Source organism: Aegilops tauschii, chromosome 5 (genome assembly GCF_002575655.3).
Source record: "Aegilops tauschii subsp. strangulata cultivar AL8/78 chromosome 5, Aet v6.0, whole genome shotgun sequence".
In the NCBI taxonomy this organism is placed as follows: domain Eukaryota; kingdom Viridiplantae; phylum Streptophyta; class Magnoliopsida; order Poales; family Poaceae; genus Aegilops; species Aegilops tauschii.
The window spans coordinates 362638318-362782496 of NC_053039.3; positions in this window are offsets into that span (position 1 = coordinate 362638318).

The window sequence follows — 144179 nt, forward strand, 5'->3', positions numbered from 1 at the left end:
TTCTTATTTGTTTGTGTAGGTGCGTGGGACTCGAGCGTAGTCTCCTACTGGATTGATACCTTGGTTCTCAAAAACTAAGGGAAATACTTACGCTACTTTACTGCATCACCCTTTCCTCCTCAAGGGAAAACCAACGCAGTGCTCAAGAGGTAGCAGAGGACTAGTTGAACAGTAGCCGGTGGAGGGCTGGATGAACAGTAGCCCGTGGAGGGGTGGTTGAACAGGACCCCGTGGAGAGGGCTGGTTGAACAGTAGCCGGTGGAGGAGCACGCGGTGGAGGTTGGATGAATAGGAGCCCGTGGATGAACAGTCGTAGGTGGAGGCTGGAGGAGGTCGACAGTGGATGAACAGGAGACCGTGGAGGCAGTCGACGGTGGATGAACAGTAGCCTGTGGAGGCAGTCGACGATGGAGATGAACAGTATCCCGTGGAGTCCCATTTTGCGGTACGCCACACCCCTCCCGATGAACAGGACCCCCGTTTCGACTGTAGCGCTCCAACACAAGTCCGTTTCCTCCGTTTTGCGGTATGGCACACCCCTCCCGATCAATAGGACCCCGTTTCGACCGTAGGAGGTCCGTTTCCTCTGTTTTGCGGTACGCCAGACCCCTCCTGATGAACAGGATCCTGTTTCGACCATAGCCGGTCGAACACATGGACGTTTCCTCCGTTCTGCGATATGCCAGACCTCGTTTCCATCGCCTGTTCCATCCAAGCCGGTTGGCTCCCGATGAACACGACGTATTCTGACCCAGTCGGTTGCCTCCCGATGAACATGACGCTGTTTCTCCGTTCCGACCCAGCCGGTTCACTGCCCGATGAATAGGACGCTGTTGCTGCCGTCCGTTCCCTCTCCATGTACACAAGCCTTGGCCGTCCGTATATATATATATATGCGCGAGTAGGCGTTCGAGACCCCGCCCGTATGTACGTACGTGGCCGTATTTATTTTCTTGCAACCTGGCCGCTGTACGTACGTGTACATGCTACGTGCGCGCCTCCACTACGAGACGTGTGTGGCTCTACTACGGCACATGCCCTTCCTTACACGGCCACGGTTCATCGCTGCAGCCTGCAGACAGACCGATCGTATGTACGTACACGTTCGCGACCAGAATGACAACGCTACGTACCCTTCGACCAGGTGGGTCCCGACTGTCAGGCACTTCCTTGCGTGCGAAGATGTAGCTGGTGGGTCCCAGCAGTCAGGGGGCGAATCATTTTTTTTGCCCATAATATGGACGCACTTCATTGCGTGCGAAGATGTAGCTGGTGGGTCCCAGCAGTCAGGGGGAGAAAACATTATTTTTCAGGGTAAAAAGGATGCAGGTGCATGCATGCGTCCATGGGCGTGGTGCGTCCCCACTGTCAGCCTCTCACGTACATTCATCTTCCGATGACTCTCGATTGTTGACCACGTTAACCACACCGTGCCGAGCGCACCAAGGCCGGTGGACGACGGCGAGGCCCCAGACTGGAACGACCCGGAGATGGGGAAGACGCGGCAGTGGAGTCGCAGATGGAGAGGAGTGGAAAACTTGACTAGTTCGGGTGCGCGGCAGCACTGCCGCCCACGGGAGACAGGAGCAAGAACAGAGGTTGAAAAAGGAGCATGGCTTTTGGATTAACATCCAACGGTCCAGCTGCTAGAATCATTTGTTGATTAAGTTGACAAAGCCCTGCGTACACGTCTGCTTAGTAGGCCCACAAGTTAGCCACCAAATCTGCGGGGTCCCAGCTGTCATCGGGAGGAATGGTTTTCTTCGCATAACAAGGAGGCACTTCCTTCCGTGCGAAGATACAGCCGATGGGTCCCAACTGTCAGGGGAGGAAACAACTTAATAAGGAGGAACTTTCCTTGCATGCGACCATGGACCTTCTGGGTCCCAGCCGTCAGGCTCTCCAAGTACAGTCCTCTTCCGATGACTCTCGTTTGTTGACCATGCCGCGCCGAGCGCAGCGAGGTGATGGACGACGGCGAGGCCCCAGACTGGAACGACCAGGAGATGGGGAAGACGCGGCAGTGGAGTCGCAGACGGAGAGGAGTGGAAACTTGACTGGTTTGGGTGCAGGGTGGGCCTACACTCGGCAGAGAATAACAAGAGGTGTGGAGTGGAGGGATGGCCTGGCCGTCGGCGGGGTAGCGTTTCGCTGAGGTGCGCAAAACAACGCCGCTGGACGCCGGAGGCTGGAGGGGCGGTCCCGGCAGCGCTGGGGGAAGAAGACGAGAGATTGAAGAAGAATGCCGGCCGTTGGATGTAAATCCAACGCCTTGTCATGCTTCGACCTACTGGCCCACATGTCAGCCAGTCCATTTGTTTTTTAGTCCATTTGGTGGGCTGGGTGAAACAATGATGTAGCATCTATGCAGCCCGTTTATATATATGGTAGAATTTAAAGCCCAGTAAAATCTTTGCAAGCTTATGTACGCAATCACTAGGAGTTAACTTGCCAATTTATATATAAACAATTATTATTATTATTTTGTAAGAACTTTCAACTTACGAAATAAAATAATGATGAGTTAATAGGACGTGGGGTATTATTATTTTTTATGCTAGACGTGGGACAGTTGATTTGGTTCTAGGGAAAAGTACTGGGAGAAAACTCAGTTTACATCGAAAAAGAAAGTGGGAAAAAATTCAGATATAGGATTAATGAAAACGAAAAATAAAGCAAGTGGGAAGGTCTATAAAATGGTTGGACGAATGACAGGTTTGACGGAACCTTATGTTGTTTCTATTATATATATATATATAATAAAATAAGATATAAATATAGGTTCAGTTTTGCATTCTTATAGAAAACATAGGTTCAGTTTTGCATTCTTATAGAAAAATAGAACTGAGCTGTGCGTCGTCTTGAAAAAACAAACATAACTTGGGCTGCTGATGTTATAGACAAGCTAGGTTGGGAGGCCCAGAGGCCGCTTGAAACCTGCTGGATCCAAAAAATGTTGATACATGTCGTGGGCTGCCCATGTTAAACAACAAAACCTAGGCCATGGACCTGGTGGGCCCGGGACTGTCAGCCTCTCGACGAACAGTTGTCTCCTGATTCCTCTTGTTTTGCTAACCATGTTGGGAATGACAGACGGCGGTGCCGCGGCGAGAGCACCAAGGCGGAGGACGACGTCGAGTCCTCGGACCGAATGAACCGGAGCGGGGGAAGACGTAGGCGGACGGGAGTACGAGGGTTGACTTGTTCGGGTGCAGGGTGGGCCGGTGGAGCTGCCGCCGCCGGACAATGTGTGGGAGTAGAGGGATGGCCTGCCCAACGCCATAGGCTATGATGGCCAGGCCCTGTATAGGAAGAGGATGAAAATTGAACAAAATAAAGAAATACAAATGGATAGGTGGTTGGTCCCATATGTCTGTGTACGGGACCTGCTGAGTCCACCTGAGAAGGGGAATATGTTGGGAGGAAGGAGATTCAAAGCACGACAACCGAGTGAACTAGTTTTTTTAAACGGACAAGTGAACTTGTTACATACATAAGCAAATAACCACTAAAAAAACAGGTTAATGCGTTCTTAAAAGAAATATTTTCGGACAAAACAGTTACGACACATAGGCTAATGCATGAAACACTCAGACGATAAAGGTGCTTATAAACAGATAAAGTACAACATCTAGACCTTCCTGGCACGCTTGATCATGACGCTGCGGCTGTCCGTGTACTCGTCGGTTACGGGAATAGACACGCCCTCATGTCCAAGATCCGCCTGTACATGTCGTAGCATGCGTATGCGTCCTTGGCCGCATAGGTTATGTAGGCTAGATTCAGAGGTACCTCCCACGTGTTCAGGTCCTTGGTATCGTTGTCTTCTTTCATGTTGGCGTATCAGGTGTCGATGATGGTCTCGGCGTGGTCAACCACGGAGTCCTTCTCCTGCCCATTGCCGATGATCTTGTATTGCTTCTGGATGTCGACAAGCATGTTGCACCAGATGGCCGAATCGTCGCGTTCTTCCTTCTCTCCACCGTAGCGAAGGTGCAGTCGGCGCTGCCGATGAAACGTGAATGCTCTAGAACCTCTGATGGCCCTACAGCAGTGGAAGACGAGAACCTCATCCCGCACACATACCTGGGCGACGGCGATCTGCTGGTCCCTGTCAGGAGACAAATGGATGGGCACAAGGTCTAGTCCTGCGACCTTGTGCTTACTCGTCCTGTAGGTACTGCTTGAACTCGGCGAGGCAGAGCTTCACCGAGTCCGGATCATTGGTGTACATCACATTCAACTTGGTGCAGCCATAGGAATGAACGGCGAACTCAAAGGGGAACTCCTTGCTGAAGTCCATATCCAGCAGGCTCACCCCTCGGATCGCCATTGGAGTCTCTTCAAGTGAACGAGTGGGTAGGCGGCGGCAGCAGTTCGTTTTTCAGCTCTTGGGGAACTGGATTCAATAGTAAACTGAGTGTGTACAGGCGACAACAGTTACTACCCATCCCTCGCATGCTACACGCCCGGTAGAAGATGCACCCTCGACGCATTCAAATGCCTCCATTAAGAAACCTACTCCGGCCACACATTGGTTCACGAGCGGGTCTGTATTGGTACTGTAATAACAAGAGTTATTAGTGGTCACTTTACTTAAATTTAATTAGCTTTAATAGAAATTTATACTTAAAACAAGCAATGCATTGGCTCGTTCTATCAGTGCCACATGATCAACATGCACAACAATTAGAATTATTATTCTCAGGGCGCACACGATCAGCACATTTGTCGCACTTTCACACAGATAATACTACCAAGTTTGAACTGTTTGTTATGGTTGTTGTCCTCTGCATCATCATGCCATGTTTCCCAGCTTGCAAGTTTCAGAACCAACAAATAAGATTCAAATAATAAGTACAAAAAAGATGCCTACACATCATTGATTCCCAGCTTGCAAGATTCATAACCAACAAATAAGATTCAAATAATAAGTACAACAAATATGCCTACACATCTCATTAATTCCCAACTTGCAAGATTCAGAACCAACCCATTAGAGCCTTTTGATAAAGTGAATATCGGATAAATCCATCTTGGCTAGCCGTGTCATACAACCGAAGAACTTGGCGAATGCTCTTGACCGTCACAACATCTGTAGTTGAGTATTACTCACTACTGCAGGATGCTGCTAACGCGATACTATGATCGGAGACCCTTTCATGAAACCGTGTGCGATGCATTAATCACAAACAGGGATGTAAAAACCCCGTCAAAAAAGGTGCAAAATGTTTGCGATGGAGGACGCATCAAACACGGTTCAGATTTTAGTTGCGTGTGTGATGTAGGGCACACAGTTAACCCGTTCGCACTGTTTGCGATGAGGAAGAACAACAGAAACGGGCAGCCATATCAATATGTGTGCGATATACGGCATACAGTTCGCTCCGATAAACCGTTTGCTATTAGGGAGTGCAACATAAACGTTTAGCCAGATCAAGGTGTGTGTGATATAGGGCATACAGTTCACTCAGACGAACTGTTTTTGATTAGCGAACGCAACAGAAATGGTTCAACTTAACAAGATGTGTGTGATACGTGGCAAACAGCCGACTCGGATGAACTGTTTGCGATGAGAATTTACAACACAGACGATTAATACAGTTAGTTTGTGTGCGATTCTGTGTTTACAAAAAACTTTAAAAAATGCAAACTAGTTGCTTGCTGTTGGTAGGAGTATCGCACACGATGCGTCTGTGAGTACTCGTGTGCGATAATTAGTAAGTTACACATGCATTTCCTTATGTTAACACTTGTGTGATAAATAACACGTGGCACCGGATACGGTATTCGTGTTGTGTGTGTGCTCCACTTAGTCTTCCCGCACTCCACATGGGTGAATTGTAAAATCAACGCCTATTCCCTCACCGGTTTCCGCCACCAGGTAACGGCTTGCTGCATATAACCCAGGCGGCAACGCACCGCCGCGACACTCTGCAAAGATCTAGTCCTCACCCATCTAGAATTAGTTATTCCAAGCATGCTAGGCAATGACCAAAGCTTCGACGTCGACGCCTACCTACGTTATATCTTCGGCGAGGAGAACGAGCCGGAGTAGGTCGGGGAGCAAGAGCTTCATCGGCCGGTGCATGCACCATGGCCCATCGGCAGTGATATCGGCGTCATAGTCCTCGGGAGCACAATCGACATATTGCAGAGGAGGTGTGATGAGCAGTTTGCCATCCACCGTGCAAAAGATCCAGAGCTGCTCGGCGGCATGATCGACGACCCACCCGAAGAACCGCCGTCACCAGTGCTCATCGAGAGCCTGATGCCCCGCAAGGAATGGGCAGAGGACCTCTGTGATTCAGTCAAGACAAAGGCAGCCTGCGGCTTCATCATTGCCCGCGGCGGCCGTGTCAACCTTGATCCCGATGATGTGGTGGCCAGGCTCGAGCGCATCCTTGGCGGAGTTACGTGCCCGACGAAGTAGAACATTGCCAACGTGATATCTTGAGGATGCAGGCGATCGACGGAGTTTGCTACCAGGCCAAAGACATGGAAATGGAGCGGTTCCGCAGAGTTGTCATGCGCGCGATTGCACGCTGTCAACCTCTTCTGGAAGAGGCCCAGCAGCCCCAAGAGCCTCCCAGCGCCAGCAGCTCTGTAGGCGGAGGTGGGTCGGGACACTCGGAGTGAACGGCCGCAAGGGTGCTATGCTGATCATGGAGTCCGAGAAGACCATCGTCGGAAGGCCGCCAGCTCAGCCTTTTAGCTTATATTTTATTATAATTGAGTGCATATGTAGGTCGTGAGTGTTCTGGGCCTTGCCGCATTTGGCATTTTAAATTATCTAGAATATGTAAGACAATTATTAAGAATTATTAACCGTTGCCATTGTAAGTTTGCCTCAACGGGGAGCAGAGCGCGCGCAGGGACGCTAGAGCGGAGCGCGCCGCGGCCGCCTCAACGGCGAGCAACCACGTGGTCAACCCTCTGCCATCAATAAATTTTGACCTTGTTTCTCGTCACATTATTGATTACAACGCAATACGTAATTGCAAATCTGTTCACACCTATCAAACTAATATGTGATCACACTTAGCACCAGGCTATAAAAACTACCCACTCGAAAATTAACCAAGCAGCAAAGACCAAGGCTGCGGAAGCACTAGAGAGGTCCCGCCGCGAAGTCGCAGCCGCAATTGAGATGTCCCGGCGCGCCGCGGAGCCCTTGAACGAGCTCTCAAAGGCACGCGAGGGCTCTCACAAGCGCATTTGCGGCGTCGGCCATCGCGATGAGCCGGCGTTCCTGAAGTCCTTCGCCGGCGTCGACGACATTCTCGCTGGCGTCACTACGCAGCAGGAGCTGGTTGACGGCTTGATGAAGCTGCTCAAGATCAGCGATGCCTCGGTTGACAAGGCGACCGGCCTCGTCGAGCAACTCATGGATGACAATGCGAAGCTTCTCAAGTTGGTCGCCGAGAAGGAGGAGGAGGCCGCCGGCTAGAAGATGTTGCATGAGAAGAGCAGAGCCTCGGAGATGATGCTGAAAGCGGTCGTCGAGGAACTGATGGGTGGCTTGAGGAAGCTCCGGATCGGGCACGAGCAGGAGGTGGAGGAATCCGTGGCTGCTTTCAAGCGAAGTCGTGAGGAATTGAAGAAGGAGCTGGAGGATTTCGCCGCCGGATGATCCATCGACAAGTAGAGACAGTAGCGACCCAGATCGTTGTCCGCAATTTCCTTCTTCTCTTGCCCCCATGTCTTCCGGGCTTTGCCGCATGTGGCATTTTAAATTATTCGGAATATTTAAGACAATTATTATATGCGCCATTGTAAATTTGTCGTCGTATTATCTGTTGCCATTTTATTTGTGGTCGTATTATCCCTTGCCCTATGTGGCAATTTAAATTAGGGCGGAATACGAGTTGAAAACATGAACAAAGCAAATGCTGCCATGGGATCACAAGCAAACACCCTCCGTCCAGGTGCTTTAATTAACCCATTAATGGAGAAGGTGTGAGCGAGGCTGGCGGCGGCTGGTGCATGGAGGTCAAAGAGCTCGCTTCCCGGTGAGCATGGGCGGCCTTGCTGCTCGCACGTGTCCCATTGAGCCTGCAAGGTGGACAGGATGCACGTGTCCCATCGAGCCTATGCGGCGGACTGCTCGCACGCATCCCGTCGAACCTGCAGGGCGGACTTCTCACGCTCGTCCCGTCTAATCAAACAGCTGCACACACGCCATCGAGTATGGTTAAATTTCGACACGGTAAATATAATACAACCGTTTGCGATATTAACGTGTTTGCTTTTTGTTTCAAAAAGGAACTCGTTGGCTACTAATGTGTGCGCCTCTTCTCAAACTGGACGATTTTTTTACCATGGCATATATGTGATTGCGATGTCATGAAACCATGCCAAGTTTCATGTTTTTTGGGTGAATTTTTTATTTACTCGGATTTAAAAACTGAGATTCTCATTGTTTCAGGACGACGACAAGTTTGTAATTCATTCTCATTCCTTAAACGAGACCTAAACACGCACCCAATGACACATGTACGATTTCCCACCCATTTTGCTTCACTAGAGCATGTGGCTGTAGTTCAAATTTGAACTATGGACTACATTAAATGCATAGAAAACTTAGTAATTAGTAATATGTATACAATGGCCAATTGAACCCTGAACTGTTTCAAATTTCAGCCCGAATCTCCTGTTATTCTATGTTGCCTGTAGAAAACAAAGTTCAAGGCGAGAAGAGGCATCGATTATCGTTTCGCCCACAAGAGGGGCATGTTTCCCTACCGGAACCACGAGGGTTGCGACATGCTCCGGTTTGTAAAAGGCTTGTAATATAGCTTCGCCCAAATTGGACAATTATATATACCATGTAGTGAGACCATGCCAAGTTTGATGATTTCCTGGTGAGTTTTCGATTTACAGACATTTAAAAACTGAGATTGGCAATGTTTGTGGCCAGGCCAGGATGGCGAGACAGTTGAATTCGTTCCCATTCGTTCCATGGGAACTAAACATGCATCCCAAGGAAACATGTACGTTTTTTCTAGCCATTTTGGTTTACTGGAGCATGTATTTGTAGTTCAAATTTGAAGATGGACATTAAATGCCTAGAAAACTCAATTAATGAATAAAAAAGGTCAAACGAACCCTGAATAATTTTAAAGTTCAGCGCGAATCTCCAGTTGTTCCATGTCGCGTGTAGAAGAAAATACGAGGCTAGAAGAGGGAGTGATTATCGTTTGGCCCACAAGGGGACACGTTTCCCTATCGAAACCACGAGGGTTCTTGCGACAGGCTCCGATTTGTATGAGGTTTGTAATAAAGCTTGGCCCAAATTGACAATGTTTTTACCACGGCATATATGTGCCATGACGTGACACCATGACACCTTTGATGACTTTCTGGTGCATTTAGGACTTATGGGGACTTAAAAACCGGGTTTCGAAATGTTTGAGGACGAGCCAGGACACCGGTACGGTTGTAATTCGTTCCCATTCCTAGCATGAGACCTAACATGCACCCAAGGACACATGTATAATTTTTCTAGCCATTTTGGTGAACTGGAGCATGTATTTGTAGTTCAGATTTGAATTATGGACAATAAATGCCTAGGAAACTCAATTAGTGTATAAAAAGGCCAAACGAACTCTGAATAAGTTTAAATTTCAGCACGGATATCCTGTCGTTCCATGTTGCCCGTAGAAGAAAATACAAGGTGAAAAGAGGCAGTGATTACGTTTCGCCCACAAGGGGGACACGTTTCCCTATCAGAACCTTGAGGCTTCTTTGAGAGAAGTTCCGGTTTGTAACAGGCTTGTAATAAAACTTGCGCCACAACGGATGAAAAAAATTCCTCGACATATAAGTGCGATGTCGTGACACCATGGCAGGTTTCACGATTTTCAGCTTAGTTTTGTATTTACGGGGATTAAAAAACCGAGATTCTTCTCACGAAATGTTTTCAAATAACACACAGTTCACTCACGAAAGCCGATATTCAATGAAAACTTCATGGAAACCATATTTTAAAGTTTCATAAAAATCTGAAAAAAAAATTGGGATGTTAAGAAGGTGATTTTTTATTGCGACACAAAATTTCAAGTTGAAAAACATTACGAGATGTGAGCTATGAAAAAGGCAAATTCCGCCCTGAATAGTGACATTACTATTCGACACTATTCAACACTGATTTTGTCTTTTTCATAGCTCACATCTCTTAATGTGTTTCAACTTGAAATTTTGTGTGCCAATAAAACATTATCCTCTTAACATCCCACATTTTTTTGAAACTTCAAAACATCTTTTGCTCGTGGTTTCCACCTGTTTCCACCAAATGTTGGTTTCCGTATGATATCCCCCCCCCCCGCGTTGCGCGCGCGATTTGAGTCCTGCGTTCTGACTGGCCAGAACCCAAACCCCACGGATCGTACATGTGCACCGTTGGATGCTCCCAGATAGAACGGCAACCCTGAGCCCTTTCGACAGCACATGCAGTACATGGGTAAGCACTATGCGCATGCGTCGTGTAGCTCATGCTTCCTTCTCTACTAGGTTTTCATTCAAAACAGGCTACCGTTTCTCGCCACTCCTCTCATCGGTTTCCCGCCTCTTCTCCCAGATATGCATGATGGAGATGTTCGTTCAATAGTTCATCTCATCCAAAATCAATTAGTTTTATAAAAAACTATTTTAAGATTCATGGAATTGTGCATTGTAAAGGTAAAAACAAAAAGTGCCAATTCATTTAGAAAAAAAGGTTTGGGCAATTAAGATATGGAAGATTCTAGAGAACAAACGAGAAGTGCTTGTGTTTTGAGGTTTGTGCATTATGCTTAAGTGCAACCATGGAGTCTTCTAGATTGTACATGTGGCAGAATCTGGTGGAATGTAGATGATATCCAACGGCCAATAGTGCTCGGATTTGCCATCTCTACACCGTCGGATTGGCTTCATCCAACGAGCAACTTTCATAGTTATTCGCACACTATATAGGTGTATAGATGTATATATATATATATATATATATATATATAGATGTGTCCCATGCTAGACGAAATAAAGTTTGAGCGCATGCGTGGGACGACCCCCCCCCCCCCCCCGCGCTCCGCCTCGAAGTTGGGAAACTGACATCATAGATATTGAACCAGGCTTGGAGTCGGGTACGGTATTCAGTTTATAATGTACTTGGCATGGCCCATCGACGTTGTGCATTTGGGATTTAAACACATCATACACCCTTGTACCCATACATATTTTCGGGCCGCATGCAGTGTATATGGGGTCTTCTGATCGACCACATCTCCTTGTGCGGTTTTTTGTGATGACACAGATATCTGTGGGCTCCCCGAGTGTATATATATCATTTCTTTGACCGATAATGAGGGGTATGTGTTGGCCATGAATGGATTCCTCCTAGTTCTAGGGCCGGTCACCGTCAAATGTCGGTCAACCAAAGCTCGAGCTCATGCGTTGTCAGGATTCGCTCCCAGATGCTCGGATTGCTGGGTTCGACCTACATCAAACCCTACGTACGTATCTCGTCCTTAACTACCTTGCCTTCATGGTTGTTGTCTGTATCGAGAGGTAGGCACCACATCTAAATTGTACATTATTCTATATTGAAAACACACACCACCCCTTCCCAACATAAATCATTTTGGGCCGCATGCAAGAGGTGCTGGTTTTGTGGTCCCTCTCGTGCGATGTTTATGATGGTTCAATCTATTGGCCCAAGCGGTTTATCGACAACAACAACTGTCATTTGACCAAACAAAAGATTCATTGGTCCGTCTTATGGTAGGTCATGGCGACATGCATGTATGACCAAAGTATCGCTCATTACGTGCATCCGCCCCGCTGACACGAAAAGGGAGGTGGTGGGCCAAGCATCCTAACTAGGTATGACATTATGCCATTATATATATCCTAGCTAGGTGGTTGTTAGGGTGCTTTCGGGTTTGCGAGGCAGGTGCCACCAAAGTTATGTATTGTGTATTTAAAGTTTTAAACATCCCCAATATTCGTACATATATTTGGCCACTTCCAGGTGGTTCTTGACTTCTGGCCCCTCTCATCGATCTTCGATGACGCGCCCAACCATGGGCCCGCGGGGTCAAAGTTGTGCATTGGAATTTTGAACATCACATACCACCCTTTTCACTCATATATATTTGGGCCACATGCTGGTGTGGCTGTCTTTTGACCCTCCCTAACGTTATTTTTTGCTGCAAAGACTCTGATGACCCTCAACGGTCACAGGGTATAATATCTTAACTGTGTGCGATGTGAATCACCACGACCGCGCAAGCGTGAGAAAATTAAGGTGGTGGTACTGGCTCAACCGTGTGCGATGCAAGTGCGCTGAAATCACCATGACCGCGCAAGCGCCAGCAAAGGGTGGAGGTACTGGCTCAACCGTGTGCGATGCAAGTGCGCTGAAATCACCACGACCGCGCAAGCGCGAGCAAAGGGTGGAGGTACTGGCTTAACCGTGTGCGATGCAAGTGCGCTGTAAAACCACCACCTGTGGAAGCTAAAGGCGGGTAAGTTTATTTGTAAATTAGGACGAACTGTGTGGGATAGACCAGCTAGCTAGAAATAAAAAAACAAACTACCCGCCTTGAGCGTTGCAAAAATCGGCGGATCCGCGCCACTTTTCCTTATTATCATACACATATGTTGTTATTGGACTGTGCGTGATCTTGGGCACTTCCGCCCCGCATCAATTCCTTTACCCAAATTTTAGTAGCCGCCGTAGTTCAACCGTCGCCCACACTCCTCCAGCACGGACCTTATAGCGAAATTGCAGTTGCCGAGGCATTTGAACCGTCGCCCTCCCTCGTCCACCACCATCTCCACCCACCATTACTAAAGATTGCAGTAGCCGCGGCGTATCCTCAAACACCACCCACCCCCCTCCACAGTCCCCCACCCGCCCCCTCCCCCCCTTTGAACCCTAGCTCGCGGCCGCCGCCGGCGGCGCCGGCAACCCTGCCGGTCTGCCCGTTCCTCCTAGCTTAGATAATAAAGTTCAGGTTATCCAGCGATTCCCATACCGTCGCCCCACTCCCCTGAGTTTTTAGATGAGGCCTGCGGTGTCCCTCCCCGCCAGATGAACATCTCCTGCTCCAGAATGTCGCAGCCTAAGCTTGACCACGTATCCCGGGGAGCTCGACGACGTTTGACCAAGAAGAGGTTTATCATGGCCTCTCCTGCGGACGTCGGCGAGGTGGCCGCCGTTCGCCCCGACATGTCGATCCCGGAGCAACACGTCGCCGCGGAAGCTGGCGAAGACGTTGACTACGTTGCCATGCCGAAGGCTTCATGTCAGTGGGCTAGCGTATTACTGTATCTCGGGAAAGCTGGCTACGACATCAATTACGAACGACACCGACGGCTTCACGCGGGCCATGTCACAGGTCAAGTGGTCCATCCCCAACCCCTCTGGTTCAACCGCCGTCAATCTGTTCGACAGCCCTGCCGCTGATCTCCTCCGCCAAGCGGTCAAGGATTTGCGAGCTTTATACGCCATCGAGCCCATTTTGTCACTTCTGAAGGACACGTTCTACGGCGGCGGCTTGGGATCCTCAATTGCCAAGTCAGATCTCATCGACCACGACCACGACCACGAGGAGGGCACCCACGAAGGTTCTTCCAAGGTGAAACAACCCATTTGTGACATCAGAGAGCGCACCATGGGTCTGTTCTTGTAGCGACCAGACCTCAGACGGTCAAGTCTCTTTGCATCAGTGTTATCCATGGATCAGTAATGCTGACACGCACAGTACTCGAAGGATTTATAACAGAGTAGCAATCACACACTTATTACATCGAATGTCTCAAAAGAGAACTTAATACAATAAATATGGTTTAAGGCCATCTAAAAACGATAACAGCGGAAGACTTGGAAGATAAGCGAGTCCATCAACTCCAACGGCATCACTGAGTATAGAACCACGACCTAAGGCACCTTACTCGTCGTTTGAAAGTCTGCAACATGAAACGTTGCAGCCCGAAAACGGGTAAGCACATGGAATATGCTGGCAATGTAACACATAGAGAGTAATGAACAGAATAATGCTATACTACATGCATATTTGGCTGGTGGAAAGCTCTATGGTTACAGTTTTGCGAAAAGCCAATTTTTCCCTACTGCAAAGGAATAAATTTTATTTAACTATCATGGTGGTTGTTAAACATTGAGAATGGGTGACACCATCTCAATCCCAATTAAGTTTCAACATTAATCCCAACAAAATTATTAAAGTAACATGATGAGATTCACTTGATAATCCAAGTACTAGATACTCAAGTTGTCCATAACCAGGGACACGACTAACCATGACTAGTTTATACACTCTGCAGAGGTTTGCGCAATTTTCCCCACAAGACTCGATCTCCTCCGTTGGGATTCTCGCACTACATGATGTTTGAGAAACGGATGACCGAGACATAGTCTTTCAGAAGCGTTTGCACCTTACGATCGAGTAGACAGTACCACCTACAACCCCTACATCTGCTAGTCTACCACTGTAGGAGTTCACACAACTTAATCAACTATGCTAGAGCCCATAATAGCTTGTGGCTGCACACGGAAGTTTCTAGCATGAATAATCTCATGATCCCTTTGAGCCTGGGTGGCGGTCCATAAAAAAACAGGCAATCGCTGGAATACCCAAGTGCCTCAATCCACCCAAATGTGTGTTTAAGTAGCCACCTTAAATTGAACCATTAATTAACAATCTCACATCTGTCATGGATACACTCACCCAATCCACGTCTACTAGCATAGCATAGCAATATAAGCAAACGTAGAAGTAACTCCCAAGGGTTTGGTAATAAACAGGGCAATAGGTTCTACCTCATCAGCTACTTCCCAACCCACAATTTAATCAGATCCTAATCATGCAATTGTTTGAGGATTGATCTAATGCAATAAAACTGGGTGTGAAAAGAGGTATGATCAAAGTGTTACTTGCCTTGCTGATGATCCGTGAAACCTAGGGATTCGAAGTAGCAAGCGGCGCACTCCGGGTACTCTATCGCAACAAACAAGCATACAATAAGTACTCGTCTAATGCACAGGTAAAACTCAAAAAAGAGATCTAACCAGAAAGTTCAACTTAAGAACTCCGGTTTGCAAAAAGAATCAAATCAAACGAAGCAACGAAAGTCAAACGGCGAAAGAAACAAGCTTCGTTTACTAATCTGGACCTAAGTCAAATTTTACAGTAGCAAAAACTTGTTTGAGTTGGTTAAACAGAAAGAGGGGTTTGAGACGAAACTCTAGGTGCTTGAATCGCCTGATTCCGACAAACGAGCAAAAAGTTAAACCAAAACGAAAAACAGATCAGAAATCGCGATCAGAAATAATCGCGGAAAATCCGACAAAAAAGAAAAACTGACGAACAGTTTAACGAACGGACGTTCATTAACTGTAACTAAACGATGAACGCGTTTGTTAAATGAACGAACGAGCGAACACTCGCTAAATAAGAAAACCGAAAAAAACAAAACAAAACAGATCTAAAAAAACCTAGGGTTTTCTAAAAAAACGAATAAGTTCTCTTCAGAAAACCGGGCGGCGGGCGGCTACCTCGGCTCGGGGCTCCGGCGGCTCCGGCGGGGCGACGGGAGGCGGCGGGGCTGCGGGCGTCGGCGGCGGCGGCTTTCCTAGCGACGGCGGCGACCTTGGGCGGCGGGGCAGGTTCCGGCGGCGGGGCTGCGGGTTCGGTGGCGGGGTGAGGGGCGGCGGCGGCTATTTAAGGAGGGGGGGGGGCGGCGCGGCTTGGGGAAGGGGGCGCCTCGGGAGGCGTGCTCCTCCCGGACTCGGGCGGCGGCGGCGGTGGCGCGGGCGGGCTGGCCTGGTTCGGCTGGGCTTGGGCCCAGTCGGGCGCGCGGGAGTTAAAAAAAAATTCTGCCGAAACTGAGAAAAATTCTAGAAAATAAAATAAAATTCTAAAAATGGCAAAATAAAATTTTCACCGTCTAAATAAAATATTTAGAACAAGATGAACATTTTCTTGGCCCTAAAATGCAATTTTGAAAAACGTGCAATTTTCCTAAATTCAAACAAAATAGCAAAACTCCAAATAAAATAAGATTTGATTTTTTATTAAATCCTCAATATTTCTTATTTTTGGGAAAGCCATTTTATTCCCTCTCTCTTAATTTTATAAATGAAATAATTGAAGATAAAATAAATAAAATCAAATGATCCTATTTTCAAAATTTGAGAAAACCCAAATATGAAAATAACGAAATCCCCAACTCTCTCCGTGGGTCCTTGAGTTGCGTAGAATTTCTAGGATCAAACCAAAAATGCAATAAAATATGATATGCAATGATAATCTAATGTATAACATTCCAAATTGAAAATTTGGGATGTTACAAACCTACCCCCCTTAAGATGAATCTCGCCCTCGAGATTCGGGTTGGCTAGAAAATAGGTGAGGGTGGTCCTTCCGTAGATCTTCCTCTCTCTCCCAGGTGGCTTCATCCTCGGTATGGTGGCTCCACTGAACTTTGCAAAACTTGATAACCTTGCTGCAGGTGACTCGGCTGGCATACTCAAGAATCTTGACTGGTTTGTCCTCATAAGTCAGATCACTATCCAACTGAATCGCCTCCAGTGGCACTGTATCTCTCAGCGGTATATCAGCCATCTCCGCGTGGCACTTCTTCAACTGGGAAACGTGGAACACATCGTGAACTCCTGACAATCCTTCGGGTAATTCCAACTTGTAAGCAACTTCTCCCATACGCTCCAAAACTTTGTATGGTCCTACAAAACGTGGCGCTAACTTTCCCTTAACTCCAAAGCGCTGAACTCCCCGAAGTGGAGATACACGAAGATAAACTCTTTCTCCGATTTCGTAAACTGTCTCCTTACATTTTGAATCCGCATAGCTCTTCTGTCTGGATTGGGCTACCTTGAGCCTATCGCGAATCAAGTTCACCTTCTGTTCAGACTCCTTAATCAAATCTGGTCCAAACAACTGGCGGTCTCCAACTTCGTCCCATAACAATGGTGTTCTACACCTCCTTCCGTACAAAGCTTCGAAAGGGCCATCTTCAAACTGGATTGATAACTGTTGTTGTAAGAGAACTCTGCATATGGCAAGTTATCATCCCAACTAGATCCATAATCTAGCGCACAAGCTCTCAGCATGTCCCCCAGAATCTGATTGACTCTCTCGGTCTGTCCATTTGTCTGTGGATGAAAGGTTGTACTAAATTCTAGCCTGGTACCCAAAGTTTCATGTAACTGATGCCAGAACTTTGAGGTAAACTGGGTTCCTCTATCTGACAGAATGCTCCTCGGAACTCCATGCAGACATACGATTCTGGTCATGTATATCTTTGCCAACTTAGCACTGGTGTAGGTGGTCTTCACTGGGATGAAATGAGCTACCTTTGTCAAAGGATCGACTACAACCCATATTGAGTCATAGCCTGAACGAGTCCTGGGCAATCCCGTGATAAAATCCATGCCTAGTTTATCCCACTTCCATTCGGGTATCGGCAATGGCTGTAGCAATCCTGCTGGCTTCTGATGCTCTGCCTTCACTCTCTGACATACATCACAAACTGCTACATACTCCGCAATATCCTTCTTCATTCCGATCCACCAGAAAGTATCCTTCAAATCCAAATACATCTTGGTATTTCCTGGGTGAATGGAATACGGCGAGTCATGAGCCTCCTGCAGAATCAACTTCCTGATCTCCGGGTCATTAGGCACATAAACGCGGTCCTCAAACCATAAGGTATCGTGCTCGTACTCACGAAATCTCTTGGATTTTCCTTTGCTCATCCTTTCCTTTATTCCGGCAATCTCATTGTCTGTCTTCTGAGCTTCTCTGATCTTGTCCATAAGAGTAGACTGTATCTCCAATGCTGCAACATAGCCTCTCGGAACTATTTCCAAACATAGCTCGCGAAGATCCTCGGCTAATTCCTTCGGTAACTCTCCGGTCATGAGTGTGTTGACATGGCTCTTGTGGCTCAACGCATCTGCTACTACATTAGCCTTTCCGGGGTGATAATGCAATCTCATATCATAATCCTTTATGTGCTCCAACCATCTGCTTTGCCTGAGATTCAACTACTTCTGCGTGAAGATGTATTTCAAACTCTTGTGATCCGTGTACACCTCACAGTGGTTTCCGATGAGAAAATGTCTCCATGTCTTCAACGCATGTACTACGGCTGCTAACTCCAAAACATGCGTAGCGTAATTCATCTCATGGGGTTTAAGCTGTCGTGAAGCATATGAAACAACTCTTCCTTCCTGCATAAGCACTGCTCCAAGTCCTCGACGAGAAGCGTCGCAGTATACTTCATAATCCTTGCGCTGATCTGGCAGAATCAACACTGGTGATGTAACCAAATGTTTCTTCAACTCTTGGAAACTAGCTTCACATTCCTCAGTCCAGTTGAACTTGGTGTCCTTCTTCAACAGCTCCGTCATGGGCTTAGCAATCCTCGAGAAATTCTCAATGAATCTCCGGTAGTATCCTGCAAGTCCAAGAAAACTCCGGATCTCTCCAACTGATGTGGGTGATTCCCAATTTGTCACAGTGTCAACTTTGGTGGGGTCTACTGCTATTCCTTCTACGGATATAACATGTCCGAGGAATCCAACTTCCTTTAACCAAAACTCACATTTGATGAACTTGGCCTATAACTGATGTTCTCTGAGCTTCTCAAGTACCAAACGCAAATGTTCCTTATGCTTCTCTTCATTCTTGGAGTAGACCAAAATATCATCAATGAACACCACGACGAACTTATCCAAAAACTCCATAAACACCTTGTTCATCAGGTTCATGAAATAGGCAGGTGCGTTAGTCAGACCAAATGACATAACAGTATACTCGTATAGCCCATACCTAGTGGTAAAAGCCGTCTTAGGTATATCCTGCTCTCGAATCTTCAACTGATGGTATCTTGACCGCAGATCGATCTTGGAAAATACCTTAGCTCCTTGTAAGCGGTCAAACAAATCATTGATCATCGGCAGTGGGTACTTGTTTTTGATGGTCACTTCATTCAGTCCTCGATAATCAACAACCATCCTTAACGATCCATCCTTCTTCTCCAATAGAAGCACTGGCGATCCCCAAGGTGAAGAACTTGGGCGAATATAGCCTTTATCCAGCAACTCCTTAATCTGCTTCTTAATCTCCTCCAAATCCTTTGCGGGCATCCTGTACGGTCTCTTAGATATTGGCCCTGTGCCTGGCAACTCCTCTGTAAATACGTCAGGGAATTCCTTCACCACTGGTACTTCCTCCTGTACAACTCCTGATAAAGAATTCACCTGAGTCCTCTTCGGCACATGCCGGGACACATACTTGATCCTTCTTCCTTCTGGGGTGGTAAGCAAAATCGACTTACTAGCGCATTCAATGTTCCCTCCATACTTCGATAACCAATCCATGCCTAATATCACATCAAGTCCTTGCGATTCCAATACTATTAGGTCCGAGGGAAAACACGTAGTTACCAATCCTTAATGGTAACCGATCACACCATAGACTAGCCATATACTCTGCTCCTGGCGAGGTTACTAACATGGGTGACCTAAGGGCTTGGGTTGGAAATTTATACTTATCCACAAATCCCCTTGATATGTATGAATGCGATGCACCAGTATCAAAAAGAATGAGTGCAGTAAATGACTTAACCAAAAACTTACCTATTACTGCATCTGGCTGGGCTTCAACCTCCTCCACGCTAACGTGGTACACATGTCCTTTGTTGAAAGGGTTGGGCTTCTTCCCAGAGCTTCCATTGCCATTTCCATTCTTAGCTTCAGGACACTCATTAGCATAATGTCCAGACTTCTGGCACTTGTAGCAAGTGATTTGGCTCAGATCTCTCTTAGCTGGGGTCGATGGGTTGGTATGGTTCTGTCCGTTGCTTCCTCCATTCCCATTACCATTCTTGGGTCCACTATGGTTGTGCGAACCTCCTGCTCCATGGGTATGCTGAAAAGGTCCTCCCGAATTCGGGGTAAAACGTGGCTTCTGATGAGCTCCAGAATTGTACTTCCCTTGTCCATACTTCCTCTTGCGGCTTTCAATCTGCTGCTGCTTCCCTTCAATCATGAGAGCTCTATCTACCAACTCCTGGTAGTTGTTGAAGGTTGCTACCATCAACTGCATGCTCAGCTCATCATTCAGCCCTTCTAGAAACTTCTCCTGCTTGGCTGCATCTGTAGCAACGTCATCTGGGGCATAACGTGCTAACTTACTAAAGTCCTCCACATACTGGCCTACGGTGCGTCCTCCTTGGCGTAAGTTGCGAAACTCACGCTTGTTCATGGCCATAGCTCCTGCTGAAACATGGGCAGTACGGAAAGCTTGCTGAAACTGGTCCCATGTGACAGTGTCGATGGGGTGAGTGGCTGTGTAATTCTCTCACCATGATGTTGCGGGTCCATCAAGCTGATGTGCGGCAAAACGCACTCTCTCCGCATCTGTGCATCCTGCAGTGGTCAACACCCTTCCAACTTTGCGGAGCCAATCATCTGCAACAATCGGCTCGGTGCTACTGGAATACACCGGCGGATTTAGCCTCAAGAAACGGGTCAAATGATCAACAGGTGGTGGTGGTGATGGGTTGTTGTTGTTGTTGTTGTTGCCTTGGTTCTGTACTAGTGCTTGCATCAAGACATTCTGCTGCTGAATCAACTGAGTGATCTCCGGTGGGAAAACAAATCCGGTGTCACGTCTCGGAGGCATCTGATGGGTTTAGAAAAGATGAGAATTTAGAATAGAATGAGGTCTAGAGAGAAAACACTACCCATATGCACATGAGACAAACACAATCAATATCACTCAAATCAATTCAAACAAGGCATACAATCGATCTAACTATCGTCACAAAGTGCTCGGACTATACTATATACCTGGGGGAATACTACTAATGATTATGGTGGTCTACAAGAAATTTTGATCGGTCGAAGACTCCATGATATCTGCTCCAGCTTCATCAACAAAGTCATCTTCACTGGCGTCCGAGTCGGTGTCGTCGATGATGATGTAGTTATCCGGGAAAGCGCAATCATCGTCTTCTCCTCCTAGTGCTGGGTTTCCCATGAATACTCCGATCTTCTTTACCAGGTCGTCATTCTTCTCCAACAACGTGGCGATCTCCTCCTCATATCCATCGCACGTAGACTTGAGTTCTTCCTCCAACTCCGTGATCTTGGTCAATGCCTTCTTCAGATCTATCATGCCTGTGCACATTTGGTTCTCCTGGCGACGAATGTGTTGGTTTAACTCCTGGATGAAAGCTGCAATTGATCTATCCTTCTTGGTAATGATCATCTCCCATTGCTCATCTCGGCGCCCACAAATCTGGTAAATGGTATCCTTAAGCTCCTTGTGGTAAACTTCTCCAATGCGTCCCATGGTGATGTGGGCTGCCATGCTCTTTCCTAGACTCCAGGTTGGTGCATCAAAGGAAAACTCTATGGGCTCCTTCCTGGAACTTGAACTTGAATCATCCAACGCTCCTCTTCTGGTAGTGTGGCGTTGTAGGTTCCGGTGAAGCTTGGTATTTCGATGTTTAGGTATCTAGTGACTTCCTTCAAGTGGCGTCCAAAGGGTGTATCTTCATCTGGTTGCATGAACTTGTTCCTGGCATCCGCCATCCTAAAAGAGTGGAAAATGGAGAGGAGTCAGAAATGAGAAGAGAATAGTGATCTAGGGTTTAAGCTTAGTGGTCGTGTCCTACAGTCAGCGTGTGCTCTGATACCATCTTGTAGCGACCAGACCTCAGACGGTCAAGTCTCTGTGCATCAGTGTCATCCCTGGATCAGTAATGCTGACACGCACAGTACTCGAAGTATTTAAAACAGAGTGGCAATCACACACTTATTACATCGAATGTCTCAAAAGAGAACTTAATACAATAAATATGGCTTAAGGCCATCTAAAAACGATAACAGCGGAAGACTTGGAAGATAAGCGAGTCCATCAACTCCAACGGCATCACTGAGTATAGAACCACGACCTAAGGCACCTTACTCGTCGTCTGAAAAGTCTGCAACATGAAACGTTGCAGCCCGAAAACGGGTAAGCACATGGAATATGCTGGCAATGTAACACTTAGAGAGTAATGAACAGAATAATGCTATACTACATGCATATTTGGCTGGTGGAAAGCTCTATGGTTACAGTTTGGCGAAAAGCCAATTTTTCCCTACTGCAAAGGAATAAATTTTATTTAACTATCATGGTGGTTGTTAAACATTGAGAATGGGTGACACCATCTCAATCCCAATTAAGTTTCAACATTAATCCCAACAAAATTAATTAAAGTAACATGATGAGATTCACATGAAAATCCAAGTACTAGATACTCAAGTTGTCCATAACCGGGGACATGGCTAACCATGATAAGTTTATACACTCTGCAGAGGTTTGCGCAGTTTTCCCCACAAGACTCGGTCTCCTCCGTTGGGATTCTCGCACTACATGATGTTTGAGAAACGGATGACCGAGACATAGTCTTTCAGAAGCGTTTGCACCTTATGATCGGGTAGACAGTACCACCTACAACCCCTACACCTGCTAGTCTACCACTGTAAGAGTTCACACAACTTAATCAACTATGCTAGAGCCCATAATAGCTTGTGGCTGCACACGGAAGTTTCTAGCATGAATAATCTCATGATCCCTTTGAGCCTGGGTGGCAGTCCATAAAAAAACAGGCAATCGCTGGAATACCCAGGTGCCTCAATCCACCTAGATGTGTGTGTAAGTAGCCACCTTAAATTGAACCATTAATTAACAATCTCACATCTGTCATGGATACACTAACCCAATCCACATCTACTAGCATAGCATAGCAATATAAGCAAACGTAGAAGTAACTCCCAAGGGTTTGGTAATAAACAGGGGAATAGGTTCTACCTCATCAGCTACTTCCCAACCCACAATTTAATCAGATCCTAATCATGCAATTGTTTGAGGATTGATCTAATGCAATAAAACTGGGTGTGAAAAGAGGTATGATCAAAGTGTTACTTGCCTTGCTAATGATCCGTGAAACCTAGGGATTCGAAGTAGCAAGCGGCGCACTCCGGGTACTCTATCGCAACAAACAAGCATACAATAAGTACTCGCCTAATGCACAGGTAAAACTCAAATAAGAGATCTAACCAGAAATTTCAACTTAAGAACTCCGGTTTGCAAAAAGAATCAAATCAAACAAAGCAACGAAAGTCAAACGGCGAAAGGAACAAGCTTCGTTTACTAATCTGGACCTAAGTCAAATTTTACTGTAGCAAAAACTTGTTTGAGTTGGTTAAACAGAAAGAGGGTTTCGAGACGAAACTCTAGGCGCTTGAATCGCCTTATTCCGACAAACGAGCGAAAAGTTAAACCAAAACGAAAAACAGATCGGAAATCGCGATCAGAAATAATCGCGGAAAATCCGAGAAAAAGAAAAACTGACGAATAGTTTAACGAACGGACGTTCGTTAACTATAACTAAACGATGAACGCGTTCGTTAAACGAACGAACGAGCGAACACTCGCTAAATAAGAAAACCGAAAAAACAAAACAAAACCGATCTAAAAAAACCTAGGGTTTTCTAAAAAAAAACGAATCGGTTTTCTTTAGAAAAACGGGCGGCGGGCGGCTACCTCGGCTCGGGGCTCCGGCGAAGTCCGGCAGCTCCGGCGGGGCGACGGGAGGCGGCGTGGGGCGGCGGGGCTGCGGGCGTCGGCGGCGACCTTGGGCGGCGGGGCGGCTCCGGCGGCGGGGCTGCGGGTTCGGTGGCGGGGTGAGGGGCGGCGGCGGCTATTTAAGGAGGGGGGCGGCGCGGCTTGGGGAAGGGGGCGCCTCGGGAGGCGTGCTCTTCCCGGACTCGGGCGGCGGTGGCGCGGGCGGGCCGGCCTGGTTCGGCTGGGCTTCGGCCCAGTCGGGCGCGCGGGAGTTAAAAAAAACAATTCCGCCAAAACTGAGAAAAATTATAGAAAATAAAATAAATTCTAAAAATGCCAAAATAAAATTTTCACCATCTAAATAAAATATTTAGAACAAGATGAACATTTTCTTGGCCGTAAAATGCAATTTTGAAAAACGTGCAATTTTCCTAAATTCAAGTAAAAGAGCAAAACTCCAAATAAAATAAGATTTGATTTTTTTATTAAATCCTCAATATTTCTTATTTTTGGGAAAGTCATTTTATTCCCTCTCTCTTATTTTTATAAATGAAATAATTGAAGATAAAATAAATAAAATCAGATGATCCTATTTTCAAAATTTGAGAAAACCCAAATATGAAAATAACGAAATCCCCAACTCTCTCCGTGGGTCCTTGAGTTGCGTAGAATTTCGAGGATCAAACCAAAAATGCAATAAATTATGATATGCAATGATGATCTAATGTATAACATTCCAAATTGAAAATTTGGGATGTTACAGTGCTCTTCCAACTGGAAGGATCCCGTCCTTGAAATGTGAGGCAACATTCTATCAGCAAATCTTACCTTTTCTAGCTTGCCAACCCGTACCCTTTGTTGTAGTAGCATTTTCCATGCGGTGCTTTAACTGTGCCGTGTTTAATTATTTCAGTTATGCAAAAATGTATTGTTCAATAGGTCTATGTGATGTTTAAGTATGAATCGTCCACTTTAGTTTCACGAATGGCTATATTTGGTTGTTTATAGTGAGTAGATGCCTTGTTTATCTGTATTTGGTTGTTAGGTTGGTTGGAGTGAGCATTTTTTAGTTATCGAGCAGATGCCTTGTTTATCTGTATTTGGTTCTTAATTTGGTTGCAGTGAGTATTTGTCCAGTTATCAAGCTGGTGCCTTGTTTTTCTGTATTTGGTTGTTAGGTTGCTTTTTTTTAGCATTTGTCCAGTTATCAAGCAGATGCCTTGTTTATCTGTATTTGGTTGTTAGGTTGCTTATTTTTAGCATTTCTCCAGTTATCAAGCAGATGCCTTGTTTATCTTTATCTGCTAGTTAGGTTGGTTGCAGTGAGCATTTGTCCAGTTTTCAAGCATATGCCCTGTTTATCTGTATTTTCTTGTTAGGTTGGTTGAAGTGACACCCTGTCCAGTTTTCAATGGCTATATTTGGTTGTTATACTGGTCATTTATGCCTTGTTTATATCAGTCATTCACAATGTGTGGTTCATTATGTGCAAGTCCGAACTGTGCCGCTCGACTACATCAATGCCAGTTTGAACGGCTATATCTGGTTCTAGTTATTCCTGGTGTATTTAACACATGCGCTTTATTTCAGTTTTACACATTTATCCAGTGTGATGTTTAAGCATTACCTACGTTCTATTCATTTTCAACAATACCAGTTTGCATTGCAATATTTCATGGCTGTTCAGCCTACTGTCGGTAACATTGCCTTCCATTTTATATCTGCTTTAACAGCATGCTGAAACCAACACATTCAAGCTATCATTTGGAGATGATGTTGTTTACCTTTGCTATATTTGTTTGATGTTAAGATTGCTATACTTATCATGCCTTTCCACTACTTATGCAGGACAACAACGGGAGTGGCCACCATTTTCCGCCGAGGTTAGCTTCATCCCTCGGCTTGTACTCCCCCCGTCGTTCAATAATGTAGTGCATATAGATCCAGGCCTGGACACTAGTTAGCTTCTAATATTGACTTGTTGCTTGTAGGTACATATGCCCTTGGCAAGGATCCACACATCGACCCTTTTTGCTTATGGGGCAATGAGATATTGATGAACAAGCATCAAGTAAGGAAACTGATAAGGATTAGTAGCAAAAAGATACGAATGGTGGCAAGCAAATTATTTGTTTATGCTCTATCCAACACAAGAGTGAGCTGTAGGATGGTAACTACAAACTCTGCAGCCTTCTCTTTTTATTGCCCATAATGAGTTGTTAGAAAACAATGTCTGAATCTTTTTCGTTCCCAGTGGTTCCCGAAGCAGTTCACTCAAGATTACCTCGCAAAGTACATGATTGCTGGATACACAATGAAGGTTAAAGTATTTCATCTAGACTACAATGAGCATCAAGAAGTCCTAATGAAGATAGTGAAGGATGGACGGGCAGCCATCACAAGGGATTGGCCTAGAGTCATGCGCGCCTTACGCATGGAGGAGGGCACAATATGGGCATTCCGCTTCACCTTATCCAGCAACCAGAATGTCTTTCGCCTCTCTCTTTACAGTCTTTAGTACAACTGTGGTTCATCATTGTTTACTTGGTGCTTCTGTAGTTCTTCAGTATGTGTACCTGAGCATTGAATTATGGATTCGTGGTTGAACCTATATTTGTAATAAACATGGTTGGATATGAAATAAGTGATTGCCTACTTTAAAATTCAAAACATGTGACTTTTACATTAGGGATTAATTGGATTAATTATGGATTAATTAGGGATTACACTGCACATGGTTTGCGAAAGCGAAACGTCTGCGATATACGTGGAGATCAGAAATGTTTCTAGGATCCACTACGTGTGCGATCAATCTCCACTACACACACGACTTTCACTTGAAAATTGCTTGCGTTAGGCCACCTTGCACAAACGTTTATCACATAAAAAGTGTGTGTGATGGACAGCCTTTGCCACACAGTTTGTTCTACGCACAGTGTGTGATGCATTCAATAACGCAAACGATAAAATTATTAATATCGTGTGCAATGGCAACGATATCACAAACGATTTAACGGGAAAAATTGTGTGTGATGTACTTGTGAACGGAAATGTTTTCCTTGGAGCGACTGTGTGGGATGTACATACGAACGGAAACGTTTAGCGAGGACTGACTGTGTGGGATGTACTTGCGACCGGAAACAATTTCGCCGTATAATTGTATTTTTTTAGCTCTACTATACGTATTTCTGTATTTGAGTGCTCGCCGGTCGCACACGACCTCATTTTGCCGAACGTGTGTGCGAGGAGGACATATCCCTGACGGTTTCTGGGTCATGTGGGAAGGACCCCCCTATCGCCCACACTCACTTGGCGACGGTTCCAAATGTCGTCGCGGAAAGGGGTTAAAAACCGTTTGTTTAGGACCGACGCACACCAGTGACTGTTTGCACAACACAAATAAGAAGAGCCTGATTACTATAATTGTGGCACTCCTTGAACTCAACCTGCAGCTCCACTCGGATGAGGCCTGCCTGGACTTCCATTATTCAATTCATGCGCCTTTTTCTGCAGTTCACCTGAAATGAAGCAAAGATTGCATCATTCAGCTAGCAAGATGTACTTGCTCTCGTGAGCTGGCAGGTTCTTTAGTAGTTGCACTAAAATTGAGGAACATTAAGGTTGGCTGTCCTGCTCATGTAAGGTGCAACTATAATTTGCTTATCCTTTTGTGTAGTTCCACTAAAATAAAGTGCCATTGTGGTGACAGTGACGGCTCATCTTGCAAAGGCTAATAAAATGTTGCACGAGATTACCAGCAGAATTTGACGGAGATATTGGAAACTCCAATCAACATTTTGTGCAGTTCCACCAAAATTGAGAGATGTTGCCCACGTGACATTTTAGTTGAACTGCACAAGACACTCATTCCAAAAAAAGAGTGTTTTGTGCGGTTCACCAAAAGGTCACAATAGCAACAAGGTGAAATGGATATCCCCATCCGCACAAAAAGATAGAAAGTAAACAGTTGCTAGTCAATAAGAATATACGAAACATACACGAAATGAAAAGAAGCATCTTAATTATGTTCATGGCAATCACACAAGGACAGTAAAAATATTAAAACGTCAGCAATGCTTCATGTTACCGGAAGCATTACGATCAACAATGACATTCGTCAAATATGGGATTACTTTAATGGTGGCATTGCTTGTTTACTAGATACAGTAAATCAACAGCAGCTAAAGAGTTGGTTTAAGGGCATGGGACCATGGGGACACTAGGACACTCAACAGCGTAAAGGAGCAACTTATTTATCATACTGGGGAAAACAGCAGGAGTACCATTTGTAACACAGTTTAATTGCATCATATCACTGGAGGCATTAGATTAACAATAACACTGGTTAGACATGTCCCTAAGGTAACAGTGTGCTCGCTTCATTTTACATGCGCCCTTACATTAACAACAACAAAAGGTTGGTATAAGGACGTGCGACAGTGGATGCATCAGCACAATGTACCTACAAGGATGCATAAAGTGGTGATGCCGAGTTTGTTCATGCTCTGTGAGGGCAGCAAATCTAATCCTGGAGACCTTTTACTAAGTGAGGGCAGCAAATCTAATCCTGGAGACCTTTTACTATGTGAGGCTAGCAAATCTAATCCTGGAGACCTTTTACTATGTGAGGGCAGCAAATCTAATCATGGAGACCTTTTACTATGTGAGGGCAGCAAATCTAATCCTGGAGACCTTTTACTATGTGAGGGTAGCAATTCCAATCCTGGAGACGTTTTACTACAAATCTAATCCTGGACATACTCTTTTGACTTGTCCAGCAGCCGCCACTTTCTATCCTTTTTTCAAACAATAATAGATCTATTCCTTATCCAGTTTGTACTGCGTTTTCCCATTATTTCCCTTTTCAACCAAGAGACCAGTTGGGTATCCGGTCTCTACTACTTTCACCATATTATTTCCTCTTTGAATCAAGTCCTAGATTCATACTACAACTTTCCCCTCTTTCTTCTTTGTTTGAACCTAGTCCTAGATTCGAATGCATGAAGTAGCTTTACCTCTAATAATACTAAAAATTTAGGAGGCTTTGGAAGAGCTGCTGGGAGTAGAAAAAGATGCACATGCAGACATGTGGGGAGCTGGGTCAGTAGAGCAAGGCCGCTTTCGAAGAACTTATACCCGAGGGTCGTCGGGATGTCGGCGGCGGCAGGTCGGATCTGCACACAATACGACATGGAGGAAGAAGGGTCGGAGGACCTCCCGAGCCGGCGCTGTGTTGGAGAGAATGGCACGAGCAGAGGATCGGGCCCCTCCGGCAGCTGTGGGTTTCCTCCCTCGCCGACGATGACCGCGTGAACGATGCACCTAGTCCTCTACACACACCAGCCGAAGGGATCCGGCTGGATCTGTGACCATCGGTGAGTAGAGAGTAAATCTCGCTACCGCTGTCCTTTTTAGATCTGGAGAGGATGAGAGAATGAAGAGAGCAACCCTAGTAAAGCAAGCGCTTAGGCCCTGCGTACGTATATAGTGGAGTGATTATCTTTTTCTCTCCACAACAAGCGTTTCAATTTGTGTACGTGGCATTAAAGAAAAGAAACTCTCTATTTAAGGTGAGTAACTGTACGACTCCTACTTACTACTACTAGTAGTAGTAGTATTGTTCACTTGTGCTCCCCGTCCCTCCATTCATTGAACAACCCCACGGGTGAATAAACATACAGTACTAGTATTTATATAGAACGAACAAGCTCAGACTATTTTCGCGTAGTTAAAAGTTGAGGGCGGGGCTTTTCCCGGGCAGTACGCGCGGCAGTTTTCGCGTAGGCGGTTTGACAGAGAGGCGAGGAGGGTGAGGGAGTAGTGGATTCAACTTACTTACTGCTAGAAAGGTCGGGTTGTGTGATTTGACGGCGCGTTACTGCTGGAAAGACTTGTGATATGACTACTCACTATAGTCATGAATTACTGGCGGTACGACCGGGGTGATGCCCCCCTTCCGTTCCGCACTCTAATCTGGTGCATGACACGTCGACCCGGATGCTGGCTCTCCCACATGTCGGCGAAGTACGTAGGAGGAGTGCGAACCACGGCAGCCCAGTGAATCATCAGTAGAAAACAATGTGCTGATATGGCCATAAAAACAATGTGCTGATATGGCCATAAAAAACAATGTGCTGATATGGCCATAAAAAACAATGTGCTACGGTCCAGACTGTAGCATGTACAGTACTACTCCTCTTGTTTGGATCCCTGAGTTAGATCTAGTTTGGGTTAAATAGCCTCAAATTATCCAAACAGGAGGGGTTAGTTTGAGCTAGTTTGCTCTAACCCAGCTAAAAAAACAAGCCCGGTGGAGAGGTTCTAATTGGGTTAGTTCTCCTCGGGCCCACTAAAAGAGAACTAAAAAAATCTCCCATGCCCGCACCAGATCGCTCCCTCCGCCCCCCTCGCACGACTCCTCTCTGTTCCCCATCGGGCCGCCCGCCCAAGCGCCGTTCCACCGCTCGCCCTCTCTCTCCTCAGGCCGCCCACTCCCTCCGGCCTCCGTCGCCCTCCTCCGGCCGCCCTCTCCCTCCGGCCTTCGAAGCTCGCCCCGCTCCCCTTCACCGGTCGTTCTCCTTCATCTGTCGTGCGCGGCAGCGGCGCATCTACTAGGGAGGTCGCGAGAGGGGTGAGTTTGTTCGTTCCTTCTCCGTCTCACAACCATATCATTGATCTTGCTCGCTCTAGCGCTAATTCTGATTTGGAAAAGTAGATCCTGATTAAACTTGGTATAGATTTGTGGTGCACGCATGGAATTGTTTGATGCTGCTTGAGGAGGTAATAAATCTTTGATTCAGTTCACCTTTCTAGGTATTTCAGTTTCAGGCTTGCATTATTTCTAGAGGCCCAAAGAATCAGTTCACCTTTCTAGGTATTTCGGTTCCAGGCTTGCATTATTTCTAGAGGCCCAAAGATTCAGTTCGCCTTTCTAGGTATTTCAGTTTAACGCTTGCATTATTTCTAGAGTCCCAAAGATTTAGTTCACCTTTCTAGGTATTTCAGTTTCAGGCTTGCATTATTTCTAGAGGCCCAAAGATTTGGTTCGTAGTCGTCGGCAAGTGGCCCTGCTACCCATGCTGGTGTCGACCTCAACTCGCAAGCGCCAGCATCGGAGGGGTTCCCGGGGCTTGGGCTCTACAGAGCCTTCCTCTAGAGCGACGATGACGAGCTCCTCCCTGGGTGCGTGAGGGGCTCCGGGCTCCCTCCCTATCGTGAATGACTTCTGTGATGAGTTAGCTCATGCTTTTTTTCATGGAGTGTATTTTTTGTGAAGCTTGATTGAGGAATTGTATGTTTAAGTGGGATATTTCAATTGTATGGAGAAAGTAAAATTTATCATGTTTTGCATGCTTGATTTGTAAAGATGGTTCGTTTATGTCAATTGTGAGCGGGAGGAGGCCACACAAGAGCCGGCCACACCAAATCCGGCAGGAAATAGGGTCGAAAGTTGTCAAATGATTGAGAAAGAACATTTATTGTCAATCTAACCCTGCCATCCATACACCTCTTTGGTTTAGATTTAGTTAAGGGTTAGATTCTAACTCTAACCTCTAACTGAGTTAGAGTTCTCCTCGTCTCGGTTCATCGCCATCATACTTTCCCCATTTCTGTGTTTTCAGTCTCCTGCGAATCAGAGAGGCCCTTAGACTGGTTTAGGTATGGTAGTTTTTTATAAACGTGTTATGTCCAAAATTTAATGAACGTGCTCCAGTTTCAACGAAAATAATCCAGTTTCATGTAGTAATTCATTTATTTATTTATTCTTCTGCGGGGGGTTTGCATGTAATTCGTGAAGTCTGAAATGTAAAGTACCCCGGCATATGCTCCGAGTCGTGCATGCACTACAACCCAGATGCTCTATGTCCCACATGTCGGCGAAAGGGAGCACGTAGAAATAGCCTAGGAGTACATATAGGAGGATAAATGCATGAAAAAATATGTACGGTGAAGCGTAGCTGCGGTTCGAAAAGGAGACCTAAAGTGATGACAAGTATAGGTCGCACGCACCCAACTAGTGGTAGTACTAGACATACGACTAATTTTTCCCTAAAAAAAGAGGTACGAGTGCTCAGTACTCCTATTCTATCAACGCGAGTCCCATCTGACAAGAGCGTCCGTGCTACAGCTAGCTCTTCTCCCTCGTTTCTCTCTTCTAATTCTAAACTCAGCCGATGCCTGGTGGGCGGGGTGGGGATTTGCTGTTGGTCGGTTTGCTCAACTGTGGCCCCACCTCACAGTGAAAATGTTACGACTAGAATAAAAATGCCATATACTCCTATACTAATAAAAGATTAAGGCCACGAGGCGAAGCAGTGCTGGTTACAGGAGGCAAGAAGAAGAGATGCATCCATCGACAATGTCCACCTCCTCAACTCAGTGCACCGGCCCACCGAACGGCGACTAAGTAGCAGCGGCTTTCGTGGCCAAGTCGACGTGCTTCTGAACAATGGCGTCCAAAGATTCCAGCCGCTGGAAGAAGGCCAACGTCTTTCTGTCCTCGCTGGCCTTCTAGTGGCCTATGTAGACGATTTCCTCATAGACGTGGATGTGCAGGTCGACGGTTTCTTGCATGGCGAGGCGCTGTGCGGCGAGCGCGGCCTCGAGGTGCACATTCTTTGTCGCGACCTCCGGCACCTACACGGCCACCAGGGTTTGAAAGAGTTCGTCACCATGGAGGCCGATGAGGGTGGCACTCAAAGAGGAGCCTGGGCGCGCGGGCTGGAGCAGTACAGCAAGGTCGTCCGCACGCTTCTTGACGGTGGTGAACTTGCGGATGGAGTTGATCATCATGTCGTCCATGTGAGAGGCGAAGCCGGCGTCGGCGAGGGCTACGACGCCGGCGGTCGCCGGCACCATCTGGAAACGCTGCGCGGTACGGGGCCGCAGGCCGGCGCCTTGGATGATTTGGCACCGCCGACTGCCGCTCGCGTCGATCGCCTCCATAGGTGCTTCTGGCTTCTGGTCACTTGGTCTTGGATTGGAGTGAGCAGTGTTGCGCAGAGACAAGGAGTAGATGGATTGGAGTGGTGGGGCGCCTTTATATGAGAATCCAAACTCTATTGCATTCACATCGTGCTAGCTCTATTCTGCTTCTCCAATTAATTCCCTCTGCATGTAACTGAGGATGCATCATTGACCGTTCAACGTCTCGGGAAGCGCTACCCTCCTATGGAGGCGACTGCCGCTCGCGTCTATCGCGTGTCAGGAGACGTTCCCGTCGACGATGAGGTGCCTATGGTGCCTATTGTGCACCGCGACCAAGGCGGAGAGGAAAACGAGAGAACTACGTATTTATTTATGGTGTAGATTCACTCATTTTGCTCCATATGTACTCCGTCTCGGTGTAGTCTACTCACTTGTTGAAATCTCTAGAAAGGCAAATACTCCTTTCTGGTTTACAGGGCTATACTAGCAAGTAATAGTGGGCTCACATAGCAATTTTGTCTCATGCAAGAGCCTGGTGATACGTCTCCAATGTATCTATAATTTTTGATTGTTCCATGCTATTATATTATCCATCTAGGATGTTTTAAATGCATTTATATGCTATTTTACATGATTTTTGGGACTAACCTATTAACCTAGAGCCCAGTGCCAGTTTCTGTTTTTTTCTGGATTTTGAGTATCGCAGAAAAGGAAAACCAAACGGAGTCCAATTGACCTGAAATTTTACGGAGATTATTTTTGGACCAGAAGAAGCCCACGGAGTATCGGAGATGGGCCAGAAGAGTCCCGAGGCACCCACGAGGGTGGGGGGCGCGCCCTACCCCCCTAGGCACGCCCCCTACCTCGTGGCCGCCTCAGAGACCCCCCTTACTTGTTCCCGACGCCAAAACCTCTTATATATACCCAAACATCCAGAACATAACCTAGATCCGGAGTTCCGCCGCCGCAATCCTCTGTAGCCACCAAAAACCAATCAGGACCCTGTTCTGGCACCCTGCCGGAGGGGGGATCCCTCACTGGTGGCCGTCTTCATCATCCGGCGCTCTCCATGACGAGTAGGGAGTAGTTCACCCTCGGGGCTGAGGGTATGTACTAGTAGCTATGTGTTTGATCTCTCTCTCGTGTTCTTGATTCGGCATGATCTTGATGTATCGCGAGCTTTGCTATTATAGTTGGATCTTATGATGTTTCTCCCCCTCTACTCTCTTGTAATGGATTGAGTTTTCCCTTTGAAGTTATCTTATCGGATTGAATTTTTAAGGATTTGAGAACACTTGATGTATGTCTTGCATGTGCTTATCCGTGCTGACAATGGGATATTCACGTGATCTACTTGATGTATGTTTTGGTGATCAACTTGCGGGTTCAGTGACCTTGTGAACTTATGCATAGGGGTTGGCACACGTTTTCGTCTTGACTCTCCGGTAGAAACTTTGGGGCACTCTTTGAAGTTCTTTGTGTTGGTTGAATAGATGAATATGAGATTGTGTGATGCATATCGTATAATCATACCCACGAATACTTGAGGTGACATTGGAGTATCTAGGTGACATTAGGGTTTTGGTTGATTTGCGTCTTAAGGTGTTATTCTAGTACGAACTCTAGGATAGATCATACGGAAAGAATAGCTTCGTGTTATTTTAATATGGACTCTTGAATAGATCGATCAGAAAGGATAACTTTGAGGTGGTTTCGTACCCTACAATAATCTCTTCTTTTGTTCTCCGCTATTAGTGACTTTGGAGTGACTCTTTGTTGCCTGTTGAGAGATAGTTATATGATCCAATTATGTTATTATTGTTGAGAGAACTTGCACTAGTGAAAGTATGAACCCTAGGCCTTGTTTCCTAGCATTGCAATACGGTTTACGCTCATTTTTATCGCTTGCTACCTTGCTGTTTTTATATTTTCATATTACAAAAACCTATACCTACCATCCATATTGCACTTGTATCACCATCTCTTCGCCGAACTAGTGCACCTATACAGTTTACCATTGTATTGGGTGTGTTAGGCACTCATGAGACTCTTTGTTATTTGGTTGCAGGTTTGCTTGAGAGAGACCATCTTCATCCTACGCCTCCCACAGATTGATAAACCTTAGGTCATCCACTTGAGGGAAATCTGCTACTGTCCTACAAACCTCTGCACGTGGAGGCCCAACAACGTCTACAAGAAGAAGGTTGCGTAGTAGACATCAAGCTCTTTTCTGGCGCCGTTGACGGGGAGGTGAGTGCTTGAAGGTATATCTTTAGATCTTGCAATCAAATCTTTCAGTTTCTTGTTTTATCACTAGTTTAGTTTATAAAAGAAAACTACAAAAAATGGAATTGAGGGTGCCTCATATGCTTCATCTTTTTAATGTCTTTCATGAAAATGATGGGAAGGAAAATTGTGCTCAAGTACTAGAAGAAGAATTACATAGAATGCTTGGCATAAAATATGTGAATGATCAGCATGATTTTAATGTTGTTAGTATGAATTCTTTGAATACCCATGATGCTAATGATATGCAAAGCCACAAGCTTGGGGATGCTATGTTTGATGAAGATGATATGTTTAGTCCCCCAAGTTTTGATGAGCAAATTTATTATGATGAAAGCATGCCTCCTATTTATGATGATTATTGTGATGACACGTATTCTATAAATAATAAAGATAACCATGAAACTTGTCATCATGATTTTAATTTTCAATTGGATTATGCTTCACATGATAGTTATTTTGTTGAGTTTGCTCCCACTACTATTGATGAGAATAAATTTCCTTATGTGGAGAGTAGTAAAATTTCTATGCAAGTAGATCCTGAAAAGAATGCTTTATGTGATGGTTATATTGTTGAATTCATTCATGATGCTACTGAAAATTATTATGAGGGAGGAACATATGCTTGTAGGAATTGCAATAATAACAAGTTTCCTCTCTATGTGCTTAAAATCTTGAAGTTATGCTTGTTTTGCTTTCCTATGCTAGTTGATTCCTGTTCTCATAAATTGTTTGCTCACAAAATCCCTATGCATAGGAAGTGGGTTAGACTGAAATGTGCTAGTCATACGCTTCATGATGCTCCCGTTATGTTTCAATTCTTCTCTTTTATGTGAGCATCATTGTCATCATCATGCCTAGCTAGAAAGGCATTAAAGAAAAGCGCTTCTTGGGAGGCATCCCAATTTTACTTTTCTCCTTTGATTTTGCTACTTTTTAGTAATAAATAATTCATCTAGCCTATTTTTATATGTGGTTTTATGTTTTAATTAGTGTTTGTGCCAAGTAGAACCTTTGGAAAGACTTGGGTGCAGTCTTTGCGATCTTGCTGTAAAAAACAGAAACTTTTGCGCTCACGAGATTAGCTGCCATTTTTTACTGGAGAGTGATTTTAGGTTGATTCTTTTTTCAGATGATTAATAGACAAATTACTCACGTCCACCAATTTATTTCAGAATTTTTGGAGTTCCATAAGTATTTGTTTAAGTCATATTACTACAGACTGTTCTGTTTTTGACAGATTCTGTTTTCTATGTGTTGTTTGCTTATTTTGATGAATCTATGAGTAGTATCAGAGGGTATGAACCATAGAGAAGTTGGAATACAGTATTTATTACAAAATATGAATTTATAATGAGTTCACAACAGTACCTAAGTGGTGATTTATTTTCTTATACTAACGGAGCTTACGAGTTTTCTGTTAAGTTTTGTGTTGTGAAGTTTTCAAGTTTTGGGTAAAGATTCGATGGACTATGGAATAAGGAGTGGCAAGAGCCTAAACTTGGGGATGCCCAAGGCACCCCAAGGTAATATTCAAGGACAACCAAGAGCCTAAGCTTGGGGATGCCCCAGAAGGCATCCCCTCTTTCGTCTTTGTTCATCGGTAACTTTACTTGGAGCTATATTTTTATTCACCACATGATATGTGTTTTGCTTGGAGCGTCATTTTCTTTTGTTGGGATTTGCTTCCTGTTACTTAAAATAATGTTTTTCATCTTTATTTTCAATAAAAATGTCAAGGATAGCCTTTACCATGCTTATTTTGCAAGTATACATGTTGCTGTTTCAAAACAAAAAGTTTATCGCTGTTGCAAAAATTCTCTAGAAAATCCAGAATATGATAAAATATTGAAACTTTTTGGATAATAAGCTTTGATAAATTTTCTACAGTGTGGAAGAATTCAATAATGTTTGGAGTTATGGAAGTATGATGAATCTTGCATTCTTTACAGACTATACTGTTTTGGTAGATTGCTGTTATGTTTGCATTGTTTGCATATGTTTGCTTGTTTAATGATTCTATTTGAGGATAGGAGTATTAAATATGCATAGGCATTTAGTATGCAATGTTGAATAATAATTTTAGTGATTTGTTACAGTATAAAATGATAAGGTTTTTGCATTAGTTTATACTAACTTATCTCATGAGTTCTTGTTGAGTTTGGTGTGGATGAAGCTTTCGAGATTTAGGAAACCGTGATATGAGAGGAATTAATGAGACACAAAAGCTCAAGCTTGGGGATGCCCAAGGCACCCAAGATAATGTTTCAAGAAGTCTCAATCATCTAAGCTTGGGGATGCCCCGGTAGGCATCCCACCTTTCTTCTTCAACAATTATCGGTTAGTATCGGTTGAGCCTAAGTTTTTGCTTCTTCACATGATGAGTGCTATCCTTGAAATGTACTTTTATTTTGTTTTGCTTGTTGTTTGAATAATATCCCAAGATCTAAAATTCTTAAATGTTACAGAGTCTTCACATAGTTACATAATTATTCGACTACTCATTGATCTTCACTTATATCTTTTGTAGTAGTTTGTCATTTGCTCTAGTGCTTCACTTATATCTTCCTAGAGCATGGCGGTAGTTTTATTTTGTAGAAATTATTGATCTCTCATGCTCCACTTATATTATTTTGAGAGTCCTAAACAGCATGGTAATTTTCTTTAGTTATGAAACTAGTCCTAATATGATAGACATCCAAGATGGTTATAATAAAAACTTTCATATAGAGTGCATTAAATACTATGATAAATTTGATACTTGACAATGGTTTTGAGTTATAAAGGTGGTAATGTTAGAGTCATGCTAGTTGGGTAATTGTGAAATTGATAAATACTTGTGTTAAGGTTGGCAAGTCCCGTAGCATGCACGTATGGTAAACGTTGTGTGACAAATTTGAAGCATGGGGTGTTCTTTGATTGCTTTCCTTATGAGTGGTGGTCGGGGACGAGCGATGGTCTTTTCCTACCAATCTATCCCCCTAGGGGCATGCGTAGTAGTACTTTGCTTCGAGGGCTAATAAACTTTTGCAATAAGTATATGAGTTCTTTATGACTAATGTGAGTCCATGGATTATGCGCACTCTTATGTTTTCGCAATTTGCTAGCCTCTACGGTACCGTGCATTGCCCTTTATCACCTTGAGAGTTCGTGCAAACTTCGCCGGTGCATCCAAACCCCGTGATATGATACGCTCTATCACACATAAGCCTCCTTATATCTTCCTCAAAACAGCCACCATACCTACCTATTATGGCATTTCCATAGCCATTCCAAGATATATTGCCATGCAACTTTCCACCGTTCCGTTTATTATGACACGCTCCATCATTGTCGTATTGCTTTGCATGATCATGTAGTTGACATCGTATTTGTGTCAAAGCCACCTTCATAATTCTTTCATACATGTCGCTCTTGATTCATTGCGTATCCCGGTACACCGTCGGAGGCATTCACATAGAGTCATATTTTGTTCTAAGTATCGAGTTGTAATTCTTGAGTTGTAAGTAAATAGAAGTGTGATGATTTTCATTATTAGAGCATTGTCCCATGTGAGGAAAGGATGATGGAGAGTATGATTCCCCCACAAGTCGGGATGAGACTCCGGACGAAAAATTAAAAAAAAAGAGGCCAAAGAAGCGCAAATAAAAAAAGAGGCTAAAGAAGCCCAAACAAAAAAAAGAAAAAAAATGAGAGAAAAAGGGAGAAGGGACAATGTTACTATCCTTTTTCCACACTTGTGCTTCAAAATAGCACCATGATCTTCATGATAAAGAGTTTCTTATTTTGTCACTTTCATTTACTAGTGGGAATTTTTCATTATAGAACTTGGCTTGTATATTCCAATGATGGGCTTCCTCAAAATGCCCTAGGTGTTCGTGAGCAAGCAAGTTGGATGCACACCCACTTAGTTTCTTTTGATGAGCTTTCATATATTTATAGCTCTAGTGCATCCGTTTCATGGCAATCCCTACTCCTCGGATTAACATCAATTGATGGGCATCTCCATAGCCCGTTGATTAGCCGCGTCAATGTGAGACTTTCTCCTTTTTGTCTCCTCACATAACCCCCATCATCATATGCTATTCCGCCTATAGTGCTATATCCACGGCTTGCGCTCATGTATTGCATAAGGGTTGAAAAGGCTGAAGCGCGTTAAAAAGTATGAACCAATTGCTCGGCTTGTCATCGGGGTTGTGCATGATGGGAGCATTTTGTGTGACGAAGATGAACCATGGCCAAACTATATGATTTTGTAGGGATAAGCTTTCTTTGGCTATGTTATTTTGATAAGACATAATTGCTTGGTTAGCATGCTTGAAGTATTACTATTTTTATGTCAATATTAAAACTTTGTCTAGAATCATTTGGATCTGAACATTCTTGCCACAATAAAGAAGATTACATTGATAAATACGTTAGGTAGCATTCCACATCAAAAATTCTATTTTTATCATTTACCTACTCGAGGACGAGCAGGAATTAAGCTTGGGGATGTTGATACGTCTCCAACGTATCTATAATTTTTGATTGTTCCATGCTATTATATTATCCATCTAGGATGTTTTATATGCATTTATATGCTATTTTATATGATTTTTGGGACTAAACTATTAACCTAGAGCCCAGTGCCAGTTTTTGATTTTTTCCTTGTTTTTGAGTATCGCAGAAAAGGAAAACCAAACGGAGTCCAATTGACCTGAAATTTCACGGAGATTATTTTTGGACCAGAAGAAGCCCACGGAGTATCGGAGATGGGCCAGAAGAGTCCCAAGGATCCCACGAGGGTGGGGGCGCGCCCTACCCCCCTGGGCACACCCCCTACCTCGTGGCCGCCTCGGAGACCCCCATAACTTGTTCCCGACGCCAACACCTCTTATATATACCCAAACTTCCAGAACATAACCTAGATCTGGAGTTTCCGCCGCCGCAAGCCTCTGTAGGCACCAAAAACCAATCGGGACCCTGTTCTGGCACCCTGCCGGAGGGGGGTCCCTCACCGGTGGCCATCTTCATCATCCCGGTGCTCTCCATGACGAGGAGGGAGTAGTTCACCCTCGGGGCTGAGGGTATGTACCAGTAGCTATGTGTTTGATCTCTCTCTCGTGTTCTTGATTCGGCACGATCTTGATGTATCGCGAGCATTGCTATTTAGTTGGATCTTATGATGTTTCTCCCCCTCTACTCTCTTGTAATGGATTGAGTTTTCCCTTTGTAGTTATCTTATCGGATTGAGTCTTTAAGGATTTGAGAACACTTGATGTATGTCTTGCATGTGCTTATCTATGGTGACAATGGGATATTCACATTATCTACTTGATGTATGTTTTGGTGATCAACTTGCGGGTTCAGTGACCTTGTGAACTTATGCATAGGGGTTGGCACACGTTTTCGTCTTGACTCTCCGGTAGAAACTTTGGGGCACTCTTTGAAGTTCTTTGTGTTGGTTGAATAGATGAATCTGAGATTGTGTGATGCATATCGTATAATCATACCCACGGATACTTGAGGTGACATTGGAGTATCTAGGTGACATTAGGGTTTTGGTTGATTTGCGTCTTAAGGTGTTATTCTAGTACGAACTCTAGGATAGATCGAACGGAAAGAATAGCTTCATGTTATTTTACTACGACTCTTGAATAGATCGATCAAAAAGGATAACTTTGAGGTGGTTTCGTACCCTACAATAATCTCTTCGTTTGTTTTCCGCTATTAGTGACTTTGGAGTGACTCTTTGTTGCATGTTGAGAGATAGTTATATGATCCAATTATGTTATTATTGTTGAGAGAACTTGCACTAGTGAAAGTATGAACCCTAGGCCTTGTTTCCTAGCATTGCAATACTGTTTACCTCACTTTTATTGCTTGCTACCTTGCTGTTTTTATATTTTATATTACAAAAACCTATACCTACCATCCATATTGCACTTGTATCACCATCTCTTCGCCGAACTAGTGCACCTATACAATTTACCATTGTATTGGGTGTGTTGGGGACACAAGAGACTCTTTGTTATTTGGTTGCAGGGTTGCTTGAGAGAGACCATCTTCATCCTACACCTCCCACAGATTGATAAACCTTAGGTCATCCACTTGCGGGAAATTTGCTACTGTCCTACAAACCTCTGCACTTGGCGGCCCAACAAGGTCTACAAGAAGAAGGTTGCGTAGTAGACATCACCTGGCTATATGTGTGCTCCAAGGTTCGCAATTGCCACGTTCGGGTTGCGTTTGGCTCTTCTCCTCTTCGAGAAGACGAACAATGATGTTACTACTACTGCTTCTACAGTATCGAATCCACTACTGCATGTCCGTCCACCGCGAGCGGGAGGGATAGCTTGTTGTAGTACTACTACAAGCAAAAGCCTGTTCTCGTCTGCGAGCCACCGCGCGCATGGGCGAGAGAGAAGGCGTGTAGTAGTAAAATCAAGCTTCTCCTTGTTGTACGAGTTGACGCGACACATCATTGCACTGGCCCCACATGGTTGCCTCTAAACTTGGCTGAAAGACCTGCGGTGTATAATACTCTATATGCTCCAACCTCTAACATTTACCCCACCACAAATTAAAATATATATTCCTGTCTTGACCAGATGAGCGTGCAAACTACAATCACCAGGATGACAGGTAGGGCCAGAAGATTATTTTAATAAAAAAAGCATGGAGCAGACCCCAACGATTTTAAGCTTACAGGCACGGTACGCGCTATCCTAGACTACTCTACACATGAAACTGCCACACGAGCGTCCGGGCTGCGCTTGGCTCTTCGCCTCTTCGGGAAGTCGAACAATGATGGAGTACTACTATAGTGGAGGAGTACTACCATATGCTTCTGGCCATCTGACACCGATTGAACTGCTACATGTCCACCGCATGCGGGAGGGAGAGCGTGTAGCGAACGAAAGCTTCTCCTAGTCCTGCCAGCCAGCACACTCATGGGCGAGGGAGGGACGCAGCTTCATTGACTTACTCCTCCTGCCTTTGTGTGTATGACAGGTGGTCCCAACAGGTGGGTGGCCCACCTGTCATGTAGCCACAGGTAGGTGCGGTTAAGGCGAGAGGGCGTTGTAGTAATCAAACTTCTCGGTCTTGTATGAGTTGACGCGACACATCAAAGCACTGCACTCGATATATTTCAATTATTTGCGTTTACCGATGCATTAATTACAACGCATGCTTGCATGTCGTGGCTCTCCTTTTGATACTTGCATTTGTTGATTTAATGCACCTTGAAGTAGTATGAATATGTGATAGTAAAGCTTTGTAATGCCCCGGCCCTAATAAAGCGAGAGATGGTTGTGCACGAGGAGGGCGAGATCATGCAGACGGAACAGGACCCGACGATGGAGCTCTCTATGGTCTCGATGGACCTCACCTTGCTCCACTGCCGCTTGTGCCTCCGCCCCTTGAAGCCTCCAGTGTATGAGGTTCGAATACACCTCGTCCGTTCGGCTGATCGAGCAAGGTGCAGGTTTCTTGATTGATGTGATGTTCGATTGATTTGTTCAATGCATGGGAGGGCACCTGGCCTGCGCGGACTGCCGCGTCGAGCGCCCCGGGAACCAGCGGCAGTGCCAGAAGTGCGAGCGCGGCGGTGGCTTCGACATGCGGAACACGGCGGTGGACTCCGTCCTCTCCTCGGTGAGGGTGGAGTGCCCGCACGAAGGCTGTGGGCTCTACGTCACTTCCCACAAGCTCACCGATCACCAGAGCGTGTGTCTGCTCGCGCCCTGCAAATGCCCCGTGCCCGTCTGCGGCTACGAAGGCCCGCCGCCGGCGCTCTCCCACCACATCAGCACCGTGCATCCCATGCCCATGCACAGGATCCAGTACGGCAAGGTGCTCCAGCTGCAAGTGCCACTGTCAGAGCCACGGCTCTTGCTGTTCGCGGAGGAGGACGGCCGCGCGTTTTTCTTTGTCGACGGCGTGCTCGACATCGGTGCGCCTATCACAGTGTAGGTCATTTGTGTTAGAGCGGGGTCATCCCACTACCGCACTACGTGGCCATGCTGTGGGCGAACGGCCCGCCGGGGGAGCCCCAGGCAGGACCGATGCCGTCAAGGTGGAAATGGAGGTGACAAGCAGCAAGGATCCCGCCGACGTCGCCGTGCACGAGCTGACCTTCTTCACAGTTCCGCCCAAGCTGCTGGGCGGGGCTAAGCTGGTGTCCATCCACATTCAGATTAACAAGCTCACGTCCTAAATGATTCTACAGTGCCTTCTGTTTATCTTAGTAATATGCTAATATAGGGGTTAGCTCGGTCTACTTTAGCTTAAGAGATGGTGGGCTTTGGTGGCGATGCAACAATTACTTCGACATCAGATCAGCAGTTAAAGTAATTTCCAACAGTCGAACATATATTTTGTGTCTGTTGGATATAAAGATCCTTTGGGTAAGAAGTATAACTGCTTATAAGAAGTAAGTATAAAAACTTATATGCTTGTTTGTTCAGGAAGTGTTGCATACTTGTGCGAGTTGACGCGACACATCAAAGTAGTACTACTAGTAGTACTCCCTCCAATCCTAATTTCTCTGTGCATGAGGCTGGTCATAGTGGGAGTAACATAGATGCCACATAAGCAAAAATGATGAGGTGGCAAGTAAAATGAGGAGAGGCAAATAGAGTAACATAAGGCTGGTCATAGTGGGGAGTAACTTAGACTAGTGTTATGCATATGACACTAGTCTAAGTTATTACCTTCATAATGCAAAGTAACATAATAGTAGTATCATAGATGGCTTCATTTATTAGCTCATAGACTCATCTTGTCTTGGAAAGCGCTATTTACAGTAACATATTATGTTACCACCTCTTATTAATTACTTGCCACATAAGTAGAATTTTCTCGAAGTGCGCTATGTTACTAGTTAAGTTACTCACACTATGACTAGCCTAATATGTTACCATCACATAGCGCTTTCCAATGCAAAATGAGTCTACAAAGTAATAAATGAAGACATGTAGTACTATGTTATCACATATATCACACTACCCACTATGAAGGTACTAGTAACATATACTAGTAACTACTCCCTCCTTCCATCTATATAGGGCCTAATGCATTTTTTAAGACCGCCTTTGACTATTGACAAGATTAATAGTACATGACATGCACAATGTGAAAATTATATCATTGAAAGCTCCTTTCACACACGAATTTAACGGTGTGCTTTGTGTAAGTTGCATGCCATATATTATTGCTCTAATATTTGGTCCAAGTTAGCCTCGAAAAACACATTAGGCCCTATATAGATGGAAGGAGGGAGTAGTCTATGTTACTCTCCACTATGACCAGCCTAAGTCGAGGCGCGGATACCAACGAGGGCCTGGTTGTGTCTATACTTGGACAACTCACCCGACTGCATGCGCACCAGGCAGACGAAGCTCGTGTCGTGTTGGTGCCGTGTGCGGCCTGCACATTAACCAAAACCTTGTGCCTCCATCCTAGCCTCTGCGTTTTAAACCTATGATAGAGCCAATCGGATGGTTGAGAACACTACAATTCATAGCTACAGATGCGTGTGTGAGAGAGGACGAGTGCGTGCGTGCACCTCCTCTCTTCTTGTATAACATACTAAACTCAGAGTACAAGTGTATGTGGGTGGCATCGACCTAGGGAGCAGTGATGGTGCGTGCGAGAAGTCCCGAGAGATAGGTGTAACGCGTCTGAAAAAAAAGACTAGTCTATAGCTTGCCACGAGGCTATTCCTGTCGAACGCCCCAATAAGCGTAAGATATGTATCCGACGGTGCCGGTTTTTGCACGTACACAGCAGTAGAAAAAAAACTAGTACCATGGCATATGCTGCACCATGGTCGAGAACACGTGCCCACGTTACGCCATCCGGGAATAGTGCCGCACTTCGAAACTAGAACGGTCAATAATTTTTGAGCGCGTCTCGTCACATTCCAAATTACTACTACTACCACGCTATATTTAATTGCAAACCTGTTCACACCGATCACAACCTAAACGGTTTCCCACTTAGGAGCGTATTAGTAGTACTCGGTTATAAATACTACTATGCCAAGATGACTGCACATTCCTCCTCAACTCCTCATCCACAAAAAACAATCAAGTCAATCAAGGCATGGCCAGCGTGAGTTCTGGGTCGAGAGATTTCCACCAGGGAGAGGTGAGCATGGAAGAGGCAGCACGAGAGATGTCCCGCCTCGCCGCGAAAGCAGCCGACATGTCTAGCCGCGCAGCAGTAGGAGCACAGAGGTCCCGCCACGCCGCCGAAGCAACACGGAGGTCCCGCCACGCCGTCGATGTAGCAGGCTGGTCCGGCCATGCCGTGGAAGCAGCAGAGATGTCTCGCCACGCTGCCGAAGCAGCACGGAGGTCCCGCCGTGACGCAGCGGCCTGGGAAAATTTCTCGCGGGCAGGCGAGGACTCTTACAGACGGATGCATGCAATGGTCTATAGCCAGATGGATCAGATCTCCGGCTGGGTGAGGTTGTAGGACGAGGCTACCGGCGTCATCCGGCAACTAGGGGAGGGCAATGCGAAGCTCCGGGCGGAGCGCGACCTGCTGAGGGCGAAGATCACCGGAAGGGCGAAGCAGGCGGAGGAGACCGCTGCCTTGTTGCAGAGGACGGGCGTCATCGTCAAGAAACTTATGGACGAGAATGCCATGCTCCGCATCGAGCGCAACAGGCTGGTGGAGGAATCCGTGGATGCTGCCATGCAGCATATTAAGGACATGAAACTGATGAAAGAGAATATCGCCGCTCGCCATGAGAACTAGTCTCCGCGACCTGCAGCGCATAAAGAAAGTAGAGATCAGTGAGCCAGATCGTAGTATGCGTCTTCCTTCTTCTTTTGCCCTTGTGTATTTCGGGCATAGCCGCATGTGGCTTTTTTAATTATCTTCCTAATTATGTAAGACAATTATTATGCACTCTCGTCGTCCTTATATATATTCACCAGTCTTGCTATAAGTCGCAGTAGATGCTATATAGGTCCGTCGGATCTTACATCAAGATCCGTGCAAAATTTTCTTTTCTGATTTTCTTTTTTCTCTCTTAAATCTCAGTCGAGTGAGACATTGCCACGCCATTAAACAGAGGCTCGGGCGCCATTAATGGAGACCTTGGGAGAGAGGTGGACGACAGATGGAGGTCAAAGGGCTCTCCTCCCGATAAGCACGCGCAGGGGTCTGATCGGATGCCTCCCGTACTCAAATAGCTATCCTGTACGGCGCCTCCTAGCTAATAAAAAAAGGGGACGCGTGGCGGCACGTAACTGGTAAATAGAACGCCCACGGTTTCAATAACACTACTTGTGTTTCTAATTGTAACATGACAACACTAGTTCCAAAATGACTTTGTTGATTATTAACGTGTGTGCCTTCGCAAATCGGACAGCAAATTACCACATCATGTTGGTGCCTTGACATGACACCAAGCCAAGTTTCATGATTTTCATGCGTGTTTCGGATTGACAGGAATTAAAAAACCAAGTTTCTCAATGTTTCCAGCCGAGCCACGACGCCTGGATGTTTGAATTTCATTCCCATTTCTTGCATGGGGCCTAGAAATTTATCCGAGGACACACATGTGATTTTTCAACCAGCTTTGGCGCACTGGAGCATGTGCTTGTATTTCAAATTGAAATTATGCACACAAAGGTGACACGTTCTCTCTCAGAACCACGAGCCTTCTTGAGAGAAGCTCCGGTTTGCAAGAAACTTATACAAAAACTTGTTCCTATTTTGCCATTTTTTTTACCACAGCATGGTAGTACCATGACATGACACCATGCCAAGTTTCATGATTTTCAGGCGTGTTTTGGATTTACAAGAATTTTAAAACCAATCTTCTCAATGTTCTCGGCCGAGGCACGATGCCCAGATGTTTGAATTTCATTCCCATTTCTTGCATGGGACCTAGAAATTCACCCGAGGACACACATGTGATTTTTCAACCAACTTTGGTGCACGGGAGCACGTGCTTGTAGTTCAAATTTGAATTATGCACATTAAATGAGCAAAAACTCAATTAATGTATACAAAAGGTCAAACAAACCCGGAATAATTCCAAAATTTAACAGGGCACTCATGTAGTTCTATGTTGCCTCTATAAAGAAACTCAAGGGGGGGCAGCGTATATTGTTTCGCACTCAAAGGTGACACGTTCGCTCTCAAAACCACGAGCCTTCTTGAGAGAAGCTCCGGTTTGCAAGAAGGTTATACCAAAACTTGTTCCTATTCGGCCAATTTTCTTACCACAGCATGGTAGTACCATGACATGACACTATGCCAAGTTTCATGATTTTCAGGCATATTTTGGATTTACAAGAATTTGAAAACCAAGTTTCTCAATGTTCTCGGCCGAGCCACGATGCCCAGATGTTTGAATTTCATTCCCATTTCTTGCATGGGACCTAGAAATTCACCCAAGGACACACATGTGATATTTCGACCAGCTTTGGTGCACGGGAGCATGTGCTTGTAATTCAAATTTGAATTATGCACATTAAATGACCAGAAAATCAATTAATGTATAAAAAAGGCCAAACGAACCCGGAATAATTCCAAAATTTAACAGGGCACTCATGTAGTTCTATGTTGCCTCTGTAAAGAAATTCAAGGGGGCAGCGTATATTGTTTCGCACTGAAAGGTGACATGTTCCCTCTCAGAACCACGAGCCTTCTTGAGAGAAGCTCCGGTTTGCAACAAGATTATACCAAAATTTGTTCCTATTCGGCCATATTTTTACCACGGCATGGTAGTACCATGACATGACACCATGCCAAGTTTCATGATTTTCAGGCGTGTTTTGGATTTACTAGAATTTTAAAACCAAGTTTCTCAATGTTCTTGGCCGAGCCACGATGCCCAGATGTTTGAATTTCATTCCCATGTCTTGCATGGGACCTAGAAATTCACCCGAGGACACACATGTGATTTTACCAACTTTGGTGCACAGGAGCATGTGCTTGTAGTTCACATTTGAATTATGCACATTAAATGACCAGAAACTCAATTAATGTATAAGAAAGGCCAAACGAACCCGGAATAATTCCAAAATTTAACAAGGCACTCATATAGTTCTATGTTGCCTCTGTAAAGAAAATCTGGGGGGAGGCAGCGTATATTGTTTCGCACACAAAGGTGACACGTTCCCTCTCGTAACCACAAGGCTTGTTGAGAGAATCTCCGGTTTTGCAAGAAGCTTATACAATGCTTGTCCCAATTCAGCCAAGAATTATATACATATGAAAATAGGGTTTAGATTAACCCGAACATCTCGCCACCTAGACCAATATACTCTGATTTAAATTCAACATAAAATGGATACAAATATTTGAATTGGAGATCGTATGTTACATGTAGTTTATAGTGTAGTATGATTACTGCTATATGCATGTTTTTTGTTATCAATATAATATTTAAATGATTGTATAACTTGACAACAATCGTATTCAAATAAGGAAAGTTGATTCAAATTTAGTCCATATGGTAGACAACAATATATAGGTTCATAGGGTGGAGTAAAATGTTCATATATGATGGAAGATCAAAATGTAGGACTACATCCATTATAAACCGCAAGGTCACCTAACGATATATTTGAATTCAACATAACGTGGATTCAAAAATTGAAATTCGAGATCCTGGCATTTGTAATCATATAAAAAGGGACATGACTCTTTATTTTGGTGGGAATTGATTTGGTTTTTGTTGTTGTTGAGGGAAGTGCGAATAGATTTGGTACTATACAGGGTAATCTTGTTCTCCCAATTTTTTTTACATTTTTCTTGTAGTTTTTTCAATGACATTTATAGTAATATAGTAAAAGGGGACATGACTCTCTTCTGTCTTGTAGGAATTGCTTTTTTGTACACGTTAAGTTTGTTGTGCCGAACAAGGAATCCAGACCTTGTTATCCCTAAATTTTAAGCTCGAGTATCTTTTGTCTCATCTACTTTGAAACTCCCGCCTCTTCAACCCACGCCGCACCTTGTTATCCCAAAATTTCGACGCGCGCGAAAACTCCCTCCTCATCTGAAATCGGTCCCGCAGCCCAGACACGCGAAATCCCCCTTCTACCCCTCAGCCGGAAATGCCGGCTCGACATCGCGGTGTCAAAGCCGGTGGGGGTACGCTGGTAACTTACCCTACATTTCGGACAAGCGTGTCCCTAAGCCATGGCTCCCCCTACCTTCCCCTGCGTCCCCACCCCCCATTCGTACACTGAGGCCGCCAAAACCCACGAAACCCCACGCTCCTCGGTCGGCCTCCCGACCGCCGCCCAGCCAGAGACTCTTCCCCGACGATGTCGTCCACCGCAACAGCTCGCCGTCCCTCATCCACCACACCGGATGAGGATCCGTCGTCGATCTCGTCGTCGCTCCGGATCAGCCGCCCAGTCCTCCACCTCCAAGGAGCTGCCTCGACGTTCGCTCGTCTATCGCGCCACCTCCATCTCCACAGCGCCGTCTTGACCTGCCCCACCGGAACCGCATCACCCTCACCAATTCCTCCGATGAAGCCGAGGCCAACTAGGCACCACCAAGGAGGTTCTGCACTCACCGCTGCATTTTATCTTTTATTTGATCTCACGGGGCTGCCGGTTCTCGATACCGAGCAGCCATGGCAGGCCTCCATCGACGGCGCCATCGCCGGCCACTTCATCCATGACGTCTCTCCCCCATGTGGTTGCTTCCTCGACGGCCACTTCGTGCTGCTGCTCTGCTCTGCTATTGTTGTCGGTCTCGCTGCTGCTCCGCTCTTGCTCTCGTTCGTGCTGCTGCTCTGCTCTTGCTCTTGCTCACACTGCTGCTGCTGGACGACCTCCGACAGCTATAGGAGTTGCTACTTTAGCACTCGCTCGCGGTTCTGCTACACGACTTGCTCTGTGCTAGTGTGTTCCCTGCTCGAGCGTCTGCTGATTTAGATCACTGCTTCTCTGCTACTAGTGCTCGAACGCCCTAAACATCTATTGAAATGCTCTTCTACTAGTTCAATCAGTTTCGACAGTAAAATTCAATTTCGACTGTAAAGTTCAGTTTCTTCAGTTAAGTTTCAGAGTAAACAGTATTTACAGCATCTGTCGGAGCGGCTGTGGCGCGGCTGATGCATTTTACATCTAGCACTTTTTGGTGATGTATTTTACATCATCTATTGCAGATGGTATTAGAGTCCCACTTCAGATTAACGTTGTCTGTCTTGTGCTGCTTTAGCCTCGCTACCGTACACCTCACTGGAGTTGCTCCAATGACGGAACCATCCATCACAGTGGAGCAGTACCCTCGGCGCCGTTTCCAAGGGCCTAAGATCTTCTTCCCTGCCTCCAACAGTCACACCAGCATCACCACCCTCCACGTCCAACCCAATGATGCTGAGGTCGACAAGGCTATGCCAAAGAGGTTGTACACTCGTTGCATCACTTTGTTACTCTGCATTCATGTCGATCCCTCAGGGATCCTCTGCTATGGAACTACTATGGTATTACTATTCGTGCATTTGGTTAGGAGTGGAGCAAAGCAAAACTGGAGGATTTTCTTCCTTTGGTGTCTCTTTCAAAGAAAAATGGTAGGAATTTTAATATCCAGTTGGAAGTCCTTTTCAAATTAATATGCATGAAGAACAGGACTAATTGCATTACCGGCATAATAAGATTCTTATTTTTTTCATTTTCATGTGGTTTGACTTTAATTTGACCATGTTTCTCCATTCATGTGTTCTTCCAATTCATGTGAACCAAACACCAAGGTTCACAGAAATCCTATGTTTCCAAATGCTCTGTTTTGCACGTGCATTCCTATCCTATTCCTGTGTTTTTCCTGTCCCTGCGTTTATAGAATCCTCCAATTCTAAGGAGCCCTTACAGATTTACTTCATTTTCAGATAGGCGTCAAAGAAAACCCTGTGTGTTATGTCCTGCTCCTATCGTGCCATCATCCACCCCACCTGAGGTGCACCATCGACGGAAGCGTTCACAGCAGCAGATATTCCCCCTGCAAACTTTATTTCGCTGCCTCAGATCATCTTCCCCGTTGCCAGGAGCCACGCCAACTGCATTACCATCATCGACTGAGCAGATGAACCTGAGGACTACACAGTTCCGTAAGAGAGGTCACAGTCTTTCGTGTTTGCTTACATTATACATCGGTTATTATTACCTGCTACTTTATCGTTCAAACTTGAGTTTTCAAATGCCCGTGGGTCTCATATCGAGGCAACAATGAATAGTATCTGTCTACTATCTGGTTCATCTAGGCTCTTCTATGTGGTTCATGTTGGGTGGGCAACAAACGGTAGATGATCAATTGTCTATCTTTTTAAACTGAAGCTATAATCTACCTGCTATCATTAGTTTTGGATCTATCCACTCGTTTGCTACCATCGGTCTTGATTTCTGCATGCAACCCTTAGGCCTTACAAAATCTAACTAATTTTTTATTATGCATGTCAGTTATTGTACACAATCGTACTGAACTTGTAGAGAAAAAGAGAAGACCGTTGCATGGGAATACAATGTCATGCAGACGCCGCTCCATGGTGGGCGAAGTGGCCCCCCTGCCGCCATTCCAGATTGTATTCCAGAGGAAGATAATAGTTCAGATGGGGATTCAGAGGGAGCTGACCACTCCTATTTACCACTTGAGGTGTTTGCTCTAACCTGGCATGCTGATGTTGGTCATATCATGCATATGGCGCCTTGCATTGCTTACGTTATTCATCTTATATGTCATCAGCTTAGTTTAGATTTGCTTTGTGTGAATGCCACCTGTTTGGTTTCTATATCATACTCCCACCATTCATAAATATTTGTCTTTTTAGAGATTTCAACAAGTGACTACATACGGAGCAAAATGAGTGAATCTACACTCTAAAATATGTCTATATACGTCTGTATGTAGTAGTCCATTTGAAATCTCTAAAAGGACAAATATTTAGGAACGGAGGGAGTATATGGGAATTATGCAATGCCATGTTTTTTCGCCAGTTATCATATATGTGAATTATGCACCACCATGTAGCTAGGAATCATATATGTGAATTATCTCATGCCATATTTTTTTCATTACGTATTCCATTTGTTGACAATCTGTGTATATTGAACTACTCTTCATGTGTATCAGCCATTTGAGCCGGTTATGGAAAAATTAGGAGTGAAAAGAAGATCTTCAGAGCAGGCAATGGTACCTGTTGAAGCATATATCTCGATGGTTACAGGGAGCTCCTCAGAGGAGGATTCAGAGACAGATGACCAGTCGTATCGCCCCCGAGGTGAAATGCTATAACTTGGCAAGGTTATATTGCTCATATCATGCATGTGGTGTCTTGCATTTCCATGCCATGTGCTTAGATTAGACATGCTTTGTGTGAATGCCTCCTGTTTGTTTTCTATATCAGATATGTGAATTATGCAATGCCATGTTTTCAGCCAGTTATCATATATGTGAATTATGCACCGCCATGTAGCCAGGCATCATATATGTGAATTATCGCATGCCATCTTTTTTTTCATTACGTATTCCATTTGTCGACAATCTGTGTATATTGAACTACTCTTCATGTGTATCAGCCATTCGAGCCGGTTATGGAAAAATCAGGAATGAAAACAAGGTCTTCAGAGTAGGCAATGGTACCTATTGAAGCATATATCTCGATGGTTATAGGGAGCTCCTCAGAGGAGGATTCAGAGACAGATGACCAGTCCTATATCCCACCTGAGGTGTATGCTCTAAGTTGCAATGTTTATATTTCTCATATCATGCATATGGTGTCTTGCATTGCTTAGTTTAGACATCATATGCACAATATTGAATTCCATTTGCTTAGTTTAGATATCATACATGCGAGAGCCAGCTGCTTAGTATATGAATCAATTATGTCAATTATATCATGCCATCATGTATACTTAGACAACATTTATGTGAATTATTTCATACCAACCTATTTTAGAAAGACATCATATAGTTTTGTCATGTCATCCTGTTTAGGTACACATCATATGTTGAATTATGCCATTATATCTTGTTAAGTTATCCATCATATATCTGAAACTGTGTCATGCTATCCTGTTTAGTTAGGCATCATATATGTGTAATTGTGTCATGCTGTCTTGTTTGCTTAGACAACATATATGTGAATTACCACATCTGTCTATCATACAATGTCTATACGTTCAATTTCTTTTCTTGTTTATCAGCCATTTGAATTGGAGGGGGTGATGGCAGTATCTTAGGGAGCAAAAACCCGTTCTTCACAAAAGACAGTGCTACCCGTCGATGCAGATAGAACCATGGTTGTACTGGCCCACAAACTTGCCCGACCACACATAATAGAGACTCTTCCAGATTGCACACTTACACCGTTGGGCAGAGAACCAGCTACAACCCATCTAACCCCAACCCCAGCGGATAGTAACCCACTTCTAGTTGACAAAGCACCATGTCCACCACAGAGTACCCCCACACGAGCAGTTTGTAAAGCAACTGCAGTGCCCAAAGCACGAAGACCACAACAGCGAACCCAAACTCCACATTTAAAGTAGAAGAGCAACTGTTCTCAGGTCAGATTCCGTAGCTATGGTTCATACTCCTTTGCTGTTGCATCAGTGTATTTACTCATACCAACTATTTTCGAATATGAAGGATCAATTGAAACTCCAATGGCGCAACAGGTATGTTTTAAACCTATTTCTTTAACTGGATTGCTATTCTAACTTCTTGCTCTATGTTGATTTTAGTTTCAGTTGTATAAACAGTTATGTTCTCATGTGATGCACATTACAAGTGTTGCCAATGTTGTGTAGTTTCTCACACTTATATTCTATCCATGCTGCTGTGTCTTCAAAATATATGAGTTGAACAGTGTCTCTATCTTGATTTGGCAACATAAACTAGAATGATATGGACAATACAGTGACCATAGTACATAGATATATGTTTGTTTCATGCTGTTATCCTGTCCACCTTACTACTGAACCAGTTTTTCAAAATGAGTTTGGTATACTACATGCTAAACATGTGATGTGTCTGCTTGTTTCTCTTGTAGTATGCAAACAGAATATTGGAGAAGAGCATCGCACTATGCAATGGTAGAGAAAGTAATGCAGATAAGGTTCAATATAGTGAGACAACCCTGTTGGTCTCCAAGAAAGGTGATAAAAACGATCTTGTAGACAGTGAGAAAACCCCACAGTCATGCGTTGATGTAGTGTTTGAGTTACTGGCGAGTACCGCTGGCACAAGCTCTTCGACCTCGCTGCCTGAATCACTTCGGCTTCTTCAGTCTCAGCTACAAGCTGAAAGGCATCAGTCAGCTGTGCTGCGGCAAGAAGCCAAAGGACTGAGGAAGTCCCTGTAGAATTCAGATGCGTACTTTCTTGTGCAACAGTAAGCGCTGGAGGATTTAAGCGCCAAACAAGAAAAAGTTAATAAGCTTGCTAAGCATCTTGCCAGCATTATGGGTACCCAGGATATTGTTTCTTGAGCTCTTCTGAAGTGGTTTCAGTTCTGGACTTGTTTTGTTGCGGCGTTTATTTGCACTGGTCGCCAACTTTGACGACCAGTGTATGTGATATGCTGCTTTGTTCCCTATATTTGCAATGGTAGCGAACTTTGATGCCCAGTGGATGTAATATGTGTAATAGCCATGCTAGCCTAGCATAAGTTGCTTGCTTATTTAGTTCCTTGGTGTTTTGTTTATTTGTTTGCTTGTAGTTAGTGCAGTTCTTTTTCCGCGGTTTGCTAGTGGCCGCAATAACCTGTTTCTAAAAACTAGGCCACAATAACCATGGGCTGCATATTTACTTTAGTTACCATGGGCCTCCTACGGGCCGTAGAAACAATGGGCCTCTAAGGGCCGTAGAAACAATGGGCCTTCTACGGGCCGTAGCATAAATGGGCCTTCTACGTGCCGTATGATCGATAGGCCAAACATGGGCCAATAACAGACCGCATTATGGCCTGTAAACGGGCTAGAGTTGGAATCGTCCGTTCATGGGCCAACAATAATGGGTTATCATTAATCGACCGTATTGGACGACGCTATGAAAATGGCCCAACGGATTAACGGGCTGCAAACGGGACGATTGTAACCGCGGGCTGAATTTGGCCCACAAGCAAAAAGGCCAATAACGGGCCGTAAGTAATCGAATGCTGGAAATGAGCCCAAGAATAAATAGGCCCTCAGAAGGCTGAAAGATAACACGGGTTGGAAACGGCCCAATGGAATAATGGGCCGTTAATGGGTATAAAGGGGTACACTGTTCATTGCGGGCCAGATTCACCACGGGCCGTTAATGGGCCAAGAGTTACAAATGGCCTCGTATGGGCCGAGAGACTTCATGGGCCATACATGGGCCGGAAGTTACAACGGGCTGGAACCATATTGGACAGCCCAGATGAAACTACTGGGCTTAATTCCGTTAGGCCGTGATGGGCCATGAGTTAGCGGGCCGTAAATAGGCTATATAGGAAAAGGCTTTCCGTGGGCCGGCCCGTTACCTTTTGACCAAGTCAAACGGGTCGGCCTTTTCACCGGAATGGGCCTCTGTTGGGCCGTGCCATGTGTCGACGTATCATAGGCGCCTCCTGTCCAATTAGTGGATGACATCTGTCCGAATGTTGAGCCAACACGTGTTTCCTCCGGCCAATGAGAATTTTACACGTGGAAAATCCCCATTGGTCCCGGCTGTTAACGCGTTATCGGATCCAAAACCGGACCCGATAGCTTAACGGCAAGCCGTTACGGTCGATGCCACGTGTCGGTCACCCTTGACGAAAGCACTTCTATGACGCGCGATTTATCATCATGGAAGTGGACACTTCCGTGATGATAATTTTGGTAATGTCATGGAACACTTCCACGACAGCACAGGTATGACTATCTTGATTCTGTCATAAAATCGTCATGGATGTACATGCATGACAGAAAACGTGACCTACTGTGGCAAAACACGTATCATCACGGAAGTGTCTTTTTTTTGTAGTGATGTATGATGTACGTACAACCCCGAAAAGTTTCAACTCCAAATTCGACCTACACTAATAGAAACAAAAAGACAAAATCTAACGTGAAGAATGTCCAAACAATATTCACGCAAAGTTGACAATATTCACATTCGAAGTTTTCTTTTTTGAATCTCTAACTGTTCATCAATTTTCATGCCAATCATGGTAAAAGGGCATGCTATTTTGTTTTTTGATTAGAAAATGTATAAGAAAATCATAGGAGTAGAAGGTCTATATGATTTGTCCCTTTGGATTGATGTTTCTATCCATGCCCTTGTATGTTTAGTTCATTTCCTATGATAATTAGTTTGAACAAACTTTATTTCTCATCTCAATCATGATAAAAGGGCATGTTATTTTGATTTTTTTATTTGGAATGTATAGAAAAATCATAATAGTAGCAAATCTACATGTGACAGAATCCTGGATTAGGGGGTGCTCTGCATGTCGGGTGCCCATCCTTTGGGTTGGGCCGAGCACCCCCTCCCCCAAGCCTATCACTGGTGGGCCACGCTCGCATATACTAGAAGCTTCAGGAAGGAATGGCCCGAAGACTTGTCGTATCGTCCAAGGCATATAGAGATAATCCTCGACACGTTTACTACTTAGGTACGGCTGACCATGCGTAAACCCTAGGCACCCCCGTACCTATATAAGCCAAGGTGCCAGGGCTGTAGAGGGGGGATTCATTCACATACGATCTCGTGGTAGACCACCTGTACTTTGTATCCCATCCACAATTAATACAAATAATGCATGACATAGGGTTTTACCTCTTCGGGAGGGCCTGAACCTGGGTAAACCTCATGTCCCTTGTGTCCTTGTTACCATCTAGTCAAGACTACCAGATCTGCCCCCCTACCTGAGATCCGCTGGATTTAGCCCCGACATTGGTGGCCTATGCAGGTCCCTCTAGGAAATTGAAGCACTCGATAGCATCAACCACCAATGATCAGGTCGGTGCCTGTCAGTGTACAAAAGTAGGGGCACACCTTTATACCCCTTTACTTGTGCACGGGCAGTCGGAGCCGCGCGCCACGGTCACACTAAGCATGGCAGAGGGAGGTAAGCCGAAGAGAAGCTGAAGCACAAGATGGCCAAGGCAACGCCAGGACCAGAGATACCAAAGAGCGAGAGGGCGAGGTGGACTCCCCCGGCAAGATCCTTGCCGGGGCAGGCCTCCGCGGCCCCGGCAAGAACCTTGCCGGGGCAACTTGCCCAAACACCAACAGAGCGAGCCGCCCTTGAGCCCACGGGTTCCAACCCAACCAACTACAATTGGACGAGGGCTCGGGAGGCACCTCTGTGGTGGCATGCAGATCTTCGTCAACACCATAGATATATGAGATCAGATGAGGACCAGAAGATGATGACCCTCGGCGGGATCCTTGCCGGGGACGACTGCGCGCCACGGCAAGACCCTTGCCGGGCCCCCGGCAAGGCCCTTGCCGAGGACATCAGCGGGGCCACTGCCAGGCCTGCACTAGCCAAGTTTCCATTGCCATTAGCATGCAGCTGCCAGCCCGACCAACTGGGCAGGCACTTGCGTGGCAAACATGCCACTTCCAGGCCATATCAGCAAGCGCCTACATGGCGGCATGCAGATCTTCGTGAAGACCATACCACCGCGCCACCTCAGCTGCCTGCCTGCCTACATGGCGCCACATGCATCGCTGGCCAGGGCGCGTGTCGAAGCGAAGAGGAGCGGCGATGGACGGGACGGGCCTCGCTCCCATCCCCGATAAATCTAGGGGACACCTAAGCGACGCATTAAATGCGTCTTGTCCTGTAACACGAGCGATAAGCTTGCAGCACTGCAGGCCTTTCCACCTCCTGTGTGCCACTGTGGCAGCTCCTTTCGACTATAAAAGGAGGCCCATGGCGTACTGGAGGAGGATTCGGCTCTTTGGAACTACACAGCCACCATAGCTACTTCGAGAGCTCAAGAACACTCAATACATCCACCAAAGCAGGACTAGGATTTTACGCATCCTCGCGGCCCGAACCTAGGTAAACGATCCTTGTGCTGATTGTTAATCCTGCTCTTCTCACAACCCCGCGCCCCAGCAACCGTAGGAGGGATTCTTGTGATCCCATAGGTGTCGTTTCCCACCGACATCTTTGGCAGAGTAGGAGCCCGGCAAGACCTCTCGCACCCACTCCGGCAAGCGCACCTCTTCGGAGTGTTGTGCTACCGTCGAGGACGTGCCAAAGAGCTCCACCGGCAAGAGCAAGAAATCCAGAGCTGAGCGACCGCAGACCAAGAAGGTGTCCGTTAAGGAGGATGGTACGGGAGGGGCTTTTACCATAAGCTCCACCCTTGACAGCAAATAGGAAGGCGCACTCGTCACCTTCCTGCGGGCGAATGTCGACGTGTTTGCATGGCAAGCATCCGACACCCCGATGTTCCCAGGGAGGTGATTGAGCACCACCTAGCTGTCTGTCCTCATGCGCGGCCCGTCAAGAAGAAGGTCAGGAAGCAGGCTCTGGAAAGGCAGGTGTTCATCACAGAGGAGAGCAGGAAGTTGGAAGCAGCAGGTTTGGTGAGAGGAGTGCTCCATCCGACGTGGTTGGCCAATCCGGTGGTGGTGCGCAAGGCAAATGGGAAGTGGAGGCTGTGTATTGAATACACAGATATCAATAAGGCTTGTCCCAAGGACCCCTCCCCGTTGCCGCGCATCGACCAGATTGTTGAGTCCACGGTCGGGTGTGATCTATTGTCATTCCTCAATGCCTACTCAGGATACCACCAGATCTTCATGACAAGAGAAGATGAAGAGAAGACATCATTCATCACCCCATGTGGTACGTATTGATTTTTACGGATTCCTTTCGGGTTGAAGAGTGTTGGCTCGACGTTTGCAAGAGCGGTCCAAATTGGTTTTGAACCCCAGCTCCATAGAAATATGGAAGCATACATGGATGACATAGTGGTCAAAACCAAGGACGGGGCAACTCTTGTACAAGACCTGGAAGAGACGTTTGCCAACCTGCGCAAGATCAACCTCAAGCTGAACCCTGAGAAATGTGTCTTCGGCGTTCTGTCCAGCAAGCTTCTCGGGTTCTTTGTGTCGCAGCGCGGGATCGAGGCAAACCCAGACAAAATCAAGGCTATTGAACAGATTGAGGTGCCCAAGCGGATCAAGGACGTGTGTCGGCTCACTCGCTGCGTTGCCGCCATGAGCCGATTCATCTCCAAGTCTGCCGAGCGCGCCCTCCCCTTTTTCAAAATCTTGAAGAAGGCAGGCCCAATGGAGTGGACCCCAGAAGCCGAGGCGGCGTTGCAGGATCTGAAGAAATACCTTTCCTCCACGCCAATACTGGTTGCGCCTAAACAACAAGAGTCATTGCTGCTGTATCTAGCGGCAACGAATCAAGTGGTCAGCGCCGCACTGGTGGCACAGAGGGAGGTCGACGGGGAGGCAGTGACGATGGCAGGACCGGCAGATGGCAAGCCAGAGATTCCCCCGGCAGGGCCTGGTGCCGGCAAGGCAAGGCCCCCAGCAGAGTCTGACGCCATCAGGGCGGTGCCCGCACAGTCAAGTGAAGTGGTGCAGAAGAGGAAGATGATGCAGCACCCCGTTTACTTTGTCAGCTCCCTCTTGCAGGGGACTAGGTCGAGGTACTCTGGTGTGCAGAAATTTCTCTTCGGCCTCCTTATGGCCTCGAGGAAGCTGCATCATTACTTCCAAGCCCACGAGATCACCGTCGTCACCCGCCTCCCGTTGCAACGGATACTGCACAACCCAGACGCAACCGAAAGGATTGTGGAGTGGGCCTTGGAATTGTCAAGCTTTGGGTTGAAGTTTGAAAGTACTTCAACCATCCAGAGCAGAGTCCTGGCGGAGTTCATTGCAGAATGGACCTCAACGCCGGACGAAGAGATCTAGGAAACCACTCTCCTCGTCAAGGAAACAGCTCGCGACTCGATTATGTACTTTGACAGAGCTTTTTCGCTGCAAGGAGCCGGTGCTGGTGTGCTGCTCGTCGCACCCACCGGAGAGCACCTCAAGTATGTAATCCAGATGCACTTTCCCAGGGAGATGTCCACCAACAACACTAGTGAATACGAGGGATTGCTTGCCGGTCTCAGGATCGCGGCAGACCTCGGAGTAAAAAAGCTCATCGTCCGGGGTGATTCACAGCTTGTCGTCAGACAAGTCAACAAGGATTATCAGAGCCCGTTGATGGAGGCCTACATAGATGAGGTGAGGAAACTGGAGGAGCGCTTCGACGGTATACAAGCAGAGCACGTTCCCCGAGCGGGGAACGACATTGCTGACTACCTGTCAAAGCGCGCTGCATTCAAGCTACCTGTGGAACTAGGTACCTTTTTGCTTCAGTTAACTCAACCATCCGTTGAGCCATCAATAGAGTAGAACAAGCGGAGGAAGTCAGGCCCCGGCAAGTACTTTCCCGCCGAGCCCCCAGGGGCTGCCGGCAAGGGTGTTGCCATGCATCCTAAGCCTGCCAAAGGACGGCTGGCTCCGGCAGGGCACCAAGCCATGGCCGTAGAGACGGCTGCCCCCATGGCGGAAGAGATGCCTTTGGTCCTTGTCGTCGAGCCCCAGGCTCCAGCATGGGCACAGCATACCATCCATTTCCTCCGGACAGGGGAACTTCCTGAGGAGCAGGAAGAAGCGGAAAAAGTAGCCCGTCAGTCTACCTTGTACCAGTTCGTCGATGACGTCCTGTATAGAAGAAGACCGAACGGTGTGAAATTGAAGTGCATCCCCCTGGAGGAAGGACTGGAGCTGTTGGCAGAGATACATGGAGGCATATGTGGCTCCCACATAGGGTCAAGGGCCCTTGCCGACAAGGCATTCCGACAAGGCTTCTTCTGGCCCACCGCCCTCCAGGATGCAACGACACTAGTAACCAAGTGTGAAGCGTGTCAGTTCCAATCAAAGAAGCTTCATCAACCAACTCAAGTCCTTCAAACAATCCCTCTCTCCTGGCCATTTTTGATCTGGGGGCTCGACATACTAGGCCCCTTCCCCCGTGCTATCGGGGGCTTTGAGTACTTGTATGTTGCATCGACAAGTTCACAAAGTGGCCGGAGGTGGAACCGGTGAGGAAGGTGACAGCACAGTCAGCCGTCAAGTTCTTCAAGGGACTAGTATGCCGTTTTGGTCTGCCAAACAGAGTCATCACCGATAACGGCACACAGTTCACAAGCCACACCTTCATGCAATACATCCAAGACCTCGGCAGCAAGGTCTGTTTTGCTTCCGTGGCACACCCTCGGAGCAATGGCCCAGCGGAGAGGGCAAATGCTGAAGTGTTGCGAGGCCTGAGAACGAAGAGCTTTGACAAGCTGCACAAGAGTGGAAGGCGCTGGATTGATGTGTTGCCGGCGGTTCTTTGATCGATCAGGACGACGCCAAATCGAGCCACCGGCCAGACACCCTTTGCCCTAGTATATGGGGCAGAAGCAGTTCTCCCCATGGAACTCATATACAGGTCACCTCGAGTGCTCGCTTATGATGAGCTTGAGCAAGAGCAGTTGCGGCAAGATGACGCAACGCTCCTTGAGGAAGATCGTCTTCGGGCGGCAGTGAGAGCAGCACGCTACCAGCAGGCCTTGCGCCGCTACCATAGCCGCAAGGTCCATTGTAACACCCCAAGAATCATGCTACAGTAACTCTCTGTGATTAAGCTAATCATGTTGCTAAACAGGGCTTGATCACATTGGAATCACATTTCTTTTCAAACTCCTAATTCAAACTTCAATTAAATTTAAAGTGGAACATAAAAGTTTTCAAAAATTTAAACAAAAATGTTCGGGCCATGCCAAATATTACAAGGGTAATTATACTAAAGAAAACATATTTTTATAAAATGCCTAAATAAATTAAATTGAAATAAAACAGAAAAGAAAATAAATAAACAAAAAGAAAATACAAAAGAAAACAAAACAAACAAAGAAAAAAAGGAGAAGGAGAAGCCCCCCCCCCCACTGGACCCTGGCCCAACTGGGCCGACCCCAGGCCCAGCCGGCCTAGCCCACCTCCCCGGGTCGCCCTCCCCTTCCCTGTTCCCCGACCGGGGTCGGAACAGGGGCAGGTCCCCGCCGCACCACCTCGCCGGCGACGGGGGAGGATAAGGCCGCCCCGACACCTCGGCCTCCGCCCATCCCTCCCACTTGCCCTTCTCGCTCGCCTCTGCGCCTCTCCCTCTCCCCCCCAGATCCACGCCGCTCCCTCCTTCCCCACCGCCCGAGCGCGGTCACCGACGTGCCGGCATCGTTTCCGCGGCCACCGAGCCCCGTGCTCCTCCCCGACGTGTCCACGAGCTCCGCCGCGTCTAGCCCGTCCTCCTCGACCACCTGCTCGAGCCGGGACCCCCTACATCACCCCCCAACGCCGTCGCCTTCTTCCTCGGGTCGCCGCCGTCTTCTTCGACTCCGGCGACTGCTGCTGCTCCTAAGCCTCTCACCGGCCTCCGTGTGCCGCGCGGTGAGCTTCTCCCCCTCCTCCCCTGTCCTTTCGCTCTCGCGCGCCCCCTAGCTGCTTCCCCACGCGCGCCCGAACGCAGCGCCGCGGAGCTCGTCGCCGGCGGGTCTCCGGTGACCAATTGGTCATGGGCGTATGCCCGTTAGCTTGACCGCATCGTGCAGCACCCGCCAAGCTGGTTAGTTTGGCCGCTCGCGCGCTCTAACGCCGCACCCGCTCCAGCCCGAACTCCGGCGCCGCTTCTGCTCGTCGCCGGCGCCGTTTCCGGCAGCTCCAGCTCCGGCCGGCCTCACCACGTGACACGGCGGGCTCTCCCCGTTCGAACGCGCCCGCCCGCGCCCGTGTAGGCCCCCTGTAGACGAATCCCGACGGGGCCGAGCGCCCTCCGCCGCGTTTTCATGCTCGCCGGCGTTCAACCGCCGGCCTGCTGAGCTGGCACACCTGGGGCCACCCCTGGGTCACTGCCAGCGGGCCCCGCAGGCCCCGTTGACTGGGTTGACCCCAGTCAACTGCTGACTGGGCAGGCCCCAGCCACTGACATGCGGGCCCCGCCGCATAATTAACAAAAAAAAATGTTTTTATAAATAAAACTAATTAACTAATCTAAATAGACTATGACAGGTGGGGTCGAGTAGTTAATTAATCTAATTTTAGTTAATTTAATCTTCTGATTAGTCCACTGTCTATGACAGGTAGGACCCACCTGTCTGGTTTGACTGGTCAGCCGACCTGTTGACCTGCTGACGTCAGCATTACCTCATGCTGACGTGATAATTCATTTTTTTTGCTAAAATCAAATAATTCCAGAAATTCAAATAATCTTTGAAAATTCATATCTTTTAAACCGTAACTCGGATGAAAATGTTTTCTAAATGAAAGTTGCTCAGAACGACGAGACAAATCCGAATACGCAGTCCGTTCATCCACCACACCTCCCTAACCTATCGTACTAGCAACTTTCCCCCTTCGGTCCGTCTGTCCGAAAACGCGAAACATCGGGAATACTTCCCGGATGTTCCCCCCTTCGCCGGTACCACCTACTGTCGCGTTAGGACACACCTAGCACCGCTCATTGTCATGTCACGCATCGTCATGCTTATGTTTGCATTGTATTTACTGTTTCTTCCCCCCTCTTCTCTCCGGTAGACTACGAGACCGACCCTGCTGCTGCCCAGTTCGACTACGGAGTTGACGACCCCTCCTACTTGCCAGAGCAACGAGGCAAGCCCCCCCCCTTGATCACCAGATATCGCCTATTCTTCTCTATACTGCTTGCATTAGAGTAGTGTAGCATGTTACTGCTTTTCGATATTCTATCCTGATGCATAGCCTATCCTTGCTACTACTGTTGATACCTTTACCTGCAATCCTACATGCTTAGTATAGGATGCTAGATTTCCATCAGTGGCCCTACATTCTTGTCCGTCTGCTGTGCTATACTATCGGGCTGTGATCACCTGGGCGGTGATCACGGGTATATATTTATATACTAAATACATGACACATGTGATGACTAAAGTCGGGTCGGCTCGTAGGAGTACCCGCAAGTGGATCTTTGTGGCGGAGCGACAGGGCAGGTTGAGACCGCCTAGGTGAGAGGTGGGCCTGGCCCTGGTCGGCGTTCGCGGATACTTAACACGCTTAACGAGATCTTGGTATTTGATCTGAGTCTGGCCATTTGGTCTATACGCACTAGCCATCTACGCGGGAGTAGTTATGGGTATCCCGGCGTCGTGGTATCAGCCGAAGCCTTCGTGACGTCAGCGACTGAGTGGCGCGCGCCGTGTTGGACCGCTTTGACGTAACCGCCGTGATCGTGTGGGTTGCTAGGTCTGCTCGCGGCCGTGTTCGCAACGTGCAGGTGTGCATAGGGCGATGGGCCCAGACCCCTGCGCGCTTAGGATTAGACCGGCGTGCTGACCGCTCTGTTGTGCTTAGGTGGGGCTGCGACGCGTTGATCTTACGAGGCCGGGCATGACCCAGAAAAGTGTGTCCAGCCAAATGGGATCGAGCGTGTTGGGTTATGTGGTGCACCCCTGCAGGGAAGTTTATCTATTCGAATAGCCGTGTCCCTCGGTAAAAGGACGACCCGGAGTTGTATCTTGACCTTATGACAACTAGAACTGGATACTGAATAAAATACACCCTTCCAAGTGCCAGATACAACCCGGTGATCGCTCTCTAACAGGGTGACGAGGAGGGGATCGCCGGGTAGGATTATGCGATGCTACTTGGAGGACTTCAATCTACTCTCTTCTATATGCTGCAAGATGGAGATGGCCAGAAGCGTAGTCTTCGACAGGACTAGCTATCCCCCTTTTTTATTCTGGCATTCTGCAGTTCAGTCCACTGATATGCCCCTTTACACATATACCCATGCATATGTAGTATAGCTCCTTGCTTGCGAGTACTTTGGATGAGTACTCACGGTTGCTTCTCTCCCTCTTTTCCCCCCTTCCTTTCTACCTGGTTGTCGCAACCAGATGCTGGAGTCCAGGAGCTAGACGCCACCGTCGACGACGACACCTACGACACTGGAGGTGCCTACTACTACGTGCAGCCCGCTGACGACGACCAGGAGTAGTTAGGAGGATCCCAGGCAGGAGGCCTTGCCTTTTCGATCATTGCTACTTTTGTGCTAGCCTTCTTAAGGCAAACTTGTTTAACTTATGTCTGTACTCAGATATTGTTGCTTCCGCTGACTCGTCTATGATCGAGCAATTGTATTCGAGCCCTCGAGGCCCCTGGCTTGTATTATGATGCTTGTATGACTTATTTATGTTTTAGAGTTGTGTTGTGATATCTTCCCGTGAGTCCCTGACCTTGATCGTACACATTTGCGTGCATGATTAGTGTACGGTCAAATCGGGGGTGTCACAAGTTGGTATCAGAGCCGACTGCCTGTAGGAACCCCCCTTTCCACACTCCTTGGCCGAAGTCGAGTCTAGACATTACAAAACTTTTACTAACATGGTTGTGTGTCTTACGGGCCCACGTCGCCATTGGGTGGTACTAGGATCTTTTACTCCTCGACCTTTACTCTGGGACTCTGAACTCTCTTCTACTCGAGTTAAACGAATTTACTAACTCTAACACTAGGATCCCGTGACCGCATTCACCCCAAAGTTGGATAAGCCATAGTTGTTTCTTAGAATAGTATTTTGAACAATTCACACACTGTCATTTGACTCCTTTGAAACGTCTTTGCTTTCAGATGGAACCCACGAGGCAGGTCGTTCGCCACACGACGGCCATTGGTGCCTCGGGATCACCTGCTGTGCTAGCTGAGATGATGACCTATCTGGGTTATCGCTGGCACCCTGAGTACACCGTCTACGAGGAGTACCAGGACTTTAACCAGGAGCAGTACCGTGCCATTGTCCACCTCTACTCGCGGGAGTATGACTCCACTACTGTTCTGCACACCGCACATGGTGTTGGTGTGACCATCGATATGGCTGTCCACGATGCTGCCTATGCTGCTCTGACACGTCTTCGTGGAGAGTATCGGGAGTTGGACACCTCCCCTTTCAGGCACATTGCTATCGCATCTGATGTTGGTGCGGAGGGATACTATACTGCTGCCTACTGCACTGTCACCCGAGAGCCCTTCTACCATCAGAACGTGGTTCTGCATGCTGATGGGCTGGATCGAGCTAACCGAGCTCTTCGCCACGAGATGTACACCACCCGTCGGCACCTTTACCGTGCTCTGACGCTGCTGCACCCCTTTGTCCGATCTGGACAGGTACCACGTACTGCGATCTACCCAGCCAGGACCGTGATGCCCCACGGTGTCGGCTGGCCAGAGGTGGGAGGCTACTCTCCTGCACTTGGTCCTCTTCTGCCACCTGAGCGTCGGGCTCTACACCTGAGTATCCGTGGCCCCCAGTCTGCTGACGTGGAGGGCTATCCGTTGCCTCACTACCAGCTGTCGGGCTACGATTACCTCCACAGTACCTCTTGGGACTGATGTAGGCTTGCTTGTAGTGTTAGATGCATTCGCCGCGAGCCTGTGTGCCGCCTATGATGTTTTAGTCTATGTACTGAACCTATGTACCGAACTCTATGCATGACCCCTTTTGTAAGTTATGCCGACTACTATGTAGTAGCTATCGTGCTCCTTCCGTTATGCATGTTTCATCATGAATGATTCTTGTCTTTGCAAATATTTCTCAATGCTGAACTACCCCTGTTATATATTAGCAGGATGGTTAGACCAGGTGGTCGTGCTCGTGGTGGCGATGCCCCACCACCACCTGAGTACATTGCTGGTATGATCCAACAGTTTGAACTGAACCGCCAGTTCATGGAAAATATGATGGCTCAGTTTCCTCGCCCCAATATGAACCAGCAGCCAGCCCAAGTGACTCTTCAAGATTTCATACGCCTCAACCCAACCATCTACCGCAGCTCAACTCAGCCTCTGGATGCTGATGACTGGCTCCGTGACATCACCTATGAGATGGAGTCTGCTGATGTAGCCCCTGCCAGCTATGTCACCTTTGCTGCCTTCTTCTTGAAGGGACCCGCAGCTCAATGGTGGGACAGCCACAGGCGTACTCTGCCAGCTGGAACAATCATCACCTGGCCAGACTTCCAAGCTGCTTTTCGTGCCCGCTTCATTCCTCAGGGAGTCATGGACCGGAAGAAGCGTGAGTTCCGCAACCTCACCCAAGGCAACAAAACTGTCGAAGCTTATCAGCGGGAGTTTCTGGACTTGTCCCGCTATGCTGAAGAAGACATTGCAACTGATGCATGCAGACAGGAGAAGTTCCGTGATGGACTACAAGCTGACATCAAGCTCGCACTTCGAGCGCATGACTTCGCCGATTTCGCCACCTTGGTGAATAAGGCCATCAATGTCGAGACTGGTCTGCGGGAATACCAGAGCTCTCAGAGGCGCAACCGTGACACGGGCTCATCTTCGGGCCCGCCCTCGCAGAAGCGAAAGATATGGATCCCGAACAGCATGTACCGTCCAAATGCACCTGCTCCAAGGAAATCTTATGCCGCACCGCGTCTGCCTCCTCCACCATCTAGGCAGTCAAAGGTACCAGCTCCCCCACCTGGGGCTCCTGTTCCCACTCCCGATAATGGTCTGTGCTTCAAGTGTGGTTAACCGGGTCACTTTGCCAAGAACTGCTATCAGAACCAGAATCAACTGGCCCTTCCAGCAGCTGGCCGTGGTAACAACCATCCCCGCAACAACAATGCTAAGTCTTATGGTCGTGCTCATGCCAACCACGTTGATCTCAGCGAAGCTCAAGACCAGCCTGCTACTGTGATGGGTACACTCCTCGTAAATTCAGTACCAGCATCCGTTTTATTTGATACAGGAGCATCCCATTCATTCATATCAGCAGAATTTGCATTCCTGCATGGCATTAATTACGAAGAGATAAACACTCCGCTAGTGGTACACACCCCTGCGGTCCAATGTCAAACCTCTATGGTTAGTCACGACGTTACTGTTGAAATTGAAGGACTGGAATTTCTTGTCTCTCCCATCGTACTGAAGTCCTGTAGCATTGATCTCATTCTGGGAATGAATTGGTTAAAAGCGCATACTGCTTCAATCGTTTGCACCACTAAGACCGTCCATCTGCTACACCCTTCAGATGAGATAGTTACTTACCAAGCCCATCTGGTGCAAAATGCCGAGGCAAGGCTCTATGCATTGAATGCACTGAACGCTGCACCACTCGAGGGCATTGAAAACATTCCCGTCGTGCGTGAATTCCTTGACGTCTTCCCTGAAGAACTTCCAGGGATTCCCCCTGCTAGAGCTGTCGAATTCATCATCGACTTGAAACCAGGCACCACTCCTATAGCCAAGCGACCCTACAAAATGCCGCCGCATGAACTCCTTGAGCTTAAGGAGGAAATCGACAAATCTCTTCGCAAAGGATTCATTCGCCCAAGTTGCTCTCCTTGGGGAGCACCTTCTCTCTTTGTCAAGAAGAAGGATGGGACAAACCGGTTAGTTCAAGACTACCGTCCTATAAACCAAGCTACCATCCAGAATAAATACCCCCTTCCTCGGATCAATGATCTGTATGATCAACTGGCGGGTTCGTCAGTATTCTCTAAGCTCAACTTGAGGTTGGGCTACCACCAGATCCATGTTCGCGAAGAGGATATCCCAAAGACCGCCTTCGTGACTCGCTATGGTTCATACGAGTACACCGTCATGTCTTTCGGTTTAACCAATGCTCCAGCCACCTTCTCTCGTCTGATGAACTATATATTCATGGATTACCTCGACAAGTTCGTCGTGGTTTATCTGGATGATATCTTGGTATTTTCCAAGAATGAAGAAGAACATGCTGAACATCTTCGACTTGTGCTGGAAAAGCTACGAGAGCATCAACTATATGCCAAGTTCTCCAAATGTGAATTCTGGCTACCGGAAGTAACCTATCTTGGGCAGGTCATCTCTAAGGATGGTATTGCCGTCAACCCCGAGCGAGTTCAGGCTATTCTTGATTGGACTCCTCCCAAGAACGTTAAGCAAGTCAGAAGTTTTCTCGGTCTCGCCAGCTATTGCCGTCGATTCGTCGAGAACTTCTCCAAGATCGCCAGGCCTCTGACTAACCTGTTACATAAGGGCGTCAAGTTCCAATGGACAGACAAATGTCAGGAAATTTTTCAGGCACTCAAAGACAAGTTGACTTCTGCCCTAGTTCTAGCTCCACCTGATACTAAGAAGGACTTCGTCATTTACTGCGACGCTTCCCGTCAAGGATTAGGCTGTGTCCTAATGCAAGACCGCAAAGTGATTGCTTATGCCTCTCGGCAATTGCGCCCTCACGAAGAGAACTACCCAGTTCACGACCTCGAACTTGCTGCTGTCATTCATGCGCTGAAGTAGTGGCGACATTACCTTCTCGGTAATCGTTGCGAGATCTTCACCGACCACCAAAGTCTGAAGTATCTGTTTACTCAGCCAGACCTGAACCTCCGTCAGCAGAGATGGATGGAGCTTGTTGCAGACTTTGACTTGGGTATTTCCTATACGCCAGGCAAGGCTAATGTAATGCCTGATGCCTTGAGCCGCAAGTCTTACTGCAACCACCTCCAGGTTCACAAAGTTCAGCCCTCGCTTGTTGAAGAATACAGGAAGCTGAACCTCCATATTGTTCCTCCGGGTGCACTCGCTCCCCCTCCTAAGGAGTTTGGCAAGGTGAACCTCCACGTTGTTACCCAGGGTTCCCTCAATACCCTAGTTGCTAAACCAGATCTCGAGGACAGCATCAAAAGGCTACAGAAGTATGACTCTGAAGCCCACAAGATTAAGCGCTACCTCGTAGAAGGAAAGCCCTCATTCTTCACCATTGCTGAAGATGGCACCTTATACTTCAAGGGCCGCCTAGTGGTGCCATGTGCAGAGAAAAACCTGGATATGACACAGGAAGTTATGAAAGAAGCTCATGATACGCCTCTATGTATCCATCCTGGTAGTACGAAGATGTACCAAGACATCCGTCAGAGATTCTGGTGGTCTAATATGAAGCAAGACATTGCTCGTTATGTTGCTGAGTGTGACGTTTGCCGTCGTATCAAAGCAGAACATCAAAGGCCTGCTGGAACTCTGCAACCTATCTCTATTCCTGAATGGAAATGGGACCATGTTGAGATGGACTTCGTCACTGGATTTCCCAAATCACAGAAAGGTAATGATGCTATTCTTGTCGTCATTGACCGGCTTTCCAAAGTTGCACATTTTCTAGCAGTCAAAGAAACGATCACTGCTAGCCAGTTGGCAACGCTCTATATGTCCAGGAATGTTTCACTCCACGGTATTCCATTGGTTATCATCTTAGACCGTGGCAGCTTATTCACTTCAAGATTCTGGGCAAGTTTCCAAGAAGCCATGGGAACTCATCTGTCATTCAGTACTGCGTTTCATCCTCAATCGCAAGGACAAGTTGAACGCGTCAACCAAGTTCTCGAAGACATGCTTCGAGCTTCCGTTATTTCCTTCGGCAAGAAATGGGAGGAATCTCTCCCGTATGCTGAGTTCTCTTATAATAATAGCTATCAAGCTAGTCTGAAGATGGCCCCCTTCGAAGTGTTATATGGACGAAAGTGCCGAACCCCTCTGAACTGGTCAGAAACTGGGGAACGTCCACTCTTTGGTTCGGATATTATCCAAGATGCCGAAGAACAAGTCCGCATTATTCGCGAGAATCTCAAGACTGCTCAGTCATGTCAGAAGAGTCAGTATGACCGTCATCATAAAGACATGGTCTATCAACCTGGCGAAAAGCATTATCTTCGAGTCACACCTATGAAGGGTGCTCACCGCTTCGGGATCAAGGGCAAACTAGCTCCTCGCTATATTGGCGCATTCACTATTCTCGAAAGGCGTGGAAAAGTGGCATACCAACTGGAGCTACTGCCGAACCTTTCTCAGGTTCACGATGTGTTCCATGTGTCACAGCTCCGCCGTTGCTTCAAGGACCCAATCCGAGCGGTGGATCATGAAGTGCTCGAATTGCAGCAAGACCTTTCCTATAAGGAGCATCCAGTCCGCATTCTCGACCAAGCTGAACGCCGCACACGTCAGAAGGCGATCAAGTTTCTCAAAGTCCAGTGGTCGCACCATTCTGAAGATGAGGCCACTTGGGAACGAGAGGATCGTCTGCGCGAAGAATACCCCACACTGTTTCCTTCTACCTCCTAAATCTCGGGACGAGATTTCTTGTAGTGGAGGAGATTTGTAACACCCCGAGAATCATGCTAGAGTAACTCTCTGTGATTAAGCTAATCATGTTGCTAAACATGGCTTGATCACATTGGAATCACATTTCTTTTCAAACTCCTAATTCAAACTTCAATTAAATTTAAAGTGGAAAATAGAAGTTTTCAAAAATTTAAACAAAAATGTTCGGGCCATGCCAAATATTACAAGGGTAATTATACTAAAGAAAACATATTTTTATAAAATGCCTTAAATTGAAATAAAACAGAAAAGAAAATAAATAAATAAAAAGAAAATACAAAAGAAAACAGAACAAACAAAGAAAAAAAGGAGAAGGAGAAGCCCCCCCACTGGACCCTGGCCCAACAGGGCCGACCCCAGGCCCAGCCGGCCTAGCCCACCTCCCCGGGTCGCCCTCCCCTTCCCTGTTCCCCCGACCGGGGTCGGAACAGGGGCAGGTCCCCGCCGCACCACCTCGCCGGCGACGGGGGACGATAAGGCCGCCCCGACGCCTCGGCCTCCGCCCATCCCTCCCACTTGCCCCTCTCGCTCGCCTCTGCGCCTCTCCCTCTCCCCCCAGATCCACGCCGCTCCCTCCTTCCCCACCGCCCGAGCGCGGTCGCCGACGTGCCGCCGTCGTTTCCGCGGCCACCGAGCCCCGTGCTCCTCCCCGACGTGTCCACGAGCTCCGCCGCGTCGAGCCCGTCCTCCCCGACCACCTGCGAGCCGGGACCCCCTACATCACCCCCCAACGCCGTCGCCTTCTTCCTCGGGTCGCCGCCGTCTTCTTCGACTCCGGCGACTGCTGCTGCTCCTAAGCCTCTCACCGGCCTCCGTGTGCCGCGCGGTGAGCTTCTCCCCCTCCTCCCCTGTCCTTTCGCTCTCGCGCGCCCCCTAGCTGCTTCCCCACGCACGCCCGAACGCAGCGCCGCGGAGCTCGACGCCGGCGGGTCTCCGGTGACCAATTGGTCATGGGCGTATGCCCGTTAGCTTGACCGCATCGTGTAGCACCCGCCAAGCTGGTTAGTTTGGCCGCTCGCGCGCTCTAACGCCGCACCCGCTCCAGCCCGAACTCCGGCGCCGCTTCTGCTTGTCGCCGGCGCTGTTTCCGGTAGCTCCAGCTCCGGCCGGCCTCACCACGCGACGCGGCGGGCTCTCCCCGTTCGAACGCGCCCGCCCGCGCCCGTGTAGGCCCCCTGTAGACGAATCCCGACGGGGCCGAGCGCCCTCCGCCGCGTTTTCATGCTCGCCGGCGTTCAACCGCCGGCCTGCTGAGCTGGCACACCTGGGGCCACCCTGGGTCACTGCCAGCGGGCCCCGCAGGCCCCGTTGACTGGGTTGACCCCAGTCAACTGCTGACTGGGCAGGCCCCAGCCACTGACATGCGGGCCCCGCCGCATAATTAACAAAAAAATGTTTTTATAAATAAAACTAATTAACTAATCTAAATAGACTATGACAGGTGGGGTCCAGTAGTTAATTAATCTAATTTTAGTTAATTTAATCTTCTGATTAGTCCACTGTCTATGACAGGTAGGACCCACCTGTCTGGTTTGACTGGTCAGCCGACCTGTTGACCTGCTGACATCAGCATTACCTCATGCTGATGTCATAATTCATTTTTTGCTAAAATCAAATAATTCCAGAAATTCAAATAATCTTTGAAAATTCATATCTTTTAAACCGTAACTCGGATGAAAATGTTTTCTACATGAAAGTTGCTCAGAACGACGAGACAAATCCGAATACGCAGTCCGTTCATCCACCACACCTCCCTAACCTATCGAACTAGCAACTTTCCCCCTTCGGTCCGTCTGTCCGAAAACGCGAAACATCGGGAATACTTCCCGGATGTTCCCCCCTTCGCCGGTACCACCTACTGTCGCGTTAGGACACACCTAGCACCGCTCATTGTCATGTCACACATCGTCATGCTTATGTTTGCATTGTATTTACTGTTTCTTCCCCCCTCTTCTCTCCGGTAGACTACGAGACCGACCCTGCTGCTGCCCAGTTCGACTACGGAGTTGACGACCCCTCCTACTTGCCAGAGCAACGAGGCAAGACCCCCCCTTGATCACCAGATATCGCCTATTCTTCTCTATACTGCTTGCATTAGAGTAGTGTAGCATGTTACTGCTTTTCGATATCCTATCCTGATGCATAGCCTATCCTTGCTACTACTGTTGATACCTTTACCTGCAATCCTACATGCTTAGTATAGGATGCTATATTTCCATCAGTGGCCCTACATTCTTGTCCGTCTGCTGTGCTATACTATCGGGCCGTGATCACCTGGGCGGTGATCACGGGTATATATTTATATACTAAATACATGACACATGTGATGACTAAAGTCGGGTCGGCTCGTAGGAGTACCCGCAAGTGGATCTTTGTGGCGGAGCGACAGGGCAGGTTGAGACCGCCTAGGTGAGAGGTGGGCCTGGCCCTGGTCGGCGTTCGCGGATACTTAACACGCTTAACGAGATCTTGGTATTTGATCTGAGTCTGGCCATTTGGTCTATACGCACTAGCCATCTACGCGGGAGTAGTTATGGGTATCCCGGCGTCGTGGTATCAGCCGAAGCCTTCGTGACGTCAGCGACTGAGTGGCGTGCGCCGTGTTGGACCGCTTTGACATAACTGCCGTGATCGTGTGGGTTGCTAGGTCTGCTCGCGGCCGCGTTCGCAACGTGCAGGTGTGCATAGGGCGATGGGCCCAGACCCCTGCGCGCTTAGGATTAGACCGGCGTGATGACCGCTCTGTTGTGCTTAGGTGGGGCTGCGACGCGTTGATCTTACGAGGCCGGGCATGACCCAGAAAAGTGTGTCCAGCCAAATGGGATCGAGCGTGTTGGGTTATGTGGTGCACCCCTGCAGGGAAGTTTATCTATTCGAATAGCCGTGTCCCTCGGTAAAAGGACGACCCGGAGTTGTATCTTGACCTTATGACAACTAGAACTGGATACTGAATAAAATACACCCTTCCAAGTGCCAGATACAACCCGGTGATCGCTCTCTAACAGGGTGACGAGGAGGGGATCGCCGGGTAGGATTATGCGATGCTACTTGGAGGACTTCAATCTACTCTCTTCTATATGCTGCAAGATGGAGATGGCCAGAAGCGTAGTCTTCGACAGGACTAGCTATCCCCCTTTTTTATTCTGGCATTCTGCAGTTCAGTCCACTGATATGCCCCTTTACACATATACCCATGCATATGTAGTATAGCTCCTTGCTTGCGAGTACTTTGGATGAGTACTCACGGTTGCTTCTCTCCCTCTTTTCCCCCCTTCCTTTCTACCTGGTTGTCGCAACCAGATGCTGGAGTCCAGGAGCTAGACGCCACCGTCGACGACGACACCTACGACACTGGAGGTGCCTACTACTACGTGCAGCCCGCTGACGACGACCAGGAGTAGTTAGGAGGATCCCAGGCAGGAGGCCTTGCCTTTTCGATCATTGCTACTTTTGTGCTAGCCTTCTTAAGGCAAACTTGTTTAACTTATGTCTGTACTCAGATATTGTTGCTTCCGCTGACTCGTCTATGATCGAGCAATTGTATTCGAGCCCTCGAGGCCCCTGGCTTGTATTATGATGCTTGTATGACTTATTTATGTTTTAGAGTTCTGTTGTGATATCTTCCCGTGAGTCCCTGACCTTGATCGTACACATTTGCGTGCATGATTAGTGTACGGTCAAATCGGGGGCGTCACAAGTTGGCCCGAAGCTTTGAGGAAGGTGACCTTGTTCTTCGGCGCGTTCAGTCGGCAAGAATTCCAACAAGTTGACGCAGAAGTGGGAAGGCCCTTATCGGGTAATACGAGTCACCAGGCCCGGCGCAGTCCGCCTGGAGACTGAAGATGCTGTCCCAGTGAGCAACTCCTGGAACATCGAGGATCTTCGCAAGTTTTACCCATAAGGCGCGGCTTGTCGGGCCTCCCGGCAAGCCACCTTTTGTACAAGCTTTGCCGGCAAGGCATGTAACCCTCGGTGCAAAGCCAGGCGCAGACCCTGAGCATAAATAAACGAAGCGCTAGCGCCCTAAGTTATAGCATGCATGCTAGGTTAAGTCTGTTCCTCGGTTAGGGTTGATAGTGCTTAGCGGCGACTAACCCCTAGCCTAGAGGTCGAGTGTGCATCTTTCTGTCCTCTTTGGTTCGCAGGGCATGTGGACATATCTCCCGAGCTGCTTGGGAGAAAAGGATGGACCGGCACTCCGGCCACGGCAAGCCAGGATTGCCGGGGGCTGAAGACACAAGGATCCAACATCGGCAAGCCAAGGTTGCCGGGGGCTGCGGATTCAGATAAGTCTTTTATCCCATGTTATGCACTTCAGTATAGAACTGGGACATATGAAACCTCGTTTATATTCTTAAAACCACCGTGCTCCCCTTTTCCCATACCCAAGAGCTATCCCCTGGGTCGGAACTTGGTCGTAGTCGCGGTGGCAAGAGAAATGAACGACGGGCCTAACCCTGCTTCGCCCCTGCCTCCGCCGAGAGCGTGAGAATGGTCGACCAAAGCGGGGGGATGGCAAGGCCTGTTGCCGGGCGACAATGTTTACCTTAGAAATAACAAGGATTCGTCCTTGGCATGGGCCTCGCTCACGCACAAAGAACCCGGCAAACACCCCTTTTCATTAAAAACATCTCATACATGTACAGTTCGTATGGAATTAATAACATGAGCAAGGGGATTACATGTCTTAAATCTAACAAGTGCCCACAGGCTTACAAACTAAAAAAAGATAAGGTGCCCGTAATCCCTTACTTGTCCCTCTCCTCAGAAGGTGGAGCAAGACAGCGGAGGGCAAAAGGGGCGCCTAGGCGAGGTGCGAGGAACAGAAGGCACCAAGAGAATATCTTGGTGCTGGGAAAGGAGCTGGAAGATGAGGCAACGGCCCGACAATACGCAACGAAGGCATCGGTGCCCGCGTACTCCGAGTTGACGGCCGCCGCCCGCCTTCTTCGCCTTCTCCGGCCCTCCTACGACAGCCGTCCAAGGAGGCAATGGGGAACGCACCGATGGAGAGCTTGACGAGGAAGGCCCTCGGCAGGGCGCGAGGCCGAGGGAGGGCGGCGCGATCAGTCGGGGTCGGCATCCTACCGCGCGACTCCCTCGTCGTCGCTGTCGCTGTCCTTCTCGTCACTCCCGCTCGAGGAGGATTCTTCATCGTCGGAGGAGCTCTCCATGCAGCACTTTAGGCAAGTTCCAAGATCTCCGAAGACCTTGACGGAATTTTCGAGTTTCAGGAATATTGGAGTTTCAGGAATTTTGGAGGTTCAGGAATATTCCAAAAAATTTCTCTATGAAGTTTCAGGAATTTTGGGGTTGTGCAGAATAGGTCTCCAATATTTGCTCCTTTTCCTGTCTAGAATTCCAGCTGTCGGCATTCTCCATCTTCATGTAAACCTTATAAAATAAGAGAGAAAAGGCATAAGTATTTTGATATAATGTGTAATAACAACCCATAATGCCATAAATATCAATATAAAAGCATGATGCAAAATGGACGTATCAACTCCCCCAAGCTTAGACCTCGCTTGTCCTCAAGCGAAAGCCGATATCGAAAAATATGTCCGCATGTTTAGAGATAGAGGTGTCGATAAAATAAAATACGGACATGAGGAAATCATGATCATCTTTAGAATAGAAACATATCACGCCATATAATTTCTTTTGCTAAAGTAACAATTCATTCACAAGATAAAGTATGAATCAGAAACTTCATTGAAAACTAACAAACTATGATCTGAGTCATTGAAGCAATTGCAATTTATCATAACATTGGAAAGAGTCAATATAAGAGCTTTTCAGCAAGTCAACATACTCAACTATCATTTAGTGTTTCACAATTGCTAACACTCACGTGATACTTATGGGTGCAAAGTTTCAATCGGACACAGAGAAAGTTAGGGGCTTATAGTTTCTCCTCGCAACCATTTACCTCAAGGGTAATGTCAACAATAATACTTTATGATAACCTACATCCGAGTGGATATATATATATCCGGATCTCTCCAACACACAGTGTTTGCCAAAGGAAAAAGTATAAAAAGGAAAGGTGATGATCACCATGACTCTTGTATAAGGGTAGAAGATAAAAGTAAAAGATAGGCCCTTCGTAGAGGGAAGTAGAGGTTGTCATGCACTTTTATGGTTGGATGCACAAAATCTTAATGCAAAAGAATGTCACTTTATATTGCCACTTGTGATAAAGAACTTTATTATGCAGTTCGTCGCTTTTATTTCTTCCATATCACAAGTTTGTATAGAGCTTATTTTCTTCACACTAATAGATCATACATATTTAGAGATCAATCTTTATTGCTTGCACCGATGACAACTTACTTGAAGGATCTTACTCAATCCATATGTAGGTATGGTGGACTCTCATGGCAAAACTGGTTTAAGGGATGTTTGGAAGCACAAGTAGTATCTCTACTTGGTGCAAAGAATTTGGCTAGCATGAGAGGGAAAGGAAGCTCAACATGTTGGATGATCCATGACAATATAACTTATATTCGTATATGAGAAAACATCACCCATTATGTTGTCTTCCTTGTCCAACATCAATTTTTTAGCATGTCATATTTTAATGAGTGCTCACAATTACAAAATATGTCCAGGATAGTATATTATATGAGAAGCCTCTCTTTCTTTATTACTTCCTTTTAATTGCAACAATGACCAAAACTATGTTTGTCAACTCTCAACAACTTTATTCATCATACTCTTTATATGTGAAGTCATTACTCTCCATAAGATCAATATATGATCTTTTTATTTATTTTTCTTCTTTCTTTAATTTCATTCCCTCAAGATCATAGCACGAAAGCAAAGCCCTTAACTCAAAACTACTCTTTATTATATATAACTCAAGGACTCGATCACATAGATAGAGATCAAAACAAAACTCAAAGCTAGATCATACTAAAAACTTTATTCTACTAGACCAAGATATAACCAAGAGGATCGAACTAAGAAAAACAATAAAGATAAAGATGTGATGGTGATACGATACCGGGGCACCTCCCCCAAGCTTGATAGTTGCCAAGGGGTGTCCCCATACCCATGTATTTATGTATCTTTCTTCGGAGGTGGTGATAATGGAGTTGTTGATGTAGTAGGTGTAACATCCCAAAATCCTAAATTTTGGAATGTTATATTAAATAAATAGTTTTGATTGTTTGTTTGATTGTTGTGTGATTGATTGACTGAAAGTGAGTGAAATTTGAAACTTCTGAAAGTTAAATGAGTGGGAATAAAAGGACTTTCCCAAACTTTCATCTTGCATTTATGATCTCCATGAATTCAAATTCTTTTCAAATACAAAACACTAGAGAGAAGATGACATGACTTCTTCCATTTATTTAAATGAAAAGGGTTGTTGAAAATATTTGAATTTCATTTGAAAATATTTCAAATTCAGAAACTTTAAGCAAATCAATGATTTTCATGAGAAGATAAAATGACTTCTTCAAAACATATGAAATATGAGTTGGGAGTTTCGAAGAAATCAATTTGAAAATCCCTTTTGAAAATTATTTTCAATTTGCAGTTATTTGGATTTTATTGAAATTATTTTTCTCCAAAAATAAAATATATGGAAAATAGGGTAACATGATTCCCTGCAGTAGAAAAATGGAGAGAAATAAATTTGAGATTATTTTGGTATTTTTTTAAAATGATTTTTTATTGGATTTTAGTAGGGCAGTAGCACTCTTTGAATTATTTGAATTTTTCTTGATTTTATTTGACTTGATAAAAATGTCCACGTTGTAGAAAATATTTTCCTGAAAATTTTGACATAAAATATGCCTAGGTTCTATTTTATTTTATTTCGCTTTTATTTTATTTTCGTGTGTTTAAAAAAATCTTTTCCGCCGACTGGGCCGGCCCAGCATCTCGCCACGCCGCGGCCCAGCTCCCCACCGCCGTCCCTGCCGTCTCCGACAGGGACTCCTCCCTCGGAGTCCGTCGTGCCGCCGCCTCCTCTGCCCCCTCGCCCACGCCTCGCGCCTCCTCCCCTCCTTAAAAAGCGGCCCCGTACCCCGCCTCTCTCTCTGTTCGTGCCGCCGCCCTCCCGGATCACGCCGCTGCCCCGCACTGCAGATCGCCACCCGCCGCTGGCGAGATCCGCTGCGCCGCCGCGGCAGCCGCCCCTTGCCGCGCCGCCCTCCCGTCAACGCGCCGCACCCCGCCGCCTGCCGTCGCCTGCTACCGCGCCGAAGCCGCCGTCTCGCCTCGCCCTGCTCGCCGGAGAACGCCGCCGCCGCCGCCGCCGGTTTCCCTCACCCGAACCGGTATAACCGCCGACCCCGATCCGGTTTTTTAGGCTTTTCGGTTTTCATTTTAAAACTCGGTTTATTTCTTTTGGTTAGTCTAATTAGCGGACGTTCGTCCGGTAGTATACGTAGCGAACGGTTATCATTCGTTAGCGTTCTGTAGCGAGCGTTCGCTCGGTAGATTTTTCCTTTTTCTTTTTATTTTCGGCCATGGACCCATCTGCGAATGTTTTATTTACAGTTTAGTCTATGCACTTCACTCGATCACTACTTTCTGCTCGTTTATCCAAATCCAACAAAACCAATGCCCACTTCTTCGCTACGATCTCCTCTATCCAGTAAAACAACTTAAACATATTTTTGAAAGTCTTAAATTTGAATTCAAACAGATTTGTATTTGGACTTCGTTTGATCGTAACTTGAGTTTTATAACTCCATTTGAGTTGATTCTTTTTGCAAATCGAAGCTCTTGACCTATTCTGATAAGGCCAAATTCACATAATTTTGGTACTATTAGAAATTGTTTAATGTTGCAAGAGTTATTTGCTTGATTTTGATGTTTTCCGAATTGTCTTCTTCGTTCTTTCCGATCTTTTGAGTGATTGCTTATGTGTGGTTACTATTGCTTGCTTACGATAGATTGACCGGAGTGTGACGAGTAGAACTATCAAGAGTTTTGAGTGCGAATCATCTTCATCAACAGTACAGGCAAGTTCACACTTTGATCATATCCCTTTCATACCCAGTTTTTATGCATTAGTTTCAACCCTCAAACATTGCATGAGTAGGATTGGTAACATGTGGGTATTGGGAAGTAGTTGATGAGGTAGGAACCTATTGACTTGCATTCAACCCCTGGGAGTTACTACGTTATGCTTATACTGCTATGCTATGCTCGTAGACGTGGATTGGGTTTGAGTGTATCCACGACAGATGTGAGATTATTATTTAATGGTTAACTTAAGGTGTCTACTTTAATACACATCTAGGTGGAATGCACGACAAAAAAGAGACACTTCCGTGATGATACGTGTTTGTCACAGTAGGTCACGTTTTCTGTCATGCATGTACATCCATGACAAATTTATGACAAAATCAAGATAGTCATACATGTGCTGTCGTAGAAGTGTTCCATGACATTACCAAAATTATCATCACGGAAGTGTCCACTTCCATGACGATAAATCGCGCGTCACAGAAGTGCTTTCTTCAAGGGTGACCGACACATGGCATCCACCGTAACGGAACGCCGTTAAGCTATCGGGTCCGGTTTTGGATCCGATAACCCGTTCACAGCCCCGACCAATGGGGATTTTCCACGTGTAAAATCATCATTGGCTGCAGGAAACACGTGTCGGCTCACCGTTGGGACAGATGTCATCCACTCATTGGAACCAAAGCGCCTATGATACGTCGACACGTGGCACGGCCCAACAGAGGCCCATATAGGTTAAAAAGGCCGGCCCAGTCAAAGGCCGGCCCGCTATTGTTCGCCAAATTTGGGCCCATTTATGGCCCGAAGCCACATCTGGCCCGTTAATTGTTCACCGAATATTTGGGCCCAATTACAGCCTAGTGACTTTCGGCTTGTTAGAGGCCCGATGTAGACATGGGCCCATTTCAGCCCAGTGTGACTTTCGGCCTGGGAATGGCCCGTGCTGCCCATGGGCCATATATGGTCCGACGGGACATCGGGCCCACTAACGGCCCGTGATAAAGGTGGCAACAATTAAGCCCAACGTGACTTTGGGCCTGTTAAAGGCGCGTCGCATAATTTGGCCTGTTCATGTCTGTACTAAGCTTTCAGCCTCTTAAAGGCCCATGATATCAGTGGGCGAACTAAGGCCCGAGATATGTTTCGGCCTGGTAACTGCCCGTGATATAACTGGGCCCAAAAAGGCCCGGTTTACATTTCAGCCTGCTGAAGGCCCGTCGACGACTAGTGAAAATTGAGGCCCAATATGCATTTCGGCCTGCTAAAGACCCATGGTTTCATCTGGGTCGTAACAGGCCAGTACAATGTTCAGCCTGTTAATGGCCCAACGCTACCTGGGCCAAACTATGCGCTGGGTCCACAAAAGGCCCAACTAAAATATAGGCCGGTGTAAGTTGTGGGCCTCGCGCAAAATGTGAAGGCCCCAATCATTCGGGCCCAAGAATGATGCAGGCCGGCCCAATTGTGGCCCGCTAAACACCAGGCCCGCTAGAGGCGAATGTTTCAGCCCCGTCGACTACATCTGATTTTTTTCAGATAGCGAATGATGGCAGTAACTAGTAGGAATTAAGAACAGACCTACTCTATACAATAAAGAAATTACGGCATAGTAACTAAGAATAAACATACACTATACAGTAAAGGATTTATGGTACATTACATCCACTAGGCATCGAAGTTCGCCACCAGTGATCATAAAGCTCAACGAAGAAGCAGATTACAAAAACTGGGCACCATTGCAGCGTAACAAAATAATACTGAACCGAGACCACTTCCAAGACAGTTCAAGAAAGGTTAGCCTTGCGCGGGAACTGCTGCGCAAGCTGCTGAGCAAGGCTGTGAGACCGGCCTAGCATGTCGGTCATAGCTTCCAGGTGTAGATGTTTAGCGATGAGGTTCTCATTGGTGTTCTCCGCAATCTTTCTTAGAGATAGGACTTCAAGTTGAATTTGAGTTGCAGAATGCCTTTCTGCTAGAACTTGGGACTGAAGAAGTTGAACTGATTCAGACAACAAATTCTGTGAGCTTGTCTGATTGCTAGTCTCAAGTAACTTGAACACTGCATCAAGACAAGACTTTGGGGTTGTCTCGCTATCTTCAAGATGTTTTGCCTTCTTTGCTGCAATATATGTTGGGTTTGTCGCATAGCCTTTAGCAGACTTGTGCATGCCATCAGGCATATCACCCTGAAACAAAGCAGAGAGATGATAGGTTTTGCACGTGTATAAACAAAGATGATAACTGTGCTGTCAATTCCATCCAATTTCAAATTAGAAAATAAAGAGTAAGTTCAAAATATCAATAGCATAATTTGGCATTGTTCATAATGCGGGGAGCTACAACACTACTGGATTACCATGTCAACATAACAAGCATAGATGAAGGCCAAATAAAATCATTGTATCTATTTTGGTTAATGTGCATGGCATGTTGTTCATATCATCAGCCACATCAGTAAGATAAAACAGGAGATGACAAGGTGCAAACGTGGGCTGCTTCACCACACACTGGATTATAGATCCACAAAAACAAGCATACATATAGGGAGTATTGAGTAATGTGCATGGTATGAATAAGGAATTTGGTTTTACAAGTAAAACTTAGAACTTACGGTTCTTGCGAACATGCATTTTGGTAGAAACAACAAACTAAACAGCAGTAAACGATAGGGAGTATGAGGAAATTAAACAACAGTTGAGGATAAAGGCTTTAGAAGGACTGACTTACATTAACAGTTAACACCGGCTTTATAATGCCCTTCTCCATGTCAAGGGAAGGATAACTCAAGAATTTCAGCACAGAATCTTCTTCATAACCATTGCCGGTACTCTACATTTTGTAAAGAGTAATTACAGATATGATAATACTGGAAGGGATAGAGGATAATGAAGATAAGATGCAGATTGATGCTACATAATCAACTACCAATCCCTGGAAGTACAAGCATTAGAGGACAAAATGTACTGACAAGAGCAATGGGCTACACTTTTGCACTGGCATTGTCTGTGTATTCTACTTTTTGGTAAGATTAAATATAGATTTGATATTTTTTAGTAAATGGTGGGCGAGGGAGATAAGATGCAGAATGCTACACAATGAACCAGTCCCTCTTCCCATAATACAAGAGTGTTTTGAACACTGGTGTACTGTACAAAACGTTCTTATATTATGGGACGGAGGGAGTAGCTGTTAATGTAAGTACAGTCATAGACGACGTTCAATCCTTACAAGAGGATTGCAGAGCTAAACCTCTTCAAAAGCATTGGGTTGATTCTAAATTTATGTAAGAGTCCATATAGATCTTATAATGTCCACCAAATGGACGATAACGAGGCTAACATGTGCAGTGATGCTACATAATCAAACAGCTATGAAAGTAAGTATGGTCATACAGGGCAAGAGGTACTCACAAGAGCAATGCAGTGTGCAGTATAGTTGGGAGATTCTGTGATCCCTTCAGAACGAATGTTCTCCTGCTAACAGTTTTCGTACAAGTGAGACGTTAAGGCAAATGCAGAAATGTAGTTCAAATTGTGATGTGATATCATAGATAGTACCTTACGCTGCAGCTGAGACCAATGTGTAACAAGATTATTCCAGTCACCGTCGGATAAATGTAGCACCGGAGACTTTACAGAAATTTCGCTTAGAGGCTTGCAATCGAAGTGTGCTTGCCTAAGGTAGGAACGATACTTCATCCATGAGTGCTTGAAAAGCGCAACCAACCCTTGCTCGTCTTCACAATCCAGTTTGGTCCTCGCCTATTTAAAAGAATGAAATCTTGTGTCTTCTGTCAGCAGAAACATATGCAGTAATGACCATGAATAACATTAGTACATTACTTACGCGTAAGTTGCGGAGGAAGACTGGAAATTGTTCTGTGTCTGCGGTATAATCTTTCCATGAAGGAAAGATGTGCACAAAGTTCCTGACAACAATATAAGCTTTGGCTTCTAAACTGGGAAGAAATGGAACAGGGGTCCTATTTGCTGCAATTAAAGCTCTCTCTGGTGCGAAAAGGGATTTGGCAACTGGATTTGGTGTACTCTTTGCTGGAATGGTGGTTTTGCGTCGTAGAGCTGGTGCTATGTCAACTGGCATAATCAGAATGTTTGCTGCAATTGGGGTCTGCTGAGTTGGGGCATCAGAAATGACCAGTGTAGTAGGGCTAGAGTCTGCTAGAGTTGGGGTGTTTTGTGGGTCAGGTGATATTGCAACTACACCTAATGGGCTATTTGATTTATCAGGTGCCACTACCTTTTCCAAATACTTTGCTTGCGCTCCTCCACGATCAGCAATCGCCCTCTTCCTTTTGAACGTCTGATACACAAGAACAACATTTGAATGGATGAATATGGTATGATGACAGATGGAATATGTACTGAAAATGGATAGGCAGACCGTATTCACATACACGATGTGTAAACAAAGCTAATGGCAGATCAACAAAGTAGAAGCAATGCAAAGCATCAGTTGCAAGATATGTGCGACAAATATAACTGTGGAAAGTTAGAGCAAGCACCTTGATGGGTGAATAAGATAGGGCATCTTCCTCTGACTCCTCCACTAGGGAGCTACATTGACTTAGGTCTCCCTCTAGCTCAGAATCACTGTTAGGATCATATTCTGAGCATGAATCTGTAGGTGGAGAGCGTTTGCATTGCATTGCATCCAGACTTGATTTTAGTCCCTTAATGCCAAGTTTCACAACCATGGCATTGTTCTGCTTTATTCTTTTCATGCGCGCAAGCTCATAATCATTATGATGTTGTTCAGAATCTGAGATTCATGAAAACATAAAAAGTAGTCAGATTATCTATGGAATGCATTGCGGATTCAACTCGAAGAGTGTCTCCCTATAAACCCCTGCATATGCAAAGTTCACCCCCCAACCGTGCTGACCAGACCACACACAGAAATACAAAACCCTTATGTCTCTATAACAGGCAGACACACATTTCAAAACTAAAGTAGGAACATTAGAATTATATGAAATTCGTATTTGGACAAATAAACTAAGGAATTATGAGTGGCATAATGTTTAGCTTCAAGGGTGGAGTGTTGGTAGTGCGACACAAAGCAAGTAGGCAGATTGTATTCCCTGTAAAAGATCGAAGCCTACCTAAAAGCTGGAAATGACACTTTCTTTCTATACAATGCAGTGTTCGTTGCCCACACATGATGGAAGAGATCACATAGAGAAATACTATTCACTCATGTCTACGGTTGCAGTATTTAGAAACAGGGTGGTCCACCCTAAAAGAATATTGACAACAAATATGACAAGGCAAGCATAGATGTAGTGAATTAATCATTTACTTGTGAGCTCACTAGGACAAGTATGCAGAATTGTAACTGCAGTAAGATACCGTCCAAAATCTGAATCAAGAAGTTTGTCTAGCACTTATTGTTTGCAACTAATCGACGTGAATAATTGGATATTATATCGAATGAGTAAGAAAGACAAGTAAAATTTTCAACAAACCTGGCTTGCAGTAGTAATCTGGGTCAATGTCACTACGACCAACAATCCAAAATGACTGGTGTCTGTTCCTAGGGCCGGAATTTTGAAAACCCTGTGAACTTTACAGGTACTAAAGATTACCGAAATACATCTGAACCATTAAGTGTAGGTAGCACTGAGCACACAACAAACCCTAATGATAGTCCTGCCTAATGAGTAATGAATCAATTAGAAAATGGGTGATGAGGAGTGGATGCTGAGTGTTGAGGACTTATCTCAGGATAAATCGGGTTGGCTTAGTGGGTGCTGCACGCCTGAGCCCTGAACGGACTGGGAAGGTAGGCACGGCGGTATGCCCGGGCAGCAGTGACGTTGTTGGGAGAGCAGCTCCTGACCTCCTGTTAGTCCGGCGTCTCCTCCTAGAGTCATGCCGTTCGGGGACGGCAAGTAGCCGGCGAGGCAGGCGGCTGGGGGCGAGTAGAGATCGGAAGCGCGCAGCAGAACAGAGGGGAATCGGGGCCTGGGACGACCCAAAATCCTTGGGTGGGCCGGCCCACCGTGGGCACCCTGTAGAGATACACACCCGAGCGGCGTACATGCATTTTCGAAGCTAATTTAGGAACATTTAGCTGACCAATTAAACGAATCTATTTTAATAATATCAAATTCGTATTTGAACAACTAAGCTTGTTTAGCTTGATGGGTCGAGTAGTGCTATTATGACACGAAGCACGTATTCTAATCGTATAGTGATCATAAAAGGGGGAAATCGGAGAAATGATATTTAGCAGCCATTGTTTGCTTCGAACTAAGAACTAAATCCTGAGAGCTGAAAAGAAAGTAGAGTAACCAAGTTAAGATCTATTTTCTGGTTGAGATCAAAAGGTTGAGGAGATATGAAGTACCACCTCTCTTGTGGCGCCGTGTAGGCATCGAGGGTGCGATGGCTGTCGGTGGCGTTGAAGCAGATCTGCAACGATAGACGGGTGCATCGGGGGATAAGTCCCGTTGCGGTGGAAGAGAAGGTCGTGTGAGCGGCCCCGACAAAGAGGACGACGGCGCTGATGAAGTGAGAGGACGTGATGCAAGGCTCTTGGTCTGTCGCCGTGGATGAGAAACGTCCATCTCTAGCAGTGGACGACGCGGTCTTGGTAGGCGCTCTGGCATGGTGGAGGACGGTGGCGATGGATGTGGTGGAGGACGGCGGCGATGGATGGGGTGGCGGACGGAGGCTGGTGTGGGGATGGTGTTCTAGCGCGGAGGGTGTATGAATGGGAAAATGGAGGGAGAGGTACGGGGAACCATGTTTTCGGGACGTGCCTGTCTGAAATATGGGAAAGTTACGAACTTAGCCCCCGTTTAAAATTTGGACGTCTCGTCGGTTGGGGATACGACGGTAATCTCACATCTCGCCAATATTTGCCCAGAGCGATTTCGGGTGAGGAGAGGGTGGTTGGCGCCCACGGTGTATGAACGGGGCTGACAGATAGGGCGGTTGTGTCACGTCTGAGTGAAGTTACAAACCTGCCCCTATTGAAAATATTTGCCTACATCGATTTCGGCCGAGTCAAGTTTGTTTTGCCGCCCACCACACTACTAGGAAAAGGGCTATAGATGAAATGGCCACTAATGGCGCACCAGACATGTGGTGCGCCACTACTATATAGCAGTGGCGCACCATGTGCTGGTGCGCCATTAGTGTGAAAGACACTAATGGCGCACCAGACACACGGTGCGCCACTAGTAACAATTTTTTTTATTTTTCCAAACATACTAATGGCGCACCAAGGCACAGTGCGCCATTACTAGTTCTAACTAGTAATGGCGCACCAGCCACATAGTGCGCCACTACTATAATTTTTTTTATTTTTATCTTTTGCAAAACTACTAATGGCGCACCAGGGTTTAAACTAGTAATGGCGCACTGTGCCCTGGTGCGCCATTAGTGTATATATTTTATTATTATTATTTTGCAAAACTACTAATGGTGCACCACCAGCAGGTGCGCCATTAGTAACCAGGGTTACTAATGGCGCATTTGTAGGTGGTGCGCCATTAGTAACCTGAGACCAGCTAGATATTTTGGACAACCACACCTACCCACTCACATTCCCCACTTCATTCTCTCCACCTCCTCCTCCAAGCTTGTCTCGGCTGCCTCCTCCTCCTCACCTCATTTGCACCATAGATTCATCCAAATTAAGTCGTTAGATTACCTTTTTTTGATAGGTAAGTAAGGGGGAAGCTATCTTTATGTTGTTCTCCCTCCAACAACGTGCACATGCACTTTTTATGGCCTAGCTAGATCTACGTATGTTTGTGGTGTTGCATATGTTTGTGGTGTTGCATATATGTTTGTGTTTGCAGGTACCGGTATTTGAAATGCGATAGTTGCCAATATTTTGCCGGAATGTTGATTCATTTCCGTTTCGGCGAGAATTTTGGCACTATGCATTCTTTTTGGTCCTATTTTTAGGGAAAGTCATGCCAAATTTTTTCTTGGTTCGAAAATATCGTTTTGCTCTACCCCGCAGGCGACCATGGTCCGCACGATGACCGAAGGCATCGTGAATAGGTTTTTGAGCTCCGCGAAGGCCGAGATGCTTCAAAAGAACGAGACAGAGATAAGATGTCCGTGTCGAAGATGCAAGCTGAAGAGCCTTATTGCGGACCCGGATTCCGGGCAGGTGCGGGACCACCTGCTCTTGCGTGGTTTCATGGATGGCTATCGGTGGCAAGTAGATGAAGATGACTATGAAGTCGTCCATGGGGGCCGAGCAAGAAATGAGGAAGGGCAGCAAGACAACCACCGCGGCTCGGGCGGGCGAGAAGACGAAGAATCTCCAGGACATGATCACGACGGTGATGCTGTACACAGTCATCATGTAGAAGATGCCGGACATGATCATGAGGAATATGCCGGAGCAGACGAAGGACATCCCTATGGCACAGGATCCGGACATGCATATGGCACAGGATCCGGACGACGACGACAACAACGACAGTACATTTACCAACGTTGATAAGTACTTTGCCGAACATGGGTATGGTGACGAGTTCTGCGGGCCTCCTTCTCAAGAACCCAACCCTGAAAAAGACGACCGCGATCTAGCTGGTACGGCGGAGAAACCCAATTGCAACAGGCGTCGTCTGGCGTTCAGTTCTCAGGAGACTCCTCCAGCTGCCGCCTTCACCGAGCCTCAGATAGCTGAGGTGCGAAATATTATCAGCCCAACATGCTCAAGAAGGCGGTCTGTGAGCAGAACTCGATCCCATTACAGCAGATCAAGAAGAAGGGACGGAAACGAAAGACTAACAAGGGCGCCGGTGCGAGCCAGTCGGCACCGAGTACGATCCGTGCTCATGACGGGCCACCTTCACCTAAGGATATCTCGAGGAGGGTGCATGTGGCGGGTAGGGCGATGCTACCGAAAAATATGCTCAATGCTGCAACCGGTGCTATGCGGAGTCTGCCTGACAGTGTTCTTTCTTTGGAGAAGCGGCGTCTCAGAGAGAATGATGTGGCATACCCGGTTTTCGTGGCCAAGGTGCCAGAGGGCAAGGGCTTTGTGGATAGCACCGTCTGGGGTACGATCGTCCTGCGGTTTGATGACATCTTTGCTATTTTAACCTTCATCCGCTGCACTACACCTTCGTTCGGCTGTTTTCGCTGAGTATGCAGATGCAGATCATTAGAGATAAGACCCCGGACATTGTGATAGTCGACCCCTTCTACATGCGTGCCAAGATCTTGGGCAGCGCTGGGGACTGGCAAGTCGTGAGTTCACACCTCGAAGGCGTCATTCTAGCAAACCCAGATAAGGATAACTTCCTCATGCCTTACTTTCCCGAGTAAGTCATCCCCTAACCGCCCCGTAACATATGATTTCTTAGATTTCGATCGTTCTTTTTTTTCTAACATTCCGTGTTCTGTGTAGTGACACACGTTGCACACTCATCCTCTTAAGCCCGAAATATTCCATGGCCACGTATTTCGACTCGGACCGTGACTCCAAGATAGACTACACAAATATCAAGAAAGTTCTTGATGATGCTCTCCCCGGCTACGCCGCATCTGGAGGCACCTTTAAAAGGCCTGTTTGTAGGTTCGGCAGGCACGTGTTCACCCACAATACGACGTTCCCCTGCGTCGAGCAGCCGCCTGGTGGTCAGAAGGATGCCTACTACGCCCTCCATCACATGCGGGCGATCGTACGGGACCATAATCACCTTCTGCTACCAAATAATCTCAAAGATTGGGCCGCAAGCTTGGCGGCAATCCAGGACGCGGACATCCGACAAGAATTCTTTCGCATCCAGTCGGAGTTTGCAGAAATAATCCATCAAGATGTCCTTCGTACCTCGGGGCAGTTCTACCTCAAATATCAACCGTCCAACAGTGAGATAGACACAACGCTACAAATGCAGGCTGACAACGCCCGCGACCTCATGACCATCATGAAAGACGGCGGCTTCATCCACGCTCTGGTCCCATGAGTCGATTCGAAAGTAGTGATGCTATGTGTAGTTCTGAAACATTGATTAGATCATGTTGTAATTAAACTTTAATGAACATGTATGTCTCTTTGGTTTGGACAGTCGTTCAACTTAGATGTAATCGATGCTATTTATTAGTAGGACCATGAATCGTGCTATTAATGTCTTGCTTTTCTCTTTCGATACTTTTGTTGCAATACTTATATATTGCTTATGTACTGTCTGTTGTTTGGCTAGTGCATAGAGATGTCGTCGTATGTCGTGTACAAGGGTAAGGTTCCCGGAGTCTACGACGACTGGGAGGAGTGTCGGAGACAGGTTCACCGTTTCAGCGGTAACAGTTACAAAGGGTACACCACTACGGCGGAGGCGGAATCTAGATACGCGCGCTATCTAGCGGGAGAGAGGAGGGAGTGTTGGAGGAACCGGATGAAGACCAGTTTCATCGCGATGATGCTCATCGTGATGACCGCAGCTCTCTTCTATGTGATGGTAGTTTAGATGATCGATATCGACTTGTAATGTGAAGACAAACTCGCTACTCGCGGTCTCGAGACTTGTAATGTTCTATCTTTGTTCGGTCTTTTGAATTCGGAGACTAATATGATGAATTGTATTCAGAGACTAATCTTCTATTGTATTCGATGAATCTGCTGTTGCTGTGTGGTGCTGTCTATATTCTGTCCAATAATATATTTTGTAACCTGTGCAAATATTATAAAAGAAAAAAAAATAATCCCTAATATTCATACTAATAGCGCATCACCCCAACATGCGCCATTAGTATGCCAAAGGATACTAATGTCGCATCACCCCACAGTGCTCCATTAGTATGGCAAAGCACATGTGTAAATATCGCCCCCTGGGAGGCACACTAATGGCGCATGTTGGTCTATACTAATGGCGCACGGCGTGATGCGCCATTAGTATACCAGATACTAATACTAGTGGCGTGGTACTAGTGGCGCACCAGTAGTGCGCCATTAGTAGGCAAAACTGGTGCGCCACTAGTAGGCCTTTTCCTAGTAGTGCCATGTATGAATGGCGAAATGGAGGGAGAAACAGAGGTCTTTCGGACGGGCTTGAATCAAATGTGTTTTGCCTCCCATGTTTGGCGCCCACCGTGTCGGAATGGGCTCAGAGGCGGTCGTGTCACGTCTTATTGAAGTTACTATCCTACCCCTATTTAGAGCAGTGGAAATCAGGCCGATGGATTGTCCGTGTAATGGGTAGATAGTAATTTCCATCTCCCAAACACTTGGCTTTGGGCAGCCGACGTGGGAGTGGACATTTTGCCGCTTCTTTCGAATTTTGGGGCAATAAGCATCCACGTTTACCGTGGCAACTAAATTCGAATCCATTTTCTATTCCTATATGAATCTTTATAAATCATTCTATGTGTTTTTATATATCTTCAAAAGGACGACAAAGATGTATTCCACTGTCATATATGAATATGGTTTTCAAATGCCGATACTCAAATTCAGAAGCTAGAATCCAGTTTAAGGTGAATTCGAATATTTGGAACACTTCATGTCCAACTCAAATGTCACACGCAGCACAATGTGTACTCCCATTTAGATATGTACACAAGCGATGTATCAAGATTCGAATACCGATCAACCAAGAATTTAAAGAACTAACAGACATATAAACACTTATAGAGTATATGGATCAATAATATCAACTAACATACATAAGCTAGGCCAGTGTACTTTTCTTTGCTACAACAGCATCCTTTTTTTAGCCAAGCTACTACAGCATCTTGGCCCTTTCCGATGCGTGCCACTTATGGTCCATCTATGCTACTATTGTTGCTGAATGCACATTCAGCCCCATTGACATATTTGTAGGTCTGGCACAGCAATTAAAATGAAATGTCTCTGAGTCTTATCAATTAATACAGACTTGTGCTCAAATAAAATTACAAACCAAAAAATAAAAAATAAAAAACAATTATTACATGATCTCTAAAACAAATGGTTTGATTGATTACATGAACAAACAACACAAAGGTTATTCAACGATGGAAAGAACATTTCACCTATGATTTACCAAGTGGGAATTTAATTTCCTTTTTTCTTTCAGGACCTTAACAATGTGGTCAGTCTCAGCTTGCTTCATTTTGAAATCCACCAAATATTTAATGGTTGTCTTGAGTACTGCTACTGATTGTGCTGTTTGCTTCCTCAACATGTCAACTTCATCTCTAAGTGTAGAAGCAGAATCTCTTTCTACCACTAGTTTAGCCTCTAGAGCATCAGCAGTTGGCAATTCATAATGCACGATTGGGCCGGTGCCACTACTGTGGGATGATACAATGTCCATGGGGACCTCGCTCTTTGATCTTGGGCTAACCTGTTTTGCCATTAAAGTTCCGATTGGATTCAGAAAAGTTGAAGTTAGCAAAACATCTCAACTGGGAGTTATAACAGCAAACCAGTTAAACAAACAAGGAATTAAAGAGTTTCAATTCGATGATGAAAAGTAGTTATTAACATCATTGTAACCCGTTGTTACAGCAGCAAAGCAGTTAAACAAACAAGTAGCTATTTAAGTTCAGGCAAACAGGTAATTCTTAACAGTAAGTATCAAACACATAGATAGGTTCAGTCTATAATAGGATTAACAGGCTGTGGCATTATGTAATCAGTAGCAAACTAAATTAAGCCAAGCAACATAATTGAACAATTTTGCAATAAGTGGCTAACTAAAATTCCGAGAAGCAGGTAACTGAACTTACGCTAGTTCTTTGTACAGGCACACAGCAACTTCTTTTTCGCTTACAAGGTTGTACGAAGGAGTCCATGGCATCAATTGCTTGGATACGCAGTCCCAATACTTCTTTCTTCCCACACTGCATCGGTAAGTCGAATGGTTAATCTGGTAAGATGGTGTATCCTTGATATGTTATATGAGGACGTGTAGTCAGACTAGTTGTAGCCACACACATCACACTGGCTTTTACTGTATATTTCATGCGATTACTTTTGACATATAGAGATCTAAGCAATCTACAATAGGATGAAAGGACTGGCATCCTTCACATTATTGGCGAACTTAGTTCATAGAAACATGCAATTCAACCATTCTGTGGGTAAATCAAAAGCGCCACTGGAATATTTTTCACTACCCCTATCATACACGCAAAAAGGGGCGACGCCACCATAGGGGCTGGTATGGGCGGCCGCCTCGGGTGGCTCGAAAGTGTGCACCTAGTTTGAGTCGTCCAAGTTGGCCCAGGCTAGTTTTGTTCGTCCCAACGCACGAGCAGGCAATGTAAAAAATGAAGAAAAATGTTTCAATTTGGATAGGCCAATAACATAAGTGCAAGGCAGGCCCTATAGCAGGCTCGCGGCCCAAACGAGCGCCTCCCATATCGATCGACAGCAGAAAAATCCAAATTCATCCGCTCCAGCCTCTAGTCTGGTTCGCTCCTAACCTAGCCGCTGCTGGACAGACCGACACAACACTTCCTCGCGCCCTCGTTGGAGGGCGGTCGCCGGGCTTCAAGCGAACGGAAGGACAAGAAGATGAAGATCCAACCCTGGGTGTAGCCTGCGTGGGAGACAGCAGCGGCAGCACGGACATGGCATTAAGCTTGCGCAAACAGACAGTCGCAACTTGCAAGGTAGCATGTGCAACGAGCAGGTACATCACAGCCCTGATTATATCTAATTCAACTCTTCAATTTCTGGCCAATAGTTAATCCTGATGGTGTTGTAAAACTGCTTGTATCTAGGGAATCTATGAGAAAATGAAACCAACTTCTATTTATTTTATAACTCCCCCAATCAATACTGAACTGACTGAATCTGATGTATCTAATCAAGTTTCCGGTGCAAACATCCAAGCTCATGTTGTTCTTGAGCCAGAAGTGTCTAATGAATAGACTGCTAATGAAGGATTTGATGCAAACACTTTACATGCTCCTGGTGATGAACATATAGTGTCTAATGAGGCATCTAATGCAAGCATTTTGCAAGCTCCCATTGAAGGATTTAGTGTCTAATGATGATCTGCTATGTTGAGAGAGACATAGAGATTTGCAGGCATTGATGACAAGCAAATTATAGTGCATTTTCATGGCTTGAGGAAACGTCGAGGCCATCTACCAAAAAGTCCCTGTATCATGACAACGTAGCATAAATACTTTTCTAATCTGTTGTTTGAAACTATTGGCATACTTGTGCAGGATAGATATATTGATATGCAGTTTGCGCACTGGTTATAGGTGCAATTACACTTTGATATTTTCAGCCAGAGAACGAATAATTCAAGCAGGTACAGACCATGTTTGTAGTCCTTCTACACCATGTTGCATTTTGTGTTTTTTTGGTGCTTGCATCATTTAGTGTTTATAATCTGAACTACTTTGGATCATTAGCTGGTTTTCAAAGTGCATGTAGCTTCACATTTCTTAAGTTATGTTGATTTCCGGAGTGCAAGTGCCTTCGTATTTTTTAAGTTAAATGTTCGCACCTGGTAACTTGAATTCGTGGATCCGCCACTGCACACAAATCATACACGAATGCCAGTACGAATTAAATGAAATGCTGGGACTTACGCTAGCTCATTGTACAAGCTCACTGCAGCTCTGCTTGCACTTGGGATGTTCCATGTACAAGTCCATGTTACCACTTGCTTGGATGTGCAGGCCTTGTGCTCCTTGCATCCCCCTCTGCATTTTTGACACGGCGAATGGCTGATCAAATAAGAGGAATCGACCTTGTTGTTGTACCGGAGGACAGATACTTACAAGGTTATACGGGTGTGCAGGATGTGTACCAGAACCCGTAGCGCCGTCATGCTTCGCTAAAAAATGGATTTGCTTGTTCAGATGATATCTCCGGAAAAAATAAGAGTTAAAGTCAGAGTTGGATAGGCGTGTAAGCTAAGAGAGCAGTGAAAGGATATCCAAACATCGTCGGAATAGTGAAGGGAGTGATGTGTGGATACCTAGTTCGGGCCGACGTTTGGGCATGCTCGCCTAGCTAGAGTGCGGGTCACTTCAGAGCCGTTGAGGGTGATGCGCTGGCGTTGGCTGGCCGCGCACGGATGCAGAGCTTGAGTGGCAGCGAAGTGCTACGATGCGGTGGACTAGACCTTTGGTGAAGCCCCAGCGGCCTCAGGGGGCGGAGGCGCGACGATGTGCTCGGTGAAGTAGCCCCGGTGAGCTGGGAGACGGCGTCGGTGAAGCGCACCTGATGCGGTGGAAGTCGGTGTCTGTGAGGCACGTCGGTTGCGGCGGCCGACGTTGTCGGTGGACCACCCGGTGCGGTGGACGAGGGCGTAGATGAGGTAGCCCCGGTGCGGTGGTGAAGCGCAACCGTCATCTTCGTCATCATCGTCCGGCACAGAGGTGGGGAAAGAGACGAGACGAGGGGCGATTCGAACTTTGCTTGGGTTGGCAGCGAATTAGGGATTTGAGCAATCTGGGCGCGTAAGGGGACGGTGGAGAAGGGAGATTTTGCAGGGCTGGAATTGGGGCCACCAGATATTTCAATCCGAAACGTGGAAGTGCGAACTTATTTTGTCGTCGTCCTTTTTTTTGGGTGGGTGGCTGGGTGCTACGCGTCCGTCCGACACACGTGACCACCACGACACGACCCTGGTGCGCCTACATTTGAGAATGCAAACGAATCTTCTTTCATTTGCAAACGAATCTGTATGTATTACCATGCCCGTGTTTTCCTTGCAATAATTAGTCATTCGAAACGAGATAATATAAATTCATTAATGAGGAGTTATTTGGAAAAAAATCGAAACGGTATCCACACTAATGTGGATTAGAGTGTGTGTCACATAATTAGTTATTTGAATTAGAGTGTGTGTCACATAGCGATCTCCAATTCTAACGTGGATTTCACATTTCACCGTATCCATGCTACTTTTTTAATACAAATTCATATGTATATGATGAACACCATGGTAGTGAGAAAACTTTTCGATGGATTCAAACATATGACCTAGAAAATAGCACAACAAATCGAGTCAATGTCAACTTTTCGAAACCTAGTATGGCACGAATTCTTAATAATTACCCATATGCATGGTCCTCAGTTCAAATCTTACAATGTACACCGAATTGAAACATCGATATTAAGTCTCGTACTATCTACATTCAAATGTTGTTTTTAGCCCCCTCCCCCCCCCCCCCCGCACACACGCTACATACTTCCTGTATCGGTCAATCTTCCTCTCCTAACCACCTTAGGAAGCTATCGGTTTCCAACACACATCCATTCTTTCTCTCCATGTTTCGATCTCTAACTCTCTCAACTATCCAACCCCCTTTTTCCACTCTGTTACGAAATGTATTTACCTCACACACCTGCCATTGCACCCCATGCCGAGCTCTCTCTCTCTCCTTCTCCCTCTCACCCTCTCATGCTAAATACATGCATTTCCTATCTAGCCCCCCAACCTCTCGTGCGCACGCACGCACGTTGTCTATCTAGGTCACTCCCTCGAGACTGTCTCACTCTTTCTTCCGCACGGTGGGCCACACTCGCTCAATCTCGCTCTCTTTATCTGAGTCTCGTTTAACCTCGTTTTCTTTCACACACAAATGATATATCTCCCTGTTCGGGCCTCGATCGACACACTCTATACTCTCTCACACAGATTGTCTATCTAGGTCAGTCCATCGAAGCCACCCCCACTCTTTCGACCTCATGGCAGGGCACACTCACTCTCTCTCTCTCCCTCTCTCCCTCTTTGTATGTCTCGATTGACCTCGCTCTTTCTCGGACAAAAACGATATATCACCATGTTTGAGCCCAATTCGACTTATTCACATTGTACACTCTCTCACGCACATTGTCTATCTAGGTCACTCTTCCAACCCGTCTCACTCTTTCGATCGGACGACGACTCTATGTGATCGATCGACCCTGCTTCCTCCCACGCACAAAATATATCTACACGTCTGTGACTGGATCATCTCTCAAGCTCTATCTTACAGCCCTCACCCTTGCCAAAAGCTCAATCGGACAATATCTCTCCAGAGCATATATATTTGTTCCATGAATGTGAGACCACACGCACTTTGTCTCTCTATCTATATGTCTCTCGATTGACCTCACTTTCTCACGCCGTACCTTCCACACATTGAAGCTACCTCTCCATCCCTCGCAAAGCCGGAGCTATTTACATTGCGAGGGGCACTCCAACCTTGGATTAATTTGTGTAGGCATTTATTCCAGTCGGTTTAGATTATATTTTCATAGCATTCGGCCCACAACTACTCGATACACCGTTGCAACCCCCGCAACTCCCCTAGTTGATTTCCATCTGGCTCGGTCATCGCTCTCTCGCACGTCCTTTCTCGGATTCAACGTCGCACCATGGTATTATTGCAACAAACTCTGTTGTTCTCTTTAATTATTATAAATAAGCTACAAAACTACACACTGTAGTCCACTTGGAATGGAACAAATTTGGACCGACAAATTAAAGTGCTACAAACTACACACCGAGGGGCCCACATGTCATGAAATAAATTTGGACCCATATACAAATTAAAAAATAAAGGACGAGGATCGAACATGCGACCAGGGCCTTCAAGCCGTATGTCAATAGGCAACATACGTAGAACATCATTGTTTGTTGTACCTCCCTTTGTTCACATAATGATTTTATATTACCACAACCTATTTAATTGATAACATGTAATATTATTTTTAGTACTATTCGCCTTCACTTACTGGTGGGTTCCATGTGTGCTCTCTCTCTCTCCTCCCCTTCTGCGTTTAGACGCACGGGCATACACGAAGAACTCGCGGGTGATGTTGTCGTTGACCAAATCTGGTCGCATTCATAAGTTACGGCACCAGTTTCATGTGCTAGCAGCACTAGTCAGTGTGTACGTGCAATGCACGTTAATTTGGAAGTATACTAAGTGCATGCGGATATTAAGTTGGATATTATTTGCGTGTTAATTATGTGATTAGCACTATTTTTGGCATGAAATTAACTGCACGCTAAATGTGTTGAGCGCTCGACATTGAAGTAGTCTAGGTCGTTGGATGACAAGGAATACATGTGGCTTGATGGCATTTTATATTTAATTTGATACGGCTCTAGCAGAACATTCAATCGATCAAACCATAGATTTCGTTCAGTCTGACTCCAACTTTAAATTATACGACGATCGATCTAAAATAACGGAAATGATAAATGTTCGGATTTTAAGCATGGCAATCCGAACATTTTTCATGGCAATTGGATTATGCGGCGGCGGGGGGGGGGGGGGCGTCTTGCAGTGGGAAGCGGCTCCTCTGTCGTGCTCTGTGTGTCGTCGGGCCACTGACCGACGGCGACGGTGGTGTCTTGCGCCGTTGTTGGCGTACTCGTGGACGTTGCCCCTAGCTTCAAGGAATGCCACAATGTTCTGGACTTCGGTCTCCAGGAGCGAGTCAACTGACGGGAGGAGGTGACTGGTGTTGGTGCAAGGAAGCGGTCGACGGCAGCCATCCATGCCACTGAGGGGGGCACTGGCACCCGCGCAGGGACAGGCGCTGTCAACGGCGCAGCGGAGACATTCGTGTGCACGGGCACCGGCATAGGCACGCACGTCAGTGCACGCGCAGGCGCATGCGCTGGCAGGTGCACGGGCGCGTGAAAGTTGGCGGGGACCTCGTGGAACCCCGTGGCATCAAGCTCGGCGACAATGTGCGGCTCCCAGCCCATCAATGCCACGGGGATGGGCGCTGGCGCAGTCGGGGCGACGGGAGCCAGAATGGGAGCGGGGACAGGCGCGGCGCCTTCCCGTAAGGCCAGTTCAAGCTCGTCCCAAAGCGCCTTATGTTCTTGAGACTCCGGCTAGGTGTCTTCCTCAGGAAACTGGAAGACTAAGGGCCGACCATCGTGATGCGGCATGGCGTACGTTTAGGTCAGGCTTAGGTAGACGACAGGAGAATTGGAGAGGAAGAGAGAAGATTGTAGCGATACCGGGTAGTGCGGGGTTGATTTTAAACTATGGCGCCGGCGACATTAAAAGTGGGAGCAGTTGGGACAAAGGTGGGCGGCGGAGCCTGGTCAAAGGGCTCGCCTCCCGGTGAGCCTGCACAGCAGTCTGCTCGCACGCCTCCCTGTCAGCCGGCGCAGCGGTCTGCTCGCACGCCTCTCGTCGACTCACACGCTTGCTCGGACGGCACCTGCCGATGAGAAGCGGGACTCGTGGCGGCACGTAAACGCCCACGGTTTCACTAGTGAAAGCGTTCGCCTTAACATGACAGGTCTTTGTTCCAAAATACCTTGGCTCTTCATTTGTGCAACTTGTCAGAAGCAGCATGTCTCAAATTGATGAAAAAAATTACGAAGTAATATTTGTGCCATATCACGTGACCATGCTCAGTTTCAAGAATTTATGATCACTTTTGGATTTTCTGAAATTTAAGATGCAGGATTCGAAACAATATCATAACCTGCATCATGCAATAAATTTTCAAGCCATACATCTGTCCTGTTGTATTTCTTAAGAAAGGATTTGGTCAAACATTTTGCTTAGTTAAACTTCAGACAAGTTATATATGCAGAGCAAAAGGATAATCCCTCCGTACCAGTGCATTGCCTGATATATTAACTCAAGTACTAGGCACGAACAAACGGGCTCAATTATGTGCTCATCCTGGTGTAGTAGTAGTACTACTAGGCAATGCAGTGGCGACCGGTGACCGAGGGAATTGAACCATGCTCGGCACGGTAGGTAACGTTGTCTAGTTACTTTTTTTTGAGAACACAACGTTGTCTAGTTACTAAAGCATCCCTAAGTTGTTCATCGGTAGTCATTATGGACCGGGGACATGAGGGGAATTTCCTAGGGCTGGAATTCGGGCCGCCAGATATTTCGACTCGTAACGCGGAGGCTCGACTGGTTGGGGTTGCCTAATGTGCGTACCACGCACGCCACCAGAAGGACACGAGCCCGGTTTTTTTATTTTTTTATTTTTTTAGGATCAACACGAGCCAAGGTCTGGCTGGTACGCCGTTGGGTCCTACCATTCGAGAATACGAAAGGAACCTTTTAAGTTGCCGAACTAATCTATGTCTATTACAATGCCCGTATTTTCCTTGCAAATACTAATCTCAACGTGGTAATTGATTTATGACGAGTCGTTGAATTAGAGTGAGTTTGTGATATAGTGATCTCAACGTGGATTTCACATTTCATGGTATCCCTGCTAAGTTTTTCAATGCAAATGCATGTATGACACGAATTCAACGTGGACCACACACGAACACAACAACAATCCAATAAGTATAGTGCATCTATTTTTCCAAACCATGCATGTATGACACGAATTCAAAAATACTCCTTTTGTTCCTAAATATTAGTCTTTTAGAGATTTCAACAAGCGACTACATACAGAGCAAAATGAGTGAATCTACACTCTAAAATATGTCTATATACATCCGTACGTGCCAGTCCACTTGAAATCCCTAAAAAGACTAATATTTAGGAACGAAGGGAGTAAAATGTAAGACATGCATGGTCCTCAATTCAGTATTTAAAACGAACATGAATATTAAGTCTAGTACTACATTACATGCAAATGTTGTATTTAATTAGGCGGAGCTATGATTGTCGGGGGTCACCCCCTCGACCTTAGATAAAATTGTGAAGCTCTGTTTAGGGTTGTTTAGATTATATTTGTCCCCACCCTCCCAACCACCGATTGGTTGTGCACCCCCCAGCCCTCCTCCCCGGGAGAATATCATGTGCCCCCATACCTTAGATGCTATATGCCGATACGAGTTGCTTGGAGCTTGTACATCTGAGATATAGCAGCTCACATGATGTCTTAATATTTTTACAGGAAACCTTGATGAGTTTGAGAATTGCACACAATTTGTACAAAAACTACTCAGATGCCCTTGGATCCCATATCCAACGACCTCGAAGCTAGTATCACCGCAGCATCTAAGATGAAGGAGGACATCATATTCTCCTGTATGTAAGAATATCATGTGCTACCACACCTTAGATGCTTTGGTGATACAAGCTCTTCGGAGCCGTTGGATTTGAGACCCAACGCCTCCTCGCTGGTTCGAATGATTTTTTGTAGAAAAGCCCCCAAAGAGTTCGGCCACTGCTTACAAGCACAAAGACTGCTCAGATGCCATTGGATCTCAGATCAAACGACCTCGAAGCTCGTATCACAGTAGCATCCAAGCTGCGAGAGCACCTTATGTTTTCTCGCACGGGAGAATATGAGGTGCTCCCGCACCGTAGATTCTATGGTGATACGAGTTCATGGAGATCTAACGGCCAACGGTAGGAGGTTTGAATGTTTTTGCAATATACGGCTGAGAGAGTTTGGGAATTGTGCAGAAAGTACAAGTACAACGCATGTGCCATCTGATCACTGATCATACGACCTAGATGCTCATATCACCGTAGCGGGTATTTAAGCTACGGGGAGCACCTAATATGAGCAACGGGGAGCCGTTGGATCCAAGATGCAGCGGCACACACGAGGCATGAATGTTTTATTTGCAAAAAAAACCTTTGGATAGTTTGGAAATTGCGCATAATTACAAAGACTACTCCCAAGTAGTCCTGGCCATCTCAGGCCCGGCCTTGTCGGCCCACCCAGGCCCGGCCCTAAAATCGAGGGCCTAGGCCCGATGGGCTTGCCCTTGGGCCAGGCTCTGGCCTGAGTTTTGAGCCCACCAATAGGGCCTGGATGGGCTTGGGCTTGGCATATTGGCATTTTAAGGAAGAGGCCCGACCCACGGCCCTAAGCCCTAAGGGCTTTTCAGGGCTTTTTACTAGATGGGCCGGGCTTGGGCTTGAAAAGTAGGCCCGATGGTAGGGCTTGGGAGGGCCTGGGCCTCAGTTTTCTGTCATGGGCTTTTTTAGGCCCGGCCCAAGCACGACCCGGCCCGACCCATGGCCAGATATACTCCCGAGCCATTGGATCTCACTTCCAACAGTGTAAAAACTTGTATCACCATAGCATCTAAGCTGCGGGGTGGATGTGATATTCTATGTCGCTGTCATTTTTGTTCGTAAACTTGCAAAATACGTGTAACTTGTGTCGTTACTTGGCTAACCGCGCAAACTGTTTGTTAAAAAAACCATCCTACACTAAAATATCGGAACAACACACGGGGGTCCCACTTGTCATTAATCAAATTTGTACCTAAAACTAACAAATCTGAAAGATGAGATTCGAACTGGCAGCCTGGACTACAAAGCGTAAGTCGATAGCCTGAAACAACAACGGTTGTTGGCTTTGTCCCATAACTTGATTTTATACAGTATTACGTTGAGTAGAGTAGAGGGAGTGCCTCGTCTACACGTGCATGACCGTTGACTCACTTACTAGTGGGTCCCAGGTATGTGATCTATCTCTTCTCTCCATCGTCTAACCTTTGCACGGGCACACACGAAGAGCGGGGCTAGCTTGCCGTGGTGTTATTACAACTAAAAAAAGCTTGGAAAATAGAAGAATCGCCTAGAACAAGAGACGTTGTGGCTGGTCGAGACGGAGCTAACCACACCTATCCTCCGTGCCATGTTAGCATGATGAAGCTGTGTGGCTAGTGGGGTGTTTTCGACCAACTGGCTGGGTCCCGAGGTCGAACCATAGGTACTATGTCTGATACAGTAAATTTTTACACGCATATTTTTCCTCCGTGCCGAGACATGGCACACCCTACCGCGCGGTTTCGGGGTCCTCCCGGGTGGTGCATGCATATATTCTTCCTGACGTGGGACGCCCTACCGCGCGTTTTCACCGAAGCAAGTAAATAAATGAGTCGTCAAATCACAAAAGACCACTTTTCCCGCCGAGTACATCAGTGAAGCGTGGTGGCTAGCTAGTTGGGCTAGTTCGACCATTTAGCTAGGCCACCGCCACATTTGTATTTTCACCCCTTTTTTATCTACCTGCCGGCAGGAAAATTTAAACATCCACCGCGGCGTTGCTCTGGTGTTTGAGTGCGGCAGGATTTTTAATTTTTTGATTGACGGGAGTAGGCGCGGCAGGATTTTTAATTTTTTGATTGACGGGAGCAGGCGCGGTAGCAATTAGTGACGATGACTCCGCGTGTAAAACCCACTGCTCCCTGATGTGAGAAGTCGTCGACTGGTGTTTTACCATGGTGAAAACCAAAAGATTCCCCGCTCCTCGGCTGGATCCCTCTGCCTTCCCGTAGATTGCATTTCCTTTCAGCCGTTTCGCCCCCTGCATCACCAATGTCGTGCGCCTCGAGAAGCAGAGGGACTTCGGTGGTCTTTAGGCGCCCTCTGTATGGGCGTGTCCATGTCGCGGCGCAACATGACCGTTGGATCAAACTCAGACGGTGCAGATCAGTCACTGTAGCACAAAGCGTGTGGGTGTGTTTGGTTGCATTCTCATCTCAATATAGTGTGTAAGTCACCTTACGAAAACCAAATAATCCCAAAACACTTAGGCACGGTACATTAACTCCCTCCCCGTTTCTTGTTTTGTGACATATCAACCAATAAGAGACGTGGGCCGTGCATGCTTTCAATGACTTGAGACTAATAAACATGACATGAAGTGGTTAGTTCATTGCATGCAATGCTATTAATTAGCAAAAAGACATTAAGTTTTATCGTTTTCCTCTCCGCCTTAGTCGCAGTGCACAACGTAAGATGACTTACACACCTAGACAGAGTAGTTGTTTCCTCTTCGTGTATTTGTGTTAACCTACTATTCATGCACTCTGCCAAACACCCAAAAGTGGGTCGAGAAGGGAACTTTTGCTCCCATCCGGTGCACCCTTCATACACCCTGCCTAACACTATTCGTGCTTCATATGGTTCATGTTTCGTGGAGTACTGTAGCACCGCACTCTCCGTGCACTGTAGACCTAGTTCTGTTAACATTGATCTCACTGTTCATTCTCGACCGGACAGTCGAGAAAGCGGTACTATGTTACTACATTACTGTTCATATAGTTGACATGCGCACAACATCATTTGTCGTCGTCATATCTTACTACACTAGCAACAAGATTATGTAGTACTGACGTATGAACCACTGCACATGCCTAGTAGTAGGAGCACTGTGTATGTTCAAGTGGTTGCCGTGCTTCGCACTCCTCCGTCGTCAGAGTGGAAACGCTTGCTGTAATCATTTTTTTTCTTCCGAAAAACAGTGGACACGCTCTACCGTGCGGATCATCCTCCAGCCATGCACTAAATTACTCCCTTTCGTCGACGTGTGGGACAGCCAGCATCGGGGTCCACCAGCCATGCACTAAACTACTCCGTAGTAGAGTGACGGTAGACTACCCCGATCGAAGTGATGCAGTAATGCCGAATGAGCCGTCAAATCACAAAACCCCCTCCTATCCAGCAGTAAGTTGGACGGACGAAGCAACCATCATTTCACTCTTCTCTCTCAGCTTCCTCTCTACCCAACCCTCGCTTCTCCCTCATCATGTTCCTCATTTCTTCAAGAAAACCCTGACCTGCTTCTTCCATTGTTCTTCTCTCCCAAAGAAGGAAAGGTGAGCGCATCAATGGTGTTGATTCTGGCCAAGGCCCGGTCTTGCAACCCCGAGACTGATCCTATAACTCCGTCTCTTTTCTTCTTTTGGGTTTGTGATTATGGTTTCTTTTCTTTTATTTCTATTTGACAGTTTCTTGATGGACGCAGGAGCACCGGCCGAAGTGATGTCTATGGCTCTGGCCAAAACCGTCGAGGCTCATGGTACGAAGAAGCGCAAGCACCCCGCCGAGACTACCGCAGACAAGCTCAAAGCCATCGCACTGTCCAAGCCCCCATCTCCGGGATCCCTCATTAAGCAAGTCCAGGTAATATCTCTTCTTGACGATCTTTTTCTCGATCTTGATCGTGTTTTTTCATCTAACACGCAGTACTAGTACTAGTAGTACAACTTTCTGGGTGATCTTGCATGTGATTTCTGTGTGCCAAATGACGGTTCTAAATTCCTCTTTTGACCAAAACATGCTAGAGGTTGACACTGATTTCTTATAGATTACTTTCAACTACTCCCTCTGTCCCAAATTTCTTATCTTAGATTTTTCAAGATACGGATGTATCTAATACTAAAATGTGACTTGATACATCCGTATCTAGACAAATCTAAGACAAGAATTTTGGGATGGAGGGAGTACTTTATGAACATCAATGCTACCTTTGAAGAGGGCATATTTGCCTCAGGAACTTGTGTTATGGATATTGCAAGTAATCCCTCTGCTCTCATGCCTTTGAAGACATGTTCTAGTGTCTTTGTTCACTCAGTTCTGAGCGTATATGTAGTCATATATGGAGTATAATATCGAAAATCATCTTATATTTCTGAACGGAGGTAGTAATAAAATATGGTTTCTGTTTGAATTAGAACCAGTTCTGCGGTGGAGATGAAGTTCTCAATGTCATGCCGTGTGAACTGGAAGACCCGAGGATGAGTTATACCGCTAAACTATCCAGCTGCTGTGTCCTTGTCGCCACGTGTCCTGAACTAGTGTTTTCCTGTAGCATTGTTGTCAGGCGTGTTCTCGAGTTTGTACTTGACCACAACAATTTCCTGGATGTGCCTTCGATTATGAAGGGTGTTGTTCTTGTAAAGCTTCCCAACAAATTTGATGCGGCCTGTCTTCATGATCATGTTTATGAGTGGAAAGACCACTCTGTTAGGTTCTCCAAGGTTGACAAGATGGTGATGGTGCATGTAGACATCTCTCATGAAGTCCATGGCCTAGTCAGTTATGCGGGGTTCATCCCGTAGGTCGGTGGCAAGAATAGTCTGCAGAGTTTAATTAGTGCAACTTTGCTTGTCTGTAGTAAGTACTATTGTTCAGTACTTGATTTGTGTTTGTGAACCCTGTATTGTTTATTAGTACTGCCGCTTTTGGTGTGTGGTCAGTCCTGAGAACGGTCTATGTTAATGTCTGTCCACTCAATTCAGTCTGTACATTTCGAAGTATCCAGATCATCTTTTTTGTGAGGACGGTTTATCAATTATGGTTACACTCCAATATCTGTATGCATTGTAGGGTTTATCGCACCCACCAGGATTTCCAGTCCCATGGATATTCGATCCATACGATTTGTCACGACCTTTGGACTGTCCTGCTTGTGGGAGTAGGCGGGGCCCCTGCATGCCACCCATAGTTGGACGATCAATCTTCTGTTTAGTACTTCAACATAGTGATTTCCTGGTAAGGATTCACTCGTGTCACATCAAGTAAATCTTATTGATTTGCTGTCTAAATCTTATTGATTTAATGTCATGTTTTCTTTCTTTTCCTGTAATTTTATGATGCAGATTTTGCCATGTGACATTCATCACAGAATAAACCATTTGGTTTGCTCTACGATGGCTATTTTTGCAGGTTTCACTTCTTATGTCGTGTCAGTAACGAAGGCACTGTCCATCACTTATATTACTGGAAAAAATTGGATCAGACTGTTGTCTGAGTACAAGTTGAATCCCTATGATGAACTGCAGTTTGGTTTAACAAAAACGCCACAATTGGTCCTTCTCGCGTTTAAAAGAAATGAAGAAAAAAACTGGATCACGGTCACGAAGCCTAGTCAAGTTAGAAAGTTGATCATACCAGACCAGACACGATCGCCGCTGTCTCGCACATCGGTACCACCTTCAGCAACGGATCGAGCACCGGCAGTTGATCTAACACTAACGGCGGCAGCAGCTTAGTCTGATCCAGCTGAGGATTGGGCACCGACCGCGTCCGCGGATCAGGCTGATCTACCGGAGGATCGGGCATCGACACCGGCACCAGCTCTACAAGGAGCACCATCTCCGGCAGCAGCAGCGGCTTCGGCACCTGCACCAACACTTGCACTTGCATCTGCTCCGGCCCGTGCAGCGGCAACCGAATGAGCAGTTGCACCGGCAACAGACTGGGCTGCAGTTCGCACTTTATATACCAAAGTCCTTACAAAAACCAACATGTCCACCTTCTTGGTAAGCATTGGCCGCCCAAGTGTTTCAGTCTTTTTTATTTCCATGTTGTTTCGCATGATTCACTGTGTTGATCTAACTGTTTGGGTATGTTTTCTTGTTTGCAAACAGAGAATCCTAGAGCAACGAGGGAGTCGTTCAACAATCCGGGCGACAGCGGCCAAGTTTCTCTTACCATGCGCAGCCTTGGTGTGAATGAACCTGCTCAATATACCGTAAGTACAAAGGATGGTTGCCTGATGATTGATGCTAAAGGATGGTCAAGGTTCAAATCTAAATCATATCTTGCGGTAGGGGATGATGTCAAAATCGAACTTTCTCGGCAAGGAGAGCTGGTCCAAATCAACTTTGAAATTCTTCAGTACTGCCGAACTGATCTATCCGCCGAGAGATTTTGATGTAATACTCTGGCATGGTGAAACAAGTGTCATGTGTGTATAAGTAGTACGACAGTATCATTGATAGAATTGCAAATCTGATTGCTGGTTAGGAACTGTCCTTTGATTTCATTCCAACAGTTGTTGTGCTTTATTCAATTTTGTGTATTCGCCTTGCGAAAGCATCTAAAACCAGCGCCGTACCGACCGCTTGCAATATGAAAAGTGCTGAGGTAGAACACATGGGCCCCCAAACATGCAGGCCCACCGGCCTATGGCCCAAAGTCCAGAACCGTGACCCTGTCTGAGTATTTCTCAGCTGAACCCCCATAATGCCCATGCGTTGCACGTAACATCAAGATGCATTTGTATGAGTATTTTATCTTGTGAGAGAAAAGGATGAACGAGGGAAGGCCTTATTTGCAAATGCGCAGAGGTGTGTGGGTACCCTTTTGCAAAATTGCCATAGTTTCCTTCCTATCTGTCAGATATAAATCGGACGGCCTATATTGCAGGATGACAGGCACACCATCATCACCAACTGGTCTATACCGTGTTAAAAAAACTCTGTTTTTTATAATTATATATGTTATATATATTCCCCTTGATTTTTCTTATGTATAAAGTCGTGATATAAAAGATCTTTATATTTGTTTACAGAGGGAATATCTCTGTGTCAAAAATATATTTATGTGTAATACCTTGTTACTCCTGTCTTTCTACTTCCTTGTGCTGATATGTGGGGCATCCGGCGACGGGGTCCACATGCCATATGCACCAAATTAGAGTGCACAACTGCACGGTAGACACACCCCGGTCATAGCGCCGCATTAATGCCCAATGAGCCGTCAAAGCACAAAAAAACCCACCTTTCCAGCTTTAGCAGTAAGTTGGACGGACGAAGCGGCAATATTTCACTCGGCATGAATCCCTTCTCCCTTGTCTGCTTGTTCAGAGAAAACCCCCGCTCAGCGATTGCATAGGGTTTTCCCATGGAGAACCTGGTACGAATTCTTCATCCATCCCTGGTAAATCCAAGTCCCTTGGTCGCGGGTACTCCTAGGATGGCAGCTGACGGTGTCCTGGACTAGGGGGTACTCACCACGTCGTCTCCCGATCAGTTAGATTGGAATGAGGACCATGGCTGCATACTCATGGGCCAGTTCGGACAACCCCTGCCGCATACAAGGAAGACTCCACAAGACTTGGCGCCCAAGACAAGGACTCTCCTAAACCCTAGGCCTCCGGTGTCTTATATAAACCGAGGCCAGGCTAGTCAATAGACGATCTCATATTCATCACTACAATCTCGCGGTAGATACATGTACTCTGTACTACACCCATATGAAAACAATGAAAAGCAGCATCTAGGGTATTATCTCATCAAGATAGCCCGAAGCTGGGTAAAACCCCGTGTCCATGTTACCATCGCTCCAAGACGCCTAGCTTAGGACCCCTACAGGATATATGCCGGATATTGAACCGACATTGGTGCTTTCATTGAGAGCCTGCTGGGTGATCGCCGCGGATCGATGGATGATCAGGTGATATTTTTTCAGTTAGATTTGTACCGTACAAATTATCTCCTTTGCAAAATTGTTGCTATCACGTGTGTGCAATTTTTGTCTGCGGCCAGATCGAGAATAAGAAATTCTGGGCAGCGGCGGTGGTGCAACCTATACGAAAACGACAGCACATGGTTGGAAGATTTGTGGCGGCCGAGGACCTGCCGACGCCGAGTAGTACAGACGGGCTAGCCGACAGGAAGATCGGCAGCAATACAGAGGGAGGTTCCATCCTTCCTTTTTATACTTATTGTTTAATGACAATCTTTTAGCTAGTGTTTTGTCCCGTGCGTGTTGACGTACTGGATTGACTGGACCCTAGCATGAGGAGTAGTACAATACTACTACTACTTGCTAGCCCTCACGTGAGATGTTAGATCTCCTGGTCCATATTGAGTTTAATGTGAGGACTAATGGCTACATCCTCGTTATTGTTAGCGGTCGGCTTCCTCGTACGAGTGCCAGGTTCAATGTATTATATTTTTCCTTGAGGAGTGAATTATTGCTTGGGCCGGTGTTGTTTGCTTTGCACAGCCGAGGAGGATGAACACATCTGCGTACAGTCCGCGTGAAGCAGCGCCCGTAGCTAAACATAAATTTAGCTATGCGACAACCCACATGGAGATTTATTTATTTTCCTTTTTAATTCAATACCTATGTAGTCGACCGCTGGTCTTCTACTTTTTCTGACAAATACACAGAATAAAAGTGCTACTACGCATATCGAGGATTGGCTTTGCAGCATGTTCGACACGGATCAGTTCGTCCGTTTGCTTCGGTCTGCCACAATCGTCGCTGCTGGCGTTCAGGTCGTATTTTTGCAAATTATTCGTTTAGCATTATTATACATAGAATATTTTTTGTTGGCCTATACTGCATCATTTGCCAGAGGAATTCTACTGTCGTTTGTACCGGGCATCAGTCCGGCCAGCCTCTCCCTGTCACCTAGGCAGGCCGACCTTCGCCGACATCGCCGTGCCACGACGCCAACGCGCCATTGAGCTAGCCTCAGCGCTCAGGACATATTTACCAAACTTTTTTGCATAAATTAATTATGCACCTTTTTTTCATTATTAATTTTTGGTTTGCACTATTCTACCTGTGCAAGAAATTGACTTAGATCGGGCCGCACTATCCCCTCGGCGTGGTGTCCTCGTCGCCCACCACCATCGACCGAATTGGGTCGTCACCTTGGAGCGTTGCCCTGTGTTGGCAACCCCCCATCGTCGCTCCATCACCTCAGCTAGACTGAGGGCTTCACCTCTTCGGAGTGTCGAGTTCTTCGCTCGGCCACATCGGGCTTGGGGGCTGAGACCTTGTCCTGCACCAAGCTCGGACCGCGTCATCAATGCCGAACACATTAACCAGCTAAGTCGTTGTGACGCTCAAAAACTTCCAGTTTTAAATTTTGCTTGATTTGACCAAGCATCGTACCTTTTTGGCAAAAAGTGGCTTCTGAAAAACTTCCTTGTCGAAACTTTGTTTGTGACACACAAATTCAAATACCCCGTTTACTTGGGGCTTCCTTTATGAAGCTTTTCCTCTTGCATATGATTATACTTGTACGGCTTCGTTCCTTGTTTGTGTATTACGCCACAATATGCACCATGTTGACTTAAGTGTTCTGCAAGCTGGGTTGCCTCGCTCCTGTGTTTACCCCTACGTTCCCGATTCTTCGGCTAGGGAGTAAAGGGAGCACCTCTGCGATTGTCACGATCGGGTCATCCGAGCCGGTCCTCGGACTGGGTGAAGCCAAAAGCTAGCGCTCTTATTGTTTTCAATTATGGTCGGCACACAACGGAACTCATGAGTACAAAAAATCTATTGCACAAGTCTCATAGTAACAATGAGCACCGAAGAAAGGTATCGGTGGGGGTACTATTTTCTTCGAAGATGCTTCTTACACTTCGTCAGTAATATAGCATAAGTTCACTGACCACGCTTTGTCTGTTACAGCCTTATGGCCTGATTGCCTAGTTATCGGAAACACCGTCGATATTCTTGACAGGTGGAGTACACAACACTTTTCGTCCCTTGACCGAAGAGGGAGAAGCCGACGGCCGGTTAAGACGCGTATAAAGTTCGGGTGAACACAGATATGATATAAGTACTTTGGTACATATAATCATTATACATAAAATTCTTTTACCCAAGTCACTTGGGGGCTCTTAAATTTGCATGAGCCGTTTTACAATATATTTTTCTTCTTGGTCGTCGTAAAGTCTTTTTCTATCACTCCTTTTTCGACGCCAGTGTGTGGTCAATAGCCGGGTAGCCTGATTTCTCTCTCAAGCCGCTCGAGTTTTAGTTTGCCAAACTGGCCTAACGAGAAACACCCCGCCTTCGGGATAGGGAGTTTGAAGCCGAAGGCTGACCCGCTTGAAGTCTTGAGATAGGACGCGTCATGTTAAAGCATGACAGAAGCACCTTTTTTCTCTAAGGCCGATTTTTTGGATTGGCACCGAACACTTGATCTAGTTCGGACGTCAAGTTTTTCCAGAGGTTTTTTGGTTTTCCAATCCTATGTCACTTTTAAAAAATTTGTGTTTTTCCAGCATAAGTCTCGCAGTGCAACGCCGGACACCTTTAGAGATTCGGCAAAAACATTCTGGGATCTTTCTATATATTCATTGGTTTCGAATTGTGTCTTCGGTCAATAGTTGGGTTGCCCGGCTCCTGTGCTTGTCGCGTACGTTCCGCTTTGTTAGGCTAGGTGTGCAAAAGGAGAACCACTGCGATTGTGCTTCCATCTTGCATGGTTAAGCACCTCAGTGGAGAAAACCGAAAACTGACTGTCACAATAAGCGTAAACTGGTCAGCGATCCGATGATTGTGTTAAATGCCGGGTCGTTCATAACATTGGCCAAAGTGTTTAAGGCTAGACCTAGGCTGTCGCTGAACACTAACCGGGGGCTAGTAATTGGCCTCCCAACTTTAAGCTCCTATGACTAAGTGAAAGTTATAAAGCCCGCATATCTGATTGCCTCGTTTCCGCTAACACAACTGCCTTCGGGCACCGAGACGTCGGCTAAGGGTTGTCTTGTTATTGCGGAAACACCCTGCGTAGTATCTACAAAGGGGTAGAAGCCGATGATGGGCCACTTTCAACTGATAAACGGTCGCAACAGAGTCAAAATACCATAGAATTCAGGAACTTTCCCCGAACTAAATCCTCAACATTTTTCTCCTGCATTGATCGGAGGTGAGGTTTCATGATCATGGTTGGCATGACAACCCAAAGAAAGGAACCGACAGCGGGACTATTTTCTTTGGAAGATGTTTCTTACATTAAACAGTAATACAACAAATCTCTCTGCGTACCTTTGTTTATAAAACCGTATGGCCGAATTGCCTCGTTTGTCGTAAATCTTTGCCCTTGTAAAGGCTTTATAAAGTAGGACAAACACTCCCCAGCTACTGGCCGAGGAGGTTGAAGCCGATGGTCGGTCAACAAAGTTTTGTACAATGCGGATCTGAGCATTGATGATGTAAAGTATTTGGATACATAGAATCACTACACATAATTTGTGATTTTACTTTGGCTATCGATCCTTAATTCGGCCACCCGTGCCCACATTAAGGCTCGGGGGCTACGGGGCTTCGTGCTTATTATTTACAAATATTAAAGGGGAACATCGATCGACTGATCTGGTGTTGCCACCCGACCAGTGTCTCGGGGGCTACTGCATTGACAATCCAATGCAGAAAATTTAAAGTGCAATATAGTTTTCGAGGAGATTATTATCCTCAGGTTGGTCGGCCGCACCCATCCTAAGTCTCGAGGACTTCGCACACCGCGTTTCTATTCCGAAGTATGCTGCCGAGCTGGGAATTGATCCTCAGGCTGATTTTATGAATCGACCTGAGTCTCAGGGGCTACTAGGGTCAGCGGTTTGATTTTTTTCCTTCATGTGCATCTCGGATATTAGGCCAACACGCACCTTGAGGGCTACTGGTTATACATCTCAGTAGAGATTACATTGCACAATTCAAAATTAAATTCATAAAAATCAGTCCATGGTCGAGGTGGTGTACTACCTCGGATACAGTCCGGTATGGTGCTCGACTACAATAGACACCCCGGAAGTAGTCTGGCATAAAGCTCGGACGCCAGTGGTTGGCTCCGTAGAAGGCATTTCTAGCATTAATCTCGGCTAAACTCCTTCGACCTTTTTGAGCCAAGGTGATCTACGACACCTCGGATATAGTCCGGCGTTGGAGCTCGGATACTCTCCAGCGTTGGAGTTTGGATTAAGTCCGGCGTTGGAGCTCGGATACAGTCCGGCGTTGGTGCTCGGCTGCAAAAGATACCTCAAATGCAGTCCGGCGTTGGAGCTCGGATGCAAGAGGACATCGCCGCACGGGGACAACTTCAAACCCGAGGTGGGCGTGAAAATAACAAGGCATTGATAAAGGCCGGAAACTTAAAGGGGCTCCTCGGATACCCGACGTGTTAACTCTTCGGATGCACTTTGGCGATCCTCAAGATCGAAGATGGGAAGATTTGTTGAACCAGTTTTCAAGACCGACGACCGAAGATGAAGAACAGTTCGGAAGAATTGAGGAGCGTCCCCAACTTGAAGACCGGTTCAGGGGGCTACTGACGGTGTCCTGGACTAGGGGGTACTCACCACGTCGTCTCTCGATCAGTTAGATTGGGCCGAGGACCCCATGGCCGCATACTCACGGGCCAGTTCGGACAACCCCTGCCGCATACAAGGAAGGCTCCACAAGACTTGGCGCCCAAGACAAGGACTCTCCTAAACCCTAGGCCTCCGGTGTCTTATATAAACCGTGGCCAGGCTAGTCAATAGACGATCTCATATTCATTACTACAATCTCGTGGTAGATACATGTACTCTGTACTACACCCATATGAAAACAATCAAAAGCAGCATGTAGGGTATTATCTCATCAAGAGAGCCCGAAGTTGGGTAAAACCCCGTGTCCATGTTACGATCGCTCCAAGACGCCTAGCTTAGGACCCCTACTACGAGATATGCTGGATATTGAACCGACAGCAGCCGCCGCCGTTGATGCATTTTTCTTCCTACTAAATCTAGTGTGTTTCATTTGCAGTACACAAAGTGTGAGGACCCTACAGGTTTCTGCGCCCTCGGCGAGACGCCACACTTGTTCCCTCTCATCCTAACACAGGATTTTAAAATGCGCACAGTATGTTCCTAGAATCCTCTTTTTTATCCGGGAGGGTGGCGTTTTTTGAACATGATGTCGACTAATTTGGAAATTTGGATTTGTATATTTGGATAAAAGGTACTAGTACCATGGTCAACACTGACGTGAAGGAGGAAAGTCTTTCTAGATTTGGATATAGGGAATACATTGTGTTCTCATATTATTTTTCCTGCAGTGCATTCCTTGCTCTGCCAGAACACGTGTACTCAAGATGCTCGGCCTTGCCATAACTGAATACACCAGTTTAATGGTAACAGTGAAGACAAGCCATGGATATAAGTTTCGAGTTGGGTTCATGAACCAAGAAGATCGCTGCTTTTTTTTATGGCCGAACTTGGATAAACTTTCTCAAGTGTTACGGACTGAAAGTTGGCGCATGAATGTTGATGGAAATAGCAGAACCTGGTCTCATCTTCACTGCGATCTTCCACCCGACGTCGTTCCAATTGTTCATCCATGTTAGTTTTGTATCTGGTTCTTCCTTGATGCCTCGATTACTTATTAATCCACCTATTCTGTCTAACTGATCACAATTTCACTTTAGAAGTAGCAACGAATCTCTCACGAAGATGCTACTTCTAACTAATATTTTCTTATAATTGGTGGCACGTGTAGGTTTTTTCAGAGTTAAGCAGGCTGCTCGTTTGTTATTCTGTAACAACTCAGCTGTTACTGATGGCACTGAAGTTGACTGGGACGACATCCACAAGTTCCTACACTTTATTGATCCTCTTGCGGTCCTTGTGGGGCGTTTCAATGGTGGAAGGCCCCGTGGGATATGTGTGCCACCGCTGCACTCGTTGAACAGGTCCAACTGTGTCGAGAAACTTATGGTACGAGCTATTTTCTGTTATATATGTTGTTCATAAACTATTGCTTATACATAGTTTTACAGTTGTGATCTTCTTGAAATAGAAACTGCCCAGTTCTATTGTTCCTATACACATGCCTGACCATGGTCGGGTCAGACTTACGCTTGGTCACAACATGATGTTTATGTCGACCTACTCCATTCCCCTTGGAGGTGAAAAGATACTTATTCATGGGTGGTCTCAAATAATGAAGGCCCGTCCATCTTCGAGAATAGGACAGAAGATTATGTTCCTGCTTTTCCATGGATCTAAAGTGAATATCCTGTTTATTGACCACATTGCGAGATGAAGCCGCTCTCAGAAGGTTGTGGATGCGTGGGGTGGCGCCTGGGCCTTGTCCTAGGGCTTGGCGGCCTCACCCTTGGTTAACTATAGGCAAAGTAGCACTGTTCGAGGCATGCTTTGTACGGTTAAACCTGTATAAGTACTCATACTGCTTTCAGCTATGGTTGTTAAGTGCCCCTGCTGGTTTCAGTTAAGGTTGTTAAGTACTCCTGCTGCTTTTACAGTCTATCATGTTTCTTTAGTCCTGTCTTCTTCCAGCCGCCAAAACCAAACCAGCGTCGGCGGGGCCGCTTACTTCCGCCTCCCACGGCTGGCTGCGCCTCAGCACACGCATCGCCGCCCCACTGTCTCCTAAATCGTTAACACCGACGTCCGAGGCCTCGCTGTCGTCCTCCGCGCGCTTAGGTGCGATCGCCGCGGCGCCGCCCTCTCGCATTGTCAACATGGTCAACAAACAACAGGAATCGGCAGAAGTACGTGGAGAGGATGACATTAGGGCCCACCATGTCAGCGTATGGAAAAATAAAATGCTTCCTCCTAGTGTTTTCCTGACATCTGGGACCCACGACATTGTGAGCGTATATAGTCAATAGACAAGAGAACGGCACAAGATCGGCTGACACCTGGGACGTAGCAGCTCGAGCAGTATTTTTTTGTTATTGTTGAGACGGAGCAGGGTTTGAACTGGGTTGTGGCCCGTCTAGCCCAGGTTTATATTTTATGTTCACCATGTGACCAGCCCAGCTATTTTTTCTTTGTGAAAATGAGCCCAGTTTATTTTTTCTGAAGAATACCCAATCCAGGCCTACTTATTTTTCTACGCCTTGATGGGCTGCAACTCTTTCAAGACGCCAGCAAATCTTGAAAGTAATATGAAATGGGTTGTAAATATAAAAACAGATGACAAATTGGCAATTACTTTATAATTTCTGAAATTTTTCACATTTTCAGATTCCTATTTCACTGGGCATTAACCTAATTTGAATATATCTTCAAAGTACTTTAAATCTGGCTCGACATTTTGGTATTAAAAATAGTTTGGAACGCACAAAAATATGCGAAATTGGCCCTGGCCAACCAAAAAACGGACTGCAATAAATTGCATAAGAAGTCGCAATGAGCTATATATAAATTATAAAAAGAAAGCGGGAATGGTCTGACTTATGGGCCTATTAAGTTGACGCGTATGCAAGATTTTTTTTAGTTATTATATACGTGAACAAATGATTCTAGCAGACGTAACCGTTGGATGTCAATCCAACGGCCGTCGTGTTTCTTCAATCTCTGATCTTATTGCTACAACCACCTAATCCAGCGCCGGCGGGACCGCCTCCTCCCGCCTCCCGTGCAGGCCTCACTGCCCCCTACTACTCCCACCGCTGGCAAGGGCATCCCTCTACTCACCCACACCCCCTGTTATTCTGCGGCGACGACAGCCTCACACCGCAGCCGAACCAGTGAACCCTCGTACTCCTCTCCGCGTGGGCATCCACTGCCGCGTCTTCCTCGGCTCCGCGTCGTCCCCTTCCTAGGCCTCGCCGTCGTCCACCGCCCTGGTGCTCTCGGTGCGGCATGGTCAACGTGGTCAAGAAATGACTTCCATCGGAAGAGTACTGTCGTGGAGAGGCTGACAGCTGGGTCCACGGCAGCCGCAAGGAAGTGCCTCCTTATTACGCGGAAAATACTTATTCCTCCACCTGACAGCAGGGACCCACCGGACGGGCAACCGTATTTCGTGAAAAAAACGTTTCCCCCTGACTGCTGGGACCCACCAGCTACATCTTCGCACGCAAGGAAGTGCGTCCGAAAAAAAACGATTCGCCCCCCTGACTGCTGGGACCCACCAGCTACATCTTCGCATGCAAGGAAATGCCTGACAGTCGGGACCCACTTGGTCGAAGCGTACATGGCGTTGTCATTCTGGTCGCGAACGTGTACGTACATACTGGTCGTGTAGAGGCGCACACGTGTCGTAGTAGAGGCGCGCACGTAGCATGTACACGTACGTACAACGGCCAGTGTGCAAGAAAGAAAATACGGCCACGTACATACATACGGGCAGGGTCTCAAACGCCTACTCACGCATACGTACGGGCATGGCTCGTGTACATGGGTGGGTCGGAACGGAGAAACAACGTCATCGTCGTGTTCATGGGGAGCCAACCGGCTGGGTCGAAACGGAATGCGTCGTCGTGTTCATCGGGAGGGCTTGGACGGAACAGCCGATGGAAACGAGGCCTGTCATACTGCAGAACGGAGGAAACGGCCTTGTGTTCGACCGGCCACGTTCGAAACGGGATCCTGTTCATCGGGAGGGGTCTGGCGTACCGCAAAACGGAGGAAACGGACCTCCTACGGTCGAAACGGGGGTCCTGTTGATCAGGAGGGGTGTGGCATACCGCAAAACGGAGGAAACGGACTTGTATTGGAGCGCTACGGTCGAAACGGGGGTCCTGTTCATCGGGAGGGGTGTGGCGTACCGCAAAACGGGACTCCACGGGATACTGTTCATCTCCACCGTCGGCCCCCTCCAGCCTCCACGGGCTACTGTTCATCCACCGTCGACCTCCTCCAGCCTCCACCTGTGACTGTTCATCCACGGGCTCCTGTTCATCCAGCCTCCACCGTGCGCTACTCCACCGGCTACTGTTCAACCAGCCCTCTCCACGGGCTCCTGTTCAACCACCCCTCCACGGGCTACTGTTCATCCAGCCCTCCACCGTCTACTGTTCATCCTGCCCTCCACGGGGTGGTCCTGTTCATCCTGCCCACCACGGGATCCTGTTCATCCAGCCCCAACCAGCTCGAATGATCGGGGTCCTGTTCATCCACCCCCACCGGGAACTGTTCATCCAAACCCCCCAGCAACGCTCACTGTTCATCCAGAGGCAACGCCACGGGGTCCTGTTCATCCACCCCCACCGGGAACTGTTCATCCAAACCCCCCCAACAATGCTCACTGTTCATCCAGAGGCAACATCGATCGGCTTCAGTTAGCAGCAGTAGCGAAGGAATCGCTCGATCGGGTTCAGTTAACAGCCATCGATCGATCGCTCGGGTTCTGTAACGCGTAGCCTGTAGTGCAATCGCTCGGGTTTACTTAGAGCCCAACGCCTCGCTCGGGTTCAGTTAGAGCCGAACGCCTCGCACACACGCACGTACGTATGAGAGAAACGCACATCGCTCGGCCCCTGACCACCCACCGTAACTGGGGACTCCCCGATATTTTCCGCGCCCTCGCTTCCATCATGGACGGCCCGCCCAGGACGAAAAGCCCATTTTCTGTCATGATTTTTTGTCATAGAAGTAGGACCCCACCACATCTATGACGATACCGGGTTTTGTCACAATTATTGTCATAGAAGTGTCATCAGTATGACAGAAAAGATTTTCGTTCGGCCCAAAATGTCACGGATGTGTCTTTTTTTTGTAGTGATGGTTGGGGCACCCTGGAGCACCCAGTGGTTTGCCCGGGCACCTGGAGAACCCAGTGCTTGCCCAAGGGGATCCCGGAGGACCCATGTGATCACCCTATGGAATGCCACCCAGGCTCAAAGGGATCATAAGATTATTCATGCTAGAAACTTCTATGTGCAGCCACAAGCCATTATGGGCTCTGGCATAGTTGAGTAAGATGCGTGAGCTCTTGAAGAGGTGGCTAGCAGATGTAGGTGGATTGTAGGTGTAACGGTTTGCGCGGAGTAGAGAGTAAATGCTTCTGAAAGACTGTGTCTCGGTCATCCGTTTCTCAAACACCATGTAGTGCGAGAAATCCAACGGAGGAGATCGAGTCTTGTGGGGAAAAGTGCGCAAACCTCTGCATAGTGTACAAACTAATCATGGTTAGCCGTGTCCCCGGTTATGGACAATCTTGAGTCTCTCGTACTTGGGTTATCATATTGATCTCATCACGTTACTTTAATTAATTTGTTGGGTTGTTAATGATTATTATTTTGGGATTGAGTTGGAGGAACCTTCTCAATATTTGTCAACCAACTTTCTAGTTCAATAAAATATATTCCTTTGCAGTAGGGAAAATTTGGCTTTTTGCAAAAACATTATAACCATGGAGCTTTTCCACCAACCATATATGCATGTAGTGATAGCTTTTATTCATCATTATCCTATGGTGTGAATTTGCCAGTATATTCAATGTACTGACCTATATGGCTGCAACGTCTCATGTTGCAGGATTCTTACGACGAGTAAGTGATACGTTAGGGTTACGATTTCTACACTCAACTTTGCCATTGGTGTTGATGGGAATCCACAACCTTGTCGTTACTTCCGCTATTTGGATTGAGGTAATAGTATTTACGTTACTTTATACATGCGATTTACCTTTGTTATAAATCCTCGAGTACTGTGTGTGTCAGCATACCGATCCAGGGATGACACTTAAGCACAGAGGCTTGACCGTCTGAGGTCGGGTCGCTACAAGATGGTATCAGAGCACATGTTGACTGTAGGACGTGACCCCTAGAAACTGGCAAGCCCATAGAAAAGATTTTCTCTACAAAATTCATTTTCAAAGATCTTTTACCTCTCTTCTCTTCTGAGCTTATTCAAATATTCCCTTTTAGTGAGACCATACACTTTTTCCCTTTGACCACTCAAAGATTCGACGGAGGAGACCACTTCAAGAAGTACAAGATATCGGACAACTGAGATCACTTCGTAATGAAGAGGATTTTACCATGCATTATGATAATGGAAACTACAACGGTTGAAGACTCCGAAGACTAAGAGAATTTGAAGGCTCTGAAGAATTTCCAGATTTGTATGACCTAGGAAGGCTACCCTTATGGAACTTGGCAGACTATTGAAGCTGTCAATACCCGAAATCAAGGTGTATCGGAGAAATACCGGAACATGAAGCATTAGAACTCAAAGTTTTGTCAAGAAAACCCTAAGGCAGGAGATATCAACTATGGAATGATAGCTCATGGAAATGACAAGAGCAGAAACACGGCTATCCATAGTGTTATCGCCTGCTTATGCTATTGTCACCGTGCTGAGTTAAGCATGCATTTCTTCGAAACTGTCGTGGAATTGTCACGGCAGATGTCCTTAGTGTCAGGACTTAGTCGCGAGGTCAACGCATCTATGTGGTAGCTTGAGAGGGGTTGAGCGGAATCGAGAGACGCAACACAAGACAAGGATTTAGACAGCTTCGGGCCCCGGGAAACATCATCCGGTAACAACCCTACATGCTGTTTGAGGCTAGGTCTCATTATGATCACGGGAGAGTCGTCGGGAACCGGCTCTAGGTGTCTAGCCCTAGAGATTGTTTCTTGTTACTTGTCCCTCTTGAGGTGCCCTGCCCCTCCTTATATAAGTTAGAGGGGCGGGTTACATGCGGAGTCCTAGTAGGATTAGGACTAGTGTATCTTTCTTTATAAGTTGAATACAAGTCCGGGTCTTGCTTCCTTGTAAAGGAAATAATCCTCACACCTTTCATCTTAAGCCGGCCCACCAGAGTATAAGCCAGCCTGCTGGGCCTTGGGCCGTGGCGTCCGTCTGATCCGCCCGCCGGGTCTCCAGTGAGTCGTCTGGTCCATGAGCTATTTGACCAATGAGCCGCCAGACCCATGAGTCCGGCCGGGTCATCGGTGAAATGCCAAGTCCGGCCGGGTCATACTTCCGACCGGGTCATACCGCGGGGTATATCCCCGACATTAGCCCCCAGTTTAATTTGGATTTATCCATGTTAAACTGATCCTGCAAAATAACTGAAGAACAAATTTGACAGGTTGTGCTCCGGGTTAAATATTCTTGTAAGCCGGCACCTGATCAACCTTAAGTCCTTGACATTTTCTCCTGGAATATCCGGGTCAATAGGCCATCTTCATAATCCATTTGCTGACATTGGCTCTTATAAAGAAATATTATATGAAATAATCCATTTGAGTCGGTTTCCAAAACTCCGGCTTAATAAACATCTTAGACTCAAGATTCATCTGGTGATCCTCCAGTTTAAAGATGTAGAGGCTGGCTAGTTATAATTGCCAAAATTACCGTCTTGTAAATATTGATAACACCGGGTCATAACTGTTGCCAACGCCGGGTCATTATTATTGGTGACATCGGGTCATGCTTGTTGCAAACACCGGGTCAATCTGGTCTGCTCCAAACTGAGAATTTGAAGATTTTTTCTCCCTTATATGCATATCACCTGTAGCCCCCAAGTCTTAAGAGGAGAGCATAGTGATAACTTAAGACTTGCTTCAATATTAGTGATGCAACCTTGAAGAAATCCGGGTTATTCATCTTAATCATTAGTCATAAACTGAATATTCCATATATGTAGCCCCCAAGTGCCGGGTTGTCATGCTTGCAGCAACCTGGGACTTGTAATTGCCTTATGCTCATAAAAACTTGAACCAGTGTAGCCCCCAAGGGTCGGGTCATTATGCAATAATGAGCAGGGACTTTGTAAATATGATCATGTAAACTTGACCAGCAACGTGTAGCCCCCAAGGGCCGGGTCAGTAAGATATTACCGAGCTGGGACTTTGTATATTATTCATTGATAATAACATCGTATGATGTAATCTCCACCATGGGTTTTGAACCCACGTCCACAAGGTTAAGAGCTTTGTACTCTACCAACTCAGTAGTGGATCTTTCAATATAATGGATTAAGGCTTGTGTACCTTGAATTTTTGACAGGAGCAATTGGTAGCCCCCAAGGGCCGGCTCATTTAGAATGTGATGAGTCGGGTCTTCAATAAGTTGAGAAAAAAATGTCTTTACATTAGCCCCCAAGTGCCATGGTGCATGCTGGCCGTGACATGGGACTTGCATATTTGATGTGATCTCAATTTAAATAATGTAGCCCCCAAGTGTCGGGTCGTAAGCCTGCAGCGACTCGGGACTATTCTTTCCATTGTAGAATAAATCATATCCATTGATAAAATAATAGCCATTGCGCCAAAGCGACTTTGAATACCTCATCTGTTGATAAGTCAATCCGGAGTTTAAATACCCGGCGGCTCTTGGCCGATGGCGATTTAATACGCCTCCATTGTAAGCCAGAATTTTTATAACCTGGCGGCTTATAGCCTTTGAGAAAATCAAGAATTGATAACCCTTTTGAGACACCAATTTCAGTCTTTGATGATGGGCTTGAACTTAATCATTTATGTAAGTCATAGCTCTCTAAATCCTGCACAGAGTTTAAACAACATATGCCCTGGCGACTTAACGTTAAAAGCTAGGGCGGGTAACCACCCAAATGTAGTCTTATCCTGCACACAAGTAGATCACAAGATCCCTTGGCGTTTTACCGCAGGGCGGGTCATAATATCTCACATATAACCACTGTGATATTGAATTTGTACTGCCGGTTTACATGACCTGTGCAGTAAGGGTGATAACCCAATCCTTAGAAGCCAATGCTTCCACATAGATGATGATTGTCATAAGCTGGCGATTTATCATTGAAAATCAAGCCGGGTTAAATAACAACCACTCATACACACTTTAGATATGAAAACGAGCTTCAAATAAAATCCAAAAATTGTTTGCAAAAAGAGACTTCAAAATTTTTTAGGCTTCTGATTCGAATACGATCAGAAAACCGTCCCCAAGGGGTTAAGCTAAGATTCGAATACGATCATATAGCCCCCAGTGGCTTTGGCGTTGCCGATCAAGAGGGTACCGACAACTATGTTCTCTTTGGTTCGAATACAACCTATGTTTGAACAGGAAGCCCCCAAATGACCTTGAGAGTTGTTTAACGACGCTGATTCGAATACGATCCATGTCGGTTCCCAAAAGGGGTTGAGCTATGATTAGAATACAATCAAGAAGCCCCCTAGTGAGCTCGGCAGTGTGCGGGTACCGACAGCTATGTTCTCTTTGGTTCGAATACGACCTATGTTTGAACAGGAAGCCCCCTAGTGATCATGAGAAAATCTAACGACTCTGATTCGAATACGATCAGGGTCACACCAAAAGGGTTAAGCTAAATTCGAATACGATCAGCTCCCAATGTCCATTAAAGCAGGGTACCTATGTTTGAGTTGTGCTTTGTAACCGAATCTCTTTGGTCCCTTTAATTTTTCCTGAGAATTCGAACTTTGCGAGAGATAAATTCTTTTTGAACCGGAAATTCTTAAACCGGATATTGAGAGTTTCAAAGTTTTGTGATAAACAAATTTACCTTCAAACGGATTTTCAACCGGATCTGAGAGCTTCAAAACTTTGTGGCCAATAAATTTCCCTTGAACCGGATTTTAAACCGGATATTTAAGAGCCTCGGTGCTTTGTGGGAGATGTCAAGTCTCTTGAGCCGGATCTAAACCGGAATCCTTCTTTTTAAGCCCGAAATTTTCTGACGGCCTTTAAACTTTTCACCAATATGGCGGTAGCCTCCGGGACCGGATTATTTTTCCCTCCAATGACCCGGAGTTCTTGAATGCATTGAAACCGACCAATGCTGCCGAGTCATATCATTGTAGCCCCCGAGTCTCAAGATGACTCGAGGAGTTGGCTTTGAGATTCTCCATATTGACCATAGCATAAGGTGTATATCATTGGTGTTGATAGCACGATGTGAATCCACAGAAGGTTGAAGTGACTGCGGCGGGTTATAAATGATCCCGTATGAGCCGTGTCAGCAACTCGGCCAATGGTTCCTTCCAACTGGATATTTTGAGATTAACCAAACTATAGTGGCGGCGACTTGTGCGCCTGCCCATTGAACCAGCCAGTGCACACGGCGGCTGATAATACATGATAATTCGCCTCCAATTTGTTGGAAGAAAACCGGGCTTCCCAAGCAGTGGCTCGCTCATATTCAATAAACAGCTCATGCATACAGGTGCGGCCCAGTGTGTTTATATAGACCAGCCCGCGAGAGACGGATGGTAAAGACGACTGTTGCTTCAGAGGCGGCACAGACAGATGAGCCGGCCGTGGTGTTGTAAGCCGGTCCGGACGGGCGAATCGATCGCCGGCGCGGTAAGCCGCGCGGATGAGCGAGTCAACCACGTTGTGTTGATGTAGTGAACAATTGTCTTGTATCAAAAACCTCGCAAGCCAGAGTAATTGCTCTTTTTAAAGAAAACAATATATAATATATAAAAATTTACTTGATTGATTTCACCTGATATGTCAGGCCAGAAATTATCCACCGCAGAGTTGATGATCATCACGGTGAAGCTAAAACCAATCACGGCCGAGTCGGCCGCGGGAGGAGACAGATGAGCCGGCCGCGGCGTTGTAACAAGGTGCGGTCGGGGAGTCAATCGCAGGAGCGGTAAGCGACGCGGACGCCGAGTCGGCCGCGGGGGCGGACGGGTAAGTTGTCCATCACATTGTAAGCCGGTCGCAGACGTGTGAGTTGTCCTCCTTGTTGTAAGCCGGCGTGGTCGCAAGAGACGGCCACGGCGTTGTAAGCCGGCGCGGTCGCGAGAGACAGCCACGGCGTTGTAAGCCGGTGCAGGAGTCCGTTGAGTAACGACAACCACCCTGTGCCAAAAGATGTTGGCGTGCCTCCATCTCCGCGGTATGATATCATTCTTTGTCATAAATAATTGCCCTGCATAAACAATATTGCAGACCAAGGCAAAGATAAACTTGTTCTTTGACAAAAACAACATGTGCTAATAAATCAAACTTGGATGGATATCACCTGATTTGTTTGGACGACGGATGATCTGTTTATCGCGACAGAGGTGGCTCAGGCAGACCAGCAACTCAATATAGTTCCGGCGGCTCAGGCAGACCGGCGACTTAATATAACCCCGGCGGCTCAAAATGGCAAGGGCGGCTCAACGCGGCTCCGGCGGGTTGATGTAAATTAAGCTGCACGGGCGGCGACTTGCGCACACCTGTTCCATCAGTAAGCGGGCGCAGACGCCGGTGCGTGATGGTGCTGATGTACACTTCATAGGCACAACATGACACCACCTTTGCTGCACATAAAAATATACAAACCAAAGTAATTGTTCTTTGATGAAAACAATATGTTTAATAAAATAAACTTGGATGGATATCACCTCGCATTTTTTGTCAGACAGACAGAGACGGAGCAGACCAAGTTTCAACACGCAGATAAATCCACAGTTGGAATTATGGTCAACATCCAGCAACCCAGTGCTAGGTCAAATTGCCTGGCATCTTTGACGTGACTCTGGGCAGATTTTATCTCCTCATTGTTTTAATTGGTAAAGTAACAACAGCACCATGCCCATCTTTTCGTCCTTTTTTCACATGGGCTAAACCGTCCGCGCAGGCCGCCGGCGGCGTCTTGAAGCAATGGCCGAGACCTGGTAGGTCAAGGCGGGGCACTGCAGGTAGGCCGTGTTAAGGACGGCTGCAGGAGGCGGCGGCTTGGAAGCCGAACAGCGACTTGCAGCACAGGAACCGACAGCGGAGGCCGGCCAAGGAAACGCAACGACGATGTCTGCTCGAGGTGGGCAGTGGCGACTTGAGGCGAGTCCCTGGCCGCAGTGGCAGCTCGAGGTGACTCGCCGGTGGCGCAGGCGGAGGTCGGCGAGGCAGGGCCGACTTGCGGCAGGGGCGACTTAGCGCACAGTGGCTCATCACAGAGACAACGGCGATTTGAAGACGAGGCCTCAATGGAGAAGCAGCGAGGCAATGGTAGAGGCTGGGGTAGCTTCACGGCGGCAACGGTCTGGTGCAGCGGCAACGGTGACCCGGCGGAAGCCAGAACCGCCCGTCCGCGGAGATTGCGGGCGCAGAGGTCGACGACTCAGAAGCGGAGTCAGGGCCCAAGGCGACTCAGAAGGGGAAGCGAGCTGCTCCGACGGGCGGTGCAGACTGGCGGTTTTTCCTCCTCCAAGTCATGGCCTGTTTCGGTCAATCCGTGACTTCCTCTGGGTCGTGATGCCCCACTTTTTTTCTTCTTTTTTTTCACATGCTAATCCCACATAGTAGCTTTTTCTTCCTTAATTCTTGAAGAAAAAGCCTCCCCACTATATATAGGGGTGGAGGGGCTGGTTTCTTGCCCTCCAAGTCCATTGGGGCGTTGGCAAAGGTGGGGGAAAGAAATCCCATCATTTCCCTTCCCCACCAATTGTTATCCCCCTTTTTAGGGATCTTGATCTTATCCCTTCGGGATATGATCTTATTCCTTCTAAGGTGGGATCTTGGTGCGCCTTGACCAGGGGTGTGGGGCCTTGCCCCCACTACCCACGTTCATGTGGGTCCCCCCATGCAGGTGGGCCCCACTTTGGAACCTTCTAGAACCTTCCCGATACAATACCGAAAAATCTCAAACATTTTCTGGTGGCCAAAATAGAACTTCCCATATATAAATCTTTACCTCCGGACCATGCCGGAACTCCTCTGACGTCCGGGATCTCATCCGGAACTCCGAACAACTTTTGGTTAACCGCATACTAATATCTCTACAACTCTAGCGTCACCGAACCTTAAGTGTGTAGACCCTACGGGTTCGGGAGACATGCAGACATGACCGAGACGACTCTCCGGTCAATAACCAACAGCGGGATCTGGATACCCATGTTGGCTCCCACATGTTCCATGATGATCTCATCGGATGAACCACGATGTCGAGGATTGTAGGTGTAACGGTCTGCCCGGAGTAGAGAGTAAATGCTTCTGAAAGACCGTGTCTCGGTCATCCGTTTCTCAAACACCATGTAGTGCGAGAAATCCAACGGAGCAGATAGAGTCTTGTGAGGAAAAGTGCACAAACCTCTGCAGAGTGTACAAACTAATCATGGTTAGCCGTGTCCCCGGTTATGGACAATCTTGAGTCTTTGGTACTTGGATTATCATATTGATCTCATCACGTTACTTTAATTAATTTGTTGGGTTGTTAATGATTATTATTTTGGGATTGAGTTGGAGGAACCTTCTCAATATTTGTCAACCAACTTTCTAGTTTAATAAAATATATTCCTTTGCAGTAGGGAAAAATTGGCTTTACGCAAAAACATTATAACCATAGAGCTTTTCCAAGAGCCATATATGCATGTAGTGATAGCTTTTATTCATCATTATCCTATGGTGTGAAGTTGCCAGTACATTCATTGTACTGACCTATATGGCTGCAACGTCTCATGTTGCAGGAATCTTACGACGAGTAAGTGATACGTTAGGGTTACAATTTTTACACTCAACTTTGTCGTTGGTGTTGATGGGAATCAACAACCTTGTCGTTACTTCCGCTATTTGGATTGAGGTAATAGTATTTATGTTACTTTATACATGTGATTTACCTCTGTTATAAATCCTCGAGTACTGTGTGTGTCAGCATACCGATCCAGGGATGACACTTAAGCACAGAGACTTGACCGTCTGAGGTCGGGTCGCTACAGTAGGATTGTTCCTCGGCTTGCGCTTGAGGATAGAATTTTCCTCCATTGATTGCCCGAAGTGGTCAGCTTTGCTGTATGCTCTTGGGCCCGGTGTCGGGTGAGATAAACGACTCTCCCCGACCTACTCTTGCGAAGACATCGTGCTCTAAATCTGCTGCAGAAACAGCTCAAAACAAAAACAGGGGATTTTGCCATGGTACGGTGGTCAAAACCTTTGGGAGATTATATAATGAAATTTTACCAACCAAAAGAAGTATTGTGCAAGAAAACGGAGTCCGGAGGGCACACGAGGTGGCCACAAGTCAGGGGGACATGCCCAGGGGGTTGGGCGCGCCCTCCACCCTTGTGGATGCCTCGTGTCTCTTTCACTACTGGAATCAGCTAATTTGCCATCTGCCAGCTCTTTGCCGTCTGCTAGCTGACGGCAAAGAAGCTCTTTGCCATCAGCTACCCAAAAGCAGACGGCAAAGAAATGGCAGACGGCAAAGAAGCTCTTTGCCATCTGCGAGCTCTTTGCCGTCTGCTAGCAGACTGCAAAGAATCTTTGTCGTCCGCTGGCAGACGGCAAAGAGAGAGGTGGCCCCCACCCCCCGCCCGTTTGGAAAAAACTTAACGCCCCACCTCTTTGCCGTTTGCCAGCAGACGGCAAAGAGGCAAAAAGGCGGACGGCAAAGAGGAGAGTACCTAACGGCCCGTACCCCCCCCCCCCGCCCGTTACTCTCTGTTCTCTCCCACTCTCTCCTCCCCGACGCGCCCCGCCACCGGATCCCACCCCACCGCCGCCGCCGCCGCCCGCCGCCGCCGCCCCCGCCGCCCCCCCCCCCCCACCCCTCCGCCCCGTCGCCCCCCCACCCGCCGCCCGGCGCCGCCCCGTTGCCCCCCACCCCTCCGCCCCGTCGCCCCCTCCGCCCCGTCGCCCCCACCCCTCCGCCCGGCCAGCGCCACCCCGCCCCTCCGTCGGCGAGCGCCCCACCCCTGCCGCTGGTGAGCCCCAGCCCTCTTCTCCTTTTTTTTCTGTTTTTTCTGTTTTTAGTTTAAATTACTTTTAGTTTAGTTTTAGATTTAGTTTAGTTTAGTTTTTTAGTTTTAGATTTTTTTTCTGTTTTTTAGTTTAGATTACTTTTAGTTTAGTTTTAGTTTTGTTTTAGGTTACTTAGTGCTAGGTTTAAGAAGAGGAAAAAGGAGAAGAAGAAGAAGAAGATGAAGAAGAAGAAGAAGAAGAGGAGGAGGAGGAGGAGAAGAAAGAAGAAGAAGAAGAAGAAGAAGAAGAAGAAGAAGAAGAAGAAGAAGAAGAAGAAGAAGAAAGAGGAGAGGAGGAGGAGGAGAAAGCTAGAGGAGAGGAGGAGAAGAAGAAGACCACCGACACCCCGACCCCGACCATCGACACCCCGACCCCGACCACCGACACCCCGACACCTGACACCCCGACCACCGACACCCCGACCTCGACGACCGACACCCCTACCCCGACACGACACCCCGACCCCGACACGACACCCCGGCACGACACCCCAACACGACACGACACGACACCCCGACACGACATGACACCCCGACCCCGACACGACACCCCGACACCGACACCCAGAGACCACACCCACCCTTACCCCGACACCGACACGGCACCACGACCCCGACCCGACACCCCGACCCCGAGACCCCGACCCCGAGCCTGACCCGACACCCCGACCCCGACACCGACACGGCACCCCGACCCCGAGACCCCGAGCCTGACGCGACACCCCGACCCCGACACCGACACGGCACCCCGACCCCGACCCGGCACCCCGACCCGACACCCCGACCCCGAGACCCCGACCCCGACACCCAGACCCCGAGCCTGACCCGACACCCCGACCCCGACCCCGACCCAGCACCCCGACCCCGAGACCCCGACCCCGACCCCGACACGGCACCCCGACACCGACACGACACCCCGACCCCCGACACCTCCCGAAAAGGTGTTCTTTGGCCTTCGAGAAGCCGACGGGGTCATATATTTGTGAATTATTAGTTAGGTCATATATTTTTCGATTTTGTTATGAAAAACATCATATATAATTGTGTTGATCGGGTAGTTTTAAATGTGCAGTTGTTTCATCGCTGCGAGGTTTGGTGTTCGACGACCTCGCCGTGCGTTTGACGAGCTCTGCCCCTTCGTTCGTGGGTGAGCACAAATGACATGTCCTCCTCCCCCATTAATTATTTTATCTATTCCGATGAAACTTGATAGCTAGCTATATATGTGTCTTGAATCATCAGTATACGTAACCAATATGTGTCTCCCGTTCGAAAGCGTCATAGTTATAAATATGCATGCATTTGCATATTTATAACCTTGATTCTTTCGAATTGTCCAACGCTATCCATGGACAGCCCGAGTATGTTTAGATTGGGTTCGTTTTCCCATATGCTTTGCTCCGGATCCGACGCATAAATTTCATCAGTGCCTCCCCTGTTGTTCTCCGGGTACACATCCTCTCTGTTTATTGCAGAGACGTGTATCAGGAGAACAGCGGGGAGGTGCTGCCGAAATTTTGCGTAGGATCCGGAGCATAGCATGGGAAAATGAACCCAATCTAAACATACTCGGGTGGGATTAGGACCTATCATTACCTATTAGAGTGTAGGTTGCATGGACGTAATAAAATTGACAAAGTAGATCAACTGATGAATATATACATGGTGAATTATATATATATATATATATATTTGTTGTGTGTCTAGTAGCTCTGAAAGTCAAGATGAGTGATCGTGCGTGGATGTACACCGGTCACACTGGTCAGAACAAATGGAGCACTGAATGGTTCACAAAAACCAAGGGGTTTGTGCGAGCCGCATTTGCAAATGGCCAGAGGAAAACCTGGTGCCCCTGTTTACGGTGCGGCAATTGGGAAAAGAGGACAGAGGCTGAAATGGGCAAACACCTGCAGAAGAGTGGTTTTACGCCCGATTATACGGTGTGGACATTTCATGGTGAGTCTGCCCAACGTGACCGAGCTGAGGTGGATCGTCGTCGCACCGACGAGCATGGTACCGGGATGGAAAACATGGTGCAAGACTTCGATGATGCTCGGGATTCGGACGAGGAGATGGAGGAATCTGCAAAGGCCTTCAATGAAATGTTGGAGTCTTCAAAACGTCCGCTCCATGAGCACACTGAGCTTTGTCAGTTGGATGCCATCTCACAAGTAATGGCTCTGAAGGCTCAGTTCAACTTGGGCAGAGAATGCTACGATGCAATGATGACAGTATTTGGACGCTTTCTACCCAAAGGCCATGTAATGCCTGCAAACCTGTACCAGTCGGACAAAATCCTCCGTGCACTGAAGATGCCCTATGATAAGATACATCCCTGTGAGAAAGGATGTGTCTTGTTTAGGCTTGACTATGCGGACTTGAACTATTGTCCCATTTGCAAGTCTTCCAGGTATGTTGTGGTAGACAACGGTATGGGTGAGAAGACACAGACCAAAATCCCCGTTAGTGTTCTTCGGTATATGCCAATCGTACCAAGACTTCAACGTCTTTTCATGGTCGAAGAGACGGCCAGACAGATGACATGGCACAAAACGGGCAAAAGAACCGAACTAGATGCAGATGGGAATCTGATGATTGTACACACATCGGATGGTGTTGCATGGAAAAAGTTTGATGAATTACATGGTGACAAAGCGGCAGATCCGAGGCATCCTCGAGTCGGCATCAGCACGGATGGGTTCAGTGTGTTTGGTATGACGGCAGCCCAATACAGTTGTTGGCCCGTATTTGTCTTTCCACTCAATCTCCCCCCGGACAGATTATGCAAAGAAAGAACATTTTCCTGACGTTGATAATTCCAGGGCCCAACTATCCGGGGAAAAATATGAATGTGTACATGCAACCGCTTAAGGACGAATTGCAAGAAGCCTGGGGTAATGGGTTCAAGACATACGATACCTATAGCAAACGGAACTTCATAATGCATGTCTGGTACATGTACTCGACGCATGACTTGCCGGCGTATGCGCTATTCGTTGGCTGGTGTGTGCTTGGAAGGTTCCCGTGCCCCACATGCAAGGGAGCTCTTGAGTTTCGTTGGCTTCAGGCCGGTCGCAAGTTTTCTTGCTTCGACGTGCATAGACAGTTCCTGAATCCTCGCCATAAGTTCAGGAAAGACAAGAAGAACTTCATCAGAGGTAGAGTTGTCAAAAACTCTGCACCACCTGCATTGACAGGCCAACAGACCCTGGATGAGTTAAACGCTCTCGAGCCAGATCCAGAGCGTCCAGGGTACTTCAAGGGGTATAATTCTAAGCACGCCTGGACTGACAAAACATGCTTATGGGATCTGCCTTACTTCAAAGACCTCCTTTGCCCACACAACATCGACGTGATGCACACTGAGAAGAATATCGCCGAGGCACTTTTTGGTACATTGTTCGGCATAGATGGGAAGTCAAAGGATAATACTAAGGCTAGAGTCGATCTGGAGGCGCTATGTGATAGGCCGTTACAAAACATGAAAGAACCGAAAGGAAAGCAGAACTGGATGAAGCCAAAGGCATGGTTCAATCTTGGAAGGCCAGCTATGAGGGAAATTATCTTGTGGGTGAAAATGAAGTTGATGTTCCCTGATGGGTATGCAGCGAATCTACAGAGGGGAGCCAGTCTTGATAAATTGAAGATATTTGGTCTCAAGAGTCATGATTGGCACATATGGATTGAGCGGGTAATGCCGGTGATGTTGCGTGGCTTCATCCCTGAGGATGAATGGCTAGTACTGGCAGAACTCAGCTATTTCTTCCGTGTTCTTTGTGCGAAAGAACTATCGCCTGGCGTGCTAGAAGAAATGGAAGAGTTGGCGCCGGAGTTGATCTGCAAGTTAGAGAAGATCTTTCCACCGGGCTTCTTTAATCCAATGCAACATTTGATTTTGCATCTCCCGACCGAGGCAAGATTGGGGGGCCCGTGCAAAATCGTTGGTGCTACCCAACTGAGAGGATGCAGAAGACGCTTCGACAAAAATGTAAAAATAAACGTAGAATTGAAGCATCGATGGCTGAGGCATTCATCACTGAGGAGGCGGCAAACTTCGTGACAGCACACTATGAAGCGAAAAATCGTCATTTGCATAATCCGAAGCCTCGGTACAATGCTGACGACCCTAAAAAGGGTAGATCCAACCTCAGCCTATTCAAAGGGAATCTCGCACCAGCCAGTGTTTCAAATCCAGTATCTTTGGATAACGAACAATGGCGGACCATTTCGTTGTATATCTTCAACAACCTGATAGAAGTGCGGCCGTACATCGAGTAAGTTCTCGGTACATAGTTTCGCAACTTCTATTTCCTTTGAACTGCTCTTATTCCTGGATATTTCATACAGTCGATACGTCTCCTTATTCTCGTATGGAGCGGTGATCCAAAAGGATTCTGTCGAAGAGTATGAGCTTCTCGCAAAGCAAGGAGGCGGCTATCCCGGTTTCATCTCTTGGTTCAAACAAACGGTAATTTCTATTAGACTTGTAGGCTAATTTGTAGGCGGCTATCCCGGTTTCATTCGCTAATTTGTGTGTAATACAACAATCCTTTCATATTAAACTTGTAGGCTAATTCAGAGTCTATGGACGCCGAATTGAGACAAGTCGCTAATGGTTTTGACTATAAGGTCTGTTCATTTGACAAATACGACATCAACGGGTATCGCTTTCGTACCTATGGCAAAGAGCTATCTATGGCCGACCGAAAGTCTACAAATTGTTGTGTATCTGCTATTGGCGAAGGAGGTACCGAGTATTATGGGAGAGTTGAAGCAATTTATGAACTTCTATTCCATGGTGAAAACCCACTGAATGTCGTAGTCTTCAAATGTTATTGGTTTCAGCCGAAGGAGACTAGAAGGACTCATGAACATATAGGGCTAGTTGAAATCAACCAAAGCACCCATTTAGATGTTCCTGATGTCTATATTACGGCTCAACAGGCGACCCAAGTATTCTATCTACCGTGGGCCTGCCAAACTAATCCAAATCTGAAAGGTTGGGATGTCGTTTATGAAGTGCCGCCACGTGCTAGACTATCTCCCCCAAAGGAAGAGGATTATGAACCTCACATTAACCCAGACACATATGAAGGAGAATTCTTCCAAGAGACACGTCTTTCCAAAAAGCGTTTCAAGAACCGCTATACTTCACCCCAAAACATTGAAGTAGACAGCGACAGTGAATCCGACATCACCCCAGAGGAGGAACAAGAAGAGCCGGAACAAGAAGAGGTTACTGCTGCGGATGACCTGTCATTGCTTGACCGATTACATCAAGGTGGCCTTCCACATGTTGATGCCACTGAACCCTATGAGCCCGTCATTGATTATAGTGATGATGATGATTATGCATTTATTGATGATACTGATCGAGATTATTAGTAGTGTCAGGTATTAAAAAAATTTATGTTGTACTTGATGATGATACACTTAAGTGATACACATATTATTATTCATGTCGGTCTTTTTTTTTATGTTGTACTAATTTCGTTTACTGTTTGTCATGGCAGGTGTTGAAAGATGGTGGGCGCTGGTCGGGAGCGCGCCAAGGCCCCTTCTTCGTCGGCGCGTGGTCTGAGGTCTTCCATTCCAGATGCACCTCTCCGCCGAGCGTTGCTGGACAGTATGGCCACACCGCCGGGCCCTTCTTCGTCGACCGCGGTGCCCAGTAGGGGACGAGGTAGGAAGAGAGGAGGTGGGGCACGTGGTCGCGGGAGAGGAGGTAGGGTGACTGCTACGGCGCCTTCCTCGCCGCCACCCCCAGCTGTTTCACCCGAGCACGTGACTGCTAGGGTGGACTCGTCCGAGGAGGAGGCTACACGGACTCCGGTCCACGAGCCTCCGGTCCACGGGTCTTGGGCCCACGAGCCTCGGGTCGACTGGCCTTCGGCCCACGAGACCCCGGAGGAGCACACGTCCGGATGGGGTACCTGGCCGGATCAGCCCGAGGAGCCGAGTGGCCATGCTGATGATGGCGGGGAGCCGACTGATCTTGAGGAGGAGGGGGGCACCGTCTACCAGCGTGGTGCTACACGGCTCCCGTCCGTGTCGGCGACCCGCGAGTAGAGGTGGTTGATTTTCCCTGATGGGGAGAGGTACGTAAGTGCATTTAATATTTTTGTACCTTCTGCATTCATGTTTTTTCAAATAACTAATACGTTGGCCTTGTCATGCTGCAGGAGTTGGGACCACCATCATAGTGTCCCCCGGCCCAACTCCGTCCTTGGAGTTCTTTGCCGGCAAAACTTCCCGGGGTTTGTCACGTTGCCTGGTGAGGGTAGGCTTCCAGAGCTTGGATTGAGCTGGGAGCACTACGTGGCTGCCCCGGCCCCGCCGGATGAGATTATCGACGGTGTCGTGTGCGACATGAGGGCAGACATGGTGATCAGAAAGTTCTGGGTAATTTCTCCTTTACACATTTAAAAATCTTCAACTAGCTAGTTATTAATTGTACTAATCAATATTGTCTCATTTGATTGCAGACATTCTACAGGTGTGAGGAGGTATACGAGGAGGACGCGGCACATGTTATCGAGAACGTCTGCAAGCGCCTACTCCAGAACTTACGGCACGAGGCTCGGGTGCAGGCTGTTCGAGACTACTACGCCTTGCGTGGTATCAAGAAGACCAAGCCGGCGTGCCGCGATAAGTTCCTGAGTAAGGAGCAGTACATGAAGGTAATTCTTAAGGCCTTCTACTTAAGTTCCTTCATTTAGTAATTCTTAGCCGTAGCGCTCAAGTTTCTATTTGCTAACTTAGGCGCCTCCGAGATGGTGGGCGGATCGGATGGATTGTTGGGAGGTGTTGGTCGATGAGTGGTGCTCAAAAGAATGGCTAGCCCTCCACAACGAGGCCAAGGACAAACGTGCCCAAATGGAAGGTGTGCCACACCATCAAGGCAGCTCCAACTTATATCAGTTCGGGCGCAACTGGGTATGTGGTTTGCTTCATGATTCATGCAATTCATTCATCATGCTAGCTTGAGCCCTTTAATTATTAATTTACATTGTTTCTCTCTTTCAGGCACGCCACAATAAGGTGGATAAGGTGCCAGAGGTGTACGACCTGTATGCCATGGCCCACACTGCCTCTTTCAAGAAAGTCAAGGCTATCTCTCTGTCTGACCTCGATGATGCAAACAACTTCACCAACATCTCCTCCCACAACAAGCTCGTGAGATATAGAGATGAGGGGAAGGGGAGGACTTTAACCCGAGCCAGGGTCCCATTGATCTAGAGCTGGTGATGATATCTGGTGGCGGGAGGTCCCATGGCTCCATAGCCATTGGAGATGGACTTATCCGTTGTCCTAGCACTCTCCCGGAGATCAAGGCGCGCCAGTCGAGCTCCGCTCCTGAGATAAGGCCTCGTGAACGGCCAGTGCAACTCGCCATCAAGGTTAGTGATACGTACTCAGTTATCTTTCTCCATTACATTGTGTGCGCTTCCATCAATGATTACGAATGGTCATGTGATGAGTGGTGTTGCAGGCTGCTATACAGAGTGAGAGAGATAGAACGGAGAAACTTCTGGCGGAGGCGGCGGAGAGGCAGCGGGAGTTGGAGGAGAGGACGACAAAGATGATGGAGGAGGAGAGGGCACGGAATGACATGCAGGCAAGGGCCATGTACGAGCGCCTTGTGGTAAGTTTCTTCTGCAGATTAGCCAAAACATTCATGTAGTGTTTGTCTCATTACTAACTAGTATGACTGAGTCGTCAAAACCAAATGTGCAGTCTGTGTGCGAGAAGACCGGTCAGACCGCTCCGCCGATGCTAGTGATTGCTCCTGGGACCACGGTGAGTTTAATTTGAATGGACATTACTTGTTAGTCTTAACATTTGAGTGTCATCATGCTAACAAGACATTGGAAATGATCTTTGGTGCAGCGTAACTCCAGACAAGCATCGCACGATCCTTCTCCAGCTACCGACACGAGCCAGCCCGCTCCTATACCTCCTGGATCTTGGTAAGTTTATCTAGTGTTTTCTTAACACATGCATAAAGACCTAGACTTAGCTTTATTTCCTCCAATGCTTACCATAATGACCTAGACTTAGCTTCTTCTCCTCCAAAATGACTTAATAAGCTTACTGACCTCCAAAACCATCCATTTTACCTAAGTTAGCTCTAAAACGATCTGTACTTAGCTTACTTATGTCAAAAATTGCATAATTAGCTTAGTTAGCTCATAAACGATCCATTTTACCTAAGTTAGCTCTAAAATGACCCATTTTACCTAGGTTAGCTTATAAATGATCCAGTTCATCCAAGTTAGCTCAAAAATGACCCATTTTACCTAGATTAGCTCCTAAATGATCCATTTTACCTACGTTAGCTTTAAAATGACCCATTTCACCTAGGTTAACTCCAAAAGGACACATCTTACCTAGGTTATCTCATAAACGATCCATTTCAACTAATTTAGCTCATAAACGATCCATTTCACCAAGTTAGCTAAAAAACGATCCATTTCACCTAAATTAGCTCTTAAATGATCCATTTCACCTAAGTTAGCTCAAAAAGATCCATTTCAACTAAATTAGCTCATAAATGATCCATTTCACCTAAGTTAGCTCAAAAACGATCCATTTCAACTAAGTTAGCTCATAAATGATCCATTTCACCTAAGTGAGCTAAAAAACGATCCATTTCACCTTGGTTACCTCAAAAACGATCCATTTGACCTTAGTTAGCTCATAAACGACCCATTTCAACTAAGTTAGCTCATAAATGATCCATTTCACCTTAGCTAGCTCATAAACGACCCATTTCAACTTAGTTAGCTCATATATGATCCATTTCACGTAAGTTAGCTCATAAATGACATACTCTTCTTGTTCTAGTCTTCTTCTTGTTCTACTCTTCTTGTTCTAGTCTTCTTCTTGTTCTACTCTTCTTGTTCTAGTCTTCTTATTCTAGTCACCTATTTCTAACTTTCTTATTTTTCATTTTGCAGATTTCATTCACTTGACGAAAGCTTGCATAGATGGAGTGCTCCTTATCCCTTTCTCTGTTTCTTTTGTATCGTTGAACTATGCATGTATCGTTGGATGAAACTATTGTAATATATATGGTTGGATGCCTCTATGTTGAACTTGCTATGTATGATGGAACTATGCATGTAATATATATGGTTGGATGGAACTATGCATGTATGATGAAGTTATGTGTTGGATATCTTACATGTTTGCTCTGTAATTGCCTTGTGAAATATATCTATATATGTCATATATATTTGCTGTGAAAATTGTTGGATTTAATAAAAAACAGAAAAAAGAGCCAATATGCAGGCTCTTTGCCGTCTGCCACCGACGGCAACGGGCTCTTTGCCGTCTGCCGCGGACGGCAAAGAAGACACGTGGCATCCAGCTGTGCTTCCTGGGAGCTGACCCATTTGGTCAGTTTGCCTACAGTGGCAGACGGCAAAGAGTAAACGATTTTGCCATCAGCGGCGGACGGCAAAGGCCTGCCATGTAGTGACGTGTAGATGACATCATACGACGGACGGCAAAGACACTAGAAAGTTTGCCGTCAGCGGCAGACGACAAAGGCACTAGAAAGTTTGCCGTCAGCGGCGGACGGCAAAGGCCTGCCGTTAGCCACTTAACGGACTGACAGCGCAATTATTGCCGTCTGCTCTCTTTGCCGTCCGCGGCAGACGGCAAAGGGCCTTTGCCGTCGGCCGCCAGGAAGCAGACGGCAAAGTTGCTGTTTACCGTAGCCTACATTGCCGGAGCCTTTTGCCGTCCGCGGCTGACGGCAAAGGCCTTTGCCGTCCGCCGTTCATGCCTTGCCGTCCGCCGTGGCAGACGGCAAAATAGCTGATTCCTGTAGTGTTTCGGACTACTTTTAATTTTCCTAAATTTTTAAATATTTCAAAACAGAGAAAAATTTGCTATTAGAACAGTTTTGGAGTCGGTTTACTTACCGTACCACATACCTATTCCTTTTCAAAGTCTGAAACGTTCTGGAAACTGTCACTTATGTACTCCTCCAGGGTTAGGGTATCCATTATATTGGTCTCAACATTTATGGGAGTACCTGATATATAATGTTTGATTCTTTGACCGTGTACCACCTTCGGATTTGTGCTTTCGGCATTCTTGTTTTTATGGCACCGGAACGATAGACCTCCTCGATAATGTAAGGACCTTCCCATTTAGAGAGAAGTTTTCCTGCAAAAAACTTAAACGAGAGTTGTATAGCAAAACATGATCACCTACGTCAAACACACGCTTTTGTATCCTCTTGTCATGCCATCTTTTAACCTTTTCTTTAAACAACTTGGCATTCTCATAGGCTTGGGTTCTCCATTCATCAAGCGAGCTAATGTCAAATAACCTCTTCTCACCGGCAAGTTTGAAGTCATAATTGAGCTCTTTAATAGCCCAATATGCCTTATATTCTAATTCAAGAGGTAAGTGACAAGCCTTTCCATAAAGCATTTTATATGGAGACATACCCATAGGGTTCTTATAAGCAGTTCTATAAGCCCATAATGCATCACCAAGTTTCTTAGACCAATTCTTCCTAGATCTATTAATAGTTTTTGCAAAATCAATTTCATCCCTCTATTGCTCAATTCTACTTGACCACTAGACTGAGGATGATATGGAGATGCAATTCTACGGTTAACATCATATTTAGCAAGCATTTTACGAAAAGCACCATGAATAAAATGTGAACCACCATCAGTCATTAAATATCTAGGGACTCCAAACCTCAGAAAAATAACTTCTTTAAGCATCTTAATAGAAGTGTTATGATCAGCACTACTAGTTGGAATGGCTTCTACCCACTTAGTAACGTAATCAACAGCAACTAAAGTATGTGTATACCCATTAGAGGAAGGAAAAGGTCCCATATAATAAAAACCCCAAACATCAAATGGTTCTATAAGAAGTGAATAATTCATAGGCATTTCCTGACGCCTACTAATATTACCAATTCTCTGGCATTCATCACAAGACAAGAACAACTTACGAGCATCCTTGAAGAGAATAGGCCAATAAAAACCGGATTGCAATACCTTGCATGCAGTTCTATCTCCAGGGTGGTGTCATCCGTAAGACTCGGAGTGGCACTTGCGTAGGATCTGTTCCTGTTCACGCTCACGTACACAACGTCTAATAACACCATCTACTCCTTATTTATAAAGGTGTGGATCATCCCAAAAGTAATGTCTTAAATCCTAAAAAAACTTTTTCTTTTGCTGGTATGTGAAACTAGGTCGTATAAATTTAGCAACAATGTAATTAGCATAATCAACATACCATGGAGTATTACGAGAAGCATTTATGACAGCTAATTGTTCATCAGGAAAACTATCATCAATAGGTAGTGGGTCATCAAGAACATTTTCTAACCTTGACAAGTTGTCTGCAACGGGGTTCTCAGCTCCTTTGCTATCAACAATATGCAAATCAAATTCTTGTAGCAAGAGAACCCATCTAATAAGTCTAGGTTTAGCATCTTTCTTTTCCATAAGATATTTAATAGCATCATGATTAGTGTGAACAGTTACTTTGGAATCAACAATATAAGATCTGAACCTATCACAAGCAAAAACAACTGCTAAAAATTCTTTTTCAGTAGTAGCATAATTCCTCTGGGCACTGTCTAGAGTTTTACTAGAACAGCACCAACAACATAATCACTAGCATCACACATAATTTCAAAGGGTAAATTCCAATCAGGTGGCTACTCAATAGGTGCAGAAATCAAGGCTTTCTTAACTATTTCAAATGCTTCTACACAATCAACATAAAAACAACAGGAACATCTTTTTGCAAGAGATTAGTGAGAGGCCTAGAAATTTTAGAGCAGTCTTTAATAAACCTCCTATAGAAACCAGCATGACCAAGGAAACTTCTTATACCTTTGATATCTTTAGGACATGACATCTTTTCAATAACATCTACTTTAGCTTTATCAACTTCAATACCTCTTCCAGAAATTTTATGCCCCAAGACAATACCTTCATTAACCATAAATTGGCACTTCTCCATATTCAAGACAAGATTAGTTTCTTCACATCTCTGCAAAACTCGATCAAGGTTGCTTAAGCAATCATCAAAAGAATCTCCGTAAACAGAGAAATCATCCATGAAAACCTCAACAATATTTTCACAAAAATCAGAGAATATAGCAGTCATACATCTTTGAAAGGTAGCAGCTGCATTGCATAAATCAAAAGGCATACGTCTATAAGCAAAGGTACTGAAAAGGGCAAGTAAAAGTGGTCTTCTCCTGATCATCTTTTGACACGGTTACTTGAGAAAAACCAGAATAACCATCTAGAAAGCAAAAATGTGTATGTTTGGATAGTCTTTCTAGCACTTGATCAAAAAAAGGTAGAGGGTAATTATCCTTTCTAGTGTAACATCCCAAATTTTCAATTTGGAATGTTATACATTAGATCATCATTGCATATCATATTTTATTGCATTTTTGGTTTGATCTTAGAAATTCTACGCAACTCAAGGACCCACGGAGAGAGTTGGGGATTTCGTTATTTTCATATTTGGGTTTTCTCAAATTTTGAAAATAGGATCATTTGATTTTATTTATTTTATCTTCAATTATTTCATTTATAAAAATAAGAGAGAGGAAATAAAATGACTTTCCCAAAAATAAGAAATATTGAGGATTTAATAAAAAAATCAAATCTTATTTTATTTGGAGTTTTGCTATTTTATTTGAATTTAGGAAAATTGCTCGTTTTTCAAAATTGCATTTTCGGGCCAAGAAAATGTTCATCTGGTTCTAAATATTTTATTTAGACGGTGAAAAATTTATTTTGGCATTTTTAGAATTTTATTTTATTTTCTAGAATTTTTTTCAGTTTCGGCGGAATTGTTTAAAAAAAACTCCCGCGCGCCCGACTGGGCCGAAGCCCAGCCGAACCAGGCCGGCTCGCCCGCGCCACCGCTTCCCGCCGTCGTCTCCGGATCGGAGACCGCCGCCGCCCGAGTCCGGGAGGAGCACGCCTCCCGAGGCGCCCCCTTCGCCAAGCCGCGCCGCCCCCCCCCCCTCCTTAAATAGCCGCCGCCGCCCCTCACCCCGCCACCGAACCCGCAGCCCCGCCGCCGGAGCCGCCCCGCCGCCCAAGGTCGCCGCCGACGCCCGCAGCCCCGCCGCCCCACGCCGCCTCCCGTCGCCCCGCCGGAGCCGCCGGACTTCGCCAGAGCCCCGAGCCGAGGTAGCCGCCCGCCGCCCGTTTTTCTGAAGAAAACCGATTTGTTTTTTTTAGAAAACCCTAGGTTTTTTTTAGATCGGTTTTGTTTTTTTTTTTGGCTTTCTTATTTAGCGAGCGTTCGCTCGTTCGTTCGTTTTAACGAACGCGTTCATCGTTTAGTTACAGTTAACAAAGGTCCGTTCCTTAAACTGTTCATCAGTTTTTCTTTTTCTCGGATTTTCCGCGATTATTTCTGATCACGATTTCCGATCTGTTTTTCGTTTTGGTTTAACTTTTCGCTCGTTTGTCGGAATCAGGCGATTCAAGCGCCTAGAGTTTCGTCTCGAAACCCTCTTTATGTTTAACCAACTCAAACAAGTTTTTGCTACTATAAAATTTGACTTAGGTCCAGATTAGTAAACGAAGCTTGTTTCTTTCGCCGTTTGACTTTCGTTGCTTCATTTGATTTGATTCTTTTTGCAAACCGGAGTTCTTAAGTTGAACTTTCTGGTTGGATCTCTTATTTGAGTTTTATCTATGCATTAGACGAGTACTTATTGTATGCTTGTTTGTTTGCGATAGAGTACCCGGAGTGCGCCGCTTGCTACTTCGAATCCCTAGGTTTCACGGATCATCAGCAAGGCAAGTAACACTTTGATCATACCTCTTTTCACACCCAGTTTTATTGCATTAGATCAATCCTCAAACAATTGCATGATTAGGATCTGATTAAATTGTGGGTTGGGAAGTAGCTGATGAGGTAGAACCTATTCCCCTGTTTATTACCAAACCCTTGGGAGTTACTTCTACGTTTGCTTATATTGCTATGCTATGCTATTAGACGTGGATTGGGTGAGTGTATCCATGACAGATGTGAGATTTTTAATTAATGGTTGAATTTAAGGTGGCTACTTAAACACACATCTGGGTGGATTGAGGCACCTGGGTATTCCAATGATTGCCTTTTTTTTGATGGACCGCCACCCAGGCTCAAAGGGATCATGAGATTATTCATGCTAGAAACTTCCGTGTGCAACCACAAGCTATTATGGGCTCTAGCATAGTTGATTAAGTTGTGTGAACTCTTACAGTGGTAGACTAGTAGATGTAGGGGTTGTAGGTGGTACTGTCTACCCGATCGAAAGGTGCAAACGCTTCTGAAAGACTATGTCTCGGTCATCCGTTTCTCAAACATCATGTAGTGCGAGAATCCCAACGAAGGAGATCGAGTCTTGTGGGGAAAAGTGCGCAAACCTCTGCAGAGTGTATAAACTTATCATGGTTAGCCGTGTCCTCAGTTATGGACAACTTGAGTATCTAGTAGTTGGATTATCATGTGAATCTCATCATGTTACTTTAATTAATTTTGTTGGGATTAATGTTCAAACTTAATTGGGATTGAGATGGTGTCACCCATTCTCAATGTTTAACAACCACCATGATAGTTAAATAAAATTTATTCCTTTGAAGTAGGGAAAAATTGGATTTTTGCCAAACTGTAACCATAGAGCTTTCCACCAGCCAAATATGCATGTAGTATAGCATTATTCTCTTCATTACTCTCTATGTGTTACATTGCCAGCATATTCCATGTGCTTACCCATTTTCGGGCTGCAACGTTTCATGTTGCAGACTTTTCAGACGACGAGTAAGGTGCCTTAGGTCGTGGTTCTATACTCAGTGATGCCGTTGGAGTTGATGGACTCGCTTATCTTCCAAGTCTTCCGCTGTTATCGTTTTTAGATGGCCTTAAGCCATATTTATTGTATTAAGTTCTCTTTTGAGACATTTGATGTAATAAGTGTGTGATTGCTACTCTGTTTTAAATCCTTCGAGTACTGTGCGTGTCAGCATTACTGATCTAGGGATGACACTGATGCACAGAGACTTGACCGTCTGAGGTCTGGTCGCTACAAGATGGTATCAGAGCACACACTGACTGTAGGACACGACCACTAAGCTTAAACCCTAGATCACTATTCTCTTCTCATTTCTGACTCCTCTCCATTTTCCACTCTTTTAGGATGGCGGATCCCAGGAACAAGTTCATGCAACCAGATGAAGATACACCCTTTGGACGCCACTTGAAGGAAGTCACTAGATACCTAAACATCAGAATACCAAGCTTCACCGGAACCTACAACGCCACACTACCAGAAGAGGAGCATTGGATGATTCAAGTTCAAGTTCCAGGAAGGAGCCCATAGAGTTTTCCTTTGATGCACCAACCTGGAGTCTAGGAAAGAGCATGGCAGCCCACATCACCATGGGACGCATTGGAGAAGTTTACCACAAGGAGCTTAAGGATATCATTTACCAGATTTGTGGGCGCCGAGATGAGCAATGGGAGATGATCATTACCAAGAAGGATAGATCAATTGCAGCTTTCATCCAGGAGTTAAACCAACACATTCGTCGCCAGGAGAACCAAATGTGCATAGGCATGATAGATCTGAAGAAT